The sequence below is a fragment of the Rosa chinensis genome, chromosome 6, assembly GCF_002994745.2.
Source record: "Rosa chinensis cultivar Old Blush chromosome 6, RchiOBHm-V2, whole genome shotgun sequence".
Taxonomy (NCBI): Eukaryota; Viridiplantae; Streptophyta; class Magnoliopsida; order Rosales; family Rosaceae; genus Rosa; species Rosa chinensis.
The window spans coordinates 61070552-61192447 of record NC_037093.1 but is presented as its reverse complement, the minus strand read 5'-3'; the positions used below and the strand labels follow the sequence as shown (position 1 = coordinate 61192447).

The following is a 121896-nucleotide window of genomic DNA, read 5'->3' as shown; positions in this document are numbered from 1 at the left end:
AAACGGGAATTGAGAGAAAATTGCTGTATATTCTCATTGATAATAGGGGCCTTTTTATATAGAATAATTCTCCGAGATTATCTCTAGTTAATAACTCTATTACCACTAGGTTAAGTAACCTAAAGTTTGGGCCAGACACAATTTGGATTTACTTAAACAAAAATAACATTATGGCAAGATGAACTACAGGCAAAAGATATGGTGAAACAAAAAAAAATTATCATTTATAGTGTACAAAAGGTAAACCCTCTGTCAATAATGAGTGGTAAAAATTAAAAGTCAGTCGCTACCCTAATTTTACCTCCAGAAAAAATGTGAAAAGTTAGAAAAAAAAAATAAAATAAAATAAAAAATCAGGTTGCTCTTATCCGTGAGGGCCCTATTTGCCGTGAGTCAGAGATTTTTATTTTAAGCACGACTTTTCTCCACCGTGGAAAGAAGGGAGCTAAAGAAGGGGAGTTTGAATTGACCCGATCACTATATAAACCCCCCACAATGCCTCTTTCCGATTCGTTTAATTCCACACAAGAGAAGAAAAAGAAGAAGAGGAGCAACACAGAGAATAAAAGGAAAGGGGAAAAAAGACTCATTCTTTCTGGGGGTTTTGCTTCCCCTAGAAGCTTTCTTTTTTCCCCAGGAAAAATTTCCATCTCTCTTTCTCCCTCATCGGAGTTTCGGTTTCTCTGCAGCAATTCTCGTTTGGTTTTCAACAATGGAGGACGACTATTATGTGAGCAGCGAGGAAGAAGGCTATTACGATGACGAGGAGGATAATGATGATCCTGAGAATTTGGAGGAGGAGATGATGGCGTACGTTGAGAGTGAGACTCCAAAGTGTGAGGTGTCATCGACCAAGGTAAATATTTCTGGCTGTTTTGATCGAATTCTGGTTCTCCGTTTGTAACTTTACCTTTTGACTGTGCCATCATAGAGTTTTCCGATTTCTTTTTCAATCTGAAAGTAAATTTCTGCTCTTATTTTGTATCGTAGCGTCTTGTTTGGTTGTTGAGATTATTGAGTGGCTCTCTGTCTGCAATTGAGATTTTTTTTTATTGGTTGAGGAATTAAAACCTTCAATGGTGTTTTGCAGGTAATCTCAAAAGAATCTCTCTTGGCTGCACAGGTATGTTTTTTTATTTATTTTTATTTCTGATATGAATATAACTGTGTTGCCATTGAATTTCAATTTTTGCTATACTGAAGTGTTGCCATTGAAATCTGTAGAGGGGCGATGTGCAGAGGGTAATGGATGTGCTGTCGCTGAAAGAGTACCATGCCCGAACCTTGCTCATCCATTATCGTTGGGATGTCGACAAGGTGCTTGCTGTGTATGTAGAGAGGGGGAAAGAGTTACTATACGAAAAGGCTGGTGTGACTATGGCGGAGCATGATGACACATCACAGCTTTCATCTGAGGTTATGTGTGATATTTGCATGGATGAAATTCCGGCTAATGAGGTCACAATCATGGATTGCAATCACGTTTTTTGTAACGAATGTAAGTACTCTGCTGCTCATTTTCTCTTTTGCAGAATTCTCTAAGTACATTTCGTTTGTTCTAGGATAAGCACTTGACAATTAACTCAGCAAAGATTCTTTTGAATGAAGTTGATAAAAAAAATCTTGTTTTGACTTTGTAATCCAACAGCATTTGAATCTTAAACTTCGAATATCACCTATTTGTAAATGAGAATATCCTTTCGAATTTTTCTTAACGAATCTGGGGATATGGTTATCTGTCTAGGATGTTATGGCACAGATTCTTGTAAACTTCTGTGGGTCGAATCAATTTTTAGTAAGGAAAAGAAAACCATTAATTGCCTACCCTCTATTGTGTGTGGCTTTGTTATACTTGTTCGTGCAAGCCTGCTTGCATTTTTGTGATTTCTTTCTCTTTTAATGAAATGAGTTCCGTTTACCATTGTGCCTAGGTTGGACAGAGCATTTTATTGTGAAAATAAACGAGGGTCAAAGTAGGCGCATTAAATGCATGGCACACAGGTGCAATGCTGTTTGTGATGAAGCAATAATCAGAAATCTGGTCAGTGCGAGGGATCCTAATCTGGCAGAGAAGTTTGATCGTTTTCTTCTGGAATCATATATTGAGGATAATAGAAAGGTGAAGTGGTGCCCGAGTATTCCTCATTGTGGAAATGCTATACGTATTGAGGAAGATGAGTTAATCGAGGTTGAATGTGCATGTGGAAAGCAATTCTGTTTTAGTTGCTTATGTGAAGCACACTCTCCTTGTTCATGCCAAATGTGGGACCAATGGTTGAAGAAGTGCGTAGATGAATCAGAGACTGTTAATTACATTTCAGTCAACACAAAGCATTGCCCAAAATGTAACAAGCTGGTTGAAAAGAATGGAGGATGCAATCTAGTTACCTGTATCTGTGGACAACCATTTTGGTGAGTGTTTATACTGTGCATTTTGTGTAGTTACTTCACCCTTGTGCCTTCTTAGCATTTATGTGGTTGCTGTTCAAAGTTAAACCTGGGGCAAGATCCTTGTCACTGGATCTGAATTGCAGCTTTGCTTCCTTTTGTGATGTACATATTGATATATTGTTTTTGGTACATTGGCTGTTTTTGGACTAAACTTTTCATCAGCTTTAAACTTCCTCAATCAGTAGTTTAAATTTGCCCCACTCAGGGTCGTGAAATATTCTTGGGGCAATATAGAAGTTGATCAAGGAAAGACGTAATGATGAGCAGTATTAAAAGACAGAATATGGTCTCATATATTCCTTAATTCAAAACTGAGCTCCCATATTTCCGTAACTGTTTATTTTGACAAACACAATGCCTTTCTTTTTTAGCTTCTGTTGGATAGCAAGCGGTTTATCTTTCACTAAAATTTTATAGCAAAAATGTGATATGTGCTCAACAATGTTCGCATTGGCTTTCACCCATTTGCTTTCTCATTTTCTTTCCTTAACAGGTTGGTAACAATATTTGAAGTTGACAAGTTTTCTCGTTTTTTTTTTTTTTTTTTCCAGCTGGCTCTGTGGTGCCCCAACTGGTTCGGATCATACATGGGATTCCATTGCAGGTCATGAGTGTGGACGATTCAAAGAAGACGAGGAGATGGACCTTGAGCAAACCAAGAAGGACCTATTTCGTTACACTCACTACTTCAACCGTTTTCAAGCTCATAAAGATTCTCTTAAGCTTGAAGCTGCGCTGAAGAAAACCGTACAAAGAAAAATAACATATTTGGAAGAAAACTTATCGTCATCGAAAGATTATAGCTGGACAACCGATGCGCTCAACAGACTCTTTAGATCAAGGCGAATTATTGCATATTCCTACCCATTTGCATATCACATGTTTGGTGATCTTTTCAAAAAAGAGATGACATTAGAACAAAGGACGATAAAACAGAACTTGTTTGAGGACCAGCAGCAGCAGCTTGAGGCCAGCATGGAGAAGCTTTCTATGTTTACAGAGGAACCTTTTGACCATTATTCAGAGGAGAAGCTTCACGATTTAAAATTGAGGATGATCAATCTTTCGACGCTTGTTGATAAGCTCTGCCTAAAATTGTAAGTGTGCCTACCTCTATATTAAAAAGATGAGAAGTATGAAGTTTGTGGTCCTGAAAGAAACATGATTTTCCTATAATTCTTAATCAACGACTCTAGAGCGTACAGCTCATCTCTATGTGATGCTCACATGAATCAAACATATGGAATATTTGCAGGTTTGAATGCATTGAATATGATTTGCTGGGCCAACTTCAATTTTCAGTTCACAGAATTGTTTCTTACAACTCGAACGGCGTGGAGAAAGCATCAGAAATTAACAGTTTGTCGGGATGCTGAAAATGACTGTGGCACTAATGGTATGGCTGTGTTACAACAGCAGGAGTTTTTTAGGCTTTACATATATCCTTCATGGTTGCTTATAATTTATGTTTCTTCTTTTTTTCTTTTTTCTTGTTTACCAGAAGAGAACCTGGAGATAAACAACAGTTCTTCTACTGACAAATGTAACTACAGAATCTTGTCCTCAATCGACTTTGAGAGTGAGTTGAGGTGAAAGTTGATGCTTTTCTTGGAATTGCGCCAGGGGAAGAATTGTTGGAGACTCTGCTTTTATCTCAACATGTCCTGCCGATGGTGGTGATATAGTTAGGATGGTCAAGTTCTCAGTTGCTAAATTTTGCCAAAATGATAACCTTCAACATCTTAACCTCGTTACAGTTAGAAATGATTCTTACTTAGAAATGAGATTCTTTTTCAAATAATCTCACATATAATCTCAGTTGTTTTGCCAAGAAAGTTACCGTAGATAGGATGATACCAAATTGTATACATTCATTGTTCAGAAATGGAATTATGACTTTTATACATCTCATAAAACTGGAGATATGTTCCCCCTTTTCTTCCTTTTCGAGTTGATAATAGAGCGCTATGAAAGTTGCGCAGCACAGTTATACAGCCCTATTTCGTTCATTTATTTGTTCAGGGATTACATCATAATGCTTAGGCCAAACTTAAGGTCACAAATCGAAAGCTATGGCTGAACGAATGTTTCTGAAATCGCTTGTTCTTCCTTATTTTTCTCTGTGGAGCCTCAATTAAAAGGCTCCCGAACAAAGTTACAAGCTCAACTCTCTGAAAATCATGGTACATTTCACATTCAGTATGAAGTTATCGAAGCCATCAAAAATTCATACAAATCTTGAAAATTCGCTGATAAAACAAAGAAACTTTAATAGGTTTGCTCTTACGATGCTCATTGGCCTAGCCTCATGTTGTGATGAACAGCTCTTGAGATTAAAGACCACTTGTGGAAAACACAATTACACTGGATTTTATGATTTTATCTATAACCGTTTATGTTAAACAAACACACAGTTTATAGTTCATTATCAAGATTTTAAATTTTAAATCAAATCATTCGGTCGAACAAATTATGATTATATGTGTGATATTTAATTATTAATATACTATAATATGAATAGAAACCATCGTGTTATTTTATACAATATTTTTTTTTTTTTGAGAAAAGAGAGCTTATACTGCACCGATTAGAATGTTGTTTTATACAATTGAATGACTAAACGATGTTTGATTGCAAGGGACGATGCATAGAATGATCTAAAAGGTTCAAGTAGAATGAATATTCATTTATCCCTTTGACCCGTACCCGCCAGAATCCGGATCCTCTTTTAATCCAAGCGTAGTAATGACAACGTATATTTCGAATTTTCGTTCGTCGACGCCCACCTGTACTTTTTATCTTTGGTGCGTCATTTTCAATCAGGACCGCCATCCAGAGAGGTCTTATTATTAATCTTTATATAACAACAAAGAGTCGGATTGAGATCCGGAGAGTCCAGCACCACCGGCCATGGCGAAATCCAGCGCCGACGACCAGGAGCTCCGGCGAGCCTGCGAGGCCGCAATCGAAGGCACCAAGCAGTCCGTGGTCATGTCGATCCGTGTCGCCAAGAGCCGGGGCATGTGGGGGAAGACTCACAAGCTCGGCCGCGACATGGCCAAACCTAGGGTTCTTGCCCTTTCCGGTACGCACTTCTCTTTCTTCTTTCTCTCTCTAACGCCTGGTTTGAGACAAGTGCCAGCGCACCGTAGTGTTGTTATCTGGATTGGATTCGTTTAGGGAAGTTTAGAAGAGAAGCTGTGCTTAACTTGGTTAATTCTAAGGCGTTTCTTACTCTTTGTGAGTTGCTAGAATGCTACTGGATCAATAGACGTAGTCACAATGTGGTTGGATGAGTAATGCGGTTGGACTTAAAAGGAATAGCTTATCTTTGAAGCTATATAAATGCCCGTTGATATTGAATGGACATAAGTGTAATCTTTCGAATTAGCGGAATCCTTAGAACCTACATTTTGGAGTAGTGTATCTAGAGTTTGTAACAATAAGACTATGGTTACCTCTTATGAATGAGTAGTTGACAAGAGAGGCTGAGTACGAACTGCGAAGTATCTCAGTTGAAGCAGTAACGGGAATTTGTGTCCTGCCTTCTAGGGGTTGATGTACATATTTTGTCTAGCTCCTCTATGGATAACATGACGAACCTGCTAAGTATTGCTGTAATATAGATCTAGAAGTTTGTTAGATGACACTCCTTATTGAGACCATGCTTTCTGATTTATTTGAAATGTAATATAAGATTCGATAATACCTGGTTACACTATAGATTTGAGTGGCGCAGTTCAATATCAAACGGTAGGAAACAAAAGACTTGTCTTTTGAAGCATTATGTCAGAATGGTTATACATGTATTAATAACTATTAACTACATGTATGGATGCGTATCTGAGTTGGTTATTGATAACGTTAGCCACTTGGTGGTAAAATGGCTGTGGGTCACCAACATTTGTGGTTTATGCAGTCAAAAACAAAGGCCAGCGGACTAAAGCCTTTCTTCGAGTCTTAAAATATTCCACTGGAGGAGTTCTAGAGGTAAACTCCATTTTGTTTATTCATATTTGGATAAAAGTTTAAGAAAATTTTGTTCTGTTGTTTTCCAATTTGTATTTAGCTTATTTAATACAGTGTTTTCACGGTCGACTTTTTCTACTTGAGTCCTAGGGGTGGATTGGCCAATTTTTTAGGCTTGTTTGGTTTCGTCTGCCTTCCCTGGGGATTTTGTGTACCTGTAATGCCGGGGGGATTTTACCTACACAGAACATGGGGATGATGAACTAGTGTCATGCAATGGTGCCTTAATATTTGACGAGGACTCTTTTTTTAGCTGATGAAAGTGATTTTTCTTAATTACAAAACAACCGTGAGAGAAACTGTAACTAATCTTAAAAGTACTATTATAAAAATGAAATTAAATATCTAAAGAAAAGAATTTGGTCTCACCACGGTTAAAAACAATGTCTTACGAAGTTGGGATTGATTAGCAAGTTGCCATGAATACAAGTTTTTAGAAAGTTCCTTTTACTTGCAGCCTGCAAAGTTATACAAGCTAAAGCATCTTTCGAAGGTGGAGGTTTTAACAAGCGACCCTAGTGGATGTACTTTTACTTTGGTAATGCTCCATCCCCCACTTGTCTCGCGAAAGACTATATGCTTATGTAGAAAATCTATGTAGTGGATGAGGGTTCTTGCAATTAAGCAAAATAAAAAACAATGTCTGAATAAACATGTAGGTTTAATTTTGCTTGACTCAATTTCTTGTAGGGTTTTGATAATCTTAGGAGCCAGAGTGTTGCTCCTCCTCAATGGACCATGCGAAACATTGATGACAGGTATATCATGGAAAATGATACTTCTCTTTATGATATAATCCTTTCATTAATAAAACAGATTGCTCATATATATACACTTTTATGTAGGAACCGCCTTTTACTATGTATTTTAAACATATGCAAAGATGCACTGGAACAGCTGCCTAAAGTTGTTGGTATAGATGTCGTCGAGATGGCTCTTTGGGCTAAGGTACATACGATGAATTTATACTCCTGTGGTAATAAAGATTGCATGATATTTATAATTGAGGTTTCACTTCCTGGTGGATTTGTAATGACCGGTAATGTTGAGACTTTTATGTCACGGTAATTTCGTGTTTCTGTTTTGGAGAAATATATGTGTGGTGTTTATGTCACTACTAGAGACTAATTACTTCTTACATTTTCCAGTGGCCCTAATATTTAGCCTCCTCCCTGTTGTTAGCTACTGTGTTTTATTACTTATTTGAAAACAATTTATTCTCTTTATTGTCTTAAAAAAAAAATTAGGAAAATACACCAGCAATTTCTAGTCAAAAAAGCCAGCAAGAGGGAGAGGGACCTGCTGCAGCAACAGTGACCGAACGTGACTTGAAAGTAACTGTTGAGAAAGAACTTGTCTCACAAGCCGAGGAAGAGGACATGGAGGCACTTTTGGGAACGTATGTACCATTTCATTGTCTTTGTTGTGACGTAGAATAGTTTGTGCTTTATTTAGTTTGTCTGTTTTGAGAATATTAATCTTTAGTGACATAAGATTTAAATTGAAGTGATACTGTGTTTGCAAGTTCCAGCAAATATATAAGCAAAAGGTGGTTATAATAGTTTGAGGTTTAGGAAGGTCTTCTGAAATTTCCTGAAATTCGTTTGAACTTAGACTAATTGAACAAGCTTTATGTGACGCCTGCTTAATTTATGATGTAAACCCAGCATTTAAGCCTGCCAAGAGTTAATGAACCAAGTGGGTGGTCCTGCTCTTACTCAAATGTATGAATATATACAAATATATTCTTTTTAATAGTAAATTTAGCCGGTTCATGACAACTTCCAAGTATGATGATCATTTATGTGCTTTAATCCAAAAATTTTTTTATTATTAATTTTTTTTTTTTAATATCAGTTTTCAACTTTTCCGGATGTTTGTTCCTATAAGGGTGCTAGTTGCCTTACGCTGCAGTCTTACAGCCATTTTCTTTCATATGTTCTAGTTCTAAGTTAATTCTGTTGCAACTATGTTCATCTAGTTTGACTTATTGTGACTGGGAATGGTATGCAGTTATGTCATGGGTATTGGTGAAGCAGAGGCATTTTCTGAAAGGTTGAAAAGAGAGCTTCTGGCTCTGGAAGCAGCAAATGTGCATGCCATTTTGGAAAGTGAACCTTTGATTGATGAGGTGAGCCTTTTCTCTGTTCATTTTGTTTATAATGGTGGCATTTCATCTTTTCACAGTTATTTCTTTTGGAAGCTTCTTTTCAAAGTTCTTAATTTGTTAACTTCTGTTATTCTTTGATGCTTACTTGGTTATATTTTCTAAAACAAATTGATTTTTTTCTGTCCACATTGTTCACCTGTCCTTATCACCACCATTGCGTTATGTAGCCATCCATGCGGCTATATCTTGAGATTCACTCATTTCATTTTTTGATCTCATCTCTTTTACACAAATGGTGTTGCTATGTTTATCTGAACATCTTAGTTATCTGCTTGAGTTACTTGCATAATTAATTTACCAAGTTGTCTATGAAATTGATGTGAAAGCTATTCGTACCTGATTCTAGGACATTGGTTTCATGGCCATCCATCTTCTTGAAGACATATGAGATTGATATCTATAACATCATTTGCGGTCTTGTAGGTTTTGCAAGGAATTGAATCAGCAACAAATTGTGTTGATGACATGGATGAATGGTTAAGCATCTTCAATGTGAAACTCAGACACATGAGAGAAGACATTGAGTCGGTATATCTTTGACGTGTTTGCTGATCCTTCATGGATGACAATTTTTTCTTTTCTTTTCTATATTGCACTTTACGGGAACGACTTCATTTTTTATTTTATTTTCTTTAGTTAATTATGTTTAATACTTTCTAGACAAACATAGCATACAAATTGACATATTTAGCATTGCACTCATTTTAGTTTTCTCTCCCCACTCCTTACACTAAAAAGGTGGTTGTTCTGTATGTCTTGTAATAACATTGTTTTGTGACTACCTTTACTGGATATATGAACGTCTGCTACTTGAGTTTTGACCTCTTCTTAAGTTGGCCTCTAAATTTTTCTGTTGCCATGTTCAGATAGAAACCCGCAATAACAAGTTGGAAACACAATCTGTAAATAATAAAGCACTCATCGAGGAGCTTGACAAGCTTCTTAAAGGTTTGCATGTCCCTACGGAGGTATGCTGTCCATTGTGTTAACCTGTGAGATATAATGAATTAGTTTTGAACTGGGCAATTGTTCAGACCCTAAAAATCTTTTCAATGGCGTTTCCTTGGTGTAGCATGCAACATGTTTGACTGGAGGTTCATTTGACGAGGCACGTATGCTTCAAAACATAGAAGCATGTGAGTGGTTAGCTGGTGCTCTACGCAGTCTTGAAGTACCCCATTTGGACCCTATCTATGCAAACATGCGAGCTGTATGCATTCTATCTTTCTCATTTGCTTCATTTTTTTTTTCCCCAAAAAGTGTGGGGCCAAAGCTGTGCTGTGAACTTCAAAGTTCTCTTTGTGAAGCTAATAACACTTCAGAACCTTGTTAGATCGGCTATGATGTAAATTAGTCCTTAGCATAGAAATGACATGGATTACAAGTTTTCATTAAACTCGTAATAATTCAAATACTTACAGGTTAAAGAGAAGCGGGCAGAACTTGAAAAATTAAAAGCTACATTTGTGAGAAGAGCTTCTGAGTTTTTGCGAAATTACTTTGCTAGTTTGGTGGATTTCATGATAAGTGACAAGAGCTACTTTTCTCAGGTGCACTTTAGGACTTTGGTTCTTACACATTTCATTAAAATTGTTCATCTTCTCAGTAGGAATCTTAATGCTGACTACTTTTAGTTGATTTTTTAACAGCGGGGGCAACTGAAAAGGCCTGATCATGCTGATCTACGGTATAAATGCAGGACATATGCTCGCCTTCTGCAACATTTAAAGGTCACAGTTTATATTAATTGCATTTAATTTGAAACTTGATCTACATATGTATGTGTATTTGCTGTATTTATTTATTTCTTTTCTTATCCCCCTCACCTTTGTTTTTGCAGACTCTTGATAAGAATTGCCTTGGGCCACTGAGAAAAGCATATTGTAGCTCCCTCAACTTGCTTCTTCGTCGGGAGGTCAGAAATAATAATATACTAAATCTAGTTTTCTATCATCCCTTTCGTTCTCAAATTTTATAGTTTTCCAAGAACTTTGACAGACTTGAAAATTTATGTGTGATGTCTACAGGCTCGTGAATTTGCAAATGAGCTTCGTGCTAGTACAAAGGCATCAAAAAATCCAACTGTCTGGCTTGAAGCTTCTACTGGTTCTGGTCAAAATATGAATGCTGCAGACACTTCTACTGTTTCTGAAGCTTATTCCAAGATGCTAACAATTTTTATCCCACTCCTTGTAGATGAGGTTAGCTCCAGCCATATAGTTTTTTCTTTGATCTGAATTATATCATCTTTCTATTAAAAGGCAGTCTACAATGTGTCAACTGCAGAGTTCTTTTTTCGCACACTTTATGTGCTTTGAAGTTCCTGCACTTGTTCCTCCAGGGGGTACTGCCAATGGAGATAAATCTGAATATGATGATGATGACCCGAATGATGACGATTTGGGAATCATGGACATTGATGACAATGACAGTAAAGCTGGTAGTTTACCCGATTTGCTTTCAGTCTTATGTTTAATCTGTCCGCACTGTATGTTTGAAAGTTAAGCCAGTTCTGCTTCACTCTCTTGGATGACTCAATCATCGGTTGTTGTAGGTAAACAAACGGGAGAGCTTGCAGCATTGAATGAATCTCTTCAGGATTTACTAGATGGAATCCAAGTAATGATCACAACATATTGCATATTTGTTTGCACAATTGCACCTGCTTTTGAATTTTTGTTGCTTGTATTCTCTTTCATTTGCAGGTTTGCATATTCATATTGTCCATCATAGATGTCATCTCAAAGCTCAATCTTCTCTTGCAGAACTTGGGATCCTTATCTCTGGTTTTAGGTGATATTAAATTGGATATTTTAATCTGAGTAGCTTAGGAAGTTGACTGAAAGTATCCTGCTCAGATGGCAACCCTTCTACTTAGACAGTATGCGATGATTTAGAGTCCACAAATGACCTTTCTAAGGTGTTCACGTGCGCGAAATTTGGTCTTGACTGAGAAATTGTCGGTTTGTAATACGGATAATAAAATTTTAGAATTTTGGAAACTTAACATGTCGCAGGTTTTATTCAAGGTTGTCTGCTTAGGTAGATGATAAATCAATTAATTTAATGAATAAAACCAGCCATAATAGGGAGGGTTCTTTGATGTTAATCCTAACACGAAATCTATGTTCCTAAATTGTGATTTTATTGGATGATAATATTGATAAAGTGACTAAAATTTATTGCTTGCACTGGCTTCTAGATTTGCTTTGAATGGGAACATTACCTAATATTTCAATACCTTGCATACTGTTCTTCATCTTCTATATTATGTCATAAAATTGTCACTTAGCAGTATGCACTATGTAGTTTCTATGATTATGTCCCACAACAATTCATTTTCCTGATTTCACCGATAATAGATGCCAATATATAATGTTTTCAGGAAGACTTTTATGCTGTGGTGGACTGGGCATACAAGATTGATCCTTTACGCTGCATATCAATGCATGGGATTACAGAGCGTTATCTTTCAGGTCAGAAAGCTGATGCAGCAGGATTTGTGCGTCTCCTGCTGGGCGATCTGGAGTCAAGAGTATCAATGCAATTTAGTCGTGTAAGTTTTTGTTTTAAGGGGTGATCATGGTCATGTGTTTTTCAAGGTTACGATCTGAGCCCACATCACTTCTGTTCAATTGCAGTTCGTTGATGAAGCATGCCACCAGATTGAAAGAAATGAGCGCAATGTTAGGCAAATGGGTGTCTTGTCATACATCCCAAGGTAAACTGGATTTGCATTGCTTATGCTTCTTCTGTTGAGGCAATTTCATATCCTTTTTTGAGAGTTAAGGCAGTCATCGGCTCATCACATTAAGGTTTGCCAATGTTTTGATCGGATGTTATAAAAAAAGAGGGGGGGGGGGGGGGGGGGGGGAGAAGAACATGAAAATGGAAAGAATTTGCATGATTTCTAGTTAATGAATTCAAAGCTCCAAAAAAGTTTGTCAGCTTTAACCAGGCAGCTACTTATCCCATGCTTTGCTGTTTTTATGTGTTTGATACTTGTTGTTACACGTAGTAGTTGATTTTGCTGACTTTATGTGTAGATTTGCAACTTTGGCAACGCGAATGGAACAGTATATCCAGGGACAATCTAGGGATTTAGTTGATCAAGCATACACAAAATTTGTAAGTGCTTTTTTTTATGATAACAGTTTTTGTTGTGGATGAATTATGATGACTAGTATAATCCAAACGAGGGGCGATAGGGCTATCAAATATCATGGTTTGAAGAGGAAGGTGCTTGAACTCGGTCATTGATTTAAGTGGATCCTTTGCAACAATGAGCATTAGGCATACAACATCAATGGTTTCTGTTGATTCAAGCATGTACAAGCAAAATACTCTTGGTTCTTGTGATAACCAGAAATATGCTTACATATACTTTGGGCTCAACTTTACTCCATTCTTTTTATTCTTCCTAAAAGTTATGTCTTCAAAGCTTAGTTAAGTTTTTGAATTGAAAGACCACCTTTTTGTGCTCTTCATTCAACACATTTAACTTTCTGTTGGCAATGCGAAATTTCATGATGAGATCCGGACCAAAAAAGAAAGGATGATGAAGATATTTGATTATTACCAGAACTGTATTCTTACAAAAGGTTGCTTGCTTGACAGGTTAGCATAATGTTTGTGACTTTAGAGAAGATTGCACAAACAGATCCAAAATATTCTGATCTTTTCCTCTTAGAGAACTATGCTGCATTTCAGAATAGGTAGTCCTCTTTCTCTTTTCTACTATTTTCAGTGTTCTATTTTATTTTTTTTTTCATTTTTTTTTTCATTTGAATTCACTTTTGAATAGAAGCAGTTTGCTTGCAGTTTGTATGACCTAGCAAATGTTGTTCCTACATTGGCCAAATTTTACCACCAAGCAAGTGAAGCTTATGAACAAGCTTGCACACGCCATATCAGTATGATCATATACGCTGTAAGTTATCCATTTTGGTGCTAAATCTTGTATAATTTTTCTTCCTCATTCCCTCCATTACAGAATTGTTTTCTTTTTATTAAAAATTCTTTTAAGGAAAAAAGAAAAAAGTTATTTAAGGAATCCAATGTACTTAGAAAGCTACAGCCAGGAAAACAAGCAAACAACAAGAAACAAGAGAATAGCTACCAAATCAGAAACTCTCCCATTTGAAGAAATAGGAAGAAGAAAAAAAAGGAAAAAAAAAAAAAAACTCTCCCTAACCTTTGATGAAACCGAAGCCCATAGAGAAGCTAAGAATTCTACCCTCTTCGACAGAGTATCTAGCTCCTCCCCAATCTGCTCCCCTCAATATTAGAATTGCTATTTGTCTTCACTTTTTAGTTAAAGAAGGGAGGGGTCAATTAGCATAGCATTCAACCAGAGACAATCATATGTACATGTATACCTTTGGAAAACAGTCCAGTAGAAACGAACAAGCAAATCAATCCATTATGAAAGATAACATCTAAATGAAAGCGAAACTGCATTGTGGTTATAAAATACAATAGTTTTAACAAAGTCGTGTAGCTTTATAAGAATCAGCGACGATTTGTGTAGATGTCTAACTGAGCTGGACATAATATTTTGAACAAAATTGACCCTCATTTTGTTCTTTTTGGCAGCAATTTGAACGGCTTTTCCAGTTCGCTAAAAAAATAGAGGATTTGATGTATACAATTGCTCCTGAAGAGGTTAGTGAATCTGTGGTCCTTAAATGACAATTTTTTCTCAGTTGGTAAGTTAGGATATAGACAGCTGATTGTTCATATCAAACTTTCTTGTTTCTCTGGTCATTTTAGATCAGATGTCATTCAATTATCTCATACTTATAGTTAATCTGAAACCAAGCCCATTGATCTGCACTTATGATTCCTTTAGAAAGAGTATCTAGATCTTTCTTTTGCCCACCGTAAGAATAAACTGTTGCACTTTGTGGTTAATATACTATTGTTTGAAAAACATTTCTGTGCAGTTCATTAATTTAAGGTGTTTTAAAATGCCAATCATCAGCTTACCCAAAATAAAAACTTGCTGATCAATTTTCTTCACAAATTTCAGATCCCTTTCCAGCTTGGGTTGTCAAAGGTGGATTTGCGGAAGATGTTAAAATATAGTTTATCTGGGGTGAGTCGGGTAATTTTCCATATATCTTGGTCTCACATGTTGATTGCTAAACAGTATCTTGCGTTTCCCGATACAGCTTGACAAGTCCATCAGTGCAATGTACAAGAAGTTGCAGAAAAACATGACATCAGAAGAATTGCTGCCTTCCTTATGGGATAAATGCAAGGTATGTTAAAAATGTTTTGGGCTCAGTTATTTGCTCTGAGAACCCTCCAAAGGCTGCTCACTGCACTGAGACCTTTTAGATACCAGACTTGAACCTGTAACTTGCTGCTATCTATTTCTATACAGAGATCGGTAATAGTAACTATTTTTTGTGCTCAACTTTGGAAGTCTTTCCTACTGAAAATATTTAATGGATTTTCTGGATTTTAACAGAAGGAGTTCCTTGACAAGTATGAAAGTTTTGCTCAACTTGTCAACAAAATCTACCCCACAGAGACCATTCCTACTGTAACAGAGATGAGAGAACTTTTGGCTAACATGTAAATTGAGAGTTACTGCCCTGTATAATTTTCCATAGATCTGTTGGGGATGAATTGTAGCTTGATGTAATCTTTCGTGCTTTCTATTGGTTTTCCATTTTCTCTTGTCAATATAGGTTGAAAAACATGTGTAATTGTTACATGAGAGATATATTGGTGATATATTTGTTCGTTTTCGTCCCCGTCCACTCACTTTTTGCTGATTGTTCCCATGAACTTCCCACTTTCCGATGCTCCTTGACTGATTAGAAGAATCTTTTGCAGAGAAAGAGAGCAAAACTAACAGACTTCTCCAAAAAAAACAATTGCACTCAATACTTTATATGTTTTAATTATGTTTCTTTTTTTCCTTCTAATTTTCTTTAGTTCATGACAAGTCTAAAAATTATAATATATTAAAAAAAAAACTCAATATAGGAAATACGGGAGAAAAAATGCCCATCCAAAAAGATCTCAAACGGCCCAAGAACATCTGAACTAGTCATGACTAGGCAGAGTGTGAAGCCTTTTTTTTTTCCTTCTCCTGTGGTGGTAAGTAATCTCCTTGTTGGACTAGGAGTTTCAATTAAGTTTTCGAATAGGAATGGGAATAAGGATTATATCCCAAGAATAAGAAGGCATTAAGTATTTAACAAATTACATATAAGTTATTGACAAAAGATGATTTAATAAATACATTCTCTAAAGACTGAATTAAACATATCGGGAAATGATCATTTACTCAATTTTAGCTTAAAAATTGCCCACTTATCCAAATACTCTAAGAGATTATTTCCCTAATACCCAACAATTTTGCCCTCTCCTTCTTTGTCACTTAGTGAGAGAAGTTATCGGAGACCTTGCAGGACTCCAGTGACCAGTGGCCGGCCGGGGACTCCGGTGTTGGACTCCGGAGACCGGTCACCGGAATCCAGAATCCGGTCACCGTACTAGTGATCGGATTCTGGCGTTTGAATTTATTGACCCTAATAATACCCAGTAACCATATTATTGCCCCCCAATAATCATATTATTGTCTCGCAATAATCATATTATTGTCTCGCAATAATTATATTATTGCCTCTTAACAATGATATTATTGTCCCCAATAATCATATGATTACCCTCCAATAATCATATTATTGCCCTCAAGTGAATTGCATAAACTCCCAAAACTAAAATGAATACACTACAGACACAATTGATCAATTTATATGTTCAATTATACACGTTCCCTTTTTTTTTCTTTTTTTCCTTCCCCATTAGTATACCAAAAAAAAAAAAAAGTGCTCTGGGCACAAGATCGGATCGACCGGAGCCGCTTCATCGATACTCTTCCGAAGCCGAGCAATTTTCCAGCACAACGTTCATTCCCTTGGCTCCTAAGGTGCACGATCTACAGGAGAGCTTCTTCAAACCTTGCAATTCTTCGTGGACGCCAGCATGCCTGCGTCGGTCAACTCGCGGCACGCGCAGTGCTTTAGGTGGGTGAGGTTCTGGCACCACAGGGGGATGAGAGCTTCAGATCTGTGATCGGTGATTGACGGTGGTTGGCACTAGATCAGTGATCGGTGATTGACGGTGGGCTCGAGGTCGACGAAGATGGCGCGTGGGACGTGGTTGCCGGCGCTGGTCTCAGAGAAGAAGGTGTTGAAGGTGTCGTCGCCACTGCCGACGGTCTTGTCGATCGGCATCTGGCGGTCTGGCTGGAGAGAGAGAGAGAGAGAGAGAGAGAGAGAGAGAGAGAGAGTATGAGGGCAATATTGTCAAACACTGTTGGATTGGGTAAATGAGGTTAAAAAATTCTTAGTGGAGTAAGTGGACAATTTTTAGGCTAAAATTGAGTAAGTGGTCACGACCCCTAAACATATAAGGACTAAATCTTACAAATAAGGACAATATACTCTCCACTTGCCACATGTCATGAGTTAATTTACTTTTTATCCTTAATTACTTTTTTGACTTCTAATCTGTTTATAAGGATAAATTTTTACAAATAAGGACAATCTGCTCTCCACTTGCCACATGTTATGAGTTAATTTACTTTTTTATCCTTAACTACTTATTTTAACTTCTAATCCCCTTAATTATATACCATCATTATATTCAAGTTGTCGGCAAGTCGGCAAAACTAAATAAACCTCTCTCTCTCTCTCTCTCTCTCTCTCTCTCTCTCTCTCTCTCTCTCTCTCTCTCTCTCTCTCTCTCTCTCTCTCTCTCTCTCTCTCTCTCTCTCTCTCTCTCTCTCTCTCTCTCCTCGAGAACCCTAAAGGCCGGTTTTTCAGATCCAAGATTTCATGCTCGTCAGGAGGCGCCCGGACGCCGAGCTGGCCTCTGGCCTCGTCGTTGTCATGGGTCTGCTACTGGACGGGTATTGATGGCTATGGCTCATGGGGTTCCATCAGAAGGGGTTTTGCTCGTGTTTTGTCAGAGGTTTTGGCTGGGATGGTGCGTGGCGGTGGTTGTTCGAACAAGGGCGGCGATCGAAGCTCTGATGATGGGTTTTGCTTGGTCAACGGCACCACGGGGCTGACTCGATGGCGGTGTGAGGCAGGCAACCTGGATCGGGTTTGGCTTTCTCTGTGGTGGTTTGGGTTGCTACGACGTGGCCCGTGGAGATGTGGGTTGCAGGCGGTGAGATCGTTGCGGCGCGGACCGAGGCGATGCAGATCGTGGCGGCATGCGGCGGATGGAGCTTCGTTGGACTGTTGCAAACGACGGGGAAGCAACTGGTTTGGGGTGGACTGGACCGTACCTGCCGTATGGGCCTTGGGTGGACTTTCTTTGTTGGCTGCCCTATTTGGGCTTTGAGTTTTGGCTAGGGTTTTGGCCCTAGTGCATTAACTAGAATAGTAATTTTATTACTTTCAATAAGTCCCTATTTTTCAGGGACCGTCTAGGCACTTTTGTGCATTTAGCTTTTGCATTTGGTCTGGTCTTGTCGACTTAATTCTCAGTGGATCTAGGTGTACACCAATTGAGGTCTCTAGGCAGCTAGGTTTATTGGTTAAAGAGTTAGGTTGGAAGGGCCGGATCTTTCTAGCGCCTCCGGCGTAGTACCAAAGGGGGATTCCCGCTATGTCTACGTATTGATTGTACAATGAGTGGGTCTATTTTCTATGTACCATTGTGGGTACTACCACTATCTTCTTGTCTGTCTATAGATGGCAGCAGAATGGTATGTAATGGCATATTCTGGCTTGTGATGAATCTATATTCGCTCTACTGGCTCGATTTTCAAAAAAAAAACTTCTAATCCCCTTATGTTACTTTTTTTTTACTGAGAATAATCCATTTATGTTACTTTTTTTTTACTGAGAATAATCCATTTATGTTACTTTTTTTTCCCCTGAGACTAATCCGTTTATGTTACTTTTTTTTTTTTTTTTTTTAGAATAATTCATTTATGTTACTTTACAAAACCTCACTCTTCTACTACTCTCATCTCATCGTCCAATCCTTCTACTGCACTCATACTCGTTCAATTCTGCTACTGCACTTGTACTCGTGTTCTGCTACTGCACTCATCATCACCTAATCCTGCTACTTCACTCGTCCAATCCCGCTACTGCACTCACTGCACTGCTACTCATCCAGTTTTGCTACTGCACTCGTCATCGCCTAATCCTGCTACTGCACTCATATTCGTCCAATTCTACTACTGCACTTGTACTCGTGTTTTGCTACATTTTCTTTTGCTTAATTATACTCAACTACATTCTTGAACTATGATAAGAACATCAATATGTTCAAATGCAACCGAAAAAAAGCATGAACTGTATGCATAATATAACAAGTAATAGCAGTAGCAAGAGCAATTAGATCTGTCAATCCATGAATGAAATTGAAGCCTCCGATTGAATCTCGGGTAGCAGAAGCAATAGTAGTAGCAGGAGCAGGAGCATGATTATGAGCAGTAGCAGGAGCAGAAGCAGTAACATGAACAGTAGCAGTAGCAATAGCAAAATTTAGAGTTTCAAGGCACATATAGAAATAAGTAAATACCCAATGCCTATTCTGCACCATGCTTTCAAATACCTTTAGACTATGGTGATTAACAATGATTATACTATGCCAAAAAAAAAATAAAAATAAAAAACCACGAAATTGTGAACCATAGTATGCAAATTTGTCAGGGATATGTAATTAAATCCCTTTCTGTCTAGATAACTATTATTCACTCTAGAACACTCCCCACGCGTGAAGAAGAAAAGGTAAACCCGGAGTCTGTTCGTTCTCTCCCGGCTGAATGCTACCGGCGATCCTGCCATCACGTTCCTGCCCGGGAAGGGATGTCGTTGCTGGTTAGTGGCGGGTCCTCAAGGCAGAGACATGGTCCAGGGGAGGAGGGTAGGCTCTCGACCTCGGGTTGGGCAAATCGATCTTGATCTGTCCCTCTCGGATCGGGAGCAACGGCAGTTCTGGGGCTGTGGCAAATTCTTTCTTCCCGGCGGTGGGTTATGGTGTCATCGACCAGGCTATTTGGGTTATGGCAGATGCGATCAAATCGCAGCAGAAGGGATCCCTGTTGGGATCTGTTTCTGTTATGGTTCTGGATCTGGATGCGGTCGTCAACTGGGTGTAGAATCTGCTTGCTTTTTGGCAAGGTGGAGGGGCGGTATCAGGATGCGGTGAGGTTGTAGGGTGGTGTTGATGGTGCTCACGGGCGGCGGGAATGGTCTGCTGCATTGTTGGATTACTGTTGGGGGAAGTGGGTATTGGGGTGGGCCTATGTTTTTGGGCCTTACTGGTGCTGCATGGTTTCCAATTGTTTTGGTTTTAGTTGTGTTTTCATTAGGGTTTTCTGCTTGGTTTGTTTAGGTTTAATAAGTCCCTACTCTTCTGAGGTAGGGTGGGTTTCCTACTCTGTTGAGATAGGATTTGGTCTAGGTGTTATGCCATGTAAATGGTGTCGTTCTCGAGGACGAGGACGATTTTGTTTGACTCTGGTTTACTTTTGTTGTCGATTTACTGGTAAGCAATCCTTTACACGTGGCCTAGTACCTTCGGACACAGTGTTGAAGAGGACGCTGCCTTCTTTGCTGTTGATTACAAGGTTTTACTGGAATTTACGGGTTTATATGTTCAAAGTAGCCTTGGAAATGGGCGTCTGGTGGTTAGAGTTTGGGCCCTTTGGCCTGATGGTCTCTGTAACCGCGGTTTCTTGGGGTTTTGGTTCATGTCCCCCTATTGTAAGTTTTGTTGATTAATGGTTATTTTCTGTTCTAAAAAAAAAATATATATATATATATATATATATATCCATTTCTGTCCCACCCTCCAGGGGCTTATTAGTTTATTGCTCATGTTATTGCACGTAATCCTTTCCTTCTTCGCCTATTTGACACCTAATCCTCCACACTGATACCATCTCCTTCTTCACGTTTGAAGATCCCTCTTCGTTTTCAGGACCATCTCTATTTAATACTTCTACTTTAGAAGGAAACAAGGAAGAAAAGCCATGACTACCTTGCTGATTCACTTGGTTCTGCTAAGCTTTACCTTGTTCCTGCTCCTACAATTTTCCCAGTCGGCAGATGTTAAGTATTGCGGTCAGTCTCTCTTTCGCTTTGATTTCTTTCTAACAATTTTCTTTGTTCCTTTTCTAGTATTTTCACCTCCATTTCGGTCTCGGTGCTTTTGCGAACCAGCCTTTGATTCTCGACCGGGTTTCGGCATAGGCTTTCCGGGAGGCGTATCGGATTGACCTCTGGAACTTGTGCTTCTTCCTCTTCTCTCTGTACCTCATCACCTCGCAATCCACTCTGCAAAGCTGAGTCACCGTTGCCGAAGCAGTGGTTACGCTGGATTCCACTCCGTTGTGGCTCACATTGCGGATGAACGGATATGAAATGTCGGACAATGAATTTCCGTCGAGAACAACTCCCACATCAAAAGAGGATGACGAGACCTGAAAATCAAAAAATTAAACTGCAAAATTAGTATAGAAAATCCAAAAATTTGTTCAAGCAAGAACAAAAATAAGCATAATGCACGTTTTGGGGCATTGGGGTTTCTATTTTGGTGTTCTAGGCTTCGAATTTTCGTTTTGGGGATTGGGTATTAAGGCAATGCGCGTAAATTTTGATAAAGATCGAGTATTTTGGTCATTTTACATTAAAATTAGGAGGCAGGTCATTTAGCTTTTAGGTCTGGGCTCATATCCTTATTTGTATAAATCTTTTTTAAAGTGAGTTTTCTGTGTTTATATCTTTAGTCATATGCTACTATGTAATTTTCTATTAAGTACTTTCCTCCCGGCTAAAAATTGATATAGAGATTATAAAGTGGGAGAGGGTAAGCGCCTGGTTCTCTATTGGAAAAAGATTTACGATATCTATGATTAGATTTCCTTCTTTTATGTAAAGAGACGCCGATATTTTATAAATAAATTACTTGTTTGACAAGAAATAAGAATGTACTTATCACATTATTAGGGTTTTGTTGAAGGAAAATCAACTTTGTATGCCTTATCAAACTAGGAGTAGTTCCATGATTGTAATAGGAGAGAAGGTTCTAGAATTCCTAATCCTACTCGGATTAGTTTTCCTTGTATAATTAGAACATGTACTTTGTAATCCCTATATATAGGGCTCCTATTCTCAATAATGAAATACACAATTCTCTCATCAATCTCTCTCAAATCTCTCATTCTAAAACACATTATCAGCACGAGTTCTAACCACAAAACTAAAAATCCAAAAATTGAAATTCTCTTCAACATCACCTTTTCCACCGTTGCATGTAGCCCGAGCTAGCCTAGCCGCTGCTGCCTGCCTACGCTCCCCTGCTCTGTATACTGCCTCTGCTGCCCTTACGCACCCTTGTGCCGCCTACTGCCCCTGCAGCACAGCAGGACGCTCGTTCTTGTGCAGATCAGCTTGCTTTCACACCCCGAAAAGTCTTGATTGGGACCTCATATCAAAATCCTTCCTTCATTAAAGTTGTTTGTCTATGTCTCTTCTATCTGACCTCCGAATTTCAGCCTTATTGGAGTTGTTTTGAGACCTGTACACCAATCGAAGTGAAAGCTGTTCAGAAGCAGATCTGCTCCAAATTTCAACTAGTAAGTTTTAAATTAAAGTTCCCGCTTTCCGAAATTTAAATTTCTCCTTCTTTTTCTCGGGAACTTGCAACCTCCCTTCTTCTACATCCCACCTTTCTTATAACGTGGGTTCAATTCTTTGAAAAGCGGAATCGTGGGGATTCACGCTATAAGAACTAAGAGCGTTCGTAAACTACGAACTAAGAGCGTTCGTGAGCATCGAAATATTACGGACTAAGAGTGTTCGTAAGCTTCGGACTAAGAGCATCCGTAAGCATCGATTTATGACCATATAAACATCATTATTTCGGTCTAATCCAAATATTCTTGAAAATCGACTTCTTGGTAGCATTAAGGCTCATAAATCTTATATTAGTTTTCATGGAAGCATTGACTCCGAAACTAAATATGTTCTTGCTTTCCTTTCTAGGATGTCAGACTTGGATGAGCTCGATTTTACTCCATTGGATTCTACGGGCACGAGATATTTTCATGTGGGCTCATAATGTTGAGCTCCACCTAATTGCCCTTTATTTATTGCCTACAATCCAGGAGTCTTGTTCTAAAGGAACTACTCAAGGCTCTCAAATTGAGATAGATAATTCCAGGGCCATTTACCCTGATGAAGTGCCACATGAAGATGGCCTTCCAGTTTGAGTACATGAATGAGGATACCGCTAAGAACCTTTGGGTTACGCCTCGTAAAAGTGTTAGTAACGTTCACAATTTTCCGAACTTAGAAGCACGATGGAATAATATTCGCTTCTCTAAACTTTGAAAGAGTTATGAAATATTGTTCGGAAACTCTCCGCATCATATCATTGATGCATGATTGTAGAAAAGCACAAAAGAACAAATTGATTGAGAAAACCATAACGTGACCATAGGAGTCATGACATTGAGGGTATAAGGTTGGACACCATGGCGCCACTTTTGGCCATGGTAACACTATTCCAACGTCATTGGTCCTAGGGACCATATGTATTGCGTCAATACATCTCAATCAAGAGAGCATCATCTTCATGGTATTTTAAGGAGTACCTGATCAGTGGTGATCAAGATATCGAGCTATGGAAGACTTTAAATCTGGCGATAGACAAAATACCGCAGATTTTATTAGTATAGTCTTTTATATTTCCAAGAATTATGTAATGGCAACTATGCCTTAATCAATAAAATGACTTATTGGATTAACTCTTTCTTACCAGGCTCATCTAATTAAGTATGATGTCTAGGAAAGTAGCTTCAGATTAGTGGTACTTAAGTGAGCCTTGCTCCACCGACATCTCTTCCTACTTTCCTGGTCATATTTAATTGGAGTTATCCAATGAATTGAGTGACTACGATTTGTCTAAAGTTTGATTTTTATTTTGGATTAGATTATGGTCACAAAACTTTGATGTAATCATTGGCTATTATTAATAAAGCATCGATTTATTTTATCTCATGTCGTGGGCATATTTTTCGAACTTTATTACTTCAAAGATATAGGAGCCAATGGTTTTCATGTGGAAACACATTGTGAGAATGGACAAGAGTTCATTTGCATCACCTCTAATGACTACGGACATAAACGAGTCTTAGAGAAACTTATGTGTCGTTCTAGTGGGTTGTATGCAACCACTATTCGAATAATTGAATCCAATCACGTTATGAGAGATGATTTATGGGATTCCGACACATAGGCTTTGGCATGACCGTTTGGGACATCAAGGTTGTGATATGATGATCCGTATATTAAAGACTTCACACGGACATCCATTTTTCAGAACGAAAAGAAGTAAAAATTGGATTTTGGACCCCGAAGGAGCCTCTGTGCCTCACAGATCCATTCACCCCCAAAACCGGCCTTCACAGGCCGGCGCCGCCATCCCCCTGCGGCCTATGGGTGGCTTTGACGCCACATATGCTCCCATGTATCCAAATTCTGCTTCTACAGTCCATTGTGACTTCATGGCTCAACCAAAATCCTCATTGGTTGTTTCTAAAGCCCATCATTCGTTCTGCAAACCCTACTCTTTAGCAAAATTAGGATCGAGACCATCCTATGCAAAGGACACTAAAGAAAATATACCATTCTTACAAATAATCCAAAGTGATATTTGTGGACCTATTCAACCATCCCGCGGACCATTTAGATATTTTATGGTGTTGGTTGCTGCATCTACTCGCTATCACGTGTCATGCTATTGTCCACTAGGAATGCTGCATTTGATAAACTCCTAGCCCATATTATTAAGTTAAGGGCTCACCACCCTGATCATCCTATTAAGCCTATAAGATTAGACAATGGTGGGGATTGAAGTTGAACATCATGTTCCTTATGTTCACACCCAAAATGGTCTCGCAGAAGCCGCCATTAAACGACTACAAATAGTCGCTAGATCATTGGTTATGCGCACCAATCTCCCTATTTCTGCTTGGGGCTATGCAATATTGCATGCAGCCGTGCTTATTCGTCTGAGGCCTACTGCCACTCAACCCTTTTCTGCGTCCCAGATGGTGACTGGGTATGAACCTGATGTCTCACATTTACGCATATTTGGGTGCGCAGTTTATGTGCCAATTGCGCCACCACAACGCATCAAAATGGGTCCTCAAAGACGATTAGGCGTTTATGTTGGATATGACTCTCCAACTATTTTCCGCTACTTAAAACCTTTGACAGGCGATCTCTTTACCGCTAGATTTGTTGATTATCACTTTGATGAGATAGTCTTCCCGTCATTAGGGGGAGATAAGAACATAAATGTTCAACAAGAACGACAGGAATTGTCGTGGTCTGTCCCCACTTTGTTTTATCTTGATCCCTGAACCGCCTAGTCCAAAATTGAAGTGTGGAGAATTCTCGATCTTCATAACGTAGCAGAATCGATGCCTGATGCGTTTTTTGATATCGCTAAAGTGACGAGATCACACATACCTGCTACAAACGTGCCTGTAAGGATTGATGTCCCTAAAACTAGAGGACATGATGCCATCTCAAGAGTATCTGAGTATGGCGCCAACGTCCCTTCCCTTGGTGACGTTGTGGCTAGGCCTACAGCCCCCTCCAGGAAGCGAGGGAGGCCCATAGGTTCAATGGATTCTCGCCCAAGAAAGAAAGCGAGTTTGGCACAAAATAATCCATTAATCATCGACGTAAATAATCCATCTCATGTGAATATTCCGGATTATGGTTATGTCCAATAGACATCATTGGGAGACGCTCCAATGTCAGAACCAATTCCAGAGAATAGGGAGATCTCCATGAATTACACTAGTGTACATGAGATGATGGATAAAAATTCTATGGCTATTGATGATGCATTTGCAAATCATGTTGCAAAAGGAATTATAGAATATGATGATATCGAACCTCGCTCTGTCGAAGAATGTCAACGAAGAGCTAATCGGCCTAAATGGAAAGATGTGATCCAGGCTGAATTAGATTCACTAGCAAAAAGACAGGTATTTGGGCCTATAATGCAGACACCCCCAGATGTAAAACCTGTTGGCCATAAATTGGTCTTTGTTAGAAAGCGTAATGAGAAAAATTAGGTGGTTAGTTATAAAGCCTGCCTCGTGGCGCAAGGTTTCTCTCAATGCCCTGGAATCGACTACGAGGAGACGTATTCTTCCGTAATGGACGTTATAACGTTCCGCTACCTTGTCAGTTTGGTAGTTTCCAAAAAACTTAACATGCAGCTTATGGATGTGGTTACAGCATATCTCTATGGGGATCTAGATTTAGAGATATATATGAAAGTTCCAGATGGACTTCAATTACCCAAATCAAGTGGCTCTAAACTACGGAGCGCGTTTTCAATAAGATTAAAATGCTCACTATATGGATTAAAATAATCCGGACGGATGTGATATAACCGTCTATGTGACTACTTGATTGGGAAGGGATATATTAATAATGAAATATGCCCATGCGTGTTCATTAAAAGAACAAGTTCCGGATTTGCAATCGTAGCAGTTTATGTATGTCGATGACATGAACCTAATTGGAAGCCTAGATGAGTTAAAGGAAACTGCTAAATATTTGAAATCCGAATTTGAGATGAAAGATCTTGGGAAAACATTGTTTTGTCTATGTTAATAACTCGAGCACCGTAGTGATGAAATTTTGATCCATTAGTCTGCATATACTCAGAAAATTCTAAGGCGCTTTAATGAAGATAAAGCAAAGCCTGTGAGTACTCCCATGATTGGCCGTAGTCTTGAGCCCGGAAAAGATCTGTTTCGTCCAAAGGATGAGGACGAAGAATTATTAGAGGCCGAAGTGCCCTATTTAAGTGCAATAGGCGCATTATTGTACTTAGCTCAATGCACAAGACCGGACATCTCATTCGCAGTAAACTTGTTAGCTCGACATAGCTCTACGCCAACACGCTGCCATTAGATTGGTGTAAAGACAATCTTTTGATACCTAAGAGGTACGGTTGCTATGGGCCTATTTTATCCCTACAGAGAGAAAAGGAATGATGGGAATTTGGGATCAGACCTCAAGAGGCAAAACGCCGCTGTCCAAGACTTTGCCAACTACCATGTTGCCGTCGCCGGCGCCTCCACCGTCCATGGTGGCCAGCATCGCCCCCCACTTCCCTCCATCAAAACGACAACAATGTTTCGATGGGTTTTGCTGATGCAAGGTACCTCTCTGACCCTCACAAAGATCGCTCCTAAACGGGTTATGTCTTTACCATAGGAAGCACCGCGATATTTTGGAGCTCTACAAAACAGACTCTTGTTGCTACTTCCTCAAATCACGCAGAGATTATTGCTCTACATGAAGCTGTGCGTGAATGCATATGGCTAAGATCTGTAATTAGACATATTCGAGGAAGTTGTGGTTTGAAGTCTACCACGGATGAACCTACATGCATTTATGAGGATAATGCAGCTTATATTGAGCAAATGAAGTTAGGTTTCATCAAAGGCGACAACACCAAGCATATATCGCCTAAATTCTTGTATAATCAGCAACAACAAACACTTCTAAAGATTGAAGTGAATCAAATCCGATCAGATGATAATGTAACGGACTTATTTACTAAGTCGTTACCTAAATCCACCTTCGAGAAACATGTAAAGAGCATCGGATTGAGAAAGTTATCCGAACTCCCACGATTGTAGCAATCAAGGGAGATATTAACATCAAGGGGAGTTATGATGTCTACATGTTCGATCTCGAAGATTGAATGACGTGTTATACTCTTTTTCTCCTCCTCGAGCTTGTTTTTGTCCCACAGGGTTTTTCACTCGAGCAAGGTTTTTAACGAGGCAACGGATGAAGCGTCACCACCAAGTTTGAGCAGCACAAGGGGGAGTGTTGAAGGAAAATCAACTTTGTGTGCCTTATCAAACTAGGAGTAGTTCCATGATTGTAATAGGAGAGAAGGTTCTAGAATTCCTAGTCCTACTCGGATTAGTTTTCCTTGTATCATTAGAACATGTACTTTGTAATCCCTATATATAGGGCTCCTATTCTCAATAATGAAATACAAAATACTCTCATCAATCTCTCTCATTCTAAAACAGGTTTAGCGTATCTATAATTCTAGACAAATATCGATGTGCCATCGCACAATGGCTAAAGGCTCCTGTACGTGTTCCTTGTAGGTGTTGGTCACAATCTATAGAAGGCTAAACAAGGAACTAGGACCATGGAGAACGAGGACGACTATAGAACCGCAGATAGTGGCGATGAAGAATCACTGAGCTACAGCGCGGGTGACGATGACTATCTTCCAGAAGATGAACAAGTCGATGACTTTGGTGAGGGTCGATGTCCACAGGAAAATTATATTCTTCTAAAAGAGGAAGAAATTGCCAAACTTCAGCAGGATTGTATTTCAGAAGTGTCTACCGTCCTTTCCATATCCAAATCTAATGCATGCTTACTACTCCCTCACTTTCATTGGAGTGTTGAGGATCTACAGGATGAATGGTTTTCTGATGAAGATAAAGTCCGAGACAAGGCAGGCTTGTTGAAGAAACCAATAGTCGAACATAATGCTAGCCAAAATCTAACAACTACTTGCGAAATATGCTTCGAGGAGTACTACTATTCATTAAATGCATCATCTAGGAGTAATAGTATTCTCACGAGACAAGTTATGGTACTTGTGGGTATCTCATACACTCATTTACAACTATTTGAATAAAAAATTACAATCATTTGAACCAAAATTACAACATTGAGAACAAAAGTTACCATATTCATTTACACTATTTACATATAGTTAAACAAAAATTACAACATTGACAACGAATTTGTTCAAAAACTTGTAACAATGTCGTAAGAGGTGTAATTACAATTATTAGAACTAAGATTACAATAAAAATTACAACATTGACAACGAATTTGTTCAAAAGCTTGCAACAATGTCGTAAGAGGTGTACTTACCATTTTTTTTTTTTTTGAATAAAGGGCTGGTGCGGCTGCCCTCGCGCCTTAATTAATGAAACTGTCGAATACACGGGGGGGACATTAAGCCTAAACCCCTTATTACAATAAGCATCTAGAGTATGTCCCGAAATGATATCAGGAATCTCTACATAATACATGTATTCAAAGAAGCACCAACTAGCAAAGAGTGCTCTACTGGCTACTCGATTTGCTTTGACATAGCGGTGACATAACGGAAACATAACTCGATATGTAACACGATTACAACGTAGCATAATTGCCAGCTTTAGCATAGCTTTCCTACTATGTTGCCGCCGGAGAGACCAGGCGACACTTAGTCTCACCCTGCCACTAGGCGGTAGCGACCATTTGACGAAGCAAGGAACTCGCCGCCTACCTAGAGCAGACAAGGCACTTAGAGTGCACACACAGGCACAAAGCCCGACTAGCCCGACACAATAGTTGTAGGGACTTATTGCTCGCAAATAGTGCAAACAAATGAAATAATATAAATAAAAAACAACAGTAAATGAAATAAAACCTAATGGACCTAGGGTGAATCCCAGGCCCAAGGACAGCCAGCCCAAGAACAGGCCCACAATACCAAGGCCCGAAGTGCCCAAGCCCTGACCCCAGCCCAAGACAGCCCTTGCACATGGAGGCCTGCCACCACCATCGGACCACCATGCCCGCCACACTGCTGCCTTTCTCAGACCCCGACATCATCGCCGACAAGGAACTGGCAGATATCCTTCCTCACCACCACACTCACCACCAACAAATACAGGTCATCTGGGACAGGGATGAGTATTGTCGAGAGCCAAAAGAAGAAGGCGAAGATGTATTTAGAGAGATACCTTCATTATTTTGAATGCTAGGACAACAATGGAAAATCAAAGCAAAAGGCTCTTGAGGATTTTGATAAGGTGAAGAATGTGCACATACATGAACTTGGAAAGATACAGGGAAATACAAAAGAGCATGAATACAATTTCATCATAGAGGCCTGGCAACAGATAATAATATGCAGGCAGGTACTGCGATGGACCTATGCTTATGGCTACTACATGAGTGATGATGAGCCTCGCAAGCGTCAGCTATTCGAGATCTTGCAAGGCCATGCCAAGTTCAGCCTCGAGACGCTTCACTAGTGTGCCGAGAGCGAACTGCAGTAGTTTCTTGTCTGTGGTGATAACAATGACCACTTGCTGAAAATTTACAGGGATTTTAGAAAGAGACTCATAAACCTGACAATGGTGACTGGAACTTATTTTAAGAAGCTGGCTAGTGCACTGGAGGAGGGCCTTCCTGAGACATGCCCTATGACGAGGCTAGTTGGACCTGTGACCAGTGCACTTATATCAATGTGGGGACTGCCATTACCTGTGACGTGTGTAATATGGAACGTAATGGTTGGTGTTGCGACCTCTGTACTTATCGGAATCCAGCCTCTGCCATGAGCTATGAGATGTGTTCTTATGCTGAGTGATTGATGCACACCATGCAGGGCAGGGAGGGGAAATTGAGGGAGAATGAGCAAATTAGTTTCTGTAGTTTTCAATATTTATAGTTAATTAGGTTTCTCGATCAGTTTGTGTAATTCTACTTTGCTATATATCAATTTGAGTATATTTTTCTTCATTATTTTTGGCAATCTTGTCTGTAAATCAAATTACGGTATCATATGATTATGTTCCGTGTCATATGTAGGCACGCTTATGCCGTACCTAAACTATATGTTGGCATAGATATGAGTCCCCTATAGCCTATGGTGTTGCAATAACCCAAAAAAAAAATTCTCTGTGTCACTTGGAATCAATATTTTGGTTCAAATGAAAATTCATTCTATACAAACTAACTGCAATTACAGCTTCACTAAGGGATCGACAAGGACATGGCATCAAAAAACTAAAACTACGCTTTCATACTTGAAAGATGAGAGTCTGACATGTCAGTGGATTCAACCACGATAAACTCAACTCAAATTGACCAAAAACTACAACAATAACCAAGACTAGTGACCACAAAAGTGACATGTTGTGTGGATCATCTCAAAATCTCTCGATCACATAAGTACACGCTATTATTAAACCGCACAGCTACAAGCCAACTTTTGAGACGAACAATTTGGTAACATAGGTTATTATTCAACTTTTTTTTTTTAGTAAGTATCGCGTACATCAATTTTGGTGAAAAAGTATGTTTTTCCTAGATCATTCTTTCGAGTGCCAATCAAAAATATTACAATTCTAAGGAGAACTTTGGGTGAAATTTCAAGAGTTGGAAGCTAGCAGATATGAACTATTAACGAGCACTAAAAAATAAAATATGACTATGAACAACTCGAATCATGATATTGCGGATCTACGTAGATCCAAAATCAAGGAATATATTAATAGGTCTTCTCAAAAAAAAAGAAAAAAAAGGAATATATTAATAGGTAAAACACATTGAAGTCCACACCGCTTTAGCACCAAAACAGAATTAGAATTATAGAAGGCTCCGCTTTTTCCGTGCTTTACCAAAGACCATATCCTAACCGATCATTGAAACCAAGACCAAGAAGGAAACGCACGCCGTGGACTTCCAACACAAGCCCATATAAACCCTCCCTCCATCTCCATTACTTTCCCAAATCCCACCCTTCTTCTGTACACCGTGAAAATCATTAGAACCCTAATTTTGTATAGGCCGCCGTCATGGATGACACAGACTACATGAACGATGACAACTACTACGACGACGACGACGACGGCTTTAGCGATTGTGACGACGACGATGATGATCAGTCGATTGAAGAGGAATCAAATGATCGGCAAAACTACACTGTTCTGAAAGAAGAAGAGATTGCCAAGCTTCAAGAGGATGCTATCACTGAAGTGTCTGCTGTACTATCAATATCGCAATCCGCTGCCTGCTTCGTCCTCACTCAGTTCAACTGGAACGTGATCAATCTCAACGACGAGTGGTTCGCCGATGAAGATAGGATCCGGCAAAAGGTAGGTCTGTTGGAGCAGCCTGTGGTTCAATTCAATCCGAAAAACCAAAGAACTATTTGCGGTATATGTTTTGAGGTGTATGGCTATGGATCGATGTATTCGGCCGCCTGCGGTCATCGTTATTGTGGAGAGTGCTGGAGGGGTTACATCAGCACAGCGATCAAGGATGGCCCCGCGTGTTTGATGCTGAGGTGTCCCGAACCGCCGTGTAGGGCGGCGGTTGGTCCTGATTTGATCTCGGTCTTGGTGTCGAAACAGGAGTACGAGAGGTACAGGCACTACCTTTTGAGATCGTACGTCGAACAGCAGACCAAGATCAAGTGGTGTCCCGCCCCGGATTGTAAGTACGCTGTTAGGTTCGATAGTTATGAGACCAGAAGCTATGATGTTTCGTGTCTTTGTTCGCATAGCTATTGCTGGAATTGTACGGAGGAGAGTCACCGTCCGGTGGACTGTGAGACGGTGAGGAAGTGGATTATGAAGAACAAGGACAGCTCGCAAAATGCGCAGTGGATATTGGTTAACACCAAGCCTTGTCCAAAGTGCAAGAGACCAATTCAGAAGAACCAAGGGTGTCACCACATGACTTGCTCAGCTCCTTGTAGGTATGAGTTTTGCTGGTATTGTCTTGCGAAATTCGAAAGTTATTCTACTAGATGTTGTAACGCGTATAGGGCGAATACTGATGAGCTCAAGGAGTTGGATTTGGAGCCGGATCAGAAGAAGCTGAAGGAGTATTTAGATAGGTATCTTCATTATTATGAGCGATGGGCAAACAATCAGTCTTCGAAGGAAAAGGCTGTCGAGTCTTTAGAGGAGGTGCGAACCAAGCACATTATGGAGCTTATTAGGAAACAACAGTATCTGTCTGAGCTTGAACTCAATTTCATCATAGATGCATGGCAACAGATAATTGAATGTAGGCAGGTGCTGCGGTGGAGCTATGCGTATGGCTACTACATGCCTGAGGATGAGCGTCTTAAGGCTGATCTGTTTGAGCACTTGCAAGGTCATGCAGAGTACAGCCTCGAGAGGCTTCACAAATGCGCCGAGACTGAATTGCAACCATATCTGGCTTCTGAGGTAGAATTAAAGGAGAGCTTCCACGCATTTCGCTTAAAACTTGAAAATATGACGAGGGCCACTAAAGATTATTTCAGGAAGCTGGTTACAGCCTTGGAGAATGGCCTTTCGGAGGTGGACGGCGTATGACTACGCCTTGAATATGCTTTCTAGGTGATCTGTGATTGTACAATTTCATTGATGGATCGAACTGAATAAATTCCCCTGTAGCACTTGCATTGTCTCACTGGTTTTTCTCTATCAATATTTAAGGGTTTAAGTTCGCAACAACTGCGCCAATTTCTTTTCATACTTGATATATATATTTCCGAAAGAAACAATACAATCTTCTGTCTGCGTACTATACATAAGCTTTTATTAAGAACTCAAACAATTGGATTACAACTCCAATAACCTAATAAAGAATTGGAAGGAACATCTATGTTCTATATAGGGTTTCGAGATAACCCTCTTCCCTTTCGGGTTTATTATGACTCCTGTATCAGTATCAGTATCAGTAGTAGATGTGTATATCAGTATCAGTACTTCAAAAAGAATGGGTTATTAATAAATAAATCAATATGGGTGGCTCTGCTTTTGAACTTGATTGTGAGGTGTGCAACTCTTGTCGAAATGATCATTGATCAGCCAGCAGTGGTAGCAGAATAATCAAGTCTGGAAAGAAGGAAGATACAAGCTGAGGAGACAAGCACAGCTCCGGCAAAGCAAGCAAGATCGAGCGGTGTGACAAGAGGTATACTTTTGAACTTCTCCAACAGTCCCACTTGAAGTATCATCACCACTGCATGCCCAATTTTAGATTTTGCTTGCGAAACTGATTTCATGTCGACCCATGCTGGAGCTGCCTGAAACCATAGAGATCAAATTAATACAGAGGAACAACTAGCTAGGCATGTCTGTCAATATGTCAGAAAGTGATCGAGTGGTACCTTCATGTAGAACAGCCCAAACAAGTTTGACTCACTGAACCGCGGTCCTCTATCTTTCGCAGCCTTTGACCCCATGAACATGGCATACAACCCAACTCCGAATATAAGCATGGCTGTTCCTACTAGGAACATGTCTGTAGAATTAAGGAATCAAAGTGTTAAATGGTATTCTTGTCTTCCAATTTCTTCTTCTGGTATCATATGTACAGAAAGCTAGAGCAGGGTTACCTATTGCTTCAATAAGTAGGTGCACCATATGTCCTTGATCTGTCTTCTGAGACAAGGCATGAAAATACTGGAAATATGACTCTAGAACAATAAAACAACCCTGCATTTCACATAGGAATGATGTATGTCAGTCAAACGTAGAAGTTAACCAAGAAATTAACCTTGTTATGATTTTAATTATGAACAACTAATTCAAAGAATTGGAAAGAAAGTGTGTACCTCGACAAAGCACAATACTGAACCAAGTAAAGATCCTGCAACAGCAAGTAATGTAAAGAAACGACAGTCAATTATGCCCTGCACAGTACTAGTGTTAATCATAAGCCATCCTATTCCAATTAAACACAAAGTTACCACATGACAGACAACTTTTCTCACCAAGAGTTACAGAAGCTCAGAGTTTTATCACTCACCCTTTCAATGAACATCTGGACCTGCTGCTGTATAGATTTTCTCTTGAGAGCCGTTCTTAGTAGAATGAGCAAAGAACGATTGGTCTTTGTAACCAAGGAAGCCAAATCTATAACTCCTCGATTCACTTGTGGCTTCGATGTGGTAAGTGTCTGGGAACCGGCCACTGAAGCCTTAACAACCGCCATTTGTTTTCTCTCATTCGCAGTACCAAGTTTTTTCTCTCCACTCATCAACCCGGCATCCTTGCTCAGACACCTAACAGTTGTTGGTGGTGAAGAAGAAGAAGCAGAGGAGGAATGAATAGTCATAGGCTTAAACGTGCGCAATATTCTAGTGGTTGCCATTGTAGCTCCCTTCCCCTTTGAGACTTAAAAACTTACTAGTTGGTTTGGAGACTTTATATAACATATGGGGGTGCGGCAAAGCGAAGATTCGCAGCATATTGGGATTATTAGCTGGTTTTGTCTAGACATGGGGCTTTTCTTGGAGAGGTTGGTTTTGAATTTGAATTGTTCCCGGAAATTGAACGTACCATAATCAAACCTAATGATATTAACCATCTTCACGAGGTGTCCTACGTGTGGGTTCAACCAATTGGAACACGAAAATTATGAACCGTCCGTTTCGGGAGGAATTAGGACTTTTCCCTCGGCAGGTTGAAACTTGGAAAACACATGTCACTTTGCTTGGAAAGACGGAAGCCAGTCAATATTGGGCTTTGGCTTATGTGAGCTTGTAGTCTGTGTTGTTCTGTTGCGTGGAGTAAAGCTTTGAATTGGATGCAAAACGTAGACACGGTCGCATATGACATAGCTGTTGTCTGGACTATAGCCTTCGAGGGCTCTGCGTAACTCCCCCATTTGTACTGTGAAACACAAACCAACGGTAAACACCACCGGCATGCTCCAACGACCAATACATGGGTTACGTTGCAAGTTCGGCACCACATGAATCCCAATTCTACTGTTACCATATTTGATCCCAGCTCGCAAGCCACCTTTAGCAGCCTGCACATCAAAACTAACAAGCATGCATACGCCAATACCTAATTCAAAATTTACTTTCACAGCAAGTGGAAACAAAAATCATTCTAGAAGGTTTTCCTACCTTTACTTCACAAGATCGTTCACAAGGCTACATAGACCAGAAACAAAAGATGTATACATAATCAACTTCAACTGGGCTGTTCTTAGCAGCAGCTACCCCAACGTTTGGAGGAGCACACCAACAAATGTTCTGTAAATAGAAATGAGGGGAAATTGGTGAAGCACGTTACGAAGAACTTAACACCTGAACAGCAGTTAAAAGGTGCCAACTGGAAGATTCCCATCTCAAAGCAATCCCTGCCCAATAATATGCTGAACATAAGACGCTCACTAGAAAATAAACACACACATAATGCATTTGTAACTGTAGAAAGGCAAAGAAAGAACACAGATCAAGGGTATAAGCATCATACTTAGACAAGTAGGAAACCGCTTGCATAAAATGTCCCAATAGCCAGTATTCCAATTGGGAAAAAAAAAAAAAAAAAAAGGTGCCAAATAAATAACGAAAATCCCAATTGCCAGAATCGAGGTAAAAGCTTATTCAAACCCAATCAGAGGCAATCTCAAACATTATTGACTAGAAACAACAAACAATGAAAGTAAACCAGAAGAACAAGGAATTGAAAACTACATAAAATGTGGCTCAGAAAGTGCTTGAAAGCTCGAAGAGAAACCCTCGTTACATATAAGAGTCTTGATTGATCATCATTGCCACATTTCGGATCATAAATTGTGATATGAATGAAACAAGGAACTTCCACATCCTAGCCAGGGTTATGGTCACTGCTCTAGGCCTCTAGCACAGCACCATTGAACAATATATAGAAAATTCTATGGTGCATTAATACCAAGACCTTAATGTAGAAAAGTTCCCTATAGTGGTATATCAGCTCCATACAATGGTATATTTGTACATCACTAGACAGGTCTACCACCACATGGAGCTAGTTTACTGTAATTTGAGCTGGTATCTATCAAATGTAGAGATGCATCATGCACTTAACTAGGCCCTTCTGAACCCTCAAACTGGAAAAAGATCTATAAATATGGTTTTCAGTAAGCATTTTTTGTGCACCCTTAAAAAGGAAAAAGTGTTTCCGTCAATAACTAGACTTATGAGAAAATATGATCACCAAATTCTGCATCATCTCAACTTACTGCATGACACATAACACATCAAACTCTTGCTAGAAGGGTGAAAACGAAATCATTCAACTGACAAGGAAAATCATACTCAAAGGAATTCAGGTCCAAACTTAGTCAGATTCACAAGCAAATCCATACAGTATATATCATGCTGATTCAACTAACTGAGAAATAGTACACAGTGATCCCATACTATAAAGGAAAAAAACCAGAATGACAAATAGATAAGGACAAAATCACCAAAATTCAAATACAAAACTTGTTTAAATACAATCACAGGCAAACCAAAACAGTTTCCATCGACTGAAAACCTGAAACAAAGAAAGTAACAAGATAAAAGAAACAAATATTAAAAAAGAATTGAATTCTTAAATGTGGCTCAAATAGTGCTTGGAAGCTCATCGTAGAGCATCCCTCGGTACATAAAAGAGTCTTGATTCATCATCATTGCCACATTCTATTTCATAAACCACAACATGATCAAGAAAAGGACCATCCACATCCTGGCCAGGGTCATGATCCCAGTTCTAACACACCACCATGATCAAGATGTTAGGCCTTTTTGAACCAACAAACTGGAACAAGATCTATAAATATGGACCACTAAAGAGAAAAAATATTTCTGGCAGTAAATATTCTTATGAAAATTATGATTACCAAATTCAGTATAACAACTGGAAAATACTTTTAAATACTGAATCCAACTCCTGTCAAAAGTGACAAGAGTACAGGATCTTGATTATGATAAGTTCTGAATAGACCTCCAATAGGAGCTAGATTATGAGATGACAGCTTGATCAGCAAAATGAACATGGCCAATGTTTGAATAGTGCTTTTTCTCTAGTAAGGGATAAGGGGTAGATTACTTCAAAAGATACTTTCAAAATATTAAGAAATTTCAATTTGCTTACAAGAGAAAAAGAGTATCGATCTTGGACTACTACATAGATTTATAAAAGTATGTATGCAAGAAATCAGAGCAGTATAGAGTACTAGATGTGTATTTTAAAATGGCTTGACAACGGTCTAAAATTATAAATTCAAGTAAAACAAACTAGTATGAAGTACGAACACATGCACTAAAAATACAACTTGGTACAATGGTAGGCAAATACGAATCACTTCTTTCTCATTTGACAGAAATTGCAGGTGATTACAAAGAAATAGTGGTAAAGAGAATAAGTAATCATACTACGTAAGAAAAATAGCTCAACCGAACTACAAACACTTATATCACTATTAAATAAAACCTTCGATTCAACTACAAAAGTAATTTCACAATTAGGTTGGCCAACATAACATTCTATTTGAGTACAGAATTTTTATTTGAGGACTTGGTAAACATTACCACAAATCAATAGCCTTTGTTCCCGCGAATCCTATTTCTCATGTCAACCTGGCCTCTCTTGCAATTGAAATATGTTTCCCTCAGACCGATACATTCGCTAGATATCGATGGGCTCTTCTCTCCGGCACATTCCCGGATCGACCGCTTCTCAACCTTAATGCAATCACACTCACTAAGACACTTGACTAGCTCATCTGCTAGGCCACTGCAAGACTTTGCCATTCTGCACTGAAAATTTCAGTCCCTTAAAGAAAGTCAGATGACAAGGGAGCAGGCCTTGAATGGTAACGGTGCTCAAAAGGTGAATACTTGGAATTCAAATTAACCAACAGAAAACACTAGTATAAATAATTGAGGTTTTCACATGAACTTAATCAAAGACTAGACTAGTGGTGGGCAATTGATTTCAGAATTTACAGGCCTCATCACTATATGTACAAATAGCAACTTTCCTTGAGGAAATTCACTAGAAACAAGATCGTCCACCAAAAACCCACATAAATAAAGTCGAAAAGAATTTTACCCAGAAGAGGAATGCTTGAATTTCAGCCGGAATGTATGGAAAATGCTCTGCCCTCTGTTTTCGCCGAGTCTCGAATCGTCAGGAAACAGTGAGCGAGGAACTGGAAGAAAACCGCAACAATGCCAAATACGACGACGTTATAATTCTTTTTCTTCCGGTGCTGAGAGGCCGACTACGAAACCGGGCCCAAACAGAAAATGTCATTGTTAGGAAAACAATTGGATGGGATAAGGAAATAATGGGTACGAGAATATTTCATTTCATTAAAAGATGTTTATCATATAGATTCAGAATGCTCTTTACATTAATAAATCGGAATTAAAACTAGTTCAATTTCTAAAATAACTCTACAAAAATAAATGATCCATGAGAGAGGTATATATATAAATATATATATATATATTTAGAATTATGGGTAATTTGAGAATATTGAAAATACAGACAAAATGCATTAAATCATATCCTTTTTAGTTATTCAATAATCGATTCCTAACAATGAGATGGAATCCAAACCCATTTCAATAATTATATATAAACGCAAGAAATCAAGATCATCCCCTCTTCATTTTCATTCCAAATAAGTAACCGTGTCATAATTTGTTTCAATGATTTATTTGAAAGTTAATATTTAGAAATAGAACTCGCTTAATAAAGTTATCCAAAATAATTGACTGAAAAATATGTGAGAAACGACTTGAGCATGGGCAAAGATTTTTTTTTTTTTAACTTTGATTTTAAAAATTGATATGCCCATAACTAATTCGAACCGTTTGAATGCCTACAACCAACTTACCAACATAACCCAAACAGAGAACATACAAAATTTCTTCTTATACCATCATTGTTCAAAAGAACAGGCTAATTAGACAAGAACTACAAAGCCCAAACGACATTACAGCCGAACCAGAGACTATCAAAACTTAAGATCATACACGATCCTAAACGAGCAAAGCAACAAAAGTTGGAATATACATCATCCCATACATATATCAGTACTTCTCTGCTACCGGTCTGGAAGGAAAAAGCCTCAAGAGAAATGTCACCAGAGACCACAAGCACACCACACAAAGGGTTCCGACAGTGACCTCCATTGCAAATAATGCACCGCTTTTCTCTAGAAGTTCTGGGGATGTAGGAAGACCGTTCATTGTATACATCAATTTCTTGATAAAGTAATCAGCTTTTGTCAGCTGATATAGTCTGTAAACCTGAACATAGGTACCAAAATGCCAGCTTAGGAAAAAAAAAATCAACTATATCAAAGCCTAGCATTCAGCGTCAAAGATAGATCTAATTATATATCTACCTCAAAGATAATAGGAACTAGAGGCCAACAAGATGACCCTCGCTTGTCAAGTACCCTCTCAAATGCAAGCTGAGCAGCACAACCAACTAGAAAGGGAGCAACAGCAACCAAGGCTAGCAAGCCAAGCACTGGCCAGGTTACATAAACAGCGACTAGAGGTGCAACCACCTTGAAGCCCGATGTGAAGAAAGCAGATGTCAAGTATCCTCTTAGGCCAGTAATGAGACCCCATCTCTTTGTACTGAACTGTAGATAGGGCCTCTGAACATGGTCAGTGACAAGTAAAAATGTCGCAAGTCCCACATAAAATACAGCCTCTGAAGATAATGAAGTTGCGATTTCTGCATTGCAAGAACAAGAATTAGAGGATTTTTTTTTTTTGGTCCAGTAATTCAAATATACACATCACAAGTAACGATACAGGGCAGTGAAATAAAGAAATTAATTGATTGAAACAATAGGTATACAAAAGAATAACACGTCACTTCTGAGCATAAACACACAATTGCTTCACCAGACAACTGAAGTTGTTTGCCAAAGCTCAATCTGAATTCCATAGAGCTTTCATTTATACAACCATCAGGTAACACAAAATGGAGAAAAACAATATCTCTGCTATAAAATGGAGGAAGAAACAGATAGCAATATTTTCAAGAATATTGAAAAGCGTTCATTGAAAAAAAAAAAAAAAAAGTCCTAGACTGTCAATGACAACAAAGAGAGGCTAAAAAAAAATAACATTCTGAAAGCACTTATCTACATGACATAGCTGCTAAGATAAAAGACCAGGTTGTATCAAAAATCCGATGTACCACTTTATTAAAACAACTTAACTCTTCCCTAATTATTGTCATATGTTTCATGTATCTCAAACACTGTTAACCACAAATCAACAGTAGGGAATATCAAAACCTAATAACATTAAAGTAAGAACTTAGTCCAACAAATACCTACGAGAACCTCGTCCTTCAAGTAACCTTCAATTGCATTACCAATGAAGAACTGCGGAAAAATAAACGACGCAATCAAGGCAACAGGGGCTAAAAACCAAAGAAACGACCCCTTCTCTTCATCGAACGGGGCTGAAAGCAATTTCCCTTCCTCTACCAATTGGTGTGTCAACCCACAAAACGAAATTGAACCCGACTTGCCACGAAAAGGCTCCACCGCATCAGTTGCCTTACTAGGGACGTTAGAATCTTTCTCTCTCGAGAACTCCAACTTCCCATCCAGACTAGGGTTAGAAGCACACATAATAGCTCCTTTGTTCAAGCAAAGCATTGAGGACTTCTTCACAAACATATTTAATCCCGGCACAAAATAAGCTGAAACATTCTCCGCTAGTTAGAACACGAAACCAAAATTAAGGATAACTTAAACCTCTAATTGGTAGCTAAATAAAATAAAATGAAAATTTTGTAACCCTTATCAACCCAGATTTCTACACTAATTTGGGAAGGTAGTCTTTTAAAAAATCAAACAGAAAAAAAAAGACTAGCAACTTTTGAGTAAAACTGCAATTGAATTTCGAACACATATTTACTTAGATTGAGCTGAGAAAGACGTACATTTGGAAGCAATTCTAGTACGGAGTCGCCCACCGTGGTTTGCTGTAACCTTTGACACAATAGAAATGAGGGATTAGTAATCGAACCGAGATTGAGAATTTGAGACAGAGATTCCAAACTGAAATGAAATATAATGCGAAATTGACTTACACATTGGTGAGGGGATATACGGTTATTGGATAAAGTGAAATTTGAGGTGGGAATCCCAAGAAAAACTGATTGCAGCTCCATTTCTGGGATTTAGGGTTTAAGCAAGGTTTCTCTGGGTCTTCTTGTTTTCAGTGTTTTAATCGGCTTAAACCCTCACTGACGAGCAGGTAATGACTTTGGAGTCTCAGAGAAACAGAGAAGAGGAATAGGTTTGTGGGTTGAAGCCGAAAGCTGAATTCAAATGACTGTGCTGGATCCAGTCCAACTTAGGCTAAAGGTCCACACAAGGAAAGCCTTTGTTGGCCCATAATTCAAAACAGAGATCTTGGTCCTATGATACATATATTGAACGTTAGGGTGGTTCTAGTTGGACCTCTGAATTTACTATTTGGACATCTCATATTTTTTTTTTTTTTGTTAAACCAAGGTATCCCTCACCTGTAGGTAAGGACTAATCCCTCTCGAGCCGGGTCGGACCCCATTTAGGGGGAAGCTCTCCCAATACTGGCGGCTCCATTCACAAGGCTCGAACTCGAGACCTTACTTAAGGGGAACAAGCTCCTTACCACTTGAACCACCAAGCATTGGTGGGCATCTCATACTTTGTACACCTCTGATTTACTTTTTAGAATATTCTCAAAAAAAAAAATTACTTTTTAGAATATTTGAAAAGCTAAGTAGACCTCCTTATGTTTACCAAAACACCCTTGAACATGAGATACAACAATCGATTACTCTACTTAATTTTTATCTGTATCTTCAACCACGAGAAGAACAATGAATCAAAACACATGATATTGTTTTCTTATGAGTAGGTCTCTCCTCTACCAAAATTAATCAGAGGATTGGTTCTCGATCTTAATATGTATATGTTATTGGAATCCCTTTGAATTTGCTAAAAGAAGGATTTCAAGAGTTTTGGGTTGGAAGATCGAGTAATAACTATATCATAATATTTAATGAATTTAGTTTAAGAAAATTTTTCTTCTAAAAAAAAAAAGTTTAACAAAATTTCAAATCAGATTGTTGTAGATTTACTTTTGTATTAAATTATAATTATTATTTTGACTTAATTATTTTAGGTAAATTATAAAACTACATATAAGGAAATTCTAGAAAAAAAATTAATTGAATGTTATATTTGGGGAGGTAAGAAGAGTATTTGTTTTGTTTTTTTGTTTTTTTTTTCCCATTTTTCTCTCTTTGTCCTTATTTGTCTTTTCATATGACTTGACAAAGTCTATTAATAATTAAAAAAAGTTGGAGGTCCAAATATCAAATTTGAAGGTTCAACTAGAACCACCCTATATGTTATTGACCAAAAACAATACCTACATGCACCTTAGTCTATGGCTTAATTTTGAAACTTTCTTTCAGTACTGAATAACCACCCTATATGTTATTGACCAAAAACAATACCTACATGCACCCTAGTCTATCGCTTAATTTTGAAACTTTCTTTCAGTACTGAATAACCACCCTATATGTTATTGACCAAAAACAATACCTACACGGCTACACCTTAGTCTATCGCTTAATTTTGAAACTTTCTTTCAATACTGAAGATTACGATGTTGAGACAATCACATTTTGCCTTTTAGATAGTATAGAATATAGAGATAAATGAGAGTTGTTGGTTAATCTATTGCTTACAAACCAAACTTGATAGTGATTGCATATTATTCTGCAAGGATATTGACTATATTAAGCTCGTAATGAAAAGCATTCATATTAACTATGCATTTCTTGGATCACATTTACTACTATTATGATTTTTTTTTAGAGAAAGACGTCAAGCTGTATCAAGTGAAACTAAAGAGTACATGGAGCGATGCATACACATTGAGAGATAAGCAATGAAGCAAAACAAGATGCACACGCGCATCTAAAATTAAAAAGTAACAAGAATATGACTATATGCCTTACGAACATAACTAAAATCCAAAAGGCCAAGAACTGCACTGCATATATCAATTCAACAGTGAAAAAATATGAGTAACTGTAACCAAGATCGTAACCATAACTTGGGAGATACATCCCAATAAAGTTTTCAATACCAAAACGAGGTGAGGCTCCCAAGAGAACGAAGCAACCAAGGGTGTCAAAAACTTAGACGTTTGCAATCGAGCTCTTAAGAACAAGAACCATGAAATCGAGTCTCCAAACCCAAATTGAGCTAGAGCCTGAATTAAGTAGCAACAAACACCTAGTTCAAAATGCGAGCTTAAGAGTGCGTAAGCATAGAGAAAGCCCCCACACCAGCATAACCCAACAAACAAGCCCAGAACCCAGGCCACCCGAACCCATACTTCCAACCTTTTGTTAGCGCCACCCTTCCCTTGCCACTAGATCACACCTGAGGTAAAGGATCAACTGCGACCAAAAGAAGGAGCAGCATGCCACACCACCCACCGAAACCCATCAGCTCAGACGGACCTAGCAAGCCGGATCAGATCCAGCCTCTAGCTAACGACATACACATTCAGTCTCCCGGATCGAAATGTATTCCGACCTCTCTATCACCGGCTCCACCGCATCAACTCCTTTTGCTCCTCAAAAGAGAAGAGGCAGATCTAGGATCCTGTTAGTGACGAAAAATTCCGTAGAGAAATTTAACACACCAATGAATGCGGACTGGAGCGGGAGCTGACCAGGAACGATCGAGCAGCTGCCTTTGAACGTTGACTCGGAGTTTGACCGTCAGCTTGAGGAGGAGGGGGGTACATGCAGAAAACTCTCTGATGCCTAAGTCAATACGATTCTTAATAGTGGAGTAGAAAGAATCGGAATCAGATCCCTTACTTGTTCAATATGCCCCTATTTATAGGTGAGGGAGAGCTCGCACCACAAGTTGCTTTTTGATATCACTTTGATAACTGTGCTTATTATCGCCATCATTCTGCGTTATTTAACAACGCCATCACTCTGCGTTATTTAACAACGCCATCACTCTGCGTTATTTAATAATGCCATCACTCTGCGTTATTCATAACGCCAACCGCGTTATTAAATAACGCCATCACTCCGCATTATTTAATATCGCCATCACTCCGCATTATTTAATAACGCCAACCGCGTTATTAAATAACGCCATCACTCCTCATTATTTAAATAACGACATCACTCCGCTTTATTTAATAACACCAACCGCGTTATTAAATAACGTCATCACTCCTCGTTATTAAATAAATCCATAACGCCAACCGCGTTATTAAACAACCCCATCACTCCGCGTTATTTAATAACGCCATTTAATAGCCTCCTTCATTGTGGTTTCAACAACGGTAGTTAACGCCGCATTTACGATCATCATTATCCGTATACTTATGGCGAAGGTGAACCGTCATAACGGTAGGCCAAAATCGTTGACTACCTCCACAATGCCCCTAAATTTTCTCTTTGGACACTCGTCCTAAGAGGAAATTTCTATAATCTGGCCCCAGCCCGACCCGAGCCCAACTCTGAGGTTCCCTAAATTTTCTCTTTGGACGTCGTATGATCTCCTTCTCCTCCTAGCCTTGATGCAGCTATCACCATCACTTTGAACCTCGACAAGATTTGACACCTCGACGAGGTGACGCTTAATGCTTTTCGAATTTACGTATCCTCTAGAGGTCACCTCCTCAGCGATAGCTTTTTTCCTCATCGAGAGCCTTTTTTCTTGGAAAGAGATTTTTTTCTCATCGAGAGCATTGTTGCTTTCCTTACCGAGAGCCTTTTTGTCATCGAGAGCTTCTTCTCGTTGACGATGTTTTTTCTTTTTGTCTTGAGTTTGCCCTGTTGACGACGGGCTTTCCTCGACAAGGATATTTTCCTCCGTCGCGGGCTTTCCTCATCGAGGATACTTTTCTTCGTCGCGGGCTTTCCTCGTCGACAATGCTTTTCCTTCATCTAGAGCTCCTTATTGGTGATGTTTTTCCTTCATTGCTAGCTTTTCTCATCGAGAGATCGGCCTTCCTCATTGATGGTGTTTTTCCTTCGACGAGGGCCCTCCTCGTCGAAGACATCTTTTCTTCACTGAAGGCTAATCGAGGGCTTGCTTTTCCTTCATTGGTAGTCCTTTTACTCATCATATTGCCCCTGTGTTTTTCTTTGCTGCATACTCAAAAGCATAGGAAGAGTAACAGTATGTCGCCTATATATCAATGTCGTTCTTACCAAGAACCGGTGCTTAAGACTTAAGAGAAGTTCAATAACAATGAAAAACACAAATTTATTCAGAGCAACAAGAGTTCAAAATCAAACCGTATACGATGAATTCATGGATTGCCCTCAAGGTGAAGAATTAGTTTTTGTATGGGACACAGAGTTGCCCCCATTTTCCTTCAAGTCTAATAAACAATATATTATTTATTTTGGCCACCGGCCTCATACATTCCTTTTGGCCACCGGCCTCACACCAACATTTTGGCCACCGGCCTCATACATTCCTTTTGGCCACCGGCCTCACACATACACTTTGGCCACCGGCCTCATGCATTATTTCGCCCACCGGCCTTACACCTATATTTCGGCCACCGGCCTTGCGCTTACATTCCGGCCACCGGCCTCATGTATTTATTATGAAATGATATTCAGTTATAGCTATCCCCGTTTGTTCGGCGAGTAAGGTTTACCATTAAATCACATGAATTAAGCAAATAATATTTTATTTATTCTGGCTACTGGCCACAAATACATTTCAAATACTAAAGGAAGTGAAAATCAAACAAATGATTATTAAAAGGAAGAACATCAGTCTATGTTACCTGGTTTTTGCCCCCTCGACCCGGATTTCACCCTCGACCCTTATAATAATATTATCCATGTCTCTTGGTGGGTTGCGTAATAGATTTTCATATAAGGGTGTACCTGGGAAGAGTCCTTCACGGATGGCGATTGCCGCGCATTGAGGGTCACAATTGATGTGCATCATCTCTGCCTTGAATCTCTTGAAGAAACAACCGATCTTCTCTCCTACTTTTGCTTGGTGTTGAATAAGGTCGTCATGTCCTTTTTTTGCTTGCGACTGCAGAAATATTGAGAGATGAAGGTTTGGCTCAACGTTTCAAAATCTGGGATTGATTGGGGCTTAAGGTCTTGGAACCATGTCGATGCGGTCCCTGTGAGGCTTAAAGGGAAAAATTTGCACATCAGTTTCTCGTCGATCGTCTCGATGGACATCTGCTGTTTGTACCCCTTAATGTGGTCTATCGGGTCAGTAGTCCCATCATACTTTTGGAAAACAGGGGTGGTGAATCTGCGAGGTTTCGCTACATTGAGGATGTCATTGGTGAATGGAGACGCACCGACGTATCTTGCGATTTCAGCCGCGAGTTCTCGAGGGCCGGCACGCTTACATGCATTAATCATTTTTTCCATCTTTTCGTGCCACAATTCTTTACGTATTCTCTTGGATTGGCCTAGTCTGGCTCGACCGTTTTGCCCCCCATTCGATGTGTCTCTCGTCCCCTTGACGAGGGGCACTCCAAAGACTCCCTCGGTGACGCTGACTCCGCCGGCACCCTCATTTGCTATTACGTTGTTGGTTTGAGGATGGTCACCGCTAGTTTCGTCGTCTGATGAGTTGCTATCAACTTGTAGAATTTTTTTGAGTTTTTGCCGTCGGCAGGCCTCGATGTCCTGTTTTTCCTTCCGGAGTTGCTTGAGCTCTTGCCTCAACCTTTGCATCTCGTCAACCGGAGGCAAGTTCATAACGCCAATTGGGTTTGGGATGGACCTATTCGTAGGTTGGTAAGGCAAAATTTTGTCACTTCCAATCGTCAATGACAAAAATGGGATCCCGTTAGGGGCAGCTCCCGCCATCACTTTTTAGGGAAAAGTGTTTTCCACAGACGGCGCCACTTGTTGGTGACGAAAAATTCCGTAGAGAAATTTGATGCAGCAATGAATGCGGACTGGAGCGGGAGCTGACCGGGAACGATCGAGCAGCTTCCTTTGAGCGTTGACTCAAAGTTTGACCGTCAGCTTGAGGAGGAGGGGGGTACCTGCATAAAACTCTATGATGCCTAAGTCAGTGCGATTCTTAATAGTGGAGTAGAAAGAATCGGAATCAGATCCCTTACTTGTTCACTATGCCCCTATTTATAGGTGAGGGAGAGCTCGCACCACAAGTCGCTTTGATAACTGTACTTATTATCGCCATCATTCTGCATTATTTAATAATGTCATAATAACGCCATCACTCCGCGTTATTAAATAACGCCATCACGCCAACCGCGTTATTAAATAACGTCATCACTCCGCGTTATTAAATAACGTCATCACTCCTCGTTATTAAATAATATCATCACTCTGCGTTATTTTATAACGCCAACCGCGTTATTAAATAACACCATCACTCCTCATTATTTAAATAACGTCATCACTCCGCGTTATTTAATAACGCCAAAATAACGTCATCACTCCGCGTTATTAAATAACACCATTTAATGGCCTCCTTCATTGTGGTATTAACAACGGTAGTTAATGCTGCCGCATTTACGATAACGCCATTTAATAGCCTCCTTCATCGTAGTATTAACAACGGTTATTAACGCCGCCGCATTTACGATCGTCATTATCCGCATACTTATGGCGAAGGTGAACCGTCACAATGGTACGCCAAAATCGTTGACTACCCCCACAGATCCCAAATGCAAATCGTCTCACACAAACCCACATCAGAGAAAAGTCTCTTTCGGCGAGAGTCCTTCAAGCCCAAACAAAACTCCCCTTGAACACCACCATAACTTGAACGACAATTCAACAAGAAAACGGATGTCACAAGCCATAGGTTGAACAGAGGGGAAGGACGACATCAAGAAGGGTGAAGAACAGGCTTCAAGAGAGTAAGAGACTCATCGCATGCCATAAATTTCGACGAGAAAAACCCTACGGCTAGGGTTTGCTGTCACCAGACGAGAGAGATGACAACTCATGTCATTTTCTCAGTTGTTGATGTAATAAAAAAAAAAATATAAAAAAAAAAGTAGCATTCATCTATCATCTGGAGAGTAAGAAATTAATGCTCACTTACCATTGAATTTAATTTTAGTAGTTGATATTAAAATTAGCCTCAAAATTAATATAGAATATATCGACAAGTGAGAGTTGTTGGTTTATTTATTGCTGTCAAATCAAAATTGATAGTGACTGCATATTATGCTGGTAGGAAGCTTTTCTTTGTAATATTATTTTAATGATAAAAAGAACATATCTTCCATATTTAGTTATGACGTTTTTTGTAGAATTTATACAATGACATGCTAAGTTTATATTTACTGTTGCACATGACATGACATTAACTAAATAGTCACTAGCAGTAGCATGACTTAAATGGTATCATTTATCATGTGTAATGAATGATGGAATCAGATGCATCTCCTGTTGATAAAAAAAAGGTGGATACTATCCATATAACTCTATCTCTTGAAAATTACTTCTTATTTTTCTGTTTCTTTTTGGAAATTTTCTTTGATTAAAAATAAATTCAACCCCAACTCCCAAGATCTCAATTCTCAAATATAAGGTGTCTGATGCAATGCATACACTTAAATATAACTAAATGTATAAAATGAATTAGTCTACATGAAACTCGATGAGATTGTGATTTTGTGCACTAGTTAGTTCCATTTCCCAACCGGCCAATTTGGTCGAAGTGGAGTGAATAGACCGGTCAAAAGATTAACTCATTAACACGTGCTATGTGCGTGCATATTGGCCGGCAGTGAGAACCGTACCTGAGTTAGGGGTGGCCGGAATTAGAAGCAGTTTCATCCAAAATTAGGCCCTAGCCGCTTTTGACTATCAAACAAAATGTCAAGATTTGACCTGACCTTTTATAATTTATAATATCCAAGACCAAAGACTCCCCCGCCCGCATTCCGGGCTTATGACCCACGTGCAATATTCCCAGACATGGCCCAAACTACCAAGAAGTAAATTTACCATTTCAATAATAATTTATGTTTAAGAACTAGGATCTGATATGATACTCACAAGAAATTAATTGAGATATATACTCATAACTAAGATTCGTCATGACACAAGAATAACTAAGGTCACGTTTGGTTGACAGAAAGTAAGTTCAGTGGTTAGAGTACCCACTACCGATGTACGAAGTCATGGGTTCGAGTCACCATGGGGGCATGAGTGAAACCCTTTGATCATTTTAAAAAAAAAATAATAATAAAAAAAAAATAAGCATTAGAAAATAAAACTTATTCATTTATTGCGTTTGGGATATGAAAGGAAATAAAATACTTTTCTAAAGAAAGGGAAAATAAGAGATAAGTAATTCCTTCCAAACTTCAAATGAATCATTTTTCCTCATTCTTTTCTTGCATTTATTACTTACAATACATTAGTTTATTACACTATTTACAAACTTTTTATTTTTTTAACAACTTTCCGGATAAATTTCCTTATGTTATCAAACATCAGAATGGAAAGTCCTTGGGAAAAACAAAAGGAATTACTTTCATTTCCGTGAATCAAACGAGGGCTAAGATCTATGTAAATCGCAAGAAAAACAAAACCAAGTTGCAATATTCCCAAATAAACAACAATTAAGTTGAAACAATTTAAGTTGTTCATATCTCAACCAAAATATTATGTTTGTCTACTTGTTTATTAATTCTCTGATGGCTTCACCATCTTTGATCAAGGATTTTTTTTTAGTTCGGATCATAATGTTGCTTTTCTTCATTTAGAGCCTATAAGCACAATAATTTTGTTTTTGTTGAAGGATATCGACATAATGTGTGCCTCTTCAAACTAGGGTTTAGAGTTGTAATAGGAAAGTACCCTAGGTATACTAATTGTATTCCGATTCTGTTACCTTTTGTGTACTCTGTAAACTCCCTATATAAAGGGCTCCTATTATCAATAATAAACACAATTCTATTCTCCTACAACACGTTATCAGCACGAATTCTAACCCTAGCTTCAAGAAAAAAAACTTTTCTCTCTGCCGCCAACCCAAAAACAAAAAAAAGGAGAGACCGACTAACAGCAGCGCCCCCGTGCCCACGTCGACGCCTTCCAGCCATCCCAGCAGCCCCAGCAACTTGCCGCGCACCACTGCTGCCAGCAGCCCCGCGCCTTGCCAAACCCAGCAGCCCGACCTGCAGCCATCCCAGCAGCCGCGCAGACCTGCAGCCATCCCAGCAGCCGTGCCGACCTGCAGCCGAGCAGCCCAGAAGCCCCGCTGCCAAATCTGCCTGCCTACGCCCCTGCAAAGCCCGCCCGCCTGCTTGTCTTGCGATAGAAAGAAAGAAAAACCAGAAAAACCCAGAAGAAGAGAGAAGAAAACGTGGAAGAAGAAGATGGTGGAGATGTCAATCTCACCATAGAGGACTTCAAAGCTGAAGATGAAGTGCACATGGATGCAACAGACTTTGATTAGATTAGTCCTTTTTATTTTTCCAAGAACTTTTGTAATGGCAATTTGCCTTAGTCAATAAATGACAATTGTATTAACTCTTTCTTATGTGGCAGACCTAATAAAATGTGATGTCTAGGAAAGTCATTGAGATTCTTGGTACCACCAACATCTCTCTCTACTTTCCTGGTCATATTTGATTGGAGTTACCAAACGGATAGAGTGACTACAATGTGTCTTACTTTGATTTTATTTTGGATTAGACTTTGGAAACCTTGATGTAATCATTGGCTATTAATAAAGTGTCAATTCTTTTACTTAATGTCTTGGACATACCTTAATTCGAACTTTATTATATAAGAGCCAATGGTTTTCATGTGGAAACACATTATGAGAATGGACAGAGTTCCTTTGCATCACTCTAATGACTACGGACATGAACGAGTATTAGAGAAACTTATGTGTCGCTCTAGTGGGTTGTATGCAACCACTATTTGAGTTATTGAATCCAACTATGTCATGAGAGACGACTTATGGGATTTTGACACATATAGGCTTTGACATGATGATCCGTGTATTAAAGACTTTACACGGACATCCATTTTCAGAACGAAGAAAAGTCAGAACCAAGAATTGGTTTGAGGAGCTGCACATGTTCCTCATGGCGCCATGATTGTGCAAAGACAGGCCATACATGGCCGGCGCCGCCTACCCCCTGCGGCAAATACATGGCATTGACGCCATAAACTCCTCTCTCTACTTTTCAAGTCTATTGTGACACTATGGCTTCACCAAAACCTTCATTGGTTGATTATAAAGCCCATGTTTCGTTCTGTAAAGCCTGTTATTTAGGATTGAGACCATCCTATGCAAAGGAGATTGAGGAAATAATTTCATTCTCACAAAGAATCTAAGGGAATTCTATGGATTTGATCAACCAACTTGCGGACCATATAGATGTTTTATGGTGTTGGTTGATACGCAAACACGCTGGTCACGTGTTGTGCCATTATCCACTCGTAATGCTGCTTATACTACACTCCTAGTACATAACATATGGCTACGGGCTCACTACCCAGATCATCCCATTCAGTCCATGGGTTCCGCTAGAGAGAGTAGGAGACCCATAGGTTCGATGGATTCTCGCCCTAAGAAGAGAGCGAGTTTGGCACAACTTGATCCATTGATCATTGATACTCAAAATCAGTCTCATGAGAATATTTTGGATTGTGGTTATGTCCAAGAGACATCGTTGGGGGACGCCTCAATGTTAGAACCAATTCCTAAGAATATAGAGATCTCTACGAACTACACTAGTGTACATGAGGACGTGGAATTATTGAGACCAATGACATCGAACCTTACTCCATTGAAGAATGCCAACGTAGAGAAACTTGGCCTAAATAGAAAGATGCGATCCAGGTTGAATTGGATTCACTAACGAAGATGAATGATTTCGGGCCTGAGATGCCAACACCTCATAACATAAAACCTATTGACATTAATAGGTCTTCGTTAGATAGCGTGATGAGAAAAAGATATGGTAATCTCACCTTATGGCGCAATGTTTCTCACAACGCCCTGGAATCGACTACGAGAAGACATATTTCTCTCGTAATGGATGTCATTGCACTTCACCACCTTGTCAGTTTGGTAGTTTCCAAATAACTGAACATGCAGCTTACGAATGTGGTCACTACGTATCTTTATGGGGATCTAGATACAGAATATAATGAAAGTTCTTGTGGACTTTATTTACCCAAGTCAAGTGGCTCTAGACCACGGAGCGTATTTGCAACGAGGTTGAAATGCTCACTAAAATGACTACTTGATTGGGAAGGGATATGATGAACTATGCCCACGCGTTTCCATGACAAGTTCCGGATTTGCAATTGTCGCGGTTTATAATTGGAACCCTTGAGAGTTAAGGGAAACCGCTGAACACCTAAAATCCGAGTTTAAGAGGAAGGACCTTGGGAGAACACGGTTTTGTCTAGATTCAGAACTTGTATACCGTGTCAATAGACATTTTTGATAAAGTCAAAGATGCACCATGGTCGTCCGTAGTCTTGGCCCTAAAAGGGATCCGTTTCGTCACAGGGATGATGACGAAGACGTGTTAATAGCAGAAGTGCTTACTTATGTACAATAGGCGCATTATTGTACTTAGCACAATACAAGACCGGACACCTCAATTATTATGAACTTGTTGGCTAGATATAGCCCCGCGCCAACGCAACGCCATTAGATTGGTATAAAGACAATCTTTCGATATTTGAGAGGTACAATTGATATGGGCTTGTTCTATCCCTACAGAGAAAATGGATGACGGAAGTGTGGGATCGGACCCCACAAGGCAAAATGCCAACTTCCGTGCTCCTCCTCCCCTCCATCGAAATGACAACAAGCATTTCTAAATATTGAAATGAACCAAATCCGATCAGAGGATAATGTAGCGGACTTATTTACTAAGTCGTTACCAAAATCCACTTTCGAGAAACATGTGAAGAGCATCGGATTGAGAAAGTTATCCGAACTCCCATGATTGTAGCAATCAGGGGGAGATATTGACATCAGGGGGAGGCATGATGTCTACATGTTCGATCTCGAAGAGTGAAGGACGTGTTGTGCTCTTTTTGTCCTTCGACCAGGGTTATTTTTGTCCCACAGGGTTTTTGTTACCTGGCAAGGTTTTTAACGAGGCAACAATCAAAGCGTCATCACCAAGTTTGAGCGGCACAAGGGGGAGTGTTGAAGGATATCGACATAATGTGTGTCTCTTCAAACTAGGGTTTAGAGTTGTAATAGGAAAGTACCCTAGGTATACTAATTGTATTCCGATTCTGTTACCTTTTGTGTACTCTGTAAACTCCCTATATAAAGGGCTCCTATTATCAATAATAAACACAATTCTATTCTCCTACAACAGTTTTTCCTCAAACGGAAGAGGATAACACCCCCATGAAACTGTCATTTATATCCTGATTTTTGATGTATCTCACTACCGAGTTAGTGACAATCAGACACAGAAACATAAGATCTCTACGGATCCAACTAAGAGAATTGCTAAATGCCTACCGATCATTACAAGAGTGATTGAATGCATGTGCACTAGATAAAATACATTTGCATGTTCATCATTCACAATTATTGTACATATATACTAAGGACGAAATAGGTACATTATGTCAGATAGTGCACCTTAAGAAATTCCTTAGGTTGGGGTTTCCCCACCACGTGGCTTTAGGGCCACCCAATCAGAATAAGGAATTTTTTTTTTTTTCGTGCACCTTTGCGCGCTGCAGAAAATGGCCAGAACAGAGAAGAGTACTGGGGTGGTGAATTTTTCCAGAAAGATTAAACATGGAATGGACGGAGAGTGAAAAGCAAAATGGTTACATGTGAGTTTTGAACTCTCGATATTTGAAACGTGGGCTGAGTCCGCTGCCAATTTAAAAAGCGATTACAAGTAAATGCACACCTTCCACGACCTTATTTTCATCTAAAAAATACTCATGGCATGGTCTTTCCCATTCTCATTCATTACGGTCATTACCTAGTACCCTACCGTATTCCCACTCACCCTCCTCTGCCATATATGTCCACTATCTACCTATAAATAAAGCTGCTTCCCACTTCATCTCCATCATCGTCAACATTCAATATTCAACCCTCCTTTTCCCTCTTTAACCTTCCCCTCCTCTCAACTCTCATCTCTCACCAACAAAAGAAACAACTAGTCAAAGCCACCTGCAAATTAATGGCTTCTACTTCCTCCTTAGCTTTCCCTTCTCTGCAGCTACAATTCCAAACACCACGCAAGTCATTCCCATCCACTCGCCGTATTTTCCTCCGTCCGATCTGCGCATCCGTCTCGGAGAAGTCATCGTCTTCATCCTCCTCCATCTCATCACAACCCGCAGAGCCAACCAAGCTTCCCTTGAGGAAAATCCCCGGCGACTATGGCCTTCCCTTCGTGGGTCCCCTCAAGGATCGCCAGGACTACTTCTACAACCAAGGCCGGGAGGAGTTCTTCAAGTCTCGTATCCAGAAGCACCAGTCCACCGTGTTCAGAGTCAACATGCCACCTGGCCCCTTCATCACCACCAAATCCCAGGTCGTCGTCTTGCTCGACGGCAAGAGCTTCCCGGTCCTCTTTGACGTTTCCAAGGTCGAAAAGAAAGACCTCTTCACCGGCACCTACATGCCCTCATTGGAGCTCACCGGCGGTTACAGAATTCTCTCCTACCTCGACCCCTCGGAGCCCAAGCACGACAAGCTCAAGCGTGTAATGTTCTATCTCCTAAAGTCTGGTATTAAGTCTGTGATCCCTGAGTTCCACTCAAGCTACGCCGAGTTTTTTGAAACTCTGGAAACCAAGCTCGCTGATAATGGTAAAGCCAGCTTCAACGAGGCCAACGATCAAGCAGCTTTCAATTTCTTGGCTCGCTCACTCTACGGTGCTAATCCGGCCGATACCCAACTCGGCACCGACGGTCCTAAATTGGTCCAGAAATGGGTTCTATTCCAACTGAGTCCGATTCTAGTTCTTGGTCTACCAAAGTTCATTGAAGATTCTCTGTTTCACACCTTCCCTCTCCCACCGTTTTTGGTCAAGAAAGACTACCAGAGACTCTACGACTTCTTCTACCAGTCATCCGGCCACGTGCTCGACGAGGCAGAGAGGCTCGGAGTGTCCAGAGACGAAGCGTGTCACAACCTGTTGTTCGCCACGTGTTTCAACTCATTCGGAGGTATGAAGCTTTTATTTCCCAGCATGCTCAAGTGGATCGGCCGCGCCGGGGCCAAACTCCACAGCGAACTAGCGCAGGAGATCCGCTCGGCCGTCAGATCCAACGGCGGGAAAATCACCATGTCCGCCATGGAGCAAATGCCGTTGATGAAGTCTGTGGTGTACGAAGCTTTCCGGATCGAGCCACCGGTTCCTCTACAGTACGGTAGGGCAAAGACTGACCTAGTCATCGAGAGCCACGACGCGGCGTTTAAGGTGAAAGAAGGCGAGATGTTATTTGGGTTCCAACCTTTTGCGACCAAGGACCCCAAAATCTTCGAAAAAGCCGCGGAGTTTGTGCCGGACAGGTTTGTCGGTGAAGAAGGGGAGAAGTTGTTACAGCACGTGCTTTGGTCCAACGGTCCGGAGACGGAAACTCCGACGGTCGGGAACAAACAGTGTGCCGGAAAAGACTTCGTCATGCTGGCGTCAAGGCTGTTGGTGGTGGAGTTTTTTCTCCGATATGATTCGTTCGAGATTGAAGTTGCTGCTTCGCCTTTGGGAGCTGCCATTACCATGACCTCGCTCAAAAGAGCTAGCTTTTGAAAGTTTTTGTTTCGGTAAAAACTGTTTTTAACTAGTAGTAAATGTAAATTTTTTGTTCTAAGGGAGGGGTTGTGGGGTAATGATTATCCTAGGGTATATAGGGTCGTTTTTGTTGTGGGACTTTTAGCATACTAAATCCTGCATCACATGTATCTTTCTATCCAAAGGTGTGCTATCCAATATGAAAAATTGAAACTGAGTATGAATATTCAGTGCGCATGTGGGAATTCTAATTGTTTATGTTCTGCTTATAGTGGTCTAAACTCTAAATTGAAAGTGAGATACTGATGCAGGTTATTCCCTTCTGAATCAGGCACACAGGTTTGTACAGATACAAGTTTCTTTTAAAATGAATTATTTGTCTCTCTGTTTTAAGTGTTTGGGAAATGTTTAAAATAGCTCAACTCAACAAAATTGCAAGTGAGGAGTACCTTATAGATTTATCACAAAAACTCATAATACAATTCAAAAGGCCAATTCCACTCCCCATAGAAGAATTTACATTTACTATTTACTATTTACTAGTTGGACATGAGAGCTGATATTTTAGGGGAAGGGAAAGGTGAAGGTGGAGTTAGGGGAGGTAGTCTGCTGGTGCCTGGATGTTTTGCTAAAAAGGCTGATGAATGGGAATGTCACAGGCACTGAGGCACATCACAGAAAGGATTGTCGCCCAAAAGCATTATTTCAGATTCCTTTGATATTGATATGTGAGTGATAGTACAAGCTCCACCACATACCATTATGGGATTGCTCATTAACTCCTCATTTCAACTAGTTTTGATCTGATTATATATATTTAGAAGTTCTTTATTGAACTGACTTTGATATGATTATATTTAGAAATTCTTGCACGCGGATAATTGTAACAAATTTAGGAGCTACTCACATAAAAATGGACTCTATATTTTGTAACTTCCACTGCTATGTGAGTGTGATGTATACGGTAAGAACTTTTTATTATCGTATATGATAAGAATTTTTTATTGTATTTGATTATACATTTTAGAAATTCTTGCATATGAACAATCGTAACAATCTAACAACTACTTACACAGAAGTGAACTCTATATTTTATAGGTTTCACCACCATGTGATTGTCCCGATTACGGTACATTTAAATTTCTAAAACATACAAGTATATGTACAACCGGTTGATACTACTAATTTAATTCCCTGACCAAGTAAACGCCTAGAAAATGAACTCAAATATTTGTTGCTGTAAACTTTGTGCTGGAATAAGGTTGACCGTTCAAGAAGAGGAGCAAACTTTTATATCAACTTCATTGTCTAAGCTGATATACCACTACCTTGTGGTTTATTTGGAAAGTGAGGAATTGATGTAGGACGAGAATGGACCTGGTTTAGCCGGAAAACTAGAATAATAAAGAAGCAGCGTGGAATCAAGAAGAGTGATTGGAAAATAGGTAATTCACGCATAATGAGGTTACTAGCCGCTGCAATATCTAAGAAAATTTGGTTTTGGACTTTTCAGGTTACTAGTGCAAAAAGTCAGGCCTTAATTGCGAAGCAAATTGGGATCAACTTTTGGCCAGAACGTCCGTTTGAGACGCATGATACCTTTTCAGAATAGGAATGACGAGATCTTCAAGACTCACTTTAGTGAGCCCTAACGGATTTTGGCCTAAATATGTCGTTTTAATCATCCGATTCGGGATTTAATATTTTTAGGCTAGTGTTACATTTGTTTTATAATTCTTTTATTTTAGGTTTTTAGTTTCCTTTTAATTTGGATTCTTTAGGATTTCTTGTTAGACTATGATTTAGGGTTTTGGATGCCTATATAAGCACCATTATACTTTGTACTAGATCAATTTATCATATCAAATTAATAAAAATTAGAGATTTTTCTCTCTTTCTCTGGTGCATTTCAGAATTATGTCTGTTAGGGTTTATCGCTTGTAAACCTCGTTACTTCCGACTGCGTCAGGAATAAAATGAGGTATGATGATTGTACCATTATTGTTGATGCAGCAAGTCAATTAATTATGGGGCACATGAAAGCATCTAGCTAGCAAATTAGCCTCAGGTTGTATGTCTAATTCTTCAACAGAGCTTCGGGTCTTGAAGAATTGTGGATTAAATTGTCATCCTCGACGGGCTCCCAGGATTACTGAAGTTAATTGGCAACCTCCCATCTTGCGTTGGATTAAGATTAATACTGATGGGGCATGGCAAAGTGTTTTAGGGCGAGCGGGTTTTGGTGGAGTTTTTAGAGATTTTCATGGTTCATTCCTTGGTGCTTTTGCTTCTAACCTTGATATTCCTAGCTCTGTTGATGCGGAGGTCATGGCAGTTATTCAAGCTATTGAGTTGGCTTGGGTTAGGGAATGGAAGCATATTTGGCTTGAGGTGGATTCAACACTTGTGCTTAATTTTCTTCGAGATCCTCATCTTGTTCCATGGTGTTTACGAGTGGCATGGGGTAATTATTTGGATCGCATATCTCAGATGAACTTTCGATCTTCTCATATTTTCAGGAAAGGTAATCAAGTGGTAGATGCTCTTGCTAATATTGGTTTATCGTTGTCTGCATTGACTTGGTGGGACGAGCCTTCTCATTTCATTCAAGACCAATGTCGACGAGATAAGCTTGGTCTCCCGAATTTTCACTTTCATTAATTTGTTATTTCTCTTTGTGTTAGTTGTATTGTTTAAATTTGCTGTCATTCACATTGCTTTCTCAGGGTTTGGCTTTTGTGCCACCCTATTAGATTGTACATTATCTTTATTTCAATAATTTGGGGTGGGAGAGCACTTTGCTCTTCCTAACTCCTGTTTTAACCAAAAAAAAAAAGGGTCCGTGACCACTTACCCAATTTCAATAACAAAATTGCCCACTTATTTCACTAAGAGTTTTTTAACCCCACTTACCCAATCTAACATCTATTGACAATTTTGCCCTATCAATTCACCTAAAACTCATCGATCTCTCTCTCCTCTCAAACTCTCTCTCCTCCCAGAGTCTCTCTCTCTCTCTCTCTCAAAACTGCCTCCTCACCCAAACCACCATCGTCGATCTGGCAACAGGTTCCTTGGTGGCTTCTCGGCCATCACCGCCAGCTACTCCATCGTAGGAGACGACGGGCTGCTCAGATTCAAGTTCTCCCTTAAACCCTCTAACTTCAGACACCTCTTGATCAAATCGATGCCGACTCGAACATATGGATTACATCGTAACCAACGTCTCTCTCTCCTCCAGGTCCCAATTTAAACCCTAATTCTCCACAACCCCTGTTTAATTTCATATCAAAACCAAAGAAACTTTTCTAGCGGCAGAAATCTGATCAATTCCAGATTCGTTTTCAGGCAGAGAAAGAATCGTAGGTGAACAAGTCTCAGGAGCTGGCGTTGAAGCTCACGAGCATGGGGGCGATGGAGCAGCGGTGCTTGGTGCTGGAGCAGAAGATCGCGGCCCAAAGCTTCAAGATCTGGGCGCTCTGGTCCGATATCGAGTTTCTTCGTCCCCAGTCGATCTGATCTGGTGCCCAGAGCACCTTTTTTTTTTTTTTTTTGTATACTATGAGCTCCGAGAATGGGGAAGGAAAAAAAAGTGAACGTGTACAATTGAACATATAAATTGATCAATTGTGTCTTTAGTGTATTCATTTTGGTTCACTTGAGGGCAATAATATGATTATTGGAGGGAAATAATATGATTATTGGGGCAATAATATGATTATTAGGAGGCAATAATATGATTATTGCGGAGTAATAATATGATTATAAATTAATCAATTGTGTCTATAGTGTATTCATTTTGGTTTTGGGAGTTTATACAATTCACTGGACGACAATAATATGATTATTGGGAGGCAATAATATGATTATTGGGGGGCAATAATATGATTAATGAGGAGCAATAATATAATTACTTGAAAGCAATAATAAGGTTACTGGGGGGCAATAATATGATTCCAGTCGCCGAAGTCTGGTCACCGGTCTCCGGAGTCGGGTCACTGGACCGCCACCGAAGTTAAGCAAGGTCTCCAATGACTTCTTTCTCTAAGTGACAAAGAAGGAGAGGGCAAAATTGTCACAAAAATAAATAAAAATGAATTAAAAAAAATACTTAATTGGGTATTAGGGAAATAATCACTTAGAGTGTTTGGGTAAGTGGACAATTTTTTAGCTAAAATTGGGTAAATAATCATTTCCCCAGAAAAAAAAGAAGCTGATATTAATTAGTGGATTTATTTGTTTAGCACATGGAAGTCTTCTTCTCCTTTTTTTTTCATGACATTGAAGTCTATGGTATAAGGGTCATGAATATATTTCTTTCTCTTGGTCTCCGTACTTAAAGTAAAAATAGGCAGTTCTAGTATGTACAGATTAGTATGCATTATTATCTCTGACTTGTTCAACTTGTCGTGTTCATTGAATTTATTTTAATTCAATCTGTAATTCTGTATACAACCCCGGAATGATGTACAGTGTAGAATAAGGGAAAGCAGTAAGCGGGATATGGGTCAACTCGTGTTTCAAATTCCCACCTACCAAATTAAGTTCATTGTGGCAAACTGGTACTGCATTCAAATAAATAAGCAAAAAGATCTCCAAAATCCCAGACAAACATCTTCTTAATGTATCAATATTTACAGTAGGATCAAAGACTTTCCTCTTATTACCAATACTAAACAGCCTACAGGTTCTTATTCCATGTAATCAACTAACAATTACAAAACAGAAACAATATGCACTATATAATCCGAAACTAACTTGATTATGACATGAACCTAAGCACTATATACGAAAATTTTACCTCAGAGTGCATTGCTCAGCAAACTATTTGATGAAGGTGATGAGCTGTGTTCACTTAACCATGAGTCTTGCACTGAAACTGGTGAATCGTCCTTCAACTTTTCCATTGAATTGAAGCTACTAGCAGCTCCAGCACTAGTCTGCACCACAAAGATATTGCGCTCTGATTGTGACTTACTAGTGTTCAGAGGTTTCTCACTAACACTAGATGTAGAACCTAAAGAAGATTCCTCTGATGAAGCTGTGCAAGTGTTTTCTTCTGATGGTGGCCATTTACTAAACTTGATTTCTTCTAACTCAGCTTTCACTTCCAGCATAGAAGGCCTCGCATCTCTATCAAATGCTAAACATCTGAATGCTAATTCTGCTACCTTATGAATCGACGAAGCAGTCCAATCATCCATAAAGGGTTCAAGAGATCGATCTATGATCTCGTTTAAACACCCTTTTCCAATCTTATCGGTGGCAAGAGCAGCTAAGTTCACTTCATTTTGTGGCCGAGAAAAGTCCACTGCTTTTAATCCTGTTATAATCTCAACAAGGACTACACCGAAGCTATAGACATCACTCTTATCCGAAAGATGGAAGTTCTGATGGTACTGAGGATCGAGATAACCCGGAGTCCCTTGTGGAGCTGTTGAAATGTGGGAAGATTCAGTCATGCCAAGCCTCGAAAGACCAAAATCTGCCACTTTGGACTTGAATTTACAATCCAAAAGAATGTTGCTTGACTTTATGTCTCTGTGATAAATTGGGGGTTTAACAGCAGAGTGGAGATGGGCTATTGCTTGAGCAGTTTCAGTAGCAATGGTGAGACGTATAGGCCAAGAAAGTCCATCACCTCTCTCTCTCTGTAAATGTTGACATAATGTTCCATTGGCCATGAATTCATACACAAGAATCTGCTCACCACGTTCAATGGAACATCCCAATAGGCGGACAAGATTCGGGTGCCTTACAGATGAAATGAGTTTGATCTCGTTCATGACTTGTTCAATAGTGTCATCTCTGTTCTTGATTTTTTTTATGGCAACCCATTCATCAGCGTGGAGTTTCCCTGCATAGACAGTCCCAAAGGCTCCAGTCCCCAGCCTCTGTTTATCTGAGAAGCCATTTGTGGCTTTCTCAATTTCTCTATAGGGATAGATGGGAATGTTGCAGTTGCCTGTAGCTTCGGATAGCAGGCGCTTTGTGCAGTGTCTGGCTTTCACTTTGGCTTGCCGCCGAATGAAACAGCACAACAGACCTAGACTGATCATTAGAAAAGCTCCAAAAACGACACCTGAAATTAAAGGACTTTGCCAGATTAACAAGGATTATATATTATTGTGAAAGGTCATATTCTTATTCATTAAATATCACTATTACCTCCGATCAAAACGATGATTCTGGTCTTCTTTCCTTTACATTGCCCAGACAAGAATTTTGCAGGGTTGCAGTCTGGTGAAGCTGATTATGACAAAAACAAGTCACATATGATAAGAATATGGTGCAAGGATTTGGTAACACCAATTATAACATTCTCATAGCATGTATAAGGTCCAATAGACAGAATTAGACAAAGGGAAATACGGGAGGAATTATTACCAGAAAATATCGTCTTCTTTTTTTCTTTGTAATTTTTTTTTTACTTTTTTATATAACTATAAAATATAGTAACTGATCTAGAAGACGCAATCGTGTTAAACAATAACCTACATATATATATATATATATATATATATATATATATATATAAGTAGTTTTGAATATCCACTTCTTAACAAATGTTCCATAATTTGAGACCACAAGTCATGCAAGCTAACCTCAAGCCTTGCATGACTGATTACATGACCACGTTTTGCGTGGTTGAACGTCTAAGTATGTTCATCCCAAGTCTTTTTAAGTCCAGGACTCTAGGTCGGACAGTCATACTTGTCTACGGGATAACTATGACCAGGAGAAACCTAACGTCTACCTAATTGATTATGTATTAGGCAACCCATCATCGTTGAGGAATCTGATGGGATCTTCTTACCTCTTTCATATCCTAATCCAAGAGTACAAGACAGAGAAGATGAGAACAAGTTTATATGCCTTCAAAAATGATCAGAGAAAATCTTGACTGCTTGCCTTCTTTGGGCTAATTGAATATGTAGTTGAGTAGCCATCATGCTCTCAAGAGGTCACGAGTGCATTTTATTGGGCCCTGTATATGGGCCCAGTTCCTTACATGTGAAATTTGGTCTGAAAAATGGGGCATTTCTGTCAATTGAAGTCCTTGACGGCCTTCTAGATTGAGTTCCAAAATAATAATGACAGAAGTACATAAAAAAAGACGATTGTTTGTTATGCTTGTTTTTCTTAATCCTAGCCTACCTAATAATAATAATACCTCATTGAAAACCAAGTAAATGGAATCTAGGCCTGTGATCCCAAAAAGATTAATTAGTTAAAGGATAGTGATATGTAGGTCCCCAAAACAGCCATGTAGTAGCTAAGATTGCTTTTGTTTTTTCAGACACTTGCAGAATAACCAAATTAAAGAGAAAATGGTGTGGTGCCTAATTAGACTTAATATGGTATTCTGACATTTTTCACTCCAAATTAAAGAAGAAAATCATTAGTGTACGAAATACTGCGAATTTGCTATAATGGACAAGTTAGCAAATTCAACTGACTGCCAACACACACACGCATATATATATATATATATATATATATATATATATATATATATATACATACATACTACAATCAGTCAAAAACTGAAACGACATGATCAATAGTACTATGTCAGTATGTCATAGTTATGTGGTGAAAGACATGTTGGAAACTACAACAGATAAAAAATTGAAATTATGTGACCAATTATAGTATGTCATTGTTATAAAGTGAAAGACATGTTCGAAACTACAATGGACCAAAAACTGAAATAATTTGACCAATAGCAACATGTCATGGTTGTGAAGTGAAGCAGTAGAGCGTGAGATAAAGTTGGCAAACAACCAGAAGAAGGGTAATATTAGGAACTAATTAAGTATTGATATTAAGTTAGTAATTAATTAATTCATATTAATTAACTAGGATATCAACTAACCTTTCCGGCAGCCCAAGCCAGCCCGAAAACCATCTCCGACGAAGCCCTCCGTGCAGTTGCACCTGTATCCGTGGCTTCCATTCGGCGTCAAAACCGGAAAACACTGGGCGTGTTTATCACAATTGCAAACTCCTGGCAGCCACCACCCCAACTCCGCCACTTCAACATCCAACGTCACCGACGGCGTCTGCGTGTTATTTAAAATCTGTGCCGATATGGACGACAGCAAGTACTTGCAGCCCTTCTTCTCGACGCTCTCGTATTCCAAAAACGTAGCATTCTTATTGCTCTCCGCGTAGCAACTGAGGCTTGTATTTTTGCTGCAATCCTGTGGGGCCTGAAACCTGGCCTCGACCTGGATACTAGGAATCTCGCAACTGCTGGAGGCCTGATCATCCGTGCAGTTTCGTAACAGAAAGGCGTTTCGGGACGTCGGCGCGTGGTGATTGCTGTAGAGTTGGTGGAGGGTGTGCAAGGGACGGTTGCATCGGCTTTGGAGGTTGATTCTTATGCTCTCAAAGTTTATCGACTGGACGGGGAAATCTCCGATGAAGACTCCGGCGTTTTCTGTACAATTTAGTTGGATTTCACAGCCGGCTGAGCATCCGAATGGATATGGCAAGCGATCGGGTCCGAAGGAGCTCAAACACGATCGATTGCAAGATTGAATCGATGATGCATTGGTAGTGACGATGAGGAAAAGGATTGCTAGGAAGCGGAAGATTAGATTCTCTCTGATATTCATGGAAGAGTTTTGTTATGAAGTTGGAGTAGTGTGAGAGATTGGATGAGTGAGATTCATATAAAACCAATTGCAATCAGAGGAAACATAATGATAATGTTTGAGGAGATAGAGTTTCTTTCTTACACACTTCGAGTCAATGACGTTATAATCGGTCTTCTTTTTCCTACTGAAAGAAAAATGGGTTTATTTGCTAATTGTTTATGTTAAAATGACAAAATTTCCTTTGAACTTTGAACTTAAAAATGGTTGAAGAAGACCACGAGTACAAGGAGGATTAGAGATGATTAATTTAGCTTAACGAAGACCAAATTAAAAAGTTAAGGATCACGCCTATGGAACATGATTACTACCTTAACTAATTAATATAGAGAAAGGTTATTCCCATATCATGTACAGCCTCATATATTCGTATGAGAGATTAACAGATTGACGGAAATTACATATTTATGTATAAATTCAAATGTCAATATTAGTATTCTAAAATACTCTTTGTATTTCACCATTTCTGTCAAAACTGGAGCATTTTGTTAGCAGTCGTACCAAACAAAGGAAAATATACAAACTTGCCTGCAGATTTCAAGCGGTGTCTTATCTTGCGACTCGTTGATCCTCTATAAATGCCTTATTCATACGACGAAATCTAAGGTCGCATTCTAAAGGTCAAAGCCTCAATTCCGGTCAAATTAGGAAACTGAGAGTAGCAGCCAACGCTGAGCTTAATAACGCGCATATGCACACGTAAGCTAACGTTGGGTTTTTTCCATTTGTTTCCAGATAAACAAATCCTTGGCATATTTGATGCCACGCAGTCTTATAGAAATAGAAGAACATGAAATTAAATGGGCATAGCAATCAAAATGGCCATGATTGGTTTTCGTGTTTCATTATCATATGAATTAGTGGAGGTAATGGAAGGTGGGTGTGGTTGTGGGGCTCCAATCTTCCAGAGTTCCCGTGATCATGAATTCACATTAACCCTGATACTATAGTCCATTTGCATTATTGATATCATTTATACTAACTGCACACGCAGCTTAGACCTATTATCAACGAGAAATATAAATTTTTAGGTAGGACAAATGTGATATGGTACCATCACCAATCATATCTCTTTATTTTTTAATTATATTATGAAACTACTCATGTTTAATTAAAATGAAATGTCCAAAACATTCTCCTACACAGGTACTGATTAGTTGAGCGTATCACCACACTACTAGAATAATGTCATTAGACATCACCACTATTAAATCGGTCAGAATTGCACCTGATGTTAAAAACCGTGCTAACATCAGTTTGTGAAATAACCGATTTCTATTGTTATTATGGACATCAGTCACCAAATTAACCGATGTGAAAAGTTTCGTTCTGAAAATTTACAAAAACGCGGAGGGACTAAAAATTTCATTCCCCCCACACTTAGTTATTTTTCCCACACCACTTGCATTGACTTTGATTCATTCCCTAACCCTAACTCATTTTCACCCGACCTCCTCATCTTCCTCCTCCGCCTTTGAGCAGCACCTTACCCTTATCACTCGCAACCCTTATAACCTAGTCTCTGAGTTTCGGCTGCTGTGCCTCCTCAACACCACAACCCTTCAGCACTGGTCCTTCTCTCTCTATCTATCTCTCTCTCTCTCCCCTTCTTTATGTTTTCTCTTGTTCCGAATCTGAACAAGCCTCTGTTGATTTCGTAATCTAACAATCTGTTTCTTCTATAAAACTCTAATTGCAGGCATCAGAGAACCCTATGAGGGAAATCAAGGTCCAGAAGCTCGTCCTCAACATCTCTGTCGGTGAGAGCGGCGATCGTCTCACCAAGGCCACCAAGGTCTTGGAGCAACTCAGCGGCAAGACCCCTGTTTTCTCCAAAGGTGAGATTTTTAGGGTTTCTCTGTTCATTTTTGTTTTAGGGTTTATGTGTTGGTGGGTTTTAACTGTGGGTGGGTTGTGGTTGTGTGCAGCTCGGTACACTGTGAGGTCTTTCGGAATCATGCGTAATGAGAAGATCGCTTGCTATGTTACTGTTAGGGGAGAGAAGGCAATGTCACTGTTGGAAAGTGGGCTGAAGGTGAAGGAGTATGAGCTTTTGTGTAAGAACTTCAGTGATACTGGCTGCTTTGGATTTGGTATTCAGGAGCATATCGATCTTGGAATTAAGTGAGTGCTTTGATACTTTGACTCTGTCCTTGGAGGCTTTGCACTGTGACTCAGGTAGAGGAAGTAAAGATTCTATTGAAACTTATTCCTATCCCAGCTTTCTAGGGGACACGTTTCTAATCTGTTCTGGGATTTGCATGTTTGATACTCTTTTTTGGGTTTGAATGAGTTATCTCGTATGTTTGGAAGGAGAATGTGAAATTCGGTATGTTGAATTTCTTTAAGGTTTTTATGCAAATGTTGAGTCTTTAGCTTCATTTTGATATTGGCTTTTGCTATTACTATGTTTGTCTCACTTTCTGCAATCAAGTTTATGTTTTGCCGCTAAGGATTGGAATTCTCAGGATTATATATTATGGGTTGGCATCAAGTTTGGTATTTGAGTCCTAGCAAAGCATATTAGTATTTGACTAATAGAATGATGACCTGTGCCTTTCATTTTTCTTGCAGATATGAATTTAGTGTTCTCTTAGCATACTTATACCTATGTGATTGTACAGATTTCTTCAACTCTTCAAAAAAGGTGACATTGAGCTCCCACAACTTCAGGCTGCAATTGAGCTGCTAGATGCTTCCATCGGTTTCTTCTTTCTGTCACACTATTTACAGAGAAGAGCGTGCAAGCTTGCCATCGCGGTTGAGGTCTAAAGAACAAGTCTCCTGTAAGTAGATTTCCTTGATTCTTCTCAGTTAGTTTATGAGTTCGTAATTTGGATTACATTAAAGTTTCAGTCTTGATTTCAATTGGGTTCTTTTTGCTCTTTGATTTCTGCTAATTTTATTCAATTGGGTATAGCATGAGAAGTTTAGGCATATTTGATCGAGTGAGCGATTGTGTATAATTGATTTCCTATTATAGTGTGCATAATAGTGGCTTTTGGGTTTTCAGAGGGCAAACACATTTGGGTTCTGCGGACGAAGAGAAAAAGAGAGGAGACAAAAGAAAAAAAAAAAAAAGGGAGAAGAGAACAGGGGAAGAAGGGAAAAAAGAAGAAATTCAGAGGAAGAAAGAAAATGGGAGAGAGGAAGAACAAAAGAAAGAAAAGAAGTGGCTCTCCCTCTTTGGCGAGCCATATCCTTAATGGCTTTAAATGATCTGGCGAACTATTTCTTCTTCACTGGTCAACACTTTGTAGTTGAGCAACTAACTGAGACTGCACTTGCTATCACCAACCATGAACCAACAAGGTCACATTCCTACTACAGTTTAGCACGATCTTACCATAGCAAGGTAATAAAATATTATGCTCTTCTTTTTTATATGGCAAAGTCATGATAACGAAGGGTTTTTGATATTTTCTCTAATCTCTATGTTGTGTTGGTAAAAAAAGTATAGCTGCAATAAAAGATATTTGTTCGACATGTTCTTGGTCATTTACTCATGGGTAATTCATGGTTGAGGGACTGATTTGTACTCTTTGTAACCGCTAATGCAGGGACTGGCTATGATAATGCCATTTCTGAAGTTACTGTGAGTAATCTAATTAACTTATTTGATAATTCCTGCACTTGATTTCTTTGTTGATAAAATTTCCAGCTACGAACGTGTTTACACTGATATACTAATCCATTGTTTTTTTTTTTTGTAAGTAGAGTTTTCTTTCGTGAATGTCTTGCATTTTTAGATTATGATATGAGCCAGTATATATAAAATGAGTCAAAAACAAGTTGATGTTACAAACAATAAATCTGTTTTGGCAACTTTTATTTAAATTATATTGACTCACTGTGTGCATGTGGAGTTCTTAGAAATACATAATTTTGTAGAAATACCTTATTAGTGATTTTCTATTGTTTATATAATGTATTTTTATGCTCATTTCGAAGAAATCTGTTTATCAATGAACTTATGACATCCTTGGCTTTTGTTATTTTCCCATCTACAACAGGTTTTAGGTTCTTCGATAGGAATCAAGTTTGCCACAGGTTGGGTAAAAATATAAGAGGTCAAGAGTTCGAGCCCCATCAAGGGTGGGAATGGGGTGGGGTTTTTTTTATAAAAAAAAAAGAAAAAAAAAAAAAGAAGAAGAAGTTTGCCACATTATGGTGAGAAGCAATCATCTTTGTGTATATTTGTTTTGTGAGATCAATACAGATATTTTAAGTTGTTTTTGTTTTAGATTGATAATCCATAATTTGGGAAAGTTCTTCTCACACAGGGATGTCAACATCAGTATCTGTAAATTTGCTACTACTTCCATCCATTCTATTCTTGGCATTTTGTAATACGTTGGTTTATATCCCGTCATTTTTATGTTGTATAGGGAAACTAGACTCTGGAACATGCAAAGCTCAAAGCTAAGGTGGAGATTTTACAGAGAAATCAAGGGTACACACCAATTTTGTTAAATAAGAAAGTATTTACTTTTCCGTTAGGTTGTGATAAATAGCATTACATTTTACCATGTTTTTATTTGCATATTTCCATTGTTGTGATTGAGCTTTCAGTTTTTGGTTTGGTTGAATACATTGAGCAGGTAAATTAATTGGATGTCAGAATTAAAAAAATTAAAATAAAAATAAAAAACTTTTGAAGATTTGGTTTTTTGTGATTGCATTCGTGTGTGTGTGTTTGTACTGCATAAATTTGTGAATTTGTTGTGTTGATATTGTTAGAAGGATGTTCCTTTTCTTAGGAAATAGAGAAATCAAGTAACCATACTAAAAATTCCTTGAATAGATTCAGTGGATTGCATTATGAAGTCCAAAATCTAATCATAAGGAAATACTCGAACTGATTTCTTGGTCAGTGGATCTAAAACCTTAACTTTTGAAGGGATTCATACAATCCGTTCAATTCGATCATTAGGGGAGCCTCTACCATTGTGCTCAACATGATTGCCTAGATGGGTGCATATATTAGGTTTGTAGCTCTAATCGTTATAGTATGTTAAATTGATCCATAGACTTTGTGTGTGAAGTCTATTTTTCTGCTATGCTATTCTCAGAATCTAGGAAGTATTGTTAAGAACAGGTTGAGTTCTTCACTTCTGCTTGCATTGTTATATAAATATAAGAATTAACGTTATGGCAAAATATTAGCTAAAGTGCACTTCTATGTCATGGTAGGAAACAAATTTACAGAAATGAATTTCTTACAGTAACTTTTTTTTTCTTCATGCATATGTATGGAGAAAACTGCACATTGGTGCAGTTTAATACTTGCGCTCTTGATCGTAATAACTTTCTCTTTTCAATAAGAAAAACAACTTAAATTTTCTATTGTTCATATACTGGTTTCTATTGTTTTCTCTTTCCAACCCATTTTCTACTGTTCATTTGCTGGTTTCTTAATCTGCATCTACTAATTAACTAAAGCAAAAATTGATTCTTGATTTTATCTATACCACGAGTTCCGTAGCCTTGCCTTTCTATCATAAGCTGAAATCAATTAAGAAGCACAGACAAAGAAGTGGTGACTCTGTATCCTCTAGATCAAAAGTGAGTAAACTTTACTTCAAGTATCTTTGATTTTTCCTAAAACCTTTGCACTGTTCTCTCCCATTTTGACTACCTACAATGGACAAAGAAGTGTGCCCGTTGTTAAATTGTTGTTCCTCTATGCATCGTTTACCATTATTCCAGTCTCCTGCTCTTATTCAGGTTTGTGCTATTTGATATAGAATTGACGTGTTTGCATTGGTATTCATTATTGGTCACGATGCAGATTGATTACTTCAGTTATTATGTGTTTGGAGGTGCTCTTCTGTTTAGATTTTTTGCACTATAATCATGATGATGTTGCATGTAGTAATGTGTGTAAAATGATATAGATACATAAGAAAATAATACAAAACACACACACTCTCTCTCTCCATTCGTTTCCTTAGCATTCCTTGTTCCCCACAATACTTGATGTTGTCATAGAATGCTTGGATAGAATGTTATTGTAAACTGCAATAATGTAAACCAAACAATTTTAGAGAGATGAATCTTTGTTTCTTATTTTATCATTCTGTCATTATTGTAAATTATTAGCAACAAATCCTGCGGCAAAGCGCGGGCACCATTCCTAGTTATTAATGATGACATGCTTTCGTTTTCAACCAAGGTATAAGCATTATAATTTGACAAAAAACTTTGTTTTAAATAGTAGTGTTTCATTATGACTTACATTGTTATATATATTTGTAGTGGGCGGTAAAGGATCGGAAATGGTATACCCAACAACAACTTGACGACGTGCGCATTGAGGTAGCCGACTACTTACAGACTGCTGCAGATTCTGACCAGTTTCTTGATTTTGAGTTAGGCTAGCTTTTGATTAACATTTTTGTAGCAATTATGAACAAAAATGAATACTAATTGCTAGGCTAGTCTTGTAGTAGATGAATTTGGGTTTTATTTTGCCCATTTTGTAAACTGATAAGGATGATGATTTCAAATATAATAGTCCAATATTCAAATCACTCTTGTCAACTGTCGAAATTGCAATTTATAATAGCAACTACATATTTTGTGGACATCATCCTCTTTATAGAATGTGATGTCTAGATATAAAGTTGAAATCAGTTTTAACTATAAAAACTGATGTCCAGTAATATAGATACATCAGTTCCAAAATGAAAATCGATGTTACTAAAATATACAGACATCGATTTTTTTGTCAAAAACAATATATTACTGAGTACCAGACATCAGTTCCAAAATTAAAATCGATGTTACTAAAATATACAGACATCGATTTTTTTTTATCAAAAACGATATATTACTGAGTACCAGACATCGTTTTTTGAATAGAAACGATGTGCAATAGATTATTAACATCGTTTTTTCCTTACACACTGATGTTGATATAAGTAAATATATCGGTTCCTACAATACTAGACTTTGTATATTGAATCTAAAATCGTGGTATATGTGGCAAATTACGCTTCAAAATCATGAAGAACAAGAAATGTTTATGGGAACCGATGTCTGTAACAGTATCAGTCATCGGTTCTTAAATCAATAACGATGTTAAAACACAAACTTGTGTTGTATAATCTATATTTTTTTAAGCATTAAATACAATAAAATGTGAGTTTAACAATAGTAAAACATGCAAGTTTCAAGTTTGTTATCATTTAAACCTATTTACATCGATTTATAATGAGGAACCGATGTCTAAACGAATACTAGACATTGGCTAAAAACCGATGTCTGGATTTTCCGGATCTTTCTCATCACCCACAAAGACATCGGTCAGATTTTTGTTTCTCATCGGTTTTTTGCCGATGTCTAGAGCCATAATTCTGATAGTGCCACGTGGCATGCCTTCCCTATCTAAAAATCTCTCAACATCAATTATAGGATTACGAATGGCAGCCTATACATTCAACCTTTACCATGTTGATTAGGTCTTCTAAAGCATTCAACTTCATTACATGATTATCATGTAATCAGGATTTTGTAACTTTCTTCTAATGCACAACGTAACAATGTTTGAGCTAGAGAATGACTTTCTTATACCGTAGCTAATGCACCTCTAAAAACAAGTTTCACAATATTTTTATTGTAAAGAAAATAAAGAAATACTCAATAGTCAATACGTTGTTGTGTTTTAAACTTTTTTCTTCGTTATAATTTAGATAATAAAGTAACGGAATTCCTATAGTAGGTAAAGAAACAACTATTCTACGTACCAATCAGATCTAGCTTGCTTATCCCATTAGAATTGTATTGCGTTATATGATACTAACTAAACTGATGTACTATAACAATAGTCTATAATCAATAACAGTGACATTTTAATAAACAAAATGTAAAGCCAAATAGAAAACACCAACATTACAACGATTATTGCTTTTCAATTTGTAGCTGAGTAGCTCTCAGCAGCAGTTTGATTAGTTAATACTTCAATTGTCACACTTGGCTTCTAGATTGTCAGGAAATACAAATAGGTAGCTTTCTATAAATCTCACGTTTCATGACGGTTTTAATAAATTCTGAATGTTTTTTAAATATAAATCCACGAGAGTAATACTAGTCACTATTCACTTAGCAAAGTCGTCGACCAATATTTGTCCGAGTTTATATGGACAGCTTGAAATAATGAAATAACTTTTAGGCTTTTAGCACAGCAACCACCTTATTGCACTTTCAGATAGCAGTGATACACTCACTATATGAAACTCAAATTGCGATTTTGTTTTGTCATTCTGGAATAATATGGACCGAGCTTCACGAGTACACTGTACACGGGAGAGTGATGATGGAGAAGGAGAATGATCATCGTCTTGATTCTTGAGTTGGGGGTTGGCCAAACTTGAGACACTTCCATTTGTACCCTTATCCTCATTTTAATTAATCATGCGCTTAAAGAAGCATAAATTAATTATCCGCACTAGAATAGCGAAGTGCAGTCCGTGCTTCACAAAAAGCGTGATTCTGTTGAAATTTAACAAAATTTTGTTGTTGGTAAAGTCAATGGATTCCACCTACTATTTAGAGTTTTAGACCACTAGCTAACCATATTCAATCCTTCCAGTTCATAGGTTGTGTTAGGCTGTTAGCTCAATAGAATTAGTCACGGTGATAGAATATTAGCTAAATTTGTTTTATTCACAAGTGACCAGTCAATCCCATTCACAAGTCTCTCCCACTTACTGTCTTAATTTGACTAAAGTGGTTCAGTAAAGCCCAAGCAAAGCATAATGATTTAGGGTTTGAAGCGGAAGCTTATTGGAAATTTCTTTTCTAATATAATTGAACTCTCTCTCATTCACTAACCAAGCAAATGAGAAGGTTCAGATCACTAAAACAGAATTTATGTTGGTAAAAGAAAATTACAGAAGTTAATATAACCAGATGGGTCATAATCACAAACATGACAGTACGTGGTGTTATTTGAAACTCACAACTTTTCATTTTATACCACATAATGTTACAAATATACTAGATAATCAAGTTTTATAAAATATATGTTACAGTTGAGAAAAGAAACTTTCAAAGGCTACCACACACCATTAACGTAGCTAGATCTGAGGAGAAGCTAAATAAGGCCCTAGCTATAGCTAGGGGGCTGCAAAGGCATCATCGACCCACTTCTTCTTTTCGTGGGCTGACGGCAAGACCGGAGAGGTGAGAAGGGATTGAAGAGCAGCACGCAGTTTGTCGACTCGCTTGCGTTGTCGGATCCGCCGCAGAACCACCTCTTTGTCTAGGGTTTCTGAGGTGTGGGAGGGTTTCAGATGCAGCAGGGTGCTCACGTTGTTGCTGTCATAAGTTTCTTCATCATGCTTTTCGCTCAGATCGATCCTGCTGATGCTCACTACTCCATTTTGCACGGAGGATTTGGTCTTTGACAACTTGTAGGAGGAGGACGACATTATGGAAATATGGAGTACGAGCTGAGTGTGATAAGAGCTTAGCTAAGTGAGAAACCCACTGGGTAGGAAAGCAAAGAAAGAAAGAGCTGATGGTAAATTTATAATTGGTGGAGTGTGAGGTATATAAGATATCGGGGATAGAGCGTGGGTTTGAGAGACACAGCACGTACGTGTAAAGTTTGGGCGGTGACATGGTGTGAGTTTCAATGTGATTACTGGCAACAGTGGCATCAGATCAGACCAGGGCACCAGTCACTGTAAAATCCCATTACTTTCTGACAAGGTCGGTTCAAGCCTTTTTTCTCCAGCCTAGTTTCTGAACTTAAGAACCCAGCTGATGATGTGGTAAAACACATGAACGATGCGTGCATACAGCATCTAATTAATATTTAGGAATAATTAAACTTTAGAGCTTTATCGATCAAATAGCAATAAAAAGCTGAAAATGCGACATGGTTAATGGGTTCTGTCAATGCCGTATCACTTTTGTAGGTTTAGATTCCGGATGCCTTTGCTTTAGAATTATTTAACTATATCTGCTTGATTGGATTGTTTATTCAAAGCTAGCTAGCTAGTCTGTATGAGGTTTTTTCATATGTAGATTCCTTTTCTTTGGGCCTGGATGTATCTGTAGTTAACCCAAGAGTAGGTTTGGGCTCTAAAAACAGGAGGGTGAGGACTTAAACCAGCCTTACCCATAAGCTGAGAGCATTATTAGATTCCTCTAGCCCACTTAACTAGTCTACTTTTGAAACCATCTGCACACAACTCGATTTTAATTTGACGTTCTAGCTATCCTTTGCTATGAGATCACGCATGATGCATGTAACCAAAAACGTGTTAGTGCACATAGATTTCTATTAAAACTTTAAAAGGAGATTAGATAAAAATTATTGGTTTCATTACTGTCTCACCAATACTAGTGTTAAAGTTTTGCCAACATCTTCGTTTCAGGTTTACACGCACGAAAAATTACATACTATAGAAGTGTGCGAAAAATAATATAGAAAATTACACACAGCTATAAGTTTGAAACTTAAATTAGTCATAAGGCTACAAAAGTTTTTCTGTACACATAAGGCCACTTGTAGCTTTAAACCTGATAATTTTACCCTTCCACTAACTCCATGATCATCCGGCCAAAACGAAAAGAAATTCATTCCCTCTCTCTCTCTCTCTCTCTCCCCAATCTCTCTTCTTTTTCTCTTCCCTCTGCAATCACCGGAAAGAATCAATTTCGGCCACCATCTCTCATCACCGTCACTATCAATTGAACCACAGCACAAACCTGACCAAAGCCTAGCCACCCCATCGCCGATTAAGGCACGACGCTCTCTCCACCCCCCCCCCCCCCGCCCCGATTCCGAAGACCATCGCCTCTGATCTGGTGAGATTCCAATGGATCCAAGCTTGCAAAACCTCGAAACGGCGCCGCCATGCCTGAAGATGATGATGACGATGAAGAAGCTCCGATCGGAGCTAGCTCACTGGAGTCCAACTCAGATCTCTACTCATCTACTCATCTCTGATTCTCTCACTAGAGTCCAACTCTGATCTCTCCGGCGATGAAGAAAGCGGTTGTCGGAGACAGCGAAGTTTAGGTCTAATCTGAATTGTTTGATGATTTTGTGACCCATGGATGTGAAGCAAATGAAAACCATTAATGTCTTGTTTTGATGTCGTTGTTTGAGTTAAATCATCAATGGTTTTATCACTATGTTGTTTCATTTATATCCTGAATGATTTTGGCCATACCTCTTTCATACAAGGAGATCATAGCTTTTGACGAAAGAAGTTTTTCATGCTTAAGTGAATGCACGTCTCTGTTCTAATGGCCTATCAGGCTATCATTAATTTTACAGAAAAAAGGATATCATTTACTTATCTATTTCATGTGATCTGTTTTATTCTGGTTTGATGTTGATGAGAGTATATTTTGGTGGTGATGATTGTAGTTTTTTGTGGTGATGAGAGTAGTTTTTGACGTAGGTGAGAGTAGTTTTTGTCGGTGGTGAAAGTAGTTTTTTGCAGTGGTAATGGTAGTTTTTTGCGTTTGTGAGAGTAGCTTTTGTTGATGGTGAGAGTAGTTTTTGATATAAGAGTAACTCTCAAATGTTAGTGAGAGTAGCTTGTTGGTGTTGGTGACAATAACTTTTGTTTTTAGTGAGAGTAGTTTTTGGTGTTGGTGAAAGTAATTTTTTAGTGCTGGTGAGAGTAGCATTTGTTGTTAGTGAGAGTAACTTTTAGTAATATTGGTGACAACATCTTTTGTTTGTGGGGATAGTAGCTTTTCGTTTTTGGAAGCATAATTTTTTTGATAAGGAGTAGCTTTTGTTATCTCGCCGGATGTTGCTGGAAATCTCACCAGAATAGCTTTTATTGCTAGTGACAATAGCTTTTGTGACCTCGCCTGATGTTGTCGAATATCTCATCAAAATAGCTTTTGTTGCTAGCTATAGTAGCTTTTGGTGTTAGTGACAGTAGCTTTTGTGGTCACCGGAGTTGACCGGAGACCCACATGAAGTTGGCAGGGGACCCGCCGGAGTTCACCGGAAGTTGGCCTGAGACCTCGCCAGAGTTGACCGGAGACCTCGCTGGAGAGGAAAGAGAGAATGACTGTTGATTTTGTACTCTAGTGGCATTTATGTAAATATCTTGATAATATAACACCATTTTTAATCTAGTAGTCTTATGAAGGAAAAAACTAGTTGGTGCCTTGGTGGTCTTATGACTAAAAAAATATTCAAAGATGCACTTATATGTAGTTAACCCAAAATAATAATAGTAATTTTGATTATAGTAAAGTTCTTCTACGTATGCCTTGCCTACATACTGCATGTGATGCTTATATTCGATGACGGTGATGAGCTTCATTTGAGTATGAAAACAAAACTTGATTGCTATCGTTAGAGCTTACGAGTTTCCATTAAAACATAATCATCAACACTTGCTATTTAGTTATAGGTGTTAAAATAACTACTTGCCGTACCGTATAAGATGAGAAAGAGAAAAGCAAAACCCTAGGTTTCTTATTCTGTACTAAAATTCAGTAGTCCGATCCATAAGTTTCATCCTCACTTTTGAGAAAGTTTCATTGGTACTAATTCTCAAATGTAGTTTGGGTTAACTGAGACTTGAGAATTAGTCTGAAAATTCAGAATTAGAAAACTAGAAAACCTTTCGGTGAGAGATCTCATGCATGCGCGCATTAGAAGCAAATCAATTGGATGCTAGACTGCTATGCCAAGTGTCGCGAGCTGATCATCACCGCCAACTAACAAGCATGTTCATTTCCTTTTGTATTTGAATATGCATGAGAGAGTAGGTCTGTAACCATAACAAAAGAATATAGTACACGTACGTGCCTCCCTCCAGCAACATTATTATTTGATTAGAAGATCTAAAAAATAAAAATAAAAACAAAAATCATTCTGGATTGCTTAAGAAGATGAACATGCTTTTGTAGCTATTTAAAAAGTTACAAAGCGAGATTTAACCTAGTTCCCCCTAAAGTAATGAGGAAGAAGAAGAAGAATCAGAAGTAGATCGACCTGACATTAACCACACGCACTACTTGACCTCTTTCCGGTTAAGTTACCAATCATAGCTAAACCATATGGTTTCACTTATCCATTGTATTGCATTGACAAAAACTGGCAAATGTAGAACGTACCCTATCTTAGTTAGGAATACTCCAACTCCTCACGCCTTGTTGTGTCATGCTTTGAAAGGGGTGGACACGCGTTCTACAAACATTAGCCACCTAAAAGGTCCATTACCCTGACTTTGCATGATTAAATTCGGATTCTAACCATCGAAAGTGACCGGAAAACTGCAGAAGCGTACGTGGCGGCACAGAAGGCGACCTTGGAGTGGGACTGACACCTGTCACAGCGTCAGTGATGGTTGCATTGCCCGGCGTTACATTTAGGTAACCAGATTTGGCATTTCCCCGTCAGGTCATATCACTTTTCCTGTACCGTGAAAACCGGTTCATTGAACTTTATCACCGAGTTGACGACCTCTACCGGAAAAAGGAGCAACGGTCATTGCCAAATTGCCATCATTGTTTCGTTACCAACTTCATCAAAAATTTCTTCTCAAAATCTTCTAGGGGCATTTCCCACCATTGATCAGATATTTAATACACCAATGATCAACACATGCAGACATTGGATATTTTGCCTCTGTAATTTGACTTTTACTTCTCAATATTTATTTGGACTGTGACCGATCATCTTGTCGTCGATCATCTTCCATTTGTTTTCTCTTAGTTAAACAATATTCGCTTTACCCTACCATTTCCTGTATTGCCCGAAACATTACAATCATCGAGCTCCAATGTTTCATACTTGAAGCATATAGAGGGAAAGCTAGCAATGTCCTCTTGTTAATTTTTCACCCTTTTCTTTTCGGTGATCAGCAACTTTTTTATTTTTTTTATTATGACATATTAATTTCATTTATCATTTAGATTTTACAAGGTGAGCGTTGGCGCCCTAAGAATTAGGGCAAAGTGGCTGTGACGTTATAGGTTCCTAGCTAATGAGATGTCGTACGACCCGATTCAGCAAAGCTAGGAAATTGCATGGATATGATTTAGAAGCGATGTATACATTGTCTAATTGTTCTTTAGATTCTGTGGTACCATAAGAGACCAGGGAAGTCAGAGAGTTGAATTTCATGGTTGATAACTTGATATGCTATGGTGGCAATGCCTTCACGCTAGGGAAATCGATCACACTTTCACTGTGATATCTAACACTCACATATACATACATGCACCAACAATTTTGTTCATGTAAGATAGGTTGTGCCAACAATTATGATACTCGCCTCCTCCTCTCTTGTTTTTGGTAATCAATCGTGTTCTTTTTGTTAACACGACTAAAAGGCATTGCTTTTGGTATACTTCATCATCCATGTTCAGCCATAATAGAGTAAAAGGACCAGTATCACTGCTCCTTCCAAAGTGAGTGCATGTCCTTAACCTATAATTAAAGGAACTCCACTTAGCTATTCTGACATTATATACCGTTACCAACTACTGCAAAATCTTGCACCGTTCGTAGTGGCGTAGTTAAAGTAGATTAGCAAAATGTAAGTTTAATTTATTAATTGGCACTTTCTTGGTTAAACTAGCAATAAAATGCTTAAACGTCAGAGATTGCATGTGGAAGTTGCCATAACTTGAGTGCCCTTTTAGTTTTTTAAAAAGGACTCGAATCAAGCACCAAAATGTCAGTTTGTTGATTCTCATATCATCGAGAGATCTAATAGGTTAATGATTTTAATAGTTGACCATGCCAAGCCAATTCTATATGTTCTTTTTTTGTTTTTTCCTTTGAATAATTAAAGAGAAGCCGCTTACACATATCATTAGTTCCACTTTAGGTTTTTCAATATTGGCCCACACATGCTTAAGTAAAGGTTAATCAACTTTCAAGACAAAAGGATTAGGAATAATTGTAGTTAATTCGAGTTCCCTCATACGTCATAGAACATTAAACCTCCCAAATGACACACCAAAAATAGAAAGATACATGCTGTAGGGCCACTAACCCCAACCGTAGAATCATGACAGACACACCCCCTATTCCCAAACCTCCAAAACCAGCATCCACGCTATTCTGAGTATCCGACCCAGATTTTCCGGACCCTATATTCCCTAATCACTCAGCCCTTACGAATCTGCCTAACACGTGTACACATCGTACCGGCCTACGATTCCCATCCCCGTTCTATATATACACATTTTATATATAGCACCCCGTCTCTCAACTCCCGCCCTTCTATTGTTCGTTTCTTAATATCACACCAATCGGCTACCTCTCTGTCACCCCCTTCATTTTCTCATCACCACCATTGCAAACTTCTAATAAAAACTCCCATATCTTCAAATCGGGCCATTTCTTAATTCTGTTTGGATCAGTACGTAAATGAAGTAATTGTACACAAATTGGTTTAGTTAAGATATCCAATAACCATGAGAGACAAGATGTTTGCCGATGACAGCAGCTTACCTAGGGCCAGTACTTTCGGCAATGCCGTCCATTCCGATCCCAATATTTCGGCCTCCGCCATGTCCCCCGACGTCATTCACGACTACCAAATGCGAAACAGTAGCGCCGCGGCCTTCGACCCCACCCGGCTCAGCGGCGAGGGCTCTCCCATGACTATGTCACCATGGAACCAAACCTCTGCCTCTCCGTTCACCAAGTCGCCGTGGACGCCGTTCGAAGACAAGGTCCCCAAGAACGGCCTCCTCGGCTCTCTCATTCGCGAGGAAGGCCACATCTACTCTCTCGCCGCCACCGGAGACCTTCTGTACACCGGTTCCGACAGCAAGAATATCAGAGTATGGAAGAATCTCAAGGAGTACAGCGGCTTCAAGTCTAACAGCGGCTTGGTGAAAGCAATTGTTATCTCCGGGGAGAAGCTCTTCACAGGTCACCAGGACGGCAAGATTAGGGTTTGGAGAGTCTCTTCCAAAGACCCGAAAGTTCACAAACGAGCCGGGACGATGCCGACTCTGATGGACATTTTCAAGTACTCCGTCAAACCCAGCAACTACGTTCAAGTTAGGAAAACGAAAGCGCTTTGGATCAGGCACTCCGACGCCGTTTCCTGTCTGAGCTTGAGCGAAGACAAGAGGCTTTTGTATTCTGCCTCCTGGGACCGCACGCTCAAAGTCTGGCGGATCGACACCTCCAAATGCATCGAGTCCATCCACGCGCACGACGACGCCGTTAACTCCGTCGTGGCCAGCGTCGAAGGGCTGTTGTACACCGGCGCGGCGGACGGGACGGTGAAGGTTTGGAAGAAGGAGCAGAGTGGGAAGATGATAAAACACTCTATGGTGCAGACGCTGCTGAAGCAAGAGAGCGCGGTGACCGCACTCGCGGTGAGCGCGTCTGGGTCTCTCGTCTACTGTGGGTCGTCGGATGGGTTGGTTAATTTCTGGGAGCGCGAGAAGCAGTTATCGCATGGTGGGGTCCTCAAGGGGCACAGGCTGGCTGTGCTGTGCTTGGCGGCGGCTGGGAGCTTGGTGTTCAGCGGCTCGGCTGACAAGACCATATGCGTGTGGAGGAGGGACGGCGTGATCCACACGTGCCTGTCGGTTTTGGCGGGCCACACTGGGCCGGTGAAGTGCTTGGCCGTTGAGGAGGATCGTGAACGTTCGACCAACGGCGATCACCGGTGGATCGTGTACAGTGGGAGCCTGGATAAGTCTGTGAAGGTGTGGGGGGTGTCGGAGCAAGCTCCGGAGCTCACTCCCATGTCCATGCAGACCCAGTTGATTACCGACGCCGACTCGCTACCGTCCGAGGGAAGCTACTCTTCTTCGAGCCGGTCCGGCCAGGAGAGAAGGCACTGATCCAGTGGTTCGCCCCTGTGACTTCCCTAATTAATCTCAATGACCATTTGTGTAAGGACACGTGTCTGACTGATCAGGAGATACTTTTAGTTTAGCTACCTATGCAGAGAAGGGATGACCGGATGACCAGTTGTGTAACGCCACGTGTCTGCTCACAAGATTCTCTTCGGTTATGAATGTATGGAGAGAAGGGAGGTATATGTGAGATTGGAGGAATGGTTGGTTCTGCGACTATTGAAATAAACAAACTTTTCTCCTTTCTCCTAGAAAGATAGTAACTAGTGGTGGAATGTTTTGCTAATAGCGATTCAAATAACCTATGTGCTTGATTTTTTTTTTGACGAACCCTTTATTCAACAAATATAAGTAATAACAACATCTAAAGAATGCGGAATTTGAAAAGATTCAAGTAATCTCTACAGAAACTAAAAATAAAAGATGATGTTAAGTCTCACTAAACTATAGCAAGAGCATCTGCAAATTACTTACATTGCTTGAAAATATGTGCTTGATTTACTCTATATTACTACATAATTTAACAACCTCTGGCATCAACAAAAAGTGGTTCCCTTGAGTGTGTTTGATGGGATGTAAAAATGCAATCCAATCGGCTAGCAAAAAATAGGTATACTTCTTATTGCTCAATGATGGTAAAAATTGATCGAAAGATAGGTATTCAAGCTAATCTGAACTACACAGACAGAAGAAAAAATTGGGGAAAAAAAGCTCTGTCATAATGACAGATGTAATGCAAGCTGTTTCTACTCAAAAGATAGGTATTCAATGTGAAAGTTTACGAGAGTGTTTTCCTCTGGGTTTAGGCTGCCTTTGTGAGCTTAGTCCAGGCAAATGGCCACTTCTACTACCAACTGTGTTCACGTCCAAGCCAATAGGAACAACTGGATCACCTCCTTCTAGTACTCTGATTAACTGTACACAAAAGGAGACAATTTGAACTCATACAACTTTCACAGAAAATTTGAAGGGATAGAGTTTAAAAGATACATTCAGGTACCAATGTCAAGGAAACTAATTTGGAACAGAGAGAATCAAGCTTCAAACCTTTGACATTGAGGGTCTGAATTCAGGATCTCGACGAAGACACAAGGAAGCAGCACGAGCCATTGCCTGTAGTTGATAGGGAAAGTCGGGGGATTCGGAGGCCATGTTTGGATCCAGCAAGTGATAGGAAATTGGTGAGATATGGTTTGGCTCTAATGTAGCTAACCGGTGCAACCATTCTTCCAAAAAATGATGTCCCCTGACATAATGCAATTCACCGATTCTCCGACCTGTCATAAGCTCCAACAAAACAACTCCAAATGCGTACACATCTACCTTATGTGTAATTTGACCACTGTCTATATATTCTGGTGCAAGATACCTGCACAGTTACATGACTACATCAGCTTCATAAGCTACATATAGAATTGCATTTTTATTTTTTCCTACAACACAGATTGTAACGTGAATATAACAGGATTAATTTTTTTTTACAAGAATTGTTGATCCATAGCTAGCAGGATTTGAAGAATGTACCCTGAAGTTCCAATACACCGGTCCTCAGTGCTGGTCTCCCATTCAGAGTGCCATCTAGCAAGCCCAAAGTCCGCAACCTAATAAGAAAGCAAATGAGTAAAGCATACTAGTATAACAGACATGAGCATACCAGAAAGAAAATAATGTGCCTTACAGGTGGCAACAGGACCAAATTTTTGTACAATTTTCATATGGATGCAATATCAACAAATTAAGAAATGGGACCTTAATTTCAAACAAAATGCACTTTTTTTTTTTAAGTAAATGGCATAAAAAACCATGGATCCATTTCAAGTACCAGAGGTTCAAAATCGTGGGTCAGAAGGATATTGTTCGGTCTGAGGTCTCTGTGCACTATGCAACCCACTCTGCAATCTTCATGAAGATATCTTAATCCACGAGCAGTTCCAGTAGCTATCTTTAGCCTTGACTCGTAATCCAGGGGAGTTCTGTTTCCTGCCACACCTTCAAACAGATTTAATATAAGACTGTAAGCCGAACATAAGTTAATATGCAGACAGTTTATAGGCAGGGAGAATGTCAATTTCTTAAACTGAAAGGAGCATACGTATTGTGCAACATGCTTTCATAAGCCAATCCCAATAAATCATAAACTTGAAAAGAAAGAACATACCATGTAAATGGAAATCCAAGGAGCTGTTGCAGATGTACTCATAAACCAGTAACCTTGACTTGCCTTCAATACAATACCCAATGAGCAACACAACATTCCTGTGTTGTGCACAGCTCAATACGCGCACTTCCCTACAGAAATCAGCATCTGCTTGAGAACCACCGAACTTCAACTGCTTCACGGCAACAACTTGGCCGTCTCTCAACACCCCTCTATGAACCACACCGAAGCCACCTTCTGCCAAGAAGTTAACATCTGAGAATGCGTCCGTAGCTTCCTCTAATTCTTGGTAAGAGAACTGTTTTGGAGGTTTTCCAAAAACTGGTGTTTTATGTTGGCATAGAGAGCATAAAGGAGGAGGTATTGAGGAAGATGTACCCAAGGAAACAGCATCCCTAATGTTTGAATTAGTAATGTAGCCTTTGTTCTGGTATTCCCTGGGTTCAGCTCTGTCAATCCTTGTATCTTGATCAAACTGTGCATACTCGTCAAATAGAGTTTGGAAAGTGGGAGATCTTACTTTGTGTGATTTTTTATAAGCTTGGGGTTTGGAGTGCTTTCTACCACCACTGTGGTTTTGGGGGATCCAAAAGACACTCTGCGTAGAAGCTAGAGTTGATGTTCGGGGCTTACACAGAGTTATAAGCCTTTCTCCAATTGAGTCAAGTTCTTCATATGGATCTTCCAAATCATGTGGTCTGTGATTTCTCGCTTGTTGTCCTTCAAATAAAGGATTCTGCTCATAGACAAGGAAAAGAGAAGTCACAGTGTCGTAACTTGATGATGAACCTTCTCCTGTCGTTCTTGTGCAGGAGCTACTTGGTTCTTCAGGACTACTCACTGGAGTGGTATTCATCCTATGCTCTTCCAATCTTCGAAGGCGAGTTCCTGGTGAGGAAGGAACAGAAAAGAATTGGGTTTGGAGTTCATCTGAGCACCCCAGATTCAGCTTTAGGACTTTAGGCTGAGACCCGTTCATTACAACAATGTTGCATCCAAGTTCCTCCATGCAATGCTTCCTCTCTTGTTTCAGTTTTCTGTTATACAAGGACAACGGGGGTTCTCAGCCACCTAGTCAATGCTGATTATAATGAAGAAAGATATGTAGCTTACTTCAATATACAGGTTAAGTGAAATGCAAGGAACTACTACAAAAGTATAGCTGTATAAGGACACAGAAGTTTATAACACACTACAACTTAGGACAAGGACATCATTAGCTAGATTGTGAATTTGGGAAGGATGACCTGAACTAATAGCTTAGAAATAATACATTTTTATGTTTAATTACTTGTCCAGTACGACCCAATTGGCTCCATTGCATGTTGCTTCGGCTGCCACAGTACCACCGGGAGTACTTAAAACTACCTTAATCCTCACTGTTACCTGCAATCATGATCAAATCTAGTTATTCACATAGTATGTTAAACTGATAAACTGAAAATGAAGCGTGATTAATCACTACTCTATCAATTATTTCATTATTCAAGCTTTTATTTTGTCAGATCTTTACTTAAGGTTAATGCATTTAGTGATTTACACTAGTATGGAGAATAATAGATCTTCTATTTATAACTAAACCAGCCAGCTTTCTCAGGAAAACATGCATCTTGTTTCACCAAAATAAAATTATTGGCCGAAATAATGCATCACCGGCCAAAAAAATAATTGATCTTTCAACCCAGAAACAAGGTGCAAGCACATGGCATGTGCTCCTCAATGATCAACTTAACTTATCGTGCATAAAAACAAAACAAATCCAGAATTAATCTATAAATTTCTGACAGGCCAATGATCAACTGCGAGAGACGAACAAGCTAGGGGCCAAATGATTTTTTAATTTTTTAAATCTATTGTTATTATATATACAATCGAAATTTCAATGCAAACTGTAGGAATAGGTTGTATCCCGCTGGAAATATATTGAAAAAGTGTATCACCCCATTATCACTGGTACCGGTAGCTAGGCAACTGTAGTGTACTTTAGAATTTTGTGCGCTAACCAAATTCAAACGTAACGAGTAGAAAAAAAGAAAGCAAAATGTTATACAAGCTGTTTCTACGTCCACGTGGTCTTATCCTAAGAAAGCAACCAAGCTACGTGGTGTTGTCGCTTAAGGTCCAAAAGAAAACAGAGAAATTTGACCAAGTAGTGAAGAAAGGCGGTAAGTGGCATTATAGTAAATAAAAGATCCCATGACCACTATTCACCTGGATTTGATTATGAAACTGAAGCACCATCTGAGAACAAGACTCGGAGATCTGACAAATCCGATCCGGCAAATCCTCCCTGTGCCGACTCCCGCAGTCTCCGCTGAATCTCGGAAATCTCCAGAATCTGTTACCTGCAAGTCTCTCACATCCCACGCTTAACCGAAGGCTAGGCCAAAATTCAACCAACAGAAGAAAGTTAACTTGGAAATGAAGATTTACCAGTTTTAAGGGGAGAGATGATGGCGAGCAAGGTGACGCAGTCGCCGGGTTGAACTACGTGAGTGAGCGCCCATGCCAATGCGGTGTTGGAAATCACCTTCTCCGCCTTCACCGCCACGATTACTTTATCGGAGCGCTCCCCAACCATTGCGCTCCGCCGCTCGCTCGCTCGCAAAACCGATCAATCAAATGAGCCCTTGACTGAATCTGAATTTGGAGTCGCAAATTCTGGAAGCGGTGGAGTTGGAATTTGGAGAGCGACGTGAAGTAGTGACAGTATGAGTGCGTTACAAATTAATTTATGACAAGGATTGGTATAGACTCCGAGAGGTGCCAACCCTGGTTAACTGACCCCGGTTAACCAACCACCATTAAAATAATACAATTCGTGTAACTTACTTCACTTTGAATGTGGATTTATGGTAAACCTTTAAATTTGTGTCGTTTGTCTCCTTCTAGGCTTCTATTATTATTTTTTGTTTCAATTATCGACTTCTGTATCTTCTTAAAAAGAAGCTCTAAATTTTCTGTATTATTAAAGTAACTTTGCAATTAAATAACTCTTTTATTTTTGTCTAATATATTCTTTTCCCTATTTTTATCTCTTGCTAGTGAGGAGGAGTTCTTCAATACAGCTGCCGTGCGCCACGTGTGTAGTGCCGCAGGCCAATAACAGAATACAATACAGTCGGGATGGTTTCAGAATTTTAATGGATACTTATAGAGATATTATGGATATAAAATTTTAAATAAAAAATTATAATTAGTATGATGAATTCATAATTAGTATGGACACAATAAACGAGTTTGAAGAATTTCTCGCTAACTAATATGATGAATTCATATAGAGCTCCTACTCGATCACTAGTCCGTGTTTTATAATCTAATTTAGCAACCACCCATGGCCCCAAGAGTGGCCCAAGACAACTTATATCTTGTCTCTCTCCCTTCCTAATTTTGTGCCAACTATTGTTATTTGATTATTGAGTCCCCTGGTCATATTCCTTCCCTTATGGTGTGTTTGTACTTTGTAGTTAGCTAAATTATATGGTTTTGAGAAGATAGGCAGCATTTTCGAGCAATGATAGGCTGATCGATCCTCCCCACCAGCTTCGTAAATATACTTAATTGGGAAATTATTGATGACATTAAGGTTTGGATGCATGGTTAAGATCTTGTGATATTGAGGACCAGTAGTGAAGATTTCAAGAAACGTCACATAACACAAACAACCATGTGATTGCAATAATTACGATGTTATGTTATTTTCCAATGGACCACACTTTGATGGAAAAGGTTTTATATGGCATACCCAAAATAAGTAGGAATGCGTTATATATATCAACTTCAAACCTCTGAATGTGGGTTGTAGTTGCAATGGGTACTTCAAGTCGTGTTGGCGCTATGGTTGTGTATCGGTGATCATAAATGTATATCGAAATTGGATATCTTAAGTTCCATAGTAGCTTGAACTTGCTTGATTTTGAGAGTAAAAAAAAATGTATTTAGTTGAAATTACGTGAATTTTAAGATGATGCATAAACAATCATATTTATACGTGAAAAGCTTTATTGAACTGTAAGTACTAATGAATTAAACTCAAAACCTCAACAATAATGTACAGTAAAATTTCACATTTATTCAAGACCAAGGTTCTTACTCTGTTGTCATAAAAAATAATAATAATAATAATAGAAGGTTCTTACTCTGTTCTTTAATTTATAACGAGACGTATTCATAAATGTCAGCAGGAAGGCGTGGTCTGAGAAGGACCTCTAATGGTGTGGCCTTCATGTTTGTTAACCCAACAGTCTCACTCATATCGACTGGTTCATCTGATGGGGCTGTTATTTCAAACCCATGCAACAGATGAGCTAGAGTGAGTTCTATAACTTGAAGTGCCAAAGAAATTCCTGGACATATTCTTCTACCACTTCCAAACGGTATGAGCTCAAAATTTTGGCCCCTAACATCAAAATCCTCATGGCTTGTAAGGAACCTTTCAGGCTGGAAAATGCAGGGATCTAGCCAGACATTCGGATCCCGGTGAAGCTTCCAAATATTGACGATTAGACGTGTTTTGGCGGGTACATGGTAGTTTCCTACGGTGCAGTCTTCTGTGGATTCATGGGGTGCGAGGAGTGGTACAGCAGGGTATAAGCGCAAGGTTTCTTTGATAATGGCTTGGAGATAGACGAGGTTCTTCACGTCCGATTCATTCACTTGTCTATTCCGGCCAACTTTTGTGTCTAATTCATTTTGAGCTTTCTTTAAGATTAAAGGGTTGTTCACTAGTAATGAAAGAGCCCATGTTAGTGTTACTGTTGTGGTGTCTGTTCCCCCTAATATAAGAGCCTGCATGTACATTAAAGTCCATACATTACATATTAGACAATAATTAACGTATGATATCGTCTTAAATTATAAATTTAAGTGTTAAATTACTTAATTATAAAAAAATACTCTAGAAAACGTATCTTAAACAAAAACATAATGTTTTATACGTGCATGCATGAATTACATGCAATTACTAAGAGAATTCATCTTACTTCGTTGAGGATGTTACATGCATGAATGATGACTCAGTTTCACTTAAACAATCTATGAACTAACATTGAGAAGAAGAAGAAAGAAAAAATAAAAATTTGTATGAAAAAAATGTATGTACATATAATGTCTGGTAACAAGTATTATTCGGCCATATAATGATAAGTCAATTGTGGGTGCTGGCGTGCTGCAGCTTCATCAGCAAGACAAAATTGGTGGGTCATAATTCATCTTCCCCCAATTGAAGTTTTATTAAAAAAAGTTAAAAAAACTATCCTAAATTTTCGACATTGTGCACTTGCACATCAACAATTAATATATTGTTTATTCATGAGGAAAAGTTTGACCATACACGAACGTGTACACAGAATTTTGTTGATGGTGTAAGTTATACGTACACATAGAATTTTAACGGTGTGTAAGTCATAAATAATCTTTCTTCTTATCTACTTATAACTTACACTATCAGATTTTGTGTGTATTTCATATATGTGTGTAATAAACACCTCATTTATAGTTCACCCTAGCTCCTTTTTCCTAAATATTTTTTTAACGATGTGGCTCGTAAATTAATTCAGAACACATACCAGACAAGTAGCTTTGTTGATGGTGTCAGCAGTAGTGTACCCACGAAACTCCAGTATACTATCATCAAGAACAGAAAGCATCATATCCATGAAATCGTCAGGCTCAAGCGAAGTAGAAGTAGAATTAGTACTACGTTTTAGCTTATGCTCTTCCAACCATCGTTCCAGAACATGATCTAGTTCCTTTGCCGTCTTCTTCATTGCCTTCTCATGTCCGCCCAAATCTAACCACCTAAGGAAAGGCACTGCATCCGCCATCACAAACTCACCGGCCAATCTGAAAAACTCCCTCAACGCCTTTCGAAACCTTTCGTTCTCTTCCTTCTCACGCTCCGAGCTAGCCTCAATTAGGAACCGCTTCCCTATAACCATCCTAAACATGGTGTTCATCGTTACGTCTCCGAACCACCTCTTCATGTCCACCAACACATGATCTGAGCTTTTGTTTTGCCTCCACAAATCGTAAATGTTCTTGGTACAAGCCTTCACCTCGGATTCACGAACGTGCCTGAGGTTCTCCAAGCGGTAGTTCGAGAGGAGCTCCAGGGTGGCTACCTTGCGCATCTGGCGCCAGTAAGGACCATAGGGACTGAACCCAATCATGGCGTAGTTGTATCCCATAACCTCTGAGACTAATAGCTTCGGGCGATTAGCAAAGACTCTGTCGTTGGTGGTTAGACACCCTTTGGCCATGTCCCAACTGCTCACAATAAGAGATCGGTGCACGCCGAGTTTGATTGTGAAGAGCGGTCCATACTTGTCAGCCATGTTACCCAAGGTTATATGCGGTGGAAGTGAGCCGCCTAAGAGGGGAAGGTGACCAACTAATGGCCATGCACCGGCTGCTTCCGGTGCTCCCCTCTTTCTGGCTGCGTTATTGTTGGAAATTTTTGTTATCCATAGCAATAAAGAGAGAATAAACAATAAAAAGCCAAGTATGGTGGATGGAGAAGAACTGAGATATTGAAGAGGGAACTCCATGAGATGGATAGGAATTTGGAAAGAAATGAAACTCAAACACAGTAGCCGCATGCGCTTTTATATATCATTCCCAGGATTTGTTAAGATGAGCAATCCATCAGCATTGCAAGCCCAACTCACAAGTAATTCGGAGCCCAAGTTCAAGATTCAAGAGAACTGAGACACTGAGACAACTGAGTAGTGAAGAATAATTTTTTTTTTGACAAGATAGTGGAGAATAATCTTGAACAACATTTTTTTTTTTTTTTTGGATCTAATCATCATCCATACTTCATTCCAGTAGAAGGAAAGTTACAAGCAGGGAAGAACAACCTGGAGAATTTGAATTCATAAATATCTCTGTACACATTTGTTTGCATATGTAGTCCCTTTTGTATTTTGACACTGTTGATTCTTTGACCTTATCTCAAAATCACACCGTTATTGTTGATTTGTTGATCTTGTGACTGCTGACTGGTCACATCTCTACCATTCATCTCTATTAAACTCTGAATAAGCAAATATCGATCACCAACTAGATAATACAAGGATATCCCAAAGATTGCAACGTACGCACTATCGGAATCTAAGAAGATAAGGTCAAACAGAAATTGTGTTGTGAACTTGTTTGCTCAACTCGTAATCACTTAACTCGTTTATTCATAAAGTTTAGTACATAAGCGAGGTTTGATGAAAACTTTAAGTGGGGTGGCCTTAACATTTGTGAGTCCAAAACTCTCAGACATATCAACGAGCTCATTGGATGGTGTTGAGATTTCGAATGCATGTAAAAAGCTAGCCAAAGTAAATTGTACCATCTGAAGAGCAAACGATAACCCAGGACAAGATCTTCTACCACTTCCGAAAGGGATTAGTTCAAAATGCTGACCCCTAACATCCATGTTCATGTGAGTGGTGAGAAATCTCTCCGGTTTGAATTCTAATGGATCAGGCCAGATTCGTGGATTGGTTTGAATCTTCCAAAGGTTCGTGATCAAGCGGGTCCCCTTTTCGACGTGATAGCCATTCACGGTGCAGTCCTCCGTGAACTCATGCTGTGCTGATAATGGTACTGCAGGGTATAAGCGCAGCGTTTCTTTCACTATGGCTTGGATATACACTAGCTTGCTTGTGTCCGACTCGCTCACAATTTTTTCTCTGCCGACTTCTGCATCCAATTCATCTTGAGCCTGTTTCAATACTTGACGATTGTTCAATAATAGTGATACTGCCCATGTCAATGTAGCCATGGTGGTGTCGCTACCTCCTAAAATCAAATCCTGCAAAAGTACAATATATTTTGATATGATGAATACGGAAGCTAAACATACAAACAAAAAAGCAGCATGATCTAATCGGAAGAGTATAGCCATTAAAAATTAAAGGTCCAAATTTATATCTAGCTAGGCCAGAATCTTAATTAAGTGATGAAAATATAAAGCTTTAGTTAGGGTATAGCTTAATTAAAATAAACTACAGCCGCCCTATATGTTCCAAACGTACACTAATACAAAACATATCAGACCCACCCTACATTATTGTTTTAATCATGAGACTCACTCTCCATGCCTGCCTACGTTGACAAAGGTGAAGCTCTCCAGGCCTGTAGTACGTAATTTCTTCCGGAAATTAAAGCAAGCATGCGTGAATCTTAGGGCAAGCTTGATATTAACTTAAAGCCTATTTGGAAAGATAAAAATATAGGAACTGGATTTGCATATACACAGGGAAAAAAAAAAAATGGTCATCTAATATATACGTACCAAGCATGTGGCTTTGTTGACTGTATCCGCATCGTAACCGCCAAGGTCTTCACCTTGAAGCACAGTAAGCATGGCGTCCATGAAGTCATGATCCCCGGTGTCACCTGCTCTTCTCCTTTGCTTATGCTCTTGTATCCACTCCCCAAGAATGGCATCGATTTCTTTTGCAGTTTTCTTCATGGCCTTTTCATGACCACCTAAATCCAACCACCGAAGGTAAGGAACCGAGTCACCCACCAAAAACACCCCGGTAAAGTAAAATAACTTCCTCACTGCATCCTGCACGCGACCCGCTTCTTTCTTCTCATCATCATTCGCGGAATCACTTATGAATGAGTAGCGTTTTCCAGCTACCATTCTAAGTATAACGTTAAGAGTCAAGTCCCCAAACCATTGTTTCAACTCGACCAAAGCTATATGGTTATGATCTGTAGTACTACTTGCACTCCAAGTATTGTACAATTCTTTCAGGAAGCTAGCCACTTCGGAGATTCGAATGTCTTTAAGCAACTGAATCCGGCGGTTGGAGAGCAACCCCAAGGTTGCCAGTTTACGCACTTCTCGCCAATATGGTCCGGAGGGTGCAAATCCAAACATGGCATAGTTGTATCCCATGAGTTCCACAGCTGCCATTTTGGGGCGCGAGGACGCAGCCATGTCATGGATTGTAAAGCATTCCTTAGCCATTTCACTACTGCTCACCACCAAAGTTGGATAGATTCCAAGGCGTATAGTAAAAAGGGGACCATACTTGTCAGCCATGGCTCCCAGGATGATCTGGGGAGGTGTGGATCCTCCTAGCAACGGAAGGTGGCCAAGCACGGGCCATGCTCCCTTGGCTTGAGGTGCTAATCTGCGCTTAGCGGAAGCTCTCCATGTCCTTCTCTGCGAAAAATAATAGAAATATAGGACGATTGTTATTGCGAAGATTAATCCCGCCGTGACATATAAGTGCACATAAGCAAGGAGATGATCCATTAATTGGATTGCTAGAATGAAATTTTTCTGGCTAGTTGCATCTTAGTTATATACTATTTCTTTGATAAATGTTTGGCTGTCAATCAAAGCTGGCCTGAAAGAGATATTACGTTTCTTAAAAAGTTGACAAATTAGCCTATTGTTGTGAGGGTTTAGAGCAAATACACCCATGAACCATGGGTAATTGTTGATTTGCCAACCAAATTGATAATACCAATCCACTATTCATCTCAAATTAGTAATTGCCTCTAGCTTATACAAGGCACCAATGAAAGGCAATTTGCCTGTCAATCCACTATTCATACTTCAAATTTAATATGCCATTAATTCAAGATTTTTTTTTTATCTTCTAGATTAATTTTTAGGGTGAAAAGAAAAAAAAATGAAAGTTACCGTCGTCATTTAATTGCAGTCGTCGGATCATTTGATCCAATGTTGAACTGAAGTCACTATTATCATATAATAGTCAGAACAAAAAAAAAAAAAACTGTTGGCAGCAGTCCCATGTGCTAGGAGCCCACACTAACGATCGGGCAAACTGATTGCTAATTATCGGTCATCCAATTGCCTGAGCAAGTGGCCCCCAGGTGGCCCCCTCCAATAGGTCGGGCAGCATTTTACCACTGCATTTGGGTATTTAGCTAATTTCTCCAATTGGTCCATCGCTGCATGTGCTCTTACGTGAAGCTTCTGTACATGATAGGGATGAAAGGTACTTAAAGCAGCCTATATGCTGTGGAACAATATTATCCACATAACTTGCAGTACGTCGAATCTTTTGCAAGTTAACATGAGATCGTTAATTAGTGCTAATTTTTCTTGAAACATTATTAGATTATGACATGAATTAAAGCCAATAATTAATTATAAATTAATGTAAGCTCTAACTACTCAAATGGACAATTTATAGGTTGCCGATTCCTAGGGACGGATCCAGCCCGGGCTGGGTAGGGCTTAAGCCCCACAGGCTTTTTGGGCCCAAAAAAAAAGGTATATAGCTTTTTTTATTTATTTTTTATCTTGGACTAGTTATCTCTTTTGAAGCCCACCACCAAGATGCCGAACTCAATCTAATCCTTGGACTCTTAATTAGAGGCTTGGAGCACTCCCGACTCGGCAGTGAGGAGTAGGGCTGTCAATGGGTCGTGTTGGGTTGGGTTCGTGTCGGGTCAAGATATTTGTCGTGTCGCAAAATACAAACCCAAACCCAACCCATTTAATAATCGTGTCAAAAATTTAAACCCAAACCCAACCTATTTATTAAACGGGTTACCCATTTCCAACCCGCTTAACCCATTTAATAAATAGGTTGTGTCGTGTTTAACAAAAGGATCAATTTAAGGTTAACAATGCGACCCATTTAACTAAAAAAATGCATACATTGATCAAATTCACTAAAAACTCTACAAGACGAATAATATAAATAATTATATATAATTCATAAATAATTAAATCCAATAATTATAAAGAAAAATATTTCAAATTGTCTAATCCTATGATCAAATACTCTCAACGTCTAAAATTTCAGGATGAAGTATAGCATAATCGGGTTATACGGGTTCACTTCGTGTTGGTGGGTTGACCCGTGGACAACCCATTTATTAAATGGGTCATGGCGGGTTGACCCATGGCTGACCCGCTTTTTAATCGTGCGGGTTCAACCAGCTTTATTTCGTGCGGGTTTCGAGTCGTGTTATCGGGTCGTGTCGGAATTGACAGCCCTAGTGAGGAGAAGGCCTCGAACTCATAAGCAAAGGTAATACACTAATACAGTCATTAAGTATTTAAATCTTGTTATTTTGATAAATATATTGGCATAATGGCATTGCTCTCTTTTTTTACTTCAAAAGATGATCAAAGGATTTCACTCCCATGGTGACTCGAACGGTCTGACCTCGATCTTAGGTAGTGGGTGCTTTAACCACTGATCCAACACCACTTCGTCATTGCTCTCATGTATCTAATATAAGTTAATTTATTAATTTATAGGTGTTACACTAAAATGTCAAATCATGAACCGAAATCGAAGCGATAAAAAAAAATTACTACATGGTTTCAAAGAACTAATATTTCATCTTCATGCTCAAATGTTATTTCTAATCCTTCCATATCCTCTCCAAATTTTGATGATGAACAGCAACCTTAATTCAAAGTCTCTAGTGGTCAATTCTCAACTTTTAGAGCCACCAAATAATATCAATGCACTTGAACGTGATCCCGGATTACGTTGTCCCATATACAAATATCCAGCCCTACTGAACTTGGAATCTTGCATCCTCCACTGCCCATTCCTATAATTTTATTATAGAGGTCAAACATCGAAGACAAGGGCATCAATGCACATAATAACTTACTACCATACCATAACTGTTACACCCCATATCTGAGATACCCTTTTTACTGAGTTGCATGAAATTCCTTATGGTTACCGTTCGCGGTTATAATTTTAACGTTTAGGGGGTGGTTAAAAATTGACTTTTTGTGAGTTAATAATTTGAGAAAATTTCCTTCATGAAAGTTGTAGAGGGCGTTAAACCAAGCGCGTGCATATGTGGTACGTAAAAATCGGAGTTCGTATGCAAAAGTTATGAGTGAATTACGAAAATTACTGCTCATGGTAAATTTTTGATATATAGGGAAAGTTACCCGGGTAGGTTTCCAAAACCGGAAACCCACCCCTATTTCTCTCTCCTCTCCCCCGACTCTCCCCCTTTCTCCTTCGGGTTTTCTTCCTCCCTCCGATTCCTCACTTTCCGGCCACCATCCGGCGTGCAACCGGTCACCACAGGGGCGCCTAAACCCGCTCGTGATACCAGTGACCTGGGATTGGGGAGTTTTGGCCGTGAAAGCCCGGATCGAAGCAAGAAGTGCTCCGGTTGCAGTTTTGGGATTTTGCCGATTCCCGGCCACCTCCGGCCACCATATTCCCATCGAAGGTTCGGTTTTTGATGGAGATTATTTCCCCTAAGGTGGTTCATTCCAATTTGTATTGTAGAAGTCGAATTGACAATTTTTCATTTCTAGGGTTCTTGAAGCTTCGGGGCTTTCCTTCACCGGCTTGATTCGGCCACTTCGAGGTAAAATTGGATGATGTTGTAGTTTGGAAGTTGATTGGGCTTGTTGTGTAGATGCTAGTGCCGGAGTTTGGTGGTCATCGGAGGAGGTCGCCGCCGGCGCGTGGTCTCCACGCGCCGCCACTGTAGGTAGCACGTGGAGGCGCGTAAAGCAGTGTTTTAATTGTCGTTTTAACCCCATATACTCTATAACGATTGTAGAATGTAATGTATGAAGTTTGGTGGAAATTGGAGGAATTACGAATTGTGTTTAATTGATTAATTAACGATTTATGTGAATTCGATCGCCGGAATTCTATCGAATTCACTCTAGAATTTATTTATCGATGATTGAATATGGATGGAGTATTAAGGATGGAAATTGTAGAGGGTTGAGGAGTCGGATGTTAGGAAGGGGGATGTTTTAAATTTCCAATTAAGTATCGTAAAGTTAAAGTTCCGTCCTGTGAATTATATATTAATGATTGTTATTCGTACAGGACGAGAGGAGTCTCCATACGAGGAGAATCACGAGCGACGTCAGGATTGAACGTATATTGTGAGTGGACCTTTGATTTTAATTGATGCATGCAAATTATATTCCGCAAGTTTTGAGTTTATCGATTTATCAATTTAATTATCTAGCATTTTATTTTGGTTTGGATTATTGAATGATTTATTGGTTTGAACTTTTAAATTTAGATTCATTATGCTCGATTTGAGGATTTTGATTTATGCGGATTCGGAAATCTATACTTATTTATACCCTATTTATATTTGAACCTGAGATGAGCTTGGCGTGCGGGGTCACGTCTTTATTCATTGGATTCCGATTTTTCGAGATAAGTGGGGAAATTATACAGATTTACTGGCTTTTGACGATCTTCTTCCTCACCATACGCGGGTCATGTGAATAGGTCTCCTCCTCACTTACTTTGTGTTTGTGAGTGGCAGTGAGGTAGCTTTTTCCTCCTCACGTGGGTGGTAGTCGAGGTGATATTCTCCTCCTCGCACAATCTATGTGTGAGTGGTAGTTGAGGTTATTAGTTCTCCTCCTCGCACAATCTATGTGTGAGTGGCAGTCGAGGGTAGGTTGAGCCTGAGGGGCTCCATTCCCGTATGGTGAACCCATTTTCCCCATGTTCTTTTGTTGTTGTTCTTGACTAGCGGGGCTAGTCGGTCTTTTTTTTATTATTGCATGCATCGGGAGTTTTATTGAGATAAATGTGGAAAAGTATAAAACCCTTTTTCTTTCAATTATTTATTTTTGTCCACTCACGCTAACGTTTTTATATACTTTTCCCTGGGCCCTTCGGTTTCAAATGCCCAGATTGCAGTATTGTTGCTCGGTGTACGAGTGTGAGCCATAGTGACCGCACCTGCTTCCGCCATCACCTTCCGTAGGTTACCTGTTTAACCTACTGCACTCCTTGTCTATTTATATTCCTAGAATGCTCTGATTACTAAGGGATATGTAACCCAAACTTGTATGTATTATATTTGAGGTCTATGACCTAACTTTGGTGATTGTAGTAACTTGTACCCTTTGGAGATTATGTATGATGATATTAACTTTGGGATGATTGTTTGAATTTGGGAGCAGGGTGGCTCCAGGAGTTGTGGTTGGATAATTAGAAGTGAATTTTGGTTTTCCGCAGGTTTTTGGGTTAACCATTTTTAAGGGAGGTTATGCCGAAATTTTTGGTAAATCTCCTTTAAAGGTGGGTCCCGCAGGGCCACTTCGGATTCCAGGGTGGAATTCGAGGTGGGTCTTGTCAGTTGGTATCAGAGCACTAGGTTTCTAGATTCTGTAGACTTCCTTACTTCCTTGCTACTTTATGTGCCAAATGACGCCTAGTACCTCCCGAGTGATGGCCCGACCGCGGCGGATCCCCATCGTGTGCTCTTCGGTACTAATGTGTTATTATGCATGTAAAGTAGATACCTTGTTGTACTGATCCTTGAACTTCTTAAATACTTTTCTTCAGGTACTATGGCTCGAAATCGCCGAGCACGTGAGAGAACTCCGGTTGGGGAAGATGAGCCGATACCTAGGGGGTTTGCGGGTTCTTTTGGACAGTTCTTTCTGCAGATTGCCGCAGCACTCCCCGGGTCACGTACTGACTATACTGTGGAGCGTGCTAGGAGGCATGGGCTCAGACTTTTGCTTCTGCCGCCTCACCTGTAGAGGCTCAGCGGTGGATTGACAAGATGGAGAGAGTTTTCTCCCAGATGGATCTTCCAGAGGATAGGAAAGTGGATTTGGCAGTACAGTTTCTTGAGGATACCTCCTGGCATTGGTGGATTGATGTTACTAATGACCCTGCAAATGTTGGCCCCATGACATGGGATATGTTCAAGACCCATTTCTATGGACGGTACTTTAGTGATGCCCACCTTAATCGGATGCAAGACCAGTTCTTGAGCTTGGTGAAGAGAGATGAGCAGTCAGTGTTGGAGTTTGAGCAGGAGTTTCTCTCCTTGGCCCATCATGTGCCGGATTTGGTTCGTACTGCGCAAAGTAAGATTCGTAGATTTGTCTTGGGACTTGGAGGAAAGTTTAAGGATAAGATGTTAGGCACACCGTACCGTAGCTTTGCTGAGGTAGTATCTTATGCCATGGACATTGAGTCGGACTCACCTGCTGGATTTCACCCTTGGGATCCTGGTGGCCCTAGCCAGGGTCCATCTAAGAGGGCTACTTCCACATCTGGTTCTGGTTCTTCAGTTGGTAGTGGAAAGAGCAGTGGTTCCAGTTCGAGAACTCGTACTAGGTTCAGGGTACGTGACAGGAGATTCTCTCGGGGTCAGTCTAGTGGACGACAGTTTGGACAGTTTGAGAGGTCCAGGAGTTATCATGGTGGTTCGAGTGGGGCTTCTGCTAGCCAGCCAGCCCAGTATGGGCAGTATCAGACAGCGCGATGTTTTATTTGTGGTCAGCAGGATCACTTCAGGAGGGACTGTCCCCTTGCGACTCAGGGAGCTAGATCTACCCCCACTCAGACTGTTGGTCAGTCCTCTGCTGGTGGTTCTACTAGCAGCGCCCGCACCAGCTCGGTAGGCCGAGCTAGTTCTCAGCAGGGCAGGGCTCAGCGAGGTCGTCCTGTGACACATGCTAGACTGCACGCCATGACCCAGCAGGAGGGCCGTGATTCACCGAAAGTTATCGTTGGTACATTATTTATCTTTCATCAACCTGCTTTAACCTTAATTGATCCTGGTGCGACACATTCTTTTTTGTCCAGTAGATTCGCATGTTTTGCGAATGTGCCATCATCACTCCTCATTGGTGAGTGGTATGTTTCTTTACCTGCGGGAAGAACGCTTAAGATAGAGTGGGTTTTTAATGGTTGTGGTGTAATGATTGACGGTTTTTGCCTAGAGGCCAACCTAATTCCTCTAGACCTTGTGGAGTTTGATGTAATTCTGGGGATGGACTTTTTGGAGACACATGGTGCATTGGTTGATTGTTTCCGTAAAGAAGTAGTGTTTCGAAGTCCAGGAAAATTGGAAATCACCTTTCGTGGTGAGAGGAACATTCTCTCCTCTTGCCTGATTTCGGCCATTACAGCTGAAAAGCTAATGAATAAAGGTTGTCAGGCTTATTTAGCACACATTGTGGATACAAAGAGGGCGGTGTTGAACATTGAGGATATTCCTGTGGTCAGGAAGTTTCCGGATGTGTTTCCTGATGAACTACCTGGTTTACCTCCAGAAAGGGAAATAGATTTTACCATTGAGTTGCTCCCTGGTACTGCACCTATATATCAGGCACCTTATAGAATGGCCCCAGCTGAGTTAAAGGAGTTGAAGACCCAGTTACAGGAGTTGTTGGATAAAGGTTTCATTCGGCCAAGTGTGTCCCCTTGGGGTGCTCCGGTGCTTTTTGTCAAGAAGAAGGATGGCACTTTGAGATTGTGTATTGATTGTAGAAAATTGAATAAGGTCACAGTGAAGAACAAGTATCCATTACCACGGATTGATGATTTATTTGACCAATTGCGGGGTGCCAAAGTCTTTTCTAAGATTGACTTGAGGACAGGTTATCACCAGCTACGGATAAGAGAGTCCGATGTACCCAAGACCGCATTCCGATCACGTTATGGTCACTACGAATTTGTGGTGATGCCTTTTGGATTAACCAATGCTCCTGCAGCCTTTATGGATCTCATGAATCGAGTATTCCGCCCATACTTGGACCGTTTTGTGATTGTGTTCATTGATGACATTCTGGTTTACTCCAAGAGTGAGGAGCTTCATATTAAGCATTTGAGGATAGTACTTCGGACTTTGAGGGAGGCTAGACTGTATGCTAAATTGAGTGAGTGTGAATTCTGGCTTAACAGCATAGGATTCTTGGGTCATGTGGTATCAGCTGAAGGTATTAGTGTGGATCCTCAAAAGGTGGAAGCGGTTTTGAATTGGGGAAGACCCACCACAGTGACGGAGATTCGTAGTTTCTTGGGTTTAGCCGGTTATTATCGGTGGTTCGTGCAGGATTTCTCTAAGCTTGCAGCCCCCCTCACTAAATTGACCAGGAAAGGTGCTAAATTTGTTTGGTCGGATGAGTGTGAGCAAAGTTTCCAAGAACTCAAAGGACGGTTAACTCGTGCCCCAGTTTTAGCATTGCCTGATGATAGCGGGGAGTATGTGATTTACAGCGATGCCTCAAGACAAGGTTTAGGTTGTGTGTTGATGCAGCATGGAAATGTGATTGCTTACGCATCTAGGCAGTTGAAACCTCACGAAATGAACTACCCGACTCATGACCTTGAGCTTGCTGCTGTAGTTTTGGCACTTAAGCTATGGAGACACTACCTTTATGGAGCACGATGCCAGATTTTCACGGATCATAAAAGTCTCCAGTATCTACTTAACCAAAGGGACTTAAATTTGAGACAAAGGAGGTGGTTAGAGTTGATTAAGGATTATGATTGCACTATCAAGTACCATCCAGGAAGGGCCAATGTGGTAGCTGATGCACTTAGTCGAAAGCCCTCTAGCTCTTTAGCCCATTTGAAGGCAGTTCGAGTCCCTTTACTTTATGAATTGCGATCTACAGGAGTTAATTTGGCGATTGAAGAAGGGTCTGGAGCATTGTTAGCTAGCTTCCATGTGAGGCCGAATCTCATTGATAAGGTGCGGGAGGCACAAGATGAAGATGAATATTTAAGACAATTAAAAGAAGCAGTGAGTGATGGCACTAGAACGGACTTTATTCTTAGAAGAGATGGAGCCTTGATGTTTGAGAATAGAATGTGTGTACCTAACCTTCATGATCTTAAACGGGAAATTTTGGATGAGGCTCATTGTTCTGTGTACGCTATGCATCCCGGCGGGACAAAAATGTATCGAACTTTGAAACCATACTATTGGTGGAGAAATATGAAGAGAGAAATTGCAGCTTATGTGAGTAGGTGCTTGGTATGCCAACAGGTAAAAGCAGAAAGACAGAAACCTTCAGGATTGCTACAGCCGTTGCCTATTCCGGAGTGGAAGTGGGAGCACATCACCATGGATTTTGTTTCAGGTCTTCCACAAACTTGCAATGGTCATGATAGTATTTGGGTGATTGTGGATCGACTCACCAAGTCTGCTCATTTCTTACCCGTTAACAAGACTTATGGGATGAACAAGCTGGCGGAACTTTATGTTAATGAAATCGTGAAACTTCATGGACCACCCGTTTCCATTGTCTCCGATCGAGATCCTCGTTTCACCTCAAAATTTTGGAAGAGTCTGCATGAGGCTTTAGGCACTGGATTAAGTTTTAGCACGGCATTTCATCCACAGACTGATGGGCAATCCGAGAGAACTATCCAAACCTTGGAAGACATGTTGAGATCATGTGTTATGCAATTCAAAGGAAGTTGGGATAGCCATCTGGCATTGATTGAGTTTGCTTACAATAATAGCTATCATTCCAGTATGGACATGGCTCCTTACGAAGCTCTCTATGGAAGACAGTGCCGTACTCCTTTATGTTGGAATGAAGTGGGAGAAAGAAAGCTCATAGGTCCAGAGATTGTGCGGATTACCACCGAAAAAGTTAAGTTGATCAAAGAGAAACTCAAAGCTGCTCAGAGTAGACAAAAGAGTTATGCGGATAACCGCAGGAAAGACTTGGAATTTCAAAAAGGTGATTGGGTATTCTTGAAATTGTCCCCTTGGAAGGGTGTTGTAAGATTTGGAAAGCGAGGGAAGCTTAGTCCCCGATTTATTGGACCTTTTATGATTAAAGATCGAGTTGGCCCAGTTGCATACAGACTGATTCTACCTCCGAGGTTATCAAAGATTCATGATGTCTTCCACGTGTCCCTGCTCCGCAAGTATATTGCTGATCCCTCTCATGTCTTGGAAGAACAGCCCATTCGTTTGAAGGAGGATCTTACTTATGAGGAGGAACCGATCTAGATACTCGACAGAAGAGAGCAGGTTCTTAGAAACAAGACGATACCTTTAGTTAAAGTATTGTGGAGTAATCATTTGGTGGAAGAAGCCACTTGGGAACCGGAAGATTTAATGAGATGACAGTACCCCCATCTGTTCTGACAGGTATGTGAATTTCGAGGGCGAAATTTTTTTTAGGGGCGGTGAATTGTTACACCCCTTACACCCCATATCTGAGATACCCTTTTTACTGAGTTGCATGAAATTCCTTATGGTTACCGTTCGCGGTTATAATTTTAACGTTTAGGGGGTGGTTAAAAATTGACTTTTTGTGAGTTAATAATTTGAGAAAATTTCCTTCATGAAAGTTGTAGAGGGCGTTAAACCGAGCGCGTGCATATGTGGTACGTAAAAATCGGAGTTCGTATGCAAAAGTTATGAGTGAATTACGAAAATTACTGTTCATGGTAAATTTTTGATATATAGGGAAAGTTACCCGGGTAGGTTTCCAAAACCGGAAACCCACCCCTATTTCTCTCTCCTCTCCCCCGACTCTCCCCCTTTCTCCTTCGGGTTTTCTTCCTCCCTCCGATTCCTCACTTTCCGGCCACCATCCGGCGTGCAACCGGTCACCACAGGGGCGCCTAAACCCGCTCGTGATACCAGTGACCTGGGATTGGGGAGTTTTGGCCGTGAAAGCCCGGATCGAAGCAAGAAGTGCTCCGGTTGCAGTTTTGGGATTTTGCCGATTCCCGGCCACCTCCGGCCACCATATTCCCATCGAAGGTTCGGTTTTTGATGGAGATTATTTCCCCTAAGGTGGTTCATTCCAATTTGTATTGTAGAAGTCGAATTGACAATTTTTCATTTCTAGGGTTCTTGAAGCTTCGGGGCTTTCCTTCACCGGCTTGATTCGGCCACTTCGAGGTAAAATTGGATGATGTTGTAGTTTGGAAGTTGATTGGGCTTGTTGTGTAGATGCTAGTGCCGGAGTTTGGTGGTCATCGGAGGAGGTCGCCGCCGGCGCGTGGTCTCCACGCGCCGCCACTGTAGGTAGCACGTGGAGGCGCGTAAAACAGTGTTTTAATTGTCGTTTTAACCCCATATACTCTATAACGATTGTAGAATGTAATGTATGAAGTTTGGTGGAAATTGGAGGAATTACGAATTGTGTTTAATTGATTAATTAACGATTTATGTGAATTCGATCGCCGGAATTCTTTCGAATTCACTCTAGAATTTATTTATCGATGATTGAATATGGATGGAGTATTAAGGATGGAAATTGTAGAGGGTTGAGGAGTCGGATGTTAGGAAGGGGATGTTTTAAATTTCCAATTAAGTATCGTAAAGTTAAAGTTCCGTCCTGTGAATTATATATTTATGATTGTTATTCGTACAGGACGAGAGGAGTCTCCATACGAGGAGAATCACGAGCGACGTCAGGATTGACCGCATATTGTGAGTGGACCTTTGATTTTAATTGATGCATGCAAATTATATTCCGCAAGTTTTGAGTTTATCGATTTATCAATTTAATTATCGAGCATTTTATTTTGGTTTGGATTATTGAATGATTTATTGGTTTGAACTTTTAAATTTAGATTCATTATGCTCGATTTGAGGATTTTGATTTATGCGGATTCAGAAATCTATACTTATTTATACCCTATTTATATTTGAACCTGAGATGAGCTTGGCGTGCGGGGTCACGTCTTTATTCATTGGATTCCGATTTTTCGAGATAAGTGGGGAAATTATACAGATTTACTGGCTTTTGACGATCTTCTTCCTCACCATACGCGGGTCATGTGAATAGGTCTCCTCCTCACTTATTTTGTGTTTGTGAGTGGCAGTGAGGTAGCTTTTTCCTCCTCACGTGGGTGGTAGTCGAGGTGATATTCTCCTCCTCGCACAATCTATGTGTGAGTGGTAGTTGAGGTTATTAGTTCTCCTCCTCGCACAATCTATGTGTGAGTGGCAGTCGAGGGTAGGTTGAGCCTGAGGGGCTCTATTCCCGTATGGTGAACCCATTTTCCCCATGTTCTTTTGTTGTTGTTCTTGACTAGCGGGGCTAGTCGGTCTTTTTTTTATTATTGCATGCATCGGGAGTTTTATTGAGATAAATGTGGAAAAGTATAAAACCCTTTTTCTTTCAATTATTTATTTTTGTCCACTCACGCTAACGTTTTTATATACTTTTCCCTGGGCCCTTCGGTTTCAAATGCCCAGATTGCAGTATTGTTGCTCAGTGTACGAGTGTGAGCCATAGTGACCGCATCTGCTTCCGCCATCACCTTCCGTAGGTTACCTGTTTAACCTACTGCATTCCATGTCTATTTATATTCCTAGAATGCTCTGATTACTAAGGGATATGTAACCCAAACTTGTATGTATTATATTTGAGGTCTATGACCTAACTTTGGTGATTGTAGTAACTTGTACCCTTTGGAGATTATGTATGATGATATTAGCTTTGAGATGATTGTTTGAATTTGGGAGCAGGGTGGCTCCAGGAGTTGTGGTTGGATAATTAGAAGTGAATTTTGGTTTTCCGCAGGTTTTTGGGTTAACCATTTTTAAGGGAGGTTATGCCGAAATTTTTGGTAAATCTCCTTTAAAGGTGGGTCCCGCAGGGCCACTTCGGATTCCAGGGTGGAATTCGGGGTGGGTCTTGTCAATAACATGAATCAAAATAATATACATAGTAAATTCTTTTATTTGTAAGTTCAAAAGATAAGCAAGGCTTGATGACACATGGGTCTCTCAGATGCATTTCCGTTCTTCACACATCTATCGGGAGGGCAATCAAGCTGTAGATGCTCTTGCTAACATGGGTCTCTCTTCTACTGGTTTAACATGGTGGAACATACCCCCAAATCTTATTCGTTCTCATTGTTGGAAGGACTCCTTGGGGTTGCCTAATTTTCGTGTTCGTTAGTTATGCTTTCTTCTTGTATTTATCATTTGTTTTCTCTTCCGATTGTTTTCTTTGGAGGAGTTTTGGTTTCATGTCCCCTCCTCCCTTTTGTACTTTTCTTTTATTTATTTCAAAATAAAATTCAATAGGGGGTGAGCCGTCTAGGCTATTCCTCTGTTTCACAAAAAAGAAGAAGCAAGGCTTGATGAGAACTTCAAGTAGAGTGGCCTTGCCGTTTGTGAGTCCAAAGCTCTCAGACATATCAACTCCTGCATTGGAGGGAGCTGAGATCTGGAATGCATGTAGAAAACTAGCCAAGGTAAACTGTACCATTTGAAGGCCAAATGATAAACCAGGGCAAGATCTTCTCCCACTTCCAAACGGAATCAACTCAAAATGTTGACCCCTAACATCAACATCCTTGTGGGTAGTCAGAAATCTCTTTGGTTTGAACTCTAATGGCTCGGGCCATGTTTGAGGGTCGGTCTAAATTTTCCAAAGATTTGTGATCAACCGTGTACCCTTGGGGACATGGCAGCCAGCTTGCAGTCTTGATTGAACTCATGTGGTGCTGATAATGGTGCTGGAGGGTATAAACACAAGTCTCCTTCACGATGGCTTGGATATAGACCAGCTTGCTTATATCTGACTCGGTCACAGTTCTTTCTCTTCCTATTTCTGTGTCCAGTTCCTCTTGAGCTTTTTTCAACACATGATGATTGTTTAACAATAGTGATATTGCCCAAGTCAACGTAACAAAGGTTGGGTCGCTACCTCCTGCAATCAGATTCTGCAATAATGTATAGCAATAATGTACAGATCTGTATAAGAGAGAGCTAGCTAAATCATTTTTTAATCTTGAATATGTACATACCAAACATGTGGCTTTGTTGACAGTATCAGCATCATAACCACCAAGGTCTACGCCTTCCAGGGCAAAAATCAAAGCGTCCATGATGTCACCCGGGCTCTTCTATATCATCTCCTTCTTCTCCGAGTTCTCTTTTTCGCTTATGCTCTTCTAGCCAGCCCCCAACAATGGCGTCCATTTCTTTCGCAGTTTTCTTCATCGCCTTCTCATGTCCACCCAAATCCAACCACCGAAGATAAGGAATCGCATCACCCACCGCAAACAGCCCTGCAAAATAGAAGAACTCCCTCAAGGCAGTCTGGACACGACACACTTCTCTGGTTTTCAGGGGTAAGGTTTATGTCCCACCCTCTGTTTTGTATTTTTCCTTTTTTTTTTGTTTTATTAATAAAATATGAATAGGGGACGGGTGGTGGGTTCTAAAAGTGTGGCAGACCATTCTCCTTCGGGATTGAGGATGAGACTTGCTCCCTACATCGTCTGCTTCTGAGAAATTAATATCGCATAATTCCTTATTTGATTAAAAAAACAAAAAAAAAGTCTGGACACGACACGCTTCTTTCTTCTCATCCTCATTGGTCGCAACAGAATATCGCTTCCCTGCAATCATTTTAAGAATCACATTGAGAGTTAAGTCCCCAAACATTTGTTTCAACGCCACCAACACTACGCGGTCACCATCCGAGTTTCCCTTCTTTTTCATAAGACTAGTACTCCAAGTTGTGTACAATTGCTTCAAGAAGGTGCGCACTTCACAGACTCGAACGTGTCTAAGAATCTGATGGGGTGCAACTCCAAGGTCGCACTCTTACGAACTTCCCGCCAATATGGACCGGAGGGTCTAAACCCAAACACGGCATAGTTGTAGCCTATGATTTCTACAGCTGCCATCTTTGGGCGTGAGGACGCGACCATGTCATTGATAGTAAAGCACTCAGCTAGCTACTTGACTACTACTCACCACCAACGTCGGATACACCCCAAGCTTTACAGCAAAAAGGGGTCCGTGCTTTTTAGCCATGGCTCCCAATGTTATGTGGGGAGGCGACGTTCCTCCGAACAAGGGAAGGTGACCGATTAAAGGCCATGCACCCTCTGCTTCAGGTAGGGCTGGCTCGGTACCGGTAACTGGATTTTTTTCTCTACCACCGCTACCGAACCGAAACTCATCGGTTCTGAATATTTTGAACCGCCGCTGATACCGATAGATCGGTTACCGATGAATCGGTATACCGACTTTGAGGCTCGGTTTGTCGACCGATGCTGCGGCGGCAGTGAGGGAGGAAGAACAGCGGCCCTCAGATCTAGAAATTCAGTTGGAGATCCGATTTTTGATTCATATCTAGAGGTGAAAGAAGAAGTGGAAGAATGAATAAGTATAATAATGAGAAAATGGAGGAAGAAGCAAAAGAATATAAGAAGAACAAGAGCTAGAAATGGAGAGAGAGATAGAGAGCAGAAAGTGAGAGAAAGAGAAACAGAGAGAACGAAGAAGACGACTCGAAAGTCGAAACACACTTTAATTTCCATCATTTCTGATTCAATTTAATTATTTTCGTTTCCTTAACTTTGCACAAGCAAACTTGTGGCCTGGTGGTAAGAGGCTCGAGTTTGTTGTGACCTTGGCAAAGGTTCGATGCTTGGCAGACGCAATTGGTTGTACCACTACCGAGCCGATAACTTTGCTTCGGTACGGTAGTACCGTGCCGTACCTTCGGGTACCGGATTTGTCGGCGCCAAGGCCACCGGTTCGGCCGGTTTTCGGCTGGTTTCGGTAGGTCTGGTAATTTAAGCCAGCCCTAGCTTCAGGTACTAATTAATTTGCCCTTTGCAGCTCTCCACCTTCCTGTTAAATGGTGAATATAAAAGACGAGTATTGCAAACAGTGTCGCAGCCGTGATGGATTTAAAAAAGTGAGAGAATCCATTAATTATGGATTGCTAGAAGATGCCTTTTGTTCTGTGCTAGAAGATTGATAGAGCCTACACCTGTGGAGCTAAAGAATGTGTATGGGACTATGGGTGCTCTGTTGTGTCTGTTCTTCAGGTATAAGTACCCGTTCATACACACTATATAGACGAGTAACATGTGTGATGATATTAATTATTTCTAGATAACCCCTGATGCCCGCTATAGAATAGAATAATTCTTATAACAGAATTAGTTGGTTTCTTATGACATCATGAGGCTGCTAGCTTGATGGACACTTCACAGTAGATTGGTTTGCACCTTAATTTAATTTGACATTAATGGATGTATAATTAGTTTTCTTTTATTACACTGTCATAGTTAGTATATACGGGTTGGTTCTTGCCTACCTAGTTCTGGATCGCAGATAGAGCTTTGTAGTTGTTGTATGAAGTGATTTTTTCTGTTAATTTTGAAATAAATGGTTAATGATCGGTGGGGCAAACATATAAAGGACATCGACAACTCGATCAAATGACTTTTGAGTAATATAACGCTAACAGTTGGTTGTTTAAGAGGGGAGAAAGCAAGAAAATATTTCAGATGAAAAAAAAACTGTAGTCAAACAAACTTTTAATCAAAGCTTTGATTCTGGTACTTGCTAAAGACTTAAAAGCGTAAACATTATGTTTTTTGAAACGTAGTACAAATTCATGAAACGTACACTTTCATTGATCGTCCATGATATTTGAAGTACATTTTTAAATTTTATATGAAATAGGGTCAACAGTTATTAAAAAAATTATTAATAGACTCGTCTGTTTAGTACTAATAGCCTGTAGTGCACGCATAATGTGCCAATAGGGGCATGTTCCATGCTTCATTTGAAAACCAATCCATCCTTTTCAAAGAAAAGCATTTTGCTGGCCATGGACGGGACCTTGATTAACAAATATGATACCCTACATGCATTGGTTCTTGATTTTTTCATGCATGATTGATCATGACCAGAGATTTGATTAATTAAGTTATGTATTGTATTACTAGTATATTAAACGCATGAAGATGCATGATTAGTGGAAACTGGAAAGTAAAAGATCGATTGTTGCCTTAAAGGCATATAGGTCAATAAATCATCTCACTAGCTTTGCTGATGGTAGTGCTGTCACGCCCCTGATTTTTAACACAAATAAAAATCGATATATAATTCCATAATTATACATGCGTGATCGTTTAACCATCAATATCAAGTACCTGGAAACTTTTTCCATTTAAACTACATACATATTGATGCCTTGAACCCACTATGTCATTATTGACCCTCCCACAGAGTCATATATTATATAAGCTTACGAATTAAATTATCAACAACAAAAATAAAATGTAAATGCTCATTAGAGATTACTACAACGGAAGTCCAAAATAACGGTAAAGTCACAAAAATGGCTTCCTACCATAAAACTGCAAAGACGCTATCTCAGCTTCAGCCCCGATTATCCTACCCTGCAGGATTAACCCCTATACTGTTTAAATTGTGCACCGGGTTGCCATACAACAAATCCGGTAAGTTTTTGTAAGCCCGTATGAGTAACTCAAAACAATCAACATAACTCACACAAGAAATAAGGAAAACAACTCACATTTTGATTCCTTAAAAACACGCAACAAAGAAAACAACTCAGTCCTTGGTTTATATCAAAACGTAACATAGAAAGCAACTTACACCTTGATTTCTATCAATTGTAACATAGAAATCAATTCACACCTTGATTTCTATCAATTATTGTACCATAGAAAGCAACTCACACCTTGATTTCTATCAAATCATTAATAAGGAAAGCAACTTGCACCTTGTCCCCTTAAAAACCATTAATAAGGAAGCAACTCACACCTTGTTCCCTAAAAACACGTAATCTCATGAGTTGGATATAACCTTACACCATTACCCCATGAATCACAATTGGCAGGCAGATAGAGTAGAGCTCTAACTGAATTCGTAACCACTCGTTCGGCCAAAGACGTGATTACCTGATATTCTGCCCAAGGTCATAGACCTTCATTCCTCGAACTTTTCAGTCCCTTGGAAAAAAACATTAAAGAAGTCGCACAGGACTCAAAATGTTACACAAATCTCAACGCTTTTCAAAACAAATCGAATCAACAATTCCACAATCATTTGTTTTCCGAAAAGCCATAACCCAAAACAATAAAAGCATCATTCATGCATATTGTTTTCATAAATCAACAAAATCCAACAAAACATTTATATTTCACGTAAATATATATATGTATATATATATATATATACACGTAGTCATCCGTTCAGGAATGCCTACTAATACCAACAATAGTTTGCAGTTAATAAATAACTCTCAAAACGATAAGGGTATTCCGTTCATAAATGAACCTTGTGAGATTATTCACCTCGAAACTCCTGTTGCGTCTTCAATATAGAACAAAGCAGCCAATCCATAAAAATAACCGTCCAAAGATACTTCGTCAAGTACCTAAGGAAGTACAGCCTTGATTCAGTCAACGAATCACAATTAAATAAAGTTTGAATCCCCAAATCGAACTAAAATATCAAAGTAACGCCAATTGAGGCGAAACCACTTCCGAGACCTCTTAAAGTCTCCTGAATACTTCCACGATCGATATGTCCAAATCACAAGTCGATCGGACGCTCGGATCCTCACGGATCGAATAAATTAACCGGTATGAAATCGTAAAAATCATAACAAATTCATACGAACTCAAAAAATTGCATATTATATATTGAAACGCTTGTATCGATGAGTAGAAGATATATAATACCAGAAACAGTCCCTTACGTTGCAGGAACGCTGCCACAAAAGGTGGCGCACCGCCGCCGGCCAAAACTCAATATTTCACATCAAAGATGTTCATCTCAGAATGCTTAACAATTTTCAAAACTAGCACAAAGTCAAAATCGAAGCGTAAAGGGTCGAAAACTACTTCGCAAGCCGTGGATTACTGTTCAATCCGAGTTGAACTAAGTTCATGTGAATCGATCCAAACAACCACCACATATCGATCCAGGAGGCTGCTGCGAGCTTCCCAAGCCTGGTTTGAAGCTTCGCCGACTTCGGAGATCGGAGAACCGATCGGGTCCGAATTCACAAAACTTCATCGCCTTGCTGCGCCGTAACCACTACGAATCGCCGCTAGAGGATGCCAGAGGGAGGATTGCACGGCGGAGACGAGCTGATCAAGAAAGTTTCGCTGCCGGAGACCGCCGGAAAAGTCAGGTCGGGTCAGAAGGATAATTTCAATACTGAAGGTGCAGCCGAGAGAGAAGAGGGTTTCCGGAAATGGAAAATGGAATTTATGAAATGATTTTCGGAATTTCTCTATTTATAGTAAAACAGAAACTTTCCGAAAGCCATAACTTCCTCATACAAACTCCGATTGACGCGTTCCATATGTCCACAAACTCGTATCGACGCGCTCTACAACTTTTGTGAAGGAAGTTTTGGAGAATCTCAACGTATCAAAAGTCAACCTTGAAACCCCCCCTAAATCCACACTTTTCGAATATTTATTCGCCCGAAACACTTCTGCTCCATCCATGAGCCGTGAAACCGTCCAATAATCACAAAATAGATTTCAAAAAATCCTCAGAAAATAAATACGAATTTTTGGGGCATCACAAGTGTTGATAGCTAGTTATATATGCATAATTTCTTATTGAATTCTGTAGAGTAACATCACCATGACAATTCTGAGTCGAGCACATATTCGCATCTCAACCGTTCAGTTTTTATGTTTATATGAGTAGATCACCTCTGTAAATTTTTAGCCAAATTGATAATCATTAAGGCATTCGTACTGCGATTTACAATTATAAACATGAACGGTTTAGGTTTAACAGATTCGATTCGTCCATTTATTTAATCTAGTTCGATACCTTAACGATTATCAATTTGACTAAAAATTTGCATAAGTGATCTATATATTATGACCTAAAAACTGAACGGTCGAGACTCCGAAATGCAATCTAAAAATGAGTCCCACAAGGGATCCCTTTAAATGGCCAAAACAAATAATCCCTTAATGAAATAGCCATATATATATATATATATATATTGTTAAACAACGACAAGCGTGGCCCGTAGCCCACCATTGTACCTATATTGTCCCAACTTAACCACCCGATAAGTGTTGGGTTTTAATCACAAAAGATCTCGGTACAATTGGGTGAGATCCACCCACTTATAAGTTATATTTTATTTGTCACTTTTCCAATGTGGGATATTTCCTCTTCAACACGCCCCTCACATGCAACCTAGCTCTAGGTATGCACGTGGAATTAATTGACAAACCCGATTCCACATTGGAAATTGGGTCACAAGTCCCACATTAGAGACTTGACCAATCACATAACAATCCAAGGCCCACATCAGACACTTGGCAATAATCCAATCGAAAACTTCCGATGGCCAATTAATGAACCCAAATTAGGTCCATGATTGGAGAGGAGATTGGTGAATCAATTAATGAATGAACCCATATATATCCGGGTCTATGATGACGACATATTGAAGAGCGACCCGCTCTGATACCATGTTAAACAGCGATAAGCGTGGCCCGTAGCCCACCATTGTACCGATATTGTCCCAACTTAACCACCCGATAGGTGTTGAGTTTTAATCACAAAAGGCCTCGGTACAATTGGGTGAGATCCACGCACTTATAAGTTATATTTTATTTGTCACTATTCTAATGTGGGATCTTTCCTCTCCAACATATATATTTATGATACCAAAGTGGACTATCAATAGTACAAAAGTGAAGTGCAGATTCATTCCAGCTCGTCGATGGCTTTGAAAAGATTGTTTTCAATACTTGGATTTTTCTCTTTATTTGTTTACTTATCTTTCTCTTTCTAACGCTGATATTTTTTATTTTATTTCATAATTAACAACCGGTAATATACAATAACTACTTCATGAGTGAAATTTAAGATCTCCAACTTAGTTTATGTGCTATAATTCCTCCTAATTAATGAAAAAAAGTAGTCATCGGCAGTCCAATGGTATGCATATACGAGTTATGCTATTTAGTCATGATCAAGTGATCGATCCGTATAGTGTTAGATAATGACACATTTATACTTGTTCCGCAGCTTCTTGCCATAGCTAGTTGATGGTTTCTAAACAACACATTTATTTGTGAATATCACTTACTTAATTGACTTGGAGATGTATGTCAAAGCTTAATCCATTGTTACATTATTCAATGAGCTTTCTTGATTCGGGTCGATCTGGGCCTTCAGGCAAGATAAGTTCGTTTATGTGTTCGTGGCCGTCTAACCAATCATTGTCATCATTGTCAAGTATAGAAATAATCGATTAAGGCTCAAAAGTAGAGGATAGTTTTTCGCAGGAGATAATGATCTTACCAAATATGCTTGTACAAGTGAGACACGAAAGCTTACCCTTTACTCGATCAGTACACGTTCGTATGGTGGGAACCGTGGGATTTAGTAATTTAATCATAGAGCCACTATATTCCATGATTACTTCGTCAGCGATGTTCCTCTGGTCAGCAGCTGACCAGGGATTTTGTGCTCAACTACCGTCGGTTGACATGTATTTAAATTTTTCAGAGATGATACATGTCAACCGTCCTATTAAAATCGGACGGTAGTTGAGCACAAAATCCCTGGTCAGCTGTTGACCAGGGGAACAGGACCCTTACTTCGTAATAATTTTCGTATCAGTCCATCATGCATATTTAGGTTGATAATCTTAGGGTGTGGCTATTGCCCACCCTACTATTATCTTTGTTCACTTTATTTACTCATTATACCCTACATTTTAATTTCAATTATTAAATATACTTATCTAACTTATTTATCTTTCTACAAATGTCCTAATATAACATATCTAATTAAAAAAAATTAACTAAAATATCTCATTTAATTTATACCAATAAAAAAACTAAAATATGCTAAAGTTTCCTAATAAAATAATGATTTGATTTACTTTCATTAAAAAAAAAATTTTCAAGTATCATCGTTCGTCTATTTCCATTTATATTAAAAGATTAGTAATTTAACAACTATAAACAAAAAAGAAGTTTTTTTTTTTTTTTGGGTTTTAAATTTTTACTTTCGATGTTCACAAAGGGTATTGTAAAGATTTTGATGAAATTAACATTAATAGTTTTGTGAATTGAATAATGAACTCGATGAGGAGGCAAGTAGGCAACAAAGACACAAAAAAGAAGAAGTAATTAGTAAATTCAAATTTGGATGAAAAAGATGAAAATTAATGTTATCCAATGAGAAATTAAGTAGTCTTTGTATTTAATTAATTGGTACATATAGTTTTCCTTATAGATTTAGATTTTAGAAAATTAGTGTACTAATTAATCATTTTGCACTTGAGTAATATAATATTTCAATAATTCAAATAGAATGGTGGGAATAGCCACACTCTAATCTTATTCTGATTGATACAGATTTGGGGACAAGCGTGGTTTGACGAGAACTCGAAGTGGGGTGGATTTCATGTTTGTAAGTCCGACGCTTCCAGTCATGTCAACTGGTTCGTTCCCTGGAGTTGAGACCTCAAAACCTTGAAGAAAACCAGCCAGGGACAAAAGGGTCATTTGAAGTCCAAAAGTAATTCCAGGGCAAGCTCTTCGACCACTCCCAAATGGCATCAGCACAAAATGCTGACCCTTGACATCAGTACCCTTATGGGTGGTGAGAAATCTCTCTGGCTTGAACTCCATCGGGTCGGCCCAAACCCGCGGGTCAGTCTGGACCTTCCACAGGTTGACCATCAACCAAGTGCCTCTTGGGATATGGTACCCTCCAACAGTGCAGTCCTCAGTGACTTCCCTCTGACCAGAGAGTGGTCCAGCTGGGCATAAGCGCATTACTTCTTTAACAGTGGCTTGTAGATACTCCAGGTTGTTTATATCTGATTCGTTCACTAATCTTTCTCTGCCAACTTGATGGTCTAGTTCTTCATGGACCTTCTTCAGTGCTAGGGGGTTGTTTAACAGCAGTGAGAGTGCCCACGTTAGGGTCACCGTTGTTGTGTCAGAGCCTCCAGATAACAAAGCCTGCAAATTAATCATCATTTCTAATTTAGCAATGTGCTTACAGTAATACTTGATTAGTCGACTAAGATCAAAATTCAGTGTAGCGCTTAAAATTTAATAGAAAAAACTAATCTCAAGACTAATTTTCTAATTAAGAAAGAAGTGAATTAAATAAGGTCTTAGACTCTTAGGTCGATCAACAGTGGCTTTTTATTTTTGATTTTTTTTATTTTTTATCGAGTAGCTAAGTACTGTCCACGGATTTGCATATGTACGTGTTCATACATGCATGTAGACATAGGTTATGATACATACCAAACATGTTGCTTTAATGACGGTATCAGCATCAAACCCTGAAACTCGCGATCCATCAAGGACGGAAAGCATCACATCCATGAAATCTTGGTCGCTTTTAGCCTTCCCCAAGGTTGTTCTTCTATGCTTGTGCTCCTCCAACCACTCCATTGCTATAAGATCGAGTTCCTTTGCAGTGTCTTTCATAGCCTTCTGCTGCCCACCTAAATCCCACCACTTGAGCCATGGAACTGCATCACCCAACACAAAAGCTCCCACCAAATGGAAGAACCCCCTCATGGCCTTTTGGCACCGTCGTGCCTCTTTTTCGTCGCTCAAATTACCATCAGCGACATTGAAGTATCGCTTTCCTGCAATCATCCTTAAAACCACGTTTAGTGTCAAATCCCCAAACCACTGCTTCATCTCCACCGAAACTTGGCCCGTGCTGGTGCTGATTGTATCTTTTCTTTGGCTCCATAGCTTGTATAACTGTTTCAAACTCATCTCTACTTCGGATATTCGAACATGTTTGAGTAGCTCGAGCCTGCTGTTTGAGAGTAGCTCTAGGGATGTCAACTTGCGTATTTCACGCCAGTATGGACCGTAGGGGCCAAACCCGAACATGGCATAGTTGTAGCTCAAGTGTTTGGCAGCTATCGTAGCGGGACGGGAGGAAACAACCGAGTCGTTGGTGGTGAAACATTCCTTGGCCGCTTCCCAAGTATTTAACACAAGAGTGGAGTGGATGCCAATATTGATGGTGAAGATTGGTCCATACTTGTCAGTCAAGGCTCCCAAGGTTATATGGGGAAGCTGCTTGGATCCTGCAAGGAGGTGGAGATGGCCTAACAGAGGCCATCCACCTGAGACTTGAGGGGGTTTGGGACTCCTATTGGCTCGGGACCTCTTAGTTAGGATAAAGTAGGAAAACACAAGTATGGCAAGTGAGAGCCCAGCTGTAGCGCCGGTATTTAGGTATGGAAGAACGAAATTTTCCATTGAACCTAGCTAGTGAATGTAAAGCATTAAAGGGTGAGTGATTTTATATCGTTGTTGCAGACTATATATAATCGCCTTATTCATAGACAACAAACACTGGTCTCTTCACGGACATCAGCGGTTTCACAATAAAACAGAAGTTTTGTTTAAAAGTCCCTAGGGCTCTGAAAAAAGTCGTCACTCGAACTCTGAGAATATAGCGGCCGGGGCTTGCATTATTGGGGGAGTACAAATCTTTTGTTCTATATTTTGATTAATTTAAGCTAAAATATCTCATGCCTTCTTGATTCCTGTGGCAAGTCCAAAAGTATATTGTTGTTTAACTTCTTGTCTTGACTATGGAGAAAAGGATAAGTATAGGCTTATTTTCTAAACTTATCCTATGGAGAAAAATTCTTTAAATCGTCACGTCTTTTGAGAAAAAGATAATAATATCAATCTCCACTAAGCAGTCATATATGCTTGGAAGCATCTTGTGCATTGAGCCAAGGCCATCAATTTCTTCTTTCAGACTAATGAGCACTGATGTACAAAAAGAAAGAATAGGACTAGTAGTTCCTTGGAGAAAAAGCCAAACCAAAAGAGACACTGTATCTTCTTAACCTCGGTGAAGCCACCACAATTGATTTTTCTTTGCAAGTCGCACCGAGTTTACGCTTGTAGTCATGTACTAAACAACATTATTCGACATTTATTATACTCATATGATTTTTCAACACAAGATATAATAGGTGGATGAGAAATAATTAAAATTTTCGAAAGAAACAAGCAAGAACAAACCAATTAGCGAAATTTAAATTGCAGAATACCTAAAATATTATTCTCATAATACAACAAGATAAAAAGAGAAAACACATCCTATCATACATGCTCGGATACAGCTCACATACCTTAACATCCGTAGCCATTTTACTTTTATTATTTCAAGATGTAAGCTTCAACAGAAGTCAACCAATAGGGCTTAGCGGGAAGGCGAGGGGTGAGTAGAACTTCTAATGGAGTTGCTTTAGGAATGGTCAAACCGAGACCCTTAGTCAAATCAACGAGCTCATCTGATGCCGTTTTAAACTGAAACGCCTGCAATAAACGAGCCAGCGTGAGGTGAAGAACTTGCAGCGCAAACGGCACGTACACCTGGACAGGACCGTCTCACGGACCCAAAAGGAATCAGCACAAACTGCTGACCTATAACATCAACATTGGACACTGTTGTAGTGGCTAACTAGTCATAAACCTCTGGTTCGAAAGCAGATGAGAAGCGTGAACATGATAGTAAAAGGCTCCGTCAAGCGTCGAAAGCCATATGAGATGAGTTAGAATTCACTAGCAATTACAGACACAGCAGCAAAAAACATAGAGAAACTTCTCTAATATTTTGTTTTTTTTATTGATAACTTGAATGAAAATTACAATCTAAGAGGTGCCTTATATATGACACATAAAGAGCAATTTATTGTAGACTAAAACTAAGAAATCTAATTAAACCTGATTAAATAAAAATCAGAAATAGAATCCTATATACTAAAGAATATTACGCTTGGAATCCCAATCAAGATTTTGCTCGAGAATCCCGATATATCCAAAAGAATAATTTATGATTAATTTCATCATTAAGAAACCTATTTGAATACCAATTTCCAATATTCAAATTATTTTTCTTAATGTGAAGACGCTTCTTTCTTTTTGAGATTTTTTGTTGAAATTTGCTAAAATCTCGTCCTACATCAGTCTCCTCCACTTGAAAAGAACTCGACCTCGAGTTCCTCTTGTATGCAACTTGATCATTAGTAGGAATAAAACATGATAAGCCATCAACTTCAATATTCTCGAAATTAAAAGGTATCACCATGAATCCAATACCGTAGACAAGTTTAGAATAAGCATCTTGAAACTTGAATTCCTCCACTTGAAAAGGAATGGGCATTGACTTCTCCTTGGCTTGATATTGAACACAATTAGGTATGCATGACATGGATATCGATGTGATGAATGAATCAGCTTCCTTGTCCTTAATGAGTTTCTCTTCAATCTTCAAAGTGGCTTCTTCATGTTCCTTTTCACACACCTCAGGATGGTCATTCTTGATGTTCTTCCTTCCAGGCTTGATTTTAATTTTGTGCGATTCCCACCTAAATAAATATGTGTTGTCTTTGCAATAACCACCTTTGACGCTTTCATGCCATGGTCTTCCAAAAAGCACATTAGTGTCTTCAATGTCAATCACATGACAAGTAATCTCTTCATTATAAAATTTTCCCATAGAGACAGGAACTTTACAAACCTCTATTACTTGTGCATATTCATCCACCCCAAATGGAATCCAGTATGGATCACTCAGCTTCACTGTCGGTAACTGAAAATAATCCACAACTTTGTTTACTACAAAGTTCTCTCGTAGACCACTATAAATTATTACAGAGCATACCTTGTATTTGATGATACATGTAGTTCGGAAGTCGTCGTAATCCGATGTTGTGAATATCCAACGTTCCATGTTTTTTTTCTTTTTGTTTTTTTTTTTGGATTGATGAGGTGTCCTAGGGCAAATCCCTCAGTATGTTCCTCTTCAACGAAACTTTCTTTGATAGATGCTCTACAACCAGCGTCGTTAAGGTTGGTGGTAGTGAACTTCTCCCTTGGATAGTCGTCTGTTAAGGAGCGGACAATACCCACTCTGATACCAAATGATGCGAGAAGCGTGAGCACGATAGTAAAAGGCTCTGCCAAGCGTCGAAAGCCATATGAGATGAGGTAAATCCACTAGCAATTATGGACACAGCCGTAAAAAACATAGAGAAACTTCTCTAATATTTGGTTTTTTTATTGATAACTTGAATGAAAATTACAATCTAAGAGGTGTCTTATATAGGGAGCATAGAATAAACCTAATACAACTAGAAAACATAAAGAACAATTTATTGTAGACTAAAACTAAGAAACCTAATTAAACCTGATTAAATAAAAATCGAAAATAGAATCCTAAATACTAAATAATATTAAGCTTGGAATCCCAATCAAGATTTTGCTCGAGAATCCCGATATATCCAAAAGAGTAATTTATGATTAATTCCATCATTAAGAAGCCTATTTGAACACCAATTTCCAATATTCAAATTATTTTTCTTAATGTGAAGACGCTTCTTTCGTTTCGAGATTTTTTTGTTGAAATTGGCTAAAATCTTGTCCTACATCAAGATGGGTTGGTCCATACACTCGGATCACTTTGAATCTTCCAAATGTTTCCGACCATCTGGGTGCCAGCAGGCACGTGGTACGTACCTGGTCAGGGTGCAATCTTCCAAAGCTCTAGCGGTCCTGTTAAGAACAAGTTCGCTCGTTGGGTCTCCCACTATTTGCTGCTAGCTTTTTAGTGTTATTTTCACCCTCTAAGTCACTGGCACAGTTTCAAAACTGACCTGGCCACCTGGGTCACCAAAATCACTTTCTGGTTCACTTTCATGACCTGCAAACTGACCCGGTGACCCAGGTCAGTTTGAAAACTGTGCTAGTGACCCAGAGGGTGGAAATAAACACTAAAAATAGTGAATGGTGGGTGACCCGGTGTCCGAACGAGTGAACTTGCTCTAAGAGAGGCCCATGCCAGCTAGGTAAAGACGAAGAGTTTCCTTGATAATGGCTTGAAGATAGACAAGGTTCTTGATGTCTGATTCATCAACTCACCGGTCAGTACCTACCTGGAGGTCTAACTCTTCCTATGCCTTCTGGATCCCTTCTTTAACATGTGGCGAGTGTTCAGGAGAAATGAGACTGACAGAACCCGGCCGACCCAAGTTTCACCCCGAAACCCGGATACGAGCTTATGAGACCCACTTTAAGTGAAATCCTACCAAAAAATAGACAGAACCTCCCCTAAAATGGGCTACCCAAAATTTTACAAAACCTGGACATGCTTAAAACTAAACTCACACTCCTAGATACATTCCAAAATTTACATTCCAAGTGAATATGTTACATTCCGATAGCACAAGTGTCACCTTAACTTCACTACGATAATAGATTCTCAAACATTAACATTCTCCAAAGTAAACTGGTTATCAGAGCAGATATACACAACTAAGCCGATATCATACAAGGTAGGTTTAGGGCTGGGCACGGGCGCGGGTCTAACTATAATTTCACTGGGCCCGGAACCAGCCCGTTTTGACACAAACAAGAACCGGCCTGGGACTGGCCCGTTTAACTTCTGGCCGGGCTTGCGGGCTTTTGGGCCCAAAAACCTTTATTTTTTGCTTAGTAGGATACATATCTACCTTGCTATGTTCCAGATTTCATTCATTTCAACCTGTTCAGATTTGAATCAAAACACAATATCAAGATCCAAAGTTGAAGCTACAAATTGAACTATCCAAAATACATAAAATCCAAATTCAAATACAAGTTAATCACAATACCCGCAATTGAAAGTTTGAAATACAATGACCCAATTTAAATATGAAGTTCAAATGTCCAACTGTCCAAGTTTGAAATACAAATATGCAATTGAAATAGAAAGTCCTAATTCAAAATTTCAAATACAACAATTTAGCAGCCCTTTTTCCAGTTCTCCATCGAGCAATTCAACAGCTACCATCCATCAATTGGACTCCACAGTTTTGCTTTTGCCTACAACAACCATCATAAAGAGATTTAGAAAGCTAAATATGACAGACAGTCGAATTGAATTCAATAATAAAAATAAAGCTTGATGCAATTATGCTCTGAGAGCTTGTGTTCCATCTATATTTATCAATGCACTACCTTCTAGAGGTTGCCTCTATAAATCCTATTCTTCTACCAAGTCAGCCAGCAGCTATTCATTGCTTTCTATACTAACAAAAATTTGCGGAAATATATAAGCACACAAACTAAACATTTTTTAATCGGAAATTTAAGCTTTTTTCTTCATGATAACATTCCATCAGACCAATCATGAATTCTGAAAATTCCCACAGACTTCGATTGAAAAGCACTAATCTCATTAAGTAGACAAAATTTGCATCCAGCTCAGAGCTTAATCTAGTGATTAGAATACAAGTGAAAGGCCAGAGATCCCTCACCTTGACCAAGAGTGAACCTGAATGGCGTATCACGGCTCGAATCGAACTCAGTCCCATCCAGCGAAGTCCCTGTTTGGACCCAAAATGAGCATTTTGGCCTGACAAGGCATGTCTTGGAGAAATTGAGCCAATGTCAGTGGCTCAAGCTATATATTGTCGACAATTTTGAAATATATATTTAGAGGCTAAATAAATCCTACTGTGGAAGCATGGAAATGGAAAGTCAACTTTAGCACATTTTCCTATTTCGGCTAGGAGAAACCGAGCTAAACAGAAGGAGCGGCCTCCTGACCAAATGAACTCGAAATGGGCTGAAACTCTGCAG

General features: G+C 39.5%; 15 protein-coding genes and 1 pseudogene across 23 annotated transcripts; 6 read left to right on the top strand and 10 right to left on the bottom strand.

The window, feature by feature from the left end:
* The first annotated feature begins 509 nt into the window (after positions 1-509).
* On the top strand, positions 510-4432 carry LOC112172434 (probable E3 ubiquitin-protein ligase ARI1). The gene is made up of 7 exons (XM_024309777.2): positions 510-856; positions 1091-1123; positions 1225-1498; positions 1932-2412; positions 3003-3548; positions 3707-3847; positions 3953-4432. The coding sequence occupies exons 1-6, from the start codon at positions 713-715 to the stop codon at positions 3825-3827; spliced, it is 1599 nt and encodes a 532-aa protein (XP_024165545.1). The 5' UTR covers positions 510-712; the 3' UTR covers positions 3828-3847; positions 3953-4432.
* Positions 4433-5237: 805 nt separating this feature from the next.
* Positions 5238-15415, top strand: LOC112172735 (exocyst complex component SEC3A). Of its 2 annotated transcripts, XM_024310205.2 has the most exons (25): positions 5238-5536; positions 6371-6441; positions 6938-7018; positions 7171-7238; positions 7326-7428; positions 7728-7879; positions 8494-8611; positions 9074-9178; positions 9517-9618; positions 9723-9860; positions 10072-10200; positions 10300-10380; positions 10491-10565; positions 10678-10851; positions 10937-11090; positions 11205-11269; positions 12036-12206; positions 12292-12371; positions 12697-12778; positions 13268-13365; positions 13472-13580; positions 14246-14314; positions 14682-14747; positions 14824-14913; positions 15126-15415. In XM_024310205.2, exons 1-25 carry the CDS (start codon positions 5362-5364, stop codon positions 15234-15236), a joined length of 2667 nt encoding a protein of 888 aa, XP_024165973.1. In that variant the 5' UTR covers positions 5238-5361; the 3' UTR covers positions 15237-15415. The 2 variants fall into 2 exon arrangements, 1 of the variants encoding a protein (XP_024165973.1); XR_002925341.2 differs by lacking the exons at positions 14682-14747; positions 14824-14913; positions 15126-15415 and having other exon boundaries at positions 13461-13580; positions 14246-14272.
* A 5410-nt stretch (positions 15416-20825) lies between these two features.
* LOC112171719 (zinc finger protein CONSTANS-LIKE 4-like) lies at positions 20826-26823 on the bottom strand. The gene is made up of 2 exons (XM_024308858.1): positions 26749-26823; positions 20826-21122 (listed from the first exon to the last, which is right to left on the bottom strand). Exons 1-2 carry the CDS (start codon positions 26821-26823, stop codon positions 20826-20828), a joined length of 372 nt encoding a protein of 123 aa, XP_024164626.1.
* Positions 26824-31121: 4298 nt separating this feature from the next.
* Positions 31122-33008, top strand: LOC112170191 (probable E3 ubiquitin-protein ligase ARI8). Its single transcript, XM_024307384.2, has one exon. The coding sequence runs from the start codon at positions 31356-31358 to the stop codon at positions 32865-32867; it is 1512 nt and encodes a 503-aa protein (XP_024163152.1). The 5' UTR covers positions 31122-31355; the 3' UTR covers positions 32868-33008.
* Positions 33009-33070: 62 nt separating this feature from the next.
* Positions 33071-35554, bottom strand: LOC112170193. Of its 2 annotated transcripts, none has more exons than XM_040508341.1 (6): positions 35417-35554; positions 34309-35329; positions 34115-34192; positions 33896-33995; positions 33668-33801; positions 33071-33583 (listed from the first exon to the last, which is right to left on the bottom strand). In XM_040508341.1, exons 2-6 carry the CDS (start codon positions 34651-34653, stop codon positions 33362-33364), a joined length of 879 nt encoding a protein of 292 aa, XP_040364275.1. In that variant the 5' UTR covers positions 34654-35329; positions 35417-35554; the 3' UTR covers positions 33071-33361. The 2 variants fall into 2 exon arrangements, with proteins under 2 accessions (XP_040364275.1, XP_024163153.1); XM_024307385.2 differs by having other exon boundaries at positions 34309-35316.
* On the bottom strand, positions 35356-38575 carry LOC112170194 (cytochrome c oxidase assembly factor 5). Of its 4 annotated transcripts, none has more exons than XM_024307387.2 (3): positions 38376-38573; positions 37853-38080; positions 35356-35652 (listed from the first exon to the last, which is right to left on the bottom strand). In XM_024307387.2, the coding sequence occupies exon 2, from the start codon at positions 38072-38074 to the stop codon at positions 37859-37861; it is 216 nt and encodes a 71-aa protein (XP_024163155.1). In that variant the 5' UTR covers positions 38075-38080; positions 38376-38573; the 3' UTR covers positions 35356-35652; positions 37853-37858. The 4 variants fall into 4 exon arrangements, with proteins under 4 accessions (XP_024163155.1, XP_024163158.1, XP_040364276.1 ...); XM_024307390.2 differs by lacking the exon at positions 35356-35652 and adding an exon at positions 35659-37031 and having other exon boundaries at positions 38376-38575; XM_040508342.1 differs by lacking the exon at positions 35356-35652 and having other exon boundaries at positions 37606-38096; positions 38376-38575.
* Positions 38576-39164: 589 nt separating this feature from the next.
* On the bottom strand, positions 39165-41602 carry LOC112173015. The gene is made up of 5 exons (XM_024310559.2): positions 41400-41602; positions 41250-41298; positions 40632-41006; positions 39682-40022; positions 39165-39583 (listed from the first exon to the last, which is right to left on the bottom strand). The coding sequence occupies exons 1-5, from the start codon at positions 41478-41480 to the stop codon at positions 39365-39367; spliced, it is 1065 nt and encodes a 354-aa protein (XP_024166327.1). The 5' UTR covers positions 41481-41602; the 3' UTR covers positions 39165-39364.
* Positions 41603-54378: 12776 nt separating this feature from the next.
* Positions 54379-56341, top strand: LOC112172294 (allene oxide synthase 1, chloroplastic). Its single transcript, XM_024309576.2, has one exon. It carries the CDS (start codon positions 54524-54526, stop codon positions 56099-56101), a length of 1578 nt encoding a protein of 525 aa, XP_024165344.1. The 5' UTR covers positions 54379-54523; the 3' UTR covers positions 56102-56341.
* A 3316-nt stretch (positions 56342-59657) lies between these two features.
* On the top strand, positions 59658-66874 carry LOC112172104 (60S ribosomal protein L11-1). The gene is made up of 3 exons (XM_024309288.2): positions 59658-59681; positions 66455-66584; positions 66675-66874. Exons 1-3 carry the CDS (start codon positions 59658-59660, stop codon positions 66872-66874), a joined length of 354 nt encoding a protein of 117 aa, XP_024165056.1.
* LOC112172103 (wall-associated receptor kinase-like 14) lies at positions 59976-64907 on the bottom strand. 2 transcript variants are annotated; one of them, XM_040509439.1, is made up of 4 exons: positions 63963-64907; positions 62252-62332; positions 60885-62165; positions 59976-60127 (listed from the first exon to the last, which is right to left on the bottom strand). In XM_040509439.1, the coding sequence occupies exons 1-3, from the start codon at positions 64705-64707 to the stop codon at positions 60886-60888; spliced, it is 2106 nt and encodes a 701-aa protein (XP_040365373.1). In that variant the 5' UTR covers positions 64708-64907; the 3' UTR covers positions 59976-60127; position 60885. The 2 variants fall into 2 exon arrangements, with proteins under 2 accessions (XP_040365373.1, XP_024165055.1); XM_024309287.2 differs by lacking the exon at positions 59976-60127 and having other exon boundaries at positions 60660-62165; positions 63963-64906.
* A 13102-nt stretch (positions 66875-79976) lies between the features above and the next one.
* On the top strand, positions 79977-81883 carry LOC112170559 (protein JINGUBANG). The gene has a single exon (XM_024307893.2). The coding sequence runs from the start codon at positions 80167-80169 to the stop codon at positions 81556-81558; it is 1392 nt and encodes a 463-aa protein (XP_024163661.1). The 5' UTR covers positions 79977-80166; the 3' UTR covers positions 81559-81883.
* Positions 81884-82167: 284 nt separating this feature from the next.
* LOC112170557 (inactive protein kinase SELMODRAFT_444075) lies at positions 82168-86477 on the bottom strand. 3 transcript variants are annotated; one of them, XM_024307891.2, is made up of 8 exons: positions 86165-86477; positions 85943-86076; positions 85023-85117; positions 83732-84768; positions 83396-83553; positions 83098-83174; positions 82621-82942; positions 82168-82488 (listed from the first exon to the last, which is right to left on the bottom strand). In XM_024307891.2, the coding sequence occupies exons 1-8, from the start codon at positions 86310-86312 to the stop codon at positions 82339-82341; spliced, it is 2121 nt and encodes a 706-aa protein (XP_024163659.1). In that variant the 5' UTR covers positions 86313-86477; the 3' UTR covers positions 82168-82338. The 3 variants fall into 3 exon arrangements, with proteins under 3 accessions (XP_024163659.1, XP_024163658.1, XP_024163660.1); XM_024307890.2 differs by having other exon boundaries at positions 83396-83562; positions 86165-86472; XM_024307892.2 differs by lacking the exon at positions 86165-86477 and having other exon boundaries at positions 83396-83562; positions 85005-85117; positions 85943-85996.
* A 1280-nt stretch (positions 86478-87757) lies between these two features.
* LOC112171883 (cytochrome P450 CYP82D47) lies at positions 87758-90718 on the bottom strand. Its single transcript, XM_024309009.2, has 2 exons — positions 89299-90718; positions 87758-88519 (listed from the first exon to the last, which is right to left on the bottom strand). The coding sequence occupies exons 1-2, from the start codon at positions 90328-90330 to the stop codon at positions 87884-87886; spliced, it is 1668 nt and encodes a 555-aa protein (XP_024164777.1). The 5' UTR covers positions 90331-90718; the 3' UTR covers positions 87758-87883.
* Positions 90719-90872: 154 nt separating this feature from the next.
* LOC112171884 (cytochrome P450 CYP82D47) lies at positions 90873-93097 on the bottom strand. Its single transcript, XM_024309010.2, has 2 exons — positions 92022-93097; positions 90873-91538 (listed from the first exon to the last, which is right to left on the bottom strand). Exons 1-2 carry the CDS (start codon positions 92997-92999, stop codon positions 90915-90917), a joined length of 1602 nt encoding a protein of 533 aa, XP_024164778.1. The 5' UTR covers positions 93000-93097; the 3' UTR covers positions 90873-90914.
* Positions 93098-105548: 12451 nt separating this feature from the next.
* Positions 105549-106570, bottom strand: LOC112171718 (annotated as a pseudogene).
* A 7956-nt stretch (positions 106571-114526) lies between these two features.
* LOC112172113 (cytochrome P450 CYP82D47) lies at positions 114527-116721 on the bottom strand. Its single transcript, XM_024309301.2, has 2 exons — positions 115534-116721; positions 114527-115239 (listed from the first exon to the last, which is right to left on the bottom strand). Exons 1-2 carry the CDS (start codon positions 116512-116514, stop codon positions 114610-114612), a joined length of 1611 nt encoding a protein of 536 aa, XP_024165069.1. The 5' UTR covers positions 116515-116721; the 3' UTR covers positions 114527-114609.
* Positions 116722-121896: the final 5175 nt, after the last annotated feature.

Bases quoted from the DNA above. Each gene is read 5' to 3' on its own strand.
- LOC112172434 (XM_024309777.2), top strand. From the start codon at position 713: ATGGAGGACGACTATTATGTGAGCAGCGAGGAAGAAGGCTATTACGAT. The intron at 1,499-1,931 runs GTAAGTACTCTG...CATTGTGCCTAG, and splicing joins TCACGTTTTTTGTAACGAAT to GTTGGACAGAGCATTTTATT. The intron at 3,549-3,706 runs GTAAGTGTGCCT...GAATATTTGCAG, and splicing joins GATAAGCTCTGCCTAAAATT to GTTTGAATGCATTGAATATG.
- LOC112172735 (XM_024310205.2), top strand. From the start codon at position 5,362: ATGGCGAAATCCAGCGCCGACGACCAGGAGCTCCGGCGAGCCTGCGAG. The intron at 10,381-10,490 runs GTCACAGTTTAT...TTGTTTTTGCAG, and splicing joins GCCTTCTGCAACATTTAAAG to ACTCTTGATAAGAATTGCCT. The intron at 14,748-14,823 runs GTGAGTCGGGTA...TTCCCGATACAG, and splicing joins TAAAATATAGTTTATCTGGG to CTTGACAAGTCCATCAGTGC.
- LOC112171719 (XM_024308858.1), bottom strand. From the start codon at position 26,823: ATGGACGGTGGAGGCGCCGGCGACGGCAACATGGTAGTTGGCAAAGTC. The intron at 21,123-26,748 runs GTCTGATCCCAA...TTTGATTTTCAG, and splicing joins GCGGCGTTTTGCCTCTTGAG to GTCTCGTCATCCTCTTTTGA.
- LOC112170191 (XM_024307384.2), top strand. From the start codon at position 31,356: ATGGATGACACAGACTACATGAACGATGACAACTACTACGACGACGAC.
- LOC112170193 (XM_040508341.1), bottom strand. From the start codon at position 34,653: ATGGCAACCACTAGAATATTGCGCACGTTTAAGCCTATGACTATTCAT. The intron at 34,193-34,308 runs GTGAGTGATAAA...AGTACTGTGCAG, and splicing joins TCCAGATGTTCATTGAAAGG to GGCATAATTGACTGTCGTTT. The intron at 33,584-33,667 runs GTACCACTCGAT...CTATGGTTTCAG, and splicing joins TTGGGCTGTTCTACATGAAG to GCAGCTCCAGCATGGGTCGA.
- LOC112170194 (XM_024307390.2), bottom strand. From the start codon at position 38,074: ATGGCAAAGTCTTGCAGTGGCCTAGCAGATGAGCTAGTCAAGTGTCTT.
- LOC112173015 (XM_024310559.2), bottom strand. From the start codon at position 41,480: ATGGAGCTGCAATCAGTTTTTCTTGGGATTCCCACCTCAAATTTCACT. The intron at 41,007-41,249 runs GTACGTCTTTCT...AGAATGTTTCAG, and splicing joins TACTAGAATTGCTTCCAAAT to CTTATTTTGTGCCGGGATTA. The intron at 40,023-40,631 runs GTATTTGTTGGA...CTTGCAATGCAG, and splicing joins GAAGGACGAGGTTCTCGTAG to AAATCGCAACTTCATTATCT.
- LOC112172294 (XM_024309576.2), top strand. From the start codon at position 54,524: ATGGCTTCTACTTCCTCCTTAGCTTTCCCTTCTCTGCAGCTACAATTC.
- LOC112172104 (XM_024309288.2), top strand. From the start codon at position 59,658: ATGGGGAAGGAAAAAAAAGTGAAC. The intron at 59,682-66,454 runs GTGTACAATTGA...CAGGCATCAGAG, and splicing joins GGAAGGAAAAAAAAGTGAAC to AACCCTATGAGGGAAATCAA. The intron at 66,585-66,674 runs GTGAGATTTTTA...GGTTGTGTGCAG, and splicing joins GACCCCTGTTTTCTCCAAAG to CTCGGTACACTGTGAGGTCT.
- LOC112172103 (XM_040509439.1), bottom strand. From the start codon at position 64,707: ATGAATATCAGAGAGAATCTAATCTTCCGCTTCCTAGCAATCCTTTTC. The intron at 62,333-63,962 runs GTTAGTTGATAT...TGTCATAATCAG, and splicing joins TGGCTTGGGCTGCCGGAAAG to CTTCACCAGACTGCAACCCT. The intron at 62,166-62,251 runs GTAATAGTGATA...CTTTAATTTCAG, and splicing joins AATCATCGTTTTGATCGGAG to GTGTCGTTTTTGGAGCTTTT.
- LOC112170559 (XM_024307893.2), top strand. From the start codon at position 80,167: ATGAGAGACAAGATGTTTGCCGATGACAGCAGCTTACCTAGGGCCAGT.
- LOC112170557 (XM_024307890.2), bottom strand. From the start codon at position 86,312: ATGGTTGGGGAGCGCTCCGATAAAGTAATCGTGGCGGTGAAGGCGGAG. The intron at 84,769-85,022 runs GTAATTAAACAT...CTTGTATAACAG, and splicing joins AATTGGGTCGTACTGGACAA to AAAACTGAAACAAGAGAGGA. The intron at 82,489-82,620 runs GTTTGAAGCTTG...TTTTGTGTACAG, and splicing joins TCAGACCCTCAATGTCAAAG to TTAATCAGAGTACTAGAAGG.
- LOC112171883 (XM_024309009.2), bottom strand. From the start codon at position 90,330: ATGCGGCTACTGTGTTTGAGTTTCATTTCTTTCCAAATTCCTATCCAT. The intron at 88,520-89,298 runs GTATGTGTTCTG...ATGTACATGCAG, and splicing joins TCAACAAAGCTACTTGTCTG to GCTCTTATATTAGGGGGAAC.
- LOC112171884 (XM_024309010.2), bottom strand. From the start codon at position 92,999: ATGGATCATCTCCTTGCTTATGTGCACTTATATGTCACGGCGGGATTA. The intron at 91,539-92,021 runs GTACGTATATAT...GTACTTTTGCAG, and splicing joins TCAACAAAGCCACATGCTTG to GATTTGATTTTAGGAGGTAG.
- LOC112172113 (XM_024309301.2), bottom strand. From the start codon at position 116,514: ATGGAAAATTTCGTTCTTCCATACCTAAATACCGGCGCTACAGCTGGG. The intron at 115,240-115,533 runs GTATGTATCATA...ATTAATTTGCAG, and splicing joins TCATTAAAGCAACATGTTTG to GCTTTGTTATCTGGAGGCTC.